The sequence below is a fragment of the Phyllobates terribilis genome, unplaced genomic scaffold (genome assembly GCF_046119375.1).
Source record: "Phyllobates terribilis strain yellow unplaced genomic scaffold, ASM4611937v1 Scaffold_36__1_contigs__length_13169755, whole genome shotgun sequence".
Classification (NCBI taxonomy): domain Eukaryota; kingdom Metazoa; phylum Chordata; class Amphibia; order Anura; family Dendrobatidae; genus Phyllobates; species Phyllobates terribilis.
In genome coordinates, this window is record NW_027362796.1 from 7,964,473 (window position 1) to 8,084,389 (window position 119,917).

A 119,917-nucleotide genomic window follows, 5' to 3' on the forward strand; every position below is an offset into this window, starting at 1 on the left:
ATTACCTACTCAGATCTGTAAACTACAAAGCCAAATGACAGCGAATGTAGAATGTGCTGACAAGTGAGAAAATCACTTGAAGAAATATAAACATTTTAGATTCCCAAGAGCCACCGAGCCCCATACTCCAATTACCCCAGAGAGGTTTCACCACTAGTTACACACTACTTACTGATGGAGACTGTTGAGTTTGATCATTTCAGTAGATGTGTTATTGTCTATACTCACAGTTTTTGACTACAGTAGTTAGTGCCCAAAATACTCTGATTTAACCCCTTCCTGCAGCCAGTTTTCTGATCCTAATCAGGCCTATTTTTCAAATCTGACGTGTGTCACTTTATGTGGTGATATCTTTGGAATTCTTCACAAAGGATAATAGGAAACAAATGGACCTTACAAATTATTTTCCAACTTCTCTTGAATCCGGCAGTACCCTATATATAGTTGTACACTACTGTCTGGGCACATGGCAGGATAAGAAGGGAAGGAGCGCCATTAAGCTGTGTGAATGCAGATCTTGCTGGAATAGTTTGCAAATACAATGTATTGGGGGCACTGTTCATGGTCACCTGGCAGCTCAAAAGATGGCTACCATGAACAGGCTTGGCGCTATCTACTCCGTTTTCCAAATCCCAGGGATTGTCTTGCTCATCACCCTTTAACATCTTCATGACCTTGGATGTATGGATACGTCCAGGCGATTTTGTGTGCCCAGGAGCTATGCACACACGATCGCTGCCGTCTGTCAGCTGAACTGATAGCTGACACCCAACACTCAGGGCACCGCTCCCGGCACTTTAACCCCCGAATTATATATATACTTAATATATGTACCCGTAAATATTGTTATGAAAAAAACAAATTAAACCACATACACTATATATATATATATATATATATATATATATATATATATGTATATATATATATATATAGTACAGACCAAAAGTTTGGACACACCTTCTCATTTAAAGATTTTTCGGTATTTTCATGACTATGAAAATTGTACATTCACACTGAAGGCATCAGAACTATGAATTAACACATGTGGAATTATATACTTAACAAAAAAAAGTGTGAAACAACTGAAAATATGTCTTATATTCTAGGTTCTTCAAAGTAGCCACCTTTTGCTTTGATGACTGCTTTGTACACTCTTGGCATTCTCTTGATGAGCTTCAAGAGGTAGTCACTGGAAATGTTTTTCACTTAACATGTGTGCCCTGTCAGGTTTAATAAGTGGTATTTCTTGCCTTATAAATGGGGTTGGGACCATCAGTTGTGTTGTGCAGAAGTCTGGTGGATACACAGCTGATAGTCCTACTGAATAGACTGTTAGAATTTGTATTACGGCAAGAAAAAAGCTGTGAAGTAAAGAAAAACGAGTGGCCATCGTTACTTTAAGAAATGAAGGTCAGTCAGTCTGAAAAATTGGGCAAACTTTGAAAGTGTCCCCAAGTGCAGTTGCAAAACCACCAAGTGCTAAAATAAACTGGCTGATATGAGGACCGCCCCAGGAAAGGAAGACCAAGAGTCAACTCTGCTTCTGAGGATAAGTTTATCCGAGTCACCAGCCTCAGAAATCGCAGGTTAACAGCAGCTCAGAATAGAGACCAGGTCAATGCCACACAGAGTTCTAGCAGCAGACACATCTCTAAAACCACTGTTAAGGGGAGACTTTGTGCAGCAGGCCTTCATGGTAAAATAGTTGCTAGGAAACCACTGCCAAGAACAGGCTACAAGCAGAAGAGACTGCTTGTTTGGGCTAAAGAACACAAGGAATGGACATTAGACCAGTGGAAATCTGTGCTTTGGTCTGATGAGTCCATATTTGAGATCTTTGGTTCCAACCACCGTGTTTTTGTGCGACGCAGAAAAGGTGAACGGATGGACTCTACATGCCTGGTTCCCACCGTGAAGCATGGAGGAGGAGGTGTGATGGTGTGGGGGCACTTTGCTGTTGAAGGCATACTGAACAAGCATGGCTACCACAGCATCTTGCAGCGGCATGCTATTCCATCCGGTTTGCATTTAGTTGGACCATCATTTATCTTTCAACAGGACAATGACCCCAAACACACCTCCAGGCTGTGTAAGGGCTACTTGACCAAGAAGGAGAGTAATGGGGTGCTACGCCAAATTACCTGGCCTCCACAGTCAGCAGACCTGAACCCAATTGAGATGGTTTGGGGTGAGCTGGACCTCAGAGTGAAGGCAAAAGGGCCAACAAGTGCTAAGCATCTCTGGGAACTCCTTCAAGATTGTTGGAAGACCATTTCCGGTGACTACCTCTTGAAGCTCATCAAAAGAATGCCAAGAGTGTGCAAAGCAGTCATCAAAGCAAAAGGTGGCTACTTTGAAGAACCTAGAATATAACCATATTTTCAGTTGTTTCACACTTTTTTGTTAAGTATATAGTTCCACGTATGTTATTTCATAGTTTTGATGCTGTCGGGGTCGTAGCGACATTCCACTCGTCCTCCAGTCACTCCAAATTATGGCTATGAGCATGGGTCAACCATTCAAAGAATGAGTCAGACAACAAGCTGGTTCAAACTCAGAGCATGCTCAGAGGCTACTGGCAAGCCACGATCTCAGCAATGTTCTGCCTTTATTTCCGCATGCACAAACCTAAATACACTACGTAATGGGGAGGGGAAAGGGAGTGTTCGGGGCGGGGTAAGCCATAAATGGAGTGTTCGGGGCGGGGTAAACCATAAATGTCTAGTATCCGGCCACTCCTGATTGGTCCACGTCTCCTTAACTCAGTCTCTGGGCAGACAACAGTCAGTTGATGTTTTGGTTTCATTTCTCTGAAACAGGTGCTTGGCTGATACCAGCGCCATCTTAGCATAAATTTCGATCTAAGTAACAAGTAGCAAGGAAAGCTTATTGTTATAAGACACAAAATGGTGGTTAGTACATAAGCAAAGCGTATAAAAGTATAAAAGTGGAAAAATATATATTCTTTCTTACCCTGACAATGCCTTCAGTGTGAATGTACAATTTTCATAGTCATAAAAATACAGAAAAATCTTTAAATGAGAAGGTGTGTCCAAACTTTTGGTCTGTACTGTAGGTATATGTGGTTTACGTTGTTTTTTCATAACAATATTTATGGGTACATATATATATATATATATATATATATATATGTACCCATAAATATACACCGTGCATTGTGAAAGTATTTGGCCCCCTTGAACTTTTCTACCTTTTGCCACGTTTCTGGCTTCAAACATAAAGATATAAAATTCTATTTTTTTTCGGAAGAATCATCAACAAGTGGGACACAGTCGTGAAGTGGAACGAAATTTATTGGATATTTTAAGCTTTTTTAACAAATTAAAAACTGAAAAGTGGGGAGTGCAATATTATTCGGCCCCCTTGAGTTAATACTTTGTAACGCCACCTTTTGCTGAGATTACAGCTGCAAGTCGCTTGGGGTATGTCTCTATCAGTTTTGCACATCGAGAGGCTGAACTTCTTGCCCATTCTTCCTTGCAAATCAGCTCGAGCTCAGTGAGGTTGGATGGAGAGCGTTTGCGAACAGCAGTTTTCAGCTCTTTCCACAGATTCTCGATTGGATTCAGGTCTGGACTTTGACTTGGCCATGCTAACACCTGTGTACATTTATTTTTGAACCATTCCATTGTAGATTTTGCTTTATGTTTGGGATTATTGTCTTATTGGAAGATAAATCTCCGTCCCAGTCTCAGGTCTTTTGCAGACTCCAACAGGTTTTCTTCCAGAATGGTCCTGTATTTGGCTCCGTCAATCTTCTCATCAATTTTAACCATCTTTCCTGTCCCTGCTGAAGAAAAACAGGCCCAAACCATGATGCTGCCACCACCATGTTTGACAGTGGGGATGGTGTTTTGAGGGTGATGAGCTGTGTTGCTTTTACGCCAAACATATCGTTTTGCATTGTGACCAAAAAGTTCGATTTTGGTTTCATCTGACCAGAGCACCTTATTCCACATGTTTGGTGTGTCTCCCAGGTGGCTTGTGGCAAACTTAAAACGAGAATTTTTATGGATATCTTTGAGAAATGGCTTTCTTCTTGCCACTCTTCCATAAAGGCCATATTTGTGCAGTGTACGACTGATTGTTATCCTATGGACAGACTCCCCCACCTCAGCTATAGATCTCTGCAGTTCATCCAGAGTGATCATGGGCCTTTTGGCTGCATCTCTGATCAGTCTTCTCCTTGTTCGAGATGAAAGTTTAGAGGGACGGCCGGGTCTTGGTAGATTTGCAGTGGTCTGATACTCCTTCCATTTCAATATGATCGCTTGCACAGTGCTCCTTGAGATGTTTAAAACTTGGGAAATCTTTTTGTATCCAAATCCGGCTTTAAACTTCGCCACAACAGTATCTCGGACCTGCCTGGTGTGTTCCTTGGTCTTCGTGATGCTCTCTGCACTTGAAACAGAACCCTGAGACTATCACAGAGCAGGTGCATTGGAGTGCTCTGTCCCTCCCGAGTCTCACCGTATGGCTAAGCTGTACTGTACAGCCACATATGGGGTATTTCTACATTAAGCAGAAATTGTGGGATTAATATTGGTGCTATTTTTACCCATTTTCCAGTGTGAAAATGTAATATCAGCTAAAACAAAATTTTGGTGGTAAAAATGTAATTGTTTTTCTTCACTGCCCAACGTAGGCACCCCTATATAGGGGTGCAGTGATCATATTAACAACTGCACCCCTAGATGAATTCATTGAGTGGCGTCATTTGTAACATGGGGTCTCTTATGGGGGGGTTCTGTTGTTCTGGCACCGCAGGGGTTCTGCCAATGTGCCCTCAAACCAGTCCAGCAAAATCTGAACTCCAATATGGCGCTTCTTCCCTTCTGAGCCACGGCCCCATTATCAGAATTCGGTCAGTATTCAGTCAGTATTTTTCTCAGGAGCGGGATCCAAAACCAGGTGAGGAACAATCATAGAAAAGGTATAATAGAAACAAGTCACCAATTCTGCATTTATCACCCACTCCTGGTTTGGCTCTCACTCTTGAGAAAAAATACTGGCCGAATACTGACCAAATACTGATAGTGGGGCCATGGCCTTACACTGTGTCTCAAAAGTAGTTTTCGACCACATATGGGGTATAATCGTACTCAGAATAAATTGCACAACAATTTTCTCCTGTTACCCTTTTTGAAAATAAAAATTGGGGTCTAAAATTTAAAATAATGCAACGTTATAAACTTATGTGAAGCACCTGGGGGTTCAAGGTGCTCCCCACATATTTAGATACATTTCTTGAGGGGTCTAGTTTCCAAAATGGGGTCACTTGTGGGGGTTTCCACTGTTTAGGCACATCAGGTGCTCTCCAAACGCGACATAGCGTCCACTAATCCAGCAAATTTTGCATTCAAAAAGTCAAATGGCACTCCTTCCCTTCCAAGCCCTGCCGTGCGCCCAAACGGGAGTTTTCGTCCACATATTGGGCATCGGTTTACTCAGAAGAAATTGTACAACAAATTGCATGCCTAAAAAAAACATTTTTGTGGGAAAAATTGGATTTTTTTTTATTTTTACGGCTCAAGATTATAAACTTCTCTGTGAAGCACCTGTGGGTTGAAGGTGCTCACCACACATCTGATAAATTCCTTGAGGGGGTCTAGTTTCCAACATGGGGTCACTTGTGGTGGTTTTCCTCCATTTAGGCACATCAGGGGCTCTCCAAACGCAATATTACACCCGAGGATCATTCCCATCAAAGTCTGCGTTCCAAAAGTCACTCTTCCTTTCTAAGCCCTGCCGTGTGCCCAAACGGTAGTTTTCATTCACACATGGGGTGTCTGCATACTCAGAAGAAATTGCACAACAAATTGTATGGTTAAATTTGTACTGTTACCCTTGTGAAAATGCAAAATTTGGGGCTAAAAAACATTTTTGTGGGGAAAAATTTGATTTTTCTGTGAAGTCCTTGGGGATCCAAGGTTCTTACCATACTTCTAGATAAATTCCCCTGAGGGTCTAGGTTCCAGAATGGTGTCACTTGAGGGGGTTTCCACTGTTTAGGCACTTTAGGGGCTCTCTAAACACAACATGGCATCCGCTAATTATTCCAACAAATTTTACATTCAAAAAGTCAAATAGCGCTCCTTCCCTTCCAAGCCCAAACAGTGATTCTCCCCCACAAATGGGGTATGGGCAGTGTGAGGACACAGCTTCTAATCTTAATTAGCAAGACGACTAGATTTGTTAGGCCAGAAGAACTACACTATTGTATGTGTGTTGACTTTTGAAGAAATTTGTTTTTCTTTCTTCGGGTGCCACAAGAAACATAGACTTTTGTCATAAGTCTGAATGTTGACTTCTCTTGATCTGTGAACAATGAATATTTGCTAAATATGTTGATTAACCTTTGTGTGGACCCTGTGGCTTGTTGACTTACAGAGCAGAAAAGTATAAGATATGGAAATTGATTAAATGCTCAAACAATGAGACATGAGCCCTGCACCTTCCCCCCTGACCTGTGAATGATGACCTGAGCCACAGATGTATAAATAAAAAGGGATTTCTATGGTACTGCAGGAAGTATCAGAGAGACACTTCAGGGCAGCAGCTTGGTAGCATGGCTCCATCCAGAGGGACACAGATTTATATTCTTCAGGAATCCAGCCTAAGGGAACACTGCCCTGGCTGTAAGGATACAGATCTGCTCCATTGACCATCACTGACCCTATGGAGATGTTTGAGGTAACCAGGTTTGTGACCATCCGGTCACCTGGTCCCGTGGATATGTTCTGAGACGCCAGGTTGGGACCATCCGATCACCTGGTCCCATGGAGACATTTGGGGAAGGCCAGGATTGTGACCCTCCGGTCACCTGGTCCAATGGATATGTTTGGGCTAGCCAGGTTGGGACCATCTGGTCACCTGGAACCCATGGATACACCCGGATAAACCCAGATTGGGACCATCCGATCACCTGGATCCATGTATATGTTTAGAGAAAGCCAGGGTGGGATCTTCAGGTCTCCTTGCAACGTACCTCAATGGACTGTCAGCTTCCTAAACTTGCTGCTACCTCCTCTCTGTGGGTGCCCGCCAAAATCGGGGGCCACTGGTTGAGGTAGTTGTCTCTGGAAGTCCCAAAGTGGCAGTTGCTCTATTCCCAGTGAGCCAGCGAAAGGGTGAGACTGCGTAATTTTGCACCATCTTGTGTGTTTGCTGGGACTGTTCAATAAAGTATTGCCACACAGTTTAACCTTCACCCTGTGTGGTTTGAGTAGTATTATGCCCACGGAAGACCCAGTGTCTCCACAGGCGTGCTCAGGAGGAAATGCACAACAAATTTTGGGGTCCATTTTCTCCTGATATCTTTGTGAAAATAAAAATAATGGGTCTAAATTTTAATTTTTGTGGAAAAAAAGGTAAATGTTCATTTTTTCCTTCCACATTCCTTTAATTCCTGTGAAGCACCTGAAGGTTTACTAAACTTCTTGAATGTGGTTTTGAGCACCTTGAGGGGTGCAGTTTTTAGAATGGTGTCACTATTAGGTATTTTCTGTCATATAGACCCCTAAAGTCACTTCAAATGTGATGTGGTCACTAAAAAAAATGTTTTTGTAAACTTTGTTGGAAAAATGAGAAATCGCTGGTCAACTTTTAATCCTTATAACTTCCTAACAAAAAAAAATTCAAAAATTGTGCTGATGTAATGTAGACATACGGAAAATTTTGTTTACAACTGTGATTTAAGGGCATAAAAATTAAGTTTGAAAATTGCTAAATTTTCAAAATTTACACCAAATTTTCATTTTTTTTTAACAAATAAACGCAAGTCATATTGAAGAAATTTTACCACTATCATGAAGTATAATATGTTACGGAAAAAAATCTCAGAATCAGTGGGATCCATTGAAGCGTTCCAGAGATATTTACCAATGGAAAAAAGGGGTAAACAAGAGAGACACCCGCGCTAAATAGTGTGTCATTGTATCAAGTATGTCAGCAGCTAGTGACAACCAACATCCCTGGATTGATGAATACTTGAATTGCCAAACCAAAACTGGAAAATGCCAAAAAATACCCACTTCAGTGTACCATAAATGATGACCAATTAGAAACAAACCTAAAGTGTCCACAGCTAATATTTTACTAACAAAAAGTGATCCAGATACAGTATATGTTGTGGAGGATCCTGCAGTCTGATCCGTATTGGTCAATCTAGACTGTATAAATTACATCAATGCAGTTTAATAGCCATATAATAGCAATCTGTATATCAAAAAACAATACCTCACAGGTTGTGTTATATAATATATAATCAATCCAGTGACCGCACAAATGAACTAAAATTTATATACACATATACACCATACACACCATGTGTTTAGAACTTGTATGCAAGTTAGAAGTTAATTACCGTCCATTAACATTCCTGAATGACAGTCCACGAGAGACGAGCAGCAGGACCTATGTAAGAAGGTCCGCAATAACTCACTGTGTCAGCTTTTTATTGCCCGATGCTTGTATGCAAGTTAGAGGTTAATTACTGTCCATTAACATTTCTGACTGACAGTCAACGAGAGACGAGCAGCGGAACCTATGTAAGAAGGTCCGCAATAACTCACTGTGTCGGCGTTTTATTGCCCGATGCTTGTATGAAAGTTAGAAGTTAATTACTGTCCATTAACATTTCTGACTGACAGTCCATGAGAGACGAGCAGCGGGACCTATATGAGAAGGTCCGCAATAACTCACTGTGTCTGCGTTTTATTGTACGATGCTTGTATGCAAGTTAGAAGTTAATTACCATCCATTAACATTCCTGACTGACAGTCCACGAGAGACGAGCAGCGGGACCTATGTAAGAAGGTCCGCAATAACTCACTGTGTCAGCGTTTTATTGCCCGATGCTTGTATGCAAGTTAGAAGTTAATTACTGTTCATTAACATTTCTGACTGACAGTCAACGAGAGACGAGCAGCGGAACCTATGTAAGAAGGTCCGCAATAACTCACTGTGTCGGCGTTTTATTGCCCGATGCTTGTATGCAAGTTAGAAGTTAATTACTGTCCATTAACATTTCTGACTGACAGTCAACGAGAGACGAGCAGCGGAACCTATGTAAGAAGGTCCGCAATAACTCACTGTGTCGGCGTTTTATGGCCCGATGCTTGTATGCAAGTTAGAGGTTAATTACCGTCCATTAACATTTCTGACTGACAGTCAACGAGAGACGAGCAGCGGAACCTATGTAAGAAGGTCCGCAATAACTCACTGTGTCGGCGTTTTATTGCCCGATGCTTGTATGCAAGTTAGAAGTTAATTACTGTCCATTAACATTTCTGACTGACAGTCAACGAGAGACGAGCAGCAGAACCTATGTAAGAAGGTCCGCAATAACTCACTGTGTCGGCGTTTTATTGCCCGATGCTTGTATGCAAGTTAGAAGTTAATTACTGTCCATTAACATTTCTGACTGACAGTCAACGAGAGACGAGCAGCTGAACCTATGTAAGAAGGTCCGCAATAACTCAATAACTCACTGTGTCGGCGTTTTATGGCCCGATGCTTGTATGCAAGTTAGAGGTTAATTACCGTCCATTAACATTCCTGACTGACAGTCCATGAGAGATGAGCAGTGGGACCTATATGAGAAGGTCCGCAGTAACTCACTGTGTCAGCGTTTTATTGTCCGATGCTTGTATGCAAGTTAGAGGTTAATTACCGTCCATTAACATTTCTGACTGACAGTCCACGAGAGACGAGCTGCGGGACCTATGTAAGAAGGTCCGCAGTAACTCACTGTGTCGGCGTTTTATTGTCCGATGCTTGTATGCAAGTTAGAGGTTAATTACTGTCCATTAACATTCCTGACTGACAGTCCACAAGAGACGAGCAGCGGAACCTATGTAAGAAGGTCCGCAATAACTCACTGTGTCGGCGTTTTATTGTCCGATGCTTGTATGCAAGTTAGAGGTTAATTACTGTCCATTAACATTCCTGACTGACAGTCCACGAGAGACTGTTTTGATGTCCGATGCTGTCAGTGCTGATTACTTGGATGTGGAGGTGGCGGCATGAACACGCAAGGACCGGTGGCTTGCCTGCGGCTGAACTTGCCGTGTGTGAAGGAGCAGTGGCATTTTCCAGTTTTTATTTGCCAGTTCCACAGTTATTACCTCATAAAGTGATACTTGTCAGAATTGTAAAATTTGGACTAGTCATGAAGGTGAAAACAGGCTTTGGGGGGGTAAAGGGATTAACACATACACATGTATCTGGACTTACTCAGAGACCTCTAGGCTTGGGCCATGGTGTAAGGCCACGGCCCCACTATCAGTATTTGGTCAGTATTTTCTCAGGGGTGGGAGCCAAAACCAGGAGTGGGTGATAAATGCAGAATTGGTGACTTGTTTCTATTATACCTTTTCTCTGATTGTTCCTCACCTGGTTTTGGCTCCCACTCCTGAGAAAAAATACTGACCGAATACTTAACAAATACTTAACAAATACTGATAGTGGGGCTGTGGCCTTACCTGCAGTTCTGTAGAGTGAGACGGCAAGAAGAATAGTCAGGTAGCCGGGTCAGAACCAGCAGGGCCGAGAAAATACAAAATCAGAAGACACCAGTAGTCCGTAAACGGTCCGGGGTCACAACAGGAAACAAATACACCAGCCGGGAGCTGAGCACAGAGGACTGAACCAGAGGAGAACAAGGCTGTATCTGGCAGCTTCCGGCAATATGCTTCCAGCTTTAGTAGGGTGCGGTGCTTTCCAAATGGCTGAAGCAGGGAGCAGATGACTCCAGCTGGACAGCACACACACCCATACTGGCAGATGGTACTACTGGTCCCAGGCACCCTAATCTTAGTGGCTGGACAGGGCCTGGGCCACCCAGAAATTCTGGTTCCGACGTCTCCTCCATCACCAGCGCCGCCTGAAGAATGAATAAGGCGGCTTCTGGTGAGAGAAGCAGACGTCGCAGGAGCAGATCCCAGAGGAGATGGGACCCACCATTTGCAGAAGCCCTAATATAACAAAATGGCAGAAAACCAGAGCAGTAAAAATACCCATAAAGTGACTCAATTTTGAAAATTATAACCCCTAATGAATTAATCTATAGGAGTAGGGACTATTTTGACTTCACAGCCACTTTCCAGAAATTAGCACGCAGTGGATGTTAGAGAGTGAAAATTGTACATTTGCCATTTCATTTCCTAACACATAGTGCCCAGATTGTGCTCCGGGAGACACACACCATAAATTAAGTGGGTTCTTCTCACTATAGTAATGCCAAATACATGGATGCTAAATGTGGTTTGGGCACACTGCAAGGCTCAGAAGCGAGGGGGAGATCTGACTTTGGTAGAGCGGATATTGCTGGATTGGTTTATGAAAGCCATGTTGCTTTTCAAGAGCCTTTAAGCCACTAATAATGTGGAAACCTTTGTTTTTCCATAGACAGATGATGGATCTGAGTGGGGACTTGTTTTTTTGCGGGATGAATAGAAGTTTTTATTGGTATTATTTTTGCCTGCACAACATTGTTTGGTGGCTTTTTATTCCATATTTGGGAGGCAGAATGAACAATCAGTTGAACACCACGGTCTACTGCTTCATGCTATGAGGTTTTGTATTAGACTGTGAACTCTCAGCGTCTTGGTGAATAATTCAATTTTTTTTACATAACTTACCATTTTTATGGACAGTTTAAGTAGAAATGTTCAAAAATATAAAATTCAAGGATACTTTATTAAAAAATAATAATTTGCTTTCTTCTTGGCAGATGACTGTACCAGGAGATCAGAGGGACAGCTAACATCTTCAATTTTCAAATCAGATGATTTTGAGATCACACAGGATACAGTTGAAGTGAATGCCATTAAGCCAGATATACCATCATCCCTTCACAGCAAAGATCTGTCATCTGATCCTTTGAAACTGGTCCTGTCTTCTGATTCATTACCGACTACTAAGGAAAATCAAAGTCACAAAATATGCATTAAAAAACTAATTGCTTCTAAAGCAAAAAAGCCATTTTCACATTCAGAATATGGAAATCGTTTTCCCGTCGAAAAGTCTTTTCTTAAACATCAAAAAATTCACACAGCAAAGAATAGATTTTCTTGTTCCAAGTGTGGGAGATGTTTTAACCAGAAATCAGATCTTGTTAGTCACCAGAGAATTCACACAGGGGATAAGCCATTTTCATGTTCAGAATGTGGGAAATGTTTTGTGAAGAATATATCTCTTCTCAATCACCAGAGAGTCCACACAGGGGAGAAGCCTTTTTCATGTTTAGAATGTGGGAAATGTTTTAACCGGAAAGCACATCTTGATAGCCACCAGAGAACCCACACAGGGGAGAAGCCTTTTTCATGTTCAGAATGTGGGAAATGTTTTAAATGGAAAACAAATCTTGATAGCCACCAGAGAATCCACATAAGCGAGAAGCCATTTTCATGTTCAGAATGTGAGAAATCTTTTACAGAGAAAACTCATCTCCTCACACATCAGAGAACTCACACCGGGGAGAAGCCATTTTCATGTTCAGAATGTGGGAAATGTTTTGCAAAGAAATCAACTCTTAATACACATCACAGAACTCACACAGGGGAGAAGCCATTTTCATGTTCAGAATGTGGAAAATGTTTTACAGAGAAATCAAAGCTTATCAGACATCAGATAACTCACACAGGGAAGATGCCTTTTCCATGTTCAGAATGTAGAAAATGTTTTCTAGATAAATCAACTCTTTTTACACATCAAAGAACTCACACAGGGGAGAAGCCTTTTTCATGTTCAGAATGTGGGAAATGTTTTAACCAGAAATCAGATTTTGTTAAGCACCAGAGAATCCACACAGGGGAGAAGCCTTTTTCATGTTCAGAATGTGGGAAATGTTTTAGCCAGAAATCAGATTTTGTGAAGCACCAGAGAACCCACACAGGGGAGAAGCCTTTTTCATGTTCAGATTGTGGGAAAAGTTTTGTACAGAAATCACATCTTAATATACATCAGAGAACTCACACAGGGAAGAAGCCTTTTTCATGTTCAGAATGTGGGATATATTTTACACAGAAATCAACTCTTAAAACTCATCAGGAAAGTCACACAGGGGTGAAGCGTTTTTCATGTTCAGAATGTGAGAAATATTTTACACGGAAATCATCTCTTAAGAAACATCAGAGAAGTCACACAGGGGAGAAGCCTTTTTCATGTTCAAAATGTGGGAAATGTTTTGCAGATAAATCAACTCTTGTTATACATCAGAGACGTCACACAGGGGAAAAGCCTTTTTCATGTTCAGAATGTGGGAAATATTTTACACGGAAATCATCTCTTAAGAAACATCAGATAAGTCACACAGGGGAGAAGCCTTTTTCATGTTCAGAATGTGGGAAATGTTTTGTAGATAAATCATCTCTTATTAGTCACCAGAGAAGTCACACAGGGTAAAAGCCTTTTTTATTTCCTTAAATTATATTCTTATTGTTCAGAATGTAGGAAATATTTCATGCAAAAATCAAATTTTGTTCAGCACCAGACTGAGCAGTCACACAGGTGAGAAGCTTTTTTCCTGTTCTTAATGTGGTAAATGTTTTACTTGGAAATCAAGTCTTAATAAACTTCAAAGAAATCACACAGAGGAGAAGCCTTTTTCATGTTCAGAATGTTGAAAACGTTTTAACCGAAAACTGGATCTTCTTAAAGGGGTTGTTCACTACTAGGACAACCCTTTATTCATGTTTGGCCTTGATAAAATAAAAAAACTCATACTCAGGTCCCGTGCTGGTGCTGTTCCAGCAGTGTTGTGACTCACGTCATTTTACACGGAAATCAACTCTTAATACACATCAGAAAAGTCACACAGTGGTGAAACTTTTTCATGTTCAGAGTGTGGGAAATATATTACATTTAAATCATCTCTTAAGAAACATCAGCGAAGTCACACAGGGGAGAAGCCTTTTTCATGTTCAAAATGTGGGAAATGTTTTAACTAGAAAGTGCATCTTGATAGCCACGGGAGAACCCACACAGAGGAGAATGCAGCGACTACACCCTACTGGTCTCTGTACAGACTAGAAAGGCCATAGCTGCACAACTAAAAACACAAAACTAGGACCTAACCATTAAATAGGCATTTGAGGAGTTTCTCGTACCAGAGAGGAGGCTGCAACACACTGTCAATAAAGGGAAAGAAAAGTGTGAAGTAAGATATGAAAAACCCTTAGTGAGAAACACATTCATATAGGGTAAAGAAGGCAAGCTAATGAGAACCAAAAATAAAAGGAATAAGTAGAACTTCCCAGAAACCTAACAGTGGTAGAAAGAAAAGGTACTGGGAGGGAAAGCAAACAGACAAGGAGGATTGTTTCACCTTTCAAAATTCATCCTCACCCACAATTATTTGAATTTGATAGCAACATATATCTACAGGAGACTGGTACTGCAATGAGAAGTAAAATGGCTCCACAGTATGCAAATCTTTTCATGGCCAAGCTTGAAAGTGACTTCTTGTCCTCATGTCCCATCAGGCCTCTTGCCTACTACCATTACATTGACGATATTTTAATCATCTGGATGGAATCTGAGCAACAGCTTAAGATATTCCATGAATACTGTAAGGTTGCAGCCGAACAGGTCTTGGACGGGAGGTATGTGTCCCAGAGGTGCCAAGCCTTGGTGATGTAGGACTTGGAAAAGCGGGCTCCAGCACACATAGTGCTGAAAGGTATTTAATGTACTCAGATTAGAGGGCTGGGTTTTACGAGCAGCTGAAAGAGCTAGGTGGAAACAGCTGCTCACTTACCTTCAGTTTAGGTCTTGGAAGGCCTGATTTAAGACAGCTGCGCCTGTCTCAATCTGTCTGTGTGTGTTGTGCAAGGTGAGCAGGCTTGCATGTGCTGCTCAGATCTTGCTGAAGGCAGAGAAAGGCATCTGCATTTAAACGATTGAGGGCGTGCTGTATGGACTGGTTATTTTATGTTTTGTTCTGTTTGGAACCTGAAATAGGCTGAGATATTTTTGTTTCCTACCTGGTTTATAGACATTTAATAAACCACCAGTTTGTTTGAACCTGCGGACTGCATCCCTGTGTGAACCAGCACCTACCACAGAGTTGACCCCTCACAAATTGGTGCTAGAAGTGTGGGCATGAATCCCAAGGGTGCCAGTGTGACTGCTATAGGAAACTGTATACAGTACAGACCAAAAGTTTGGACACACCTTCTCATTTAAAGATTTTTCTGTATTTTCATGACTATGAAAATTATACATTCACATTGAAGGCATCAAAACTATGAATTAACACATGTGGAATTATATACTTAACAAAAAAAGTGTGAAACAACTGAAAATATGTCTTATATTCTAGGTTCTTCAAAGTAGCCACCTTTTGCTTTGATGACTGCTTTGCACACTCTTGGCATTCTCTTGATGAGCTTCAAGAGGTAGTCACTGGAAATGGTCTTCCAACAATCTTGAAGGAGTTCCCAGAGATGCTTAGCACTTGTTGGTCCTTTTGCCTTCACTCTGCGGTCCAGCTCACCCCAAACCATCTCGATTGGGTTCAGGTCATGTGACTGTGGAGGCCAGGTCATCTGGCGTAGCACCCCATCACTCTCCTTCTTGGTAAAATAGCCCTTCCACAGCCTGGAGGTGTGTTTGGGGTCATTGTCCTGTTGACAAATAAATGATGGTCCAACTAAACGCAAACCGGATGGAATAGCATGCCGCTGCAAGATGCTATGGTAGCCATGCTGGTTCAATATGCCTTCAATTTTGAATAAATCCCCAACAGTGTCACCAGCAAAGCACCCCCACACCATCACACCTCCTCCTCCATGCTTCATGGTGGGAACCAGGCATGCAGAGTCCATCCGTTCACCTTTTCTGCGTCGCACAAAGACACAGTGGTTGGAACCAAAGATCTCAAATTTGGACTCATCAGACCAAAGCACAGATTTCCACTGGTCTAATGTCCATTTCTTGTGTTCTTCAGCCCAAACAAGTCTCTTCTGCTTGTTGCCTGTCCTTAGCAGTGGTTTCCTAGCAGCTATTTTACCATGAAGGCCTGCTGCACAAAGTCTCCTCTTAACAGTTGTTGAAGAGATGTGTCTGCTGCTAGAACTCTGTGTGGCATTGACCTGGTCTCTAATCTGAGCTGCTGTTAACCTGCGATTTCTGAGGCTGGTGACTCGGATAAACTTATCCTCAGAAGCAGAGGTGACTCTTGGTCTTCCTTTCCTGGGGCGGTCCTCATGTGAGCCAGTTTCTTTGTAGCGCTTGATGGTTTTTGCAACTGCACTTGGGGACACTTTCAAAGTTTTCCCTATTTTTCGGACTGACTGACCTTCATTTCTTAAAGTAATGATGGCCACTCGTTTTTCTTTACTTAGCTGCTTTTTTCTTGCCATAATACAAATTCTAACAGTCTATTCAGTAGGACTATCAGCTGTGTATCCACCAGACTTCTGCACAACACAACTGATGGTCCCAACCCCATTTATAAGGCAAGAAATCCCACTTATTAAACCTGACAGGGCACACCTGTGAAGTGAAAACCATTTCCGGTGACTACCTCTTGAAGCTCATCAAGAGAATGCCAAGAGTGTGCAAAGCAGTCATCAAAGCAAAAGGTGGCTACTTTGAAGAACCTAGAATATAAGACATATTTTCAGTTGTTTTACACTTTTTTGTTAAGTATATAATTCCACATGTGTTAATTCATAGTTTTGATGCCTTCAGTGTAAATGTACAATTCTCATAGTCATAAAAATACAGAAAAATCTTTAAATGAGAAGGTGTGACCAAACTTTTGGTCTGTACTGTATGTCCTGGGTGAAGGCTGCCAGCCAGCAAGCATGGAAGAGCTGATTAAGCAACTGGTGCAGGCAAATATGCATCAGCGGCAAGCTCAGCAGGAGACCAACAAATTGTTGATACAGCAATTTCAGGTTCAACAGCAACAGATTCAGCAGCGACAGCAGCAGGAACTGATGACGCTCCTGGCGGAGGCCGTCCGTATCAGAGAAGCCGCACCAGCTCGAGGCCAAAGCGACAAGACCCAGGTAAGGAAAACCGTGAGACGGGTGTTGCAAAAGATGACTCAAGGGGATGACGTTGAGGCGTTCCTGGCCGTATATGAGAGGGTGGCGGACCGTGAGCGACTACTACCGGAGCAGTGGGCGGAGGTTCTAGCTCCATATCTGACCGATGAAACCACAGAAGGAGTATAGCAAGCTTAAGGCTGAGAGCCTGGCGCGACTGGGAGTTGCCCTCGCAGTCAGGGCACAACAAGTTCACCTCTGGAACTTCCACAGGGACTAACCTCCTCGGTCACAAATGTTTGATCTTTTGCACCTGGTACAGAAGTGGCTGCATCCAGAGACTTGTTCCCCAGCCCAGATGGTCGAGAGAGTGGTCATGGATCGGTTTATCCACTCACTGCCTAAGCTGATTTAGTCCTGGGCTGCCCAGAGAGATCTCCAAAATGCAGACTACCCGGTGGGCCTAGTAGAGAGGTACCAGGCGGTAAAGGGTTCCCTGGGTGGTTAAGCAGTGGTTATGTCACGTTTCTAGGGCTCCCAGAAGAAGAGGACTGAATCGCAGCTGGGTAATCAGTCCCATTCTATCCTTTGCTGGAGGTGTCATGCCCCTGGCCATATAGCCACTCGGTGTCCCATGTACTCTGAGCAAATGGACTGCAACGTGGGCCGGCTTTGCTCTTATTTTGCCTACCCCGCCTGTAGCGCGGTTCCTCAACATGGCGAGGGCGCTCAGGCATGCTCATTGTCCATAAACGGGGTGCAAGTGTCTGGACTGTTGGACTCAGGAAGTTTGGTAACCCTGATAAACGCCAAACTCCTTCATCAGCTGGTTTCTGGGAAGGTGGTGGGTGTCCGGTGTATCCATGGGGACGCTAAAAACTATCCTGTGGCCTGGGTGGATGTAAACATGGACTGTGGCACCTCATCTCAGGAAGTGGGGGTCGTTAAAGACTTGATGCACCCGATAATAGTCGGACGGGACTTTGCTTTATTCTGGGATATGTGGGGGAAAGCGGGGACACCTGGTTGCTCGGACGTCAGCCAGATCATCCCTGAAGACACCTCGCCGCAGGCTGTAATGGACGAGTTTCCCATGTGTGTGTTTGTGGGGCGATGAGGATGAGGTAGCATCCCCTGAGGCCAATATCCCTGAGCAGGGGGTGTCCGAGGGAAAATTTGGAATTGCCCAACTCATGGATTTAACTTTGAAATTGGCGTTCGAAAATGTTACCGTGTTAAATGGAGTGCCTCAGGAGCCGGGGGGCCGACAGTGGGTTCCCTCATTTTTCTGTGAATGGGGAATTGCTGTACATAGTAACCAAGTCAAGGGGTGAGGTAATAGAGCAGTTGCTAGTGCCAGGGCCCTTTAGACGCAGGGTACTTGACATGGCTCATTCCCATGTGTTGGGTGGTCACCTGGCGCAGATAAGGCTTAGGGACGGATCCTCCAGAGGTTCTGCTGGCCTGGGTGCTACAGAGAAATAATGAGATACTTGCAATGACTATAGGAAGCTGAACAAGGTCTCGAAGTTCGACACCTACCCAATGCCTAGGGTACATGAGCTTATCGAAAGGCTAGGACCCACTCGGTACATCACCACCCTGGACCTCACCAAAGGATACTGGCAAATTCCCCGGTCCAAAGAGGCCAAGGAGATTACAGCCTTCTCGACGCCAGACGGATGTTATCAATATGTCAGGATGCCGTTTGGGTTTCAGGGAGATCCAGCCACTTTCCAGAGAGCCATGGACCGGATCTTAGCACCCCATAATAAGTACGCAGTGGCCTTCCTAGTTGACATCGTCATATTCAGCCAGGACTAGGAAAGTCATCTTGGCAAAGTTCAAGCAATACTTGACGCCCTAAGGAAGGTGGGCTTTACCATCAACCTGAAGAAATGTGCTATGGGGATGGAGGAAGCCAAGTATCTGGACTACGTGGTTGATAGAGGGGAAATAAAACCACAAATAAATAAGGTTGAGGCGATTCTGAACTGGCCACAACCCCTCACGAAGAAGCAGGTCAGGGCATTGTGGCGACTATCGAAGGTTTGTCTATATCTTTACCCTGATAGCAGCCCCGCTGATGGATCTTCTGAAAGGGACAAAGCCGGCTATGGCTAACTGGCCTGGAAGCTGAAGCAGCCTTCCAGGATTTAAAACTGGCCCTCTGTAAACAGCCTGTCTTGGTGGCGCAAAACTTCTCCAAAGAGTCTGTGGTCCAGACGGACGCATTGGATGTCAGACTGGGAGCAGTCTTGTCCCAGGATATTAAAGGAGAGGAACACCCAATAATGTACCTCAGTCGGAAACTGTCCATGTGTGAGAAGAACTACTCCATAGTAGAAAAAGAATGGTAGAAGGTTCAGGTTAGTGTCCGACCATCCCCACTAAGGTGGATGCGAGAAAAGAAGGGAAACAATGCCCGAGTAACTAGGTGGTTTCTAGCCCTACAAGATTTTAGTTTCCAGGTAGCCAGAAAGGATAGGAGTAGTACCAATTAAATCCGCACTCCTCCACACATGGATAAGGAATCAAAGGTTCAATTAAAGTCCATCTTTTATTTAAGGCTTTATTTATTTTGGACTTTAATTGAACCTTTGATTCCTTATCCATGTGTGGAGGAGCGCAGATTTATTTGGCACCATTACTATTCTTTCTGGCTTTCTGCTGTTTATCCCTCTGTGGATTCAGTGCTGCCTGCAGCCCTCCATTATACATACCACATGTGTTATGCATTTAACAACCCAAAAAGGTGAGATTTTTCTGTTTTCTCACGACTTAATCTGGTAACAGCGCTATTTGCGCTCCCCTTTTTATTTATTTTTAGTTTCCAGGTGGAGCATAGGCCTGGGAAAAAACATGGGAATGATGATGCCTTATCAAGGGTCTTTGTATGGTGGCAGAAGGTGCCAAGCCCACCGGCTTTGGGCAGAGGGGAGGTATGTAAGGTTGCAGCTGGACATGTCGTGGACATGAGGTATGAGTACTCAAGGTGCCAAGCTTTGGTGATGTACGGAAGAATAATTTTCCTCTTTACTCTCCAAATCACACACCACCACCTGTGAACTTGACCTAATCCAGTCCCATCTCATCCCCAACCTTAACACAGTCTTCATCCCAACCCTTACCCACCTTTTCAACCTGTCACTAACAACTGGTGTCTTCCCCTCATGCTTCAAACATGCCTCGATCACACCCATCCTCAAAAAGCCCTCCCTTGACCCATCCTTTCTGACTAGTTATTGCCCCCTATCACTTCTCCCTTACGTCTCAAAACTACTGGAACAACACATCCATTCTGAACTGTCTTCCCAGCTTTCCTCCTGCTCTCTCTTTGACCGCCTCCAATCTGGCTTCCGACTGCACCATTCTACTGAGACTGCTCTGACTAAAGTCATCAACGACCAACTAACCACCAAATCCAAGCGACACTACTCTGTCCTCCTCCTCCTAGACCTGTCATCTGCCTTCGACACAGTGGACCATTCCCTCTTACTACAGATTCTCTCATCTCTTGGCATCAAAGACTTGGCCGTATCTTGGATCTCCTCATACTTAACAGTCAGAACATTCAGTGTCTCCCACTCACACATCACCTCCTCATCTCACCCCCTATCTGTCGATGTCCCCAAAGGTGCAGTCCTAAGACCCCTGCTCTTCTCCATCTACACCTTTGGCCTGGGACAATTCATAGAGTCTCATGGCTTTCAGTACCACCTGTAGCATCGGCGTCTATGCCTTCTTCCAGGCAGAGACGCCATCCCTCTCACCTCCTCTCTCCCCGCGCTCCCCCCTCCCCTTCCCAGCCTGCTGTCAGCGCGCGCAGTCCTTTAGCATCGGCGTCTCTGCCTCCTGCCAGGCAGAGACGCCGTCCCTCTCACCTCCTCTCTCTCCGTGCTCCCCGCTCCCCTTCTCAGCCTGCTGTCGGCGCGCGCAGTCCCCCGGGCTCTGTGCTTAGGGCGCACACGCGCGGGCTCCCCCCCTCTTAAAGGGGCCGTGCGTGCCGTCCTAAGGAGTCCCCGGCCAATAGCCGAGGGTCCTCCCATATATAGGGCACCTCCAAAATGGAGGTGCCCGAGCAAAGTTGTTGCACAGTTTCTTATCTCTGCTTCAGCCCTCAGGGCCCGTTGCTAGCCTGACTCCTCGTCCTGCCTGCCAGCCTGTTATCTGCCCGTTATCTGCCGAGCCTGCCAGCCTGCTCACCTGGAGCGCTCACCTGTTACCTGCCTGTTACCTGCCCTGTCTGTCAACCCACTCACCTAGGAGTACCCGTCTGTTACCTGCTATGTCTGTCAGCCCGCTCACCTGGGAGCACCCGCCTGTTACCTGCTGTGTCCGTCAGCCCGCTCACCTCGGAGCACCCGCCTGTTACCTGCTGTGTCCGTCAGCCCGCTCACCTGGGAGCACCCGCCTGTTACCTGCTGTGTCCGTCAGCCCGCTCACCTAGGAGCACTCGCCTGTTACCTGCTGTGTCCGTCAGCCCGCTCACCTGGGAGCGCCCACCTGTTACCTGCCTTGTCTGCCTGCCCGCTCACCTGGGAGCACCCGCCTGTTTCCTGCTAGCCTACCTGGAGGCCCTGCCGTCACTTGCTGTGACCACCTGCCTGGTAAATCTAGAGACTACTACTTGCTCTGCTTGCTGTGTCCATCCGTCATACCGGTCAGTTCCAGCCATCTGACCCGTGGGAGCCACCTGCTCTCTTACAAGGTCGTCCCCAGAGTAGCACCTGGTCCCTCTGCCCGGATCCTCCCTGGTCACGGAGTCGTTAGCCGCCGTCCGACCAGGGTCGGTTCGGGTTGATACTTAGTTACGCTCCTCTGGGTCCCTCCTTGCACCGCGGCACAGAGGTTCCACCACCCGGACCCGTAACTCCACCTCTATACTGACGACACACAGATCCACCTCTCTGGACCCGATATCTCCTCCCTACTAACCAAAATCCCACAATGTCTGTCCAGTATCTCATCCTTCTTCTCTGACAGATTTCTAAAACTTAACATGGATAAAACAGAATTCATTGTCTTTCCGCCATCTCATTCATCCCCCCACGTGACCTATCTATCAACGTCAATGGCTGCCCACTCTCCCCAGTCCCTGCTCGCTGCCTGACTAATTCACCTGTCCCCACGCTATTCCCCAGCCTCTCCCCTCTGTCAATCCCTTCACTGGTTCCCCATTGCCCATAGAATCCAGTTCAAAACCCTAACCCTGGCATACAAAGCCATCCACAACCTGTCTCCTTATATCTTTGACCTAGTCTCCTGGTACATACCTGCACGCAACCTCCGATCCTCACAAGATCTCCTTCTCTACTCCCCTCTTATCTCCTCTTCCCACAATCGCATACAAGATTTCTCCAGTGCATCCCCCCTACTCTGGAATTCTCTACCCCAACATATCAGACTCTCACCTACCATGGAAACCTTCAAAAGGAACCTGAAGACTCACCTCTTCCGACAAGCCTACAACCTGCAGTAACCATTGCTCCGCCATACTGGTGCACGACCAGCTCTACCCTCACTTACTGTATGCTCAACTATCCCTTGTAGATTGTGAGCCCTCGCGGGCTGGGTCCTCGTTCCTCCTGTACCAGTTGTTGTCACGTTTTGTTAAAGATCTTTGTAATAGTTCATGTATGTATACCCCTTTTTCACATGTAAAGTGGCATGGAATAAATGGTGCTATAATAATAATAATGTAAGACTCGGAAAAGTAGGCTGCAGCACACATAGTGCTGAGAGGTACGGTATTTAAAGGGCTCAGATTAAAGGGCCTGGTTTTACGAGCAGCTGACAGAGCTGGCGTGATCAGCTGCTCACTTACCTCCAGTCCAGGTCTTGGAAGGCCTGATTTAAGACAGCTGTGCTTGTCTCAGTGTGCTGTGTGTTGTGCAAGGTGAGCAGACCTTGCATGTGCTGCTCAGAGTCTGCTGAAGGCAGAGAAAGGCATCTGCATTTAAACGACTGAGGCCGCGCTGTATGGACTGGTGATTTTGTGTTTTGTTCTGTTATACCTTTTTGGAACCTGAAAGAGTCTGTTATGTTTTGTTTCCTGCCTGGTTTATGGACATTTAATAAACCACCAGTTTGTTTGAACCTGCGCACTGCATCCCTGTGTGAACCAGCGCCTACCACAGAGCAGACCCCTCACAACACTTTAATAAATTTCATCCCACCATCAACTCATCACGCAACTATTCACTCCTGTACTGAAATTAACTTTTTAGACACCTTCAAGCTATTGAACAATGAAATAGAGATGTCCCTGACCCTCTACATGGGTCAGTTTCCATCCAAAACACATAATAAAACTCTATTGTCTACAACCAACCCATTAGATATGTGATGGTGTGATATGATATGTGGGTATCTTTTTGTGTATAGTTATATTTTACTGATTTTCATAGTGTTCTCTTGTTGCTCTGTGTCCCTCTAATGTTGACTTCTCTTGTAGGATGAGTTGATATTTGTTAATTGATGAATAGCTGGTATTTATCATCTGATATGAGCTCCCACAGTTTATTGTACTGTTATCTTTGCCCAGGGTCAGTGAATAATGCTGTTTGCTAATATGCTAATGACATATTGAAGCAGGCTAGCTTGTTGATTTTGCAATGCAATGGAAGGACCAACAATGGGACCCCCCCCCCTGACCTGTGAATGAGGAGAATGGACTTTTAAATATCACAGCCAGGAGAGACACTGGTGAGATTCTGTATGGGACGAGGATGTGAGGACAGCATGCCAGAGAGAATGGGAGAAGCCTGGATGACTTTGGAAATATTTCTTGAAGGAATATATATGGATAAATATATGGTCTATTTTATCCTCTGTCTGCTGGATTGTTGGACTCTCATCTCCCAGGGCGTTAGTACCATTACCGGACTGCATTCATGTTTTTGGACTATTTTTCTCCTCTGTGTGGTGGATTATATATGGACCTTTCAGTATTGCCTATCATAAAGGTCTTGGAATTGTTCAATCTTCTCTTGCTCTGTTGATTGTGTGATGTTGGAGAAGGACCCCGTGACAAGATACAATCGGATATGTTCCAACCCTATGGACAGAGACAACACCTTGGTGGCCTCAGAAGGACTTTTTTGAACGAGGGATACCATACAAGAAGAATTGAAAACCAGATTGCAAGAGCCACCAGAATATCAAGGAATCATCTCCTACATTACAAAACTAAACAAGAAAGCAATCTGGTGCCTCTAATAGTCCCCTAAAATCCAATTAGGGGGGTGCTAAGTAGAGCTACATGGAAATTACAACCATTATTACAAAAAGATGCCCGCTTACAATCTATATTTCCAGATCCCCCACTTCTGTGTTTTAGGCAGCCCCCAAAACTAAAAAGCATCATTTCAGAAGCTCCATGTCCTCACCAACAGCTACAGGAACTTTTCCCTGCAACCAGAAACAAATGTAAAATCTGTCTATTTATAATGAACACAGATAAGATAAAGATTCCCAACTCAAATCAGGAGATAACCACAAGATCCCAAGTACTTTCAGCTGCATCACATCTAATGTAGCGTGCTTAATTATATGTTCCAAATGTCCAGATAGGGGTCTGTATGTAGGGGAGACAGGGCAAAAACTTAGAACAAGGATGAATTCTTATCGCCACACAATAAAAGAAAAAAGATTAGATCTACCTGTGGCCTAACATTTTTTTATCCCTGATCACAGCATCATGGACATGAAATTACTTGTATTAAAAGGTAACTTCAAATCTCAGACGGAAAAATGTGGAATTACAAACTTATGACAATCTTTGACACACTCAGGGAGCAGGAATTAATGTGTCACATGGATATATGTCTTTCTACATCAACTAAGGAATGTGCTCCTCAGACTGTTTGGGGGCATCACAATCATGGACCAGATCTCAATCACAGGACAATAAAACTTTTATACTGCTTCTCAATGAACCGTTCCAATATTCACAGCCACAACTGCTTCTCCCTCTCCCATACTGATAGTTCTGTTTCACGTCACTTGTCTTATCTATTGCATTATTCCTGTGCCCTGTTGTGTATAAATATGTGACTCTTCAGATTTTGTGTTATACTATGTCTACTGAAGAGATCTGAGTAGTCTCGAAAGCTTGTAATTTGTTACCATCTTTTCAGTTAAACAAAGGTATCAACCACTGAAGACTCTCAAATTTTAATATTTTTTTCCAAACAGCAATTTTAAGATCTATACACAGGTCTTCCATGGGATTTAGATCCGGACTCATTGCTGTTCACTTCACAACTCTACAGCACTTTGTTTCCATCCATTTCTGGGTGCTTCTTGATGTATGCTTGGGGTCATTGTCATTCTGGAAGACTCATTACCTAGAACATAAACCCAGCTTTTTGACACTAGGCACTACATTGCCACACAAAATCCTTTCTTAATCTTCAGATTTCAGGATGCCTTGCACACAGTCAAGGCACCCAGTGCCAGAGGCAGCAAAAGAACTCAAAAACATATTTGAACCTCCACCATATTTGACTGTAGTTACTGTGTTCTGTTCTTTTCTTTGTAGGCTTCATTTTGTTTAAACAGTAGAATGATGTGCTTTACCAAAAACTCTATATTGGTCTCATCTGTCCACAAGACGCTTCCCCAGAAGGATTTTGGCTTATTCATGTACATTTTGGCCAACTGCAGTGTAGCTTCTTTATGCCTCTGTGTCAGCAGTGAGGTCCTCCTGGGTCTCCTGCCATAGCGTTTCATTTAATTCAAATGTTGACTGATAGTTCACACTGGCACTGATGCACCCTGAGCATGCAAGATGGCTTGAATTTATTTGGAACTTTAGTGGGGCTGCTTATCCACCATCTGGACTATCCTGCGTTGCAACCTTTCGTCAGTTTCTCTCTTCTGTCCACATCCAGAGAGATTAGCTACAGTTCCATGGGTTGTAAATGTGTTGATTATGTTGCGCACCATGGACAAAGGAACATCCAGATCTCTGGAGATGGACTTGAAAAATATCAACAATTTCAAGGTTACAACAATTTTGGTTCTCAAGTCCTCAAACAGTTCTCTTCTTCTCTTTCGTTCTCCATACTTAGTGTGGCACACACATGCACACAATGCAAAGATTGAATGAACTTCTCCCTTTTTTATCTGATTTCAGGTGTGATTTTCATGTTGCCACAATTGAGTTTGAACGAGCTTCACGTGCTTGAAATAAAGTTGTTTACCCACACCCCACAATTTTGACAAGGTGACAACAATTTTGTCCGGCGCATTTGTGGTGGTTTTATGTGAAATTATGTTCAATTTGCCTTTTTTTCTCTTTTTTATTGTGTTGTTCCAATACACACAAAGGAAATATACGGGTATAACAAAACATGTGTAATTGTAATAATTTTCTGGAACAATTTCAAGGGAGCCAACACTATGGCCATGACTTGTTTTTGTTGCCTTTTAAATGTGTTGCAGCATATCATCCTTTTCATGTTCAGCTATATTAGGAGGCTTGTAGCAATCGCAAATTAGCAGCTTTCCATTATTGCCATTTCCATGTAGATTTACCCATACTGGCTCTACATTGTCGTCATTGAGCACAGGTTATAAATTGGATTTAACGAAAATACCCATCCCTCTATCTTTTGTTTCTTTCCTAACTTTTTAAGTGTAGTGTAACCCTCTGTTTGTCACCCAGTCATGGCTTTCTAGCCAGGTTTCCCTAATGCCCACCACATTGTAATCTGTGACTGACACAAGAGCCTCTAATTCATTCATTTTGTTTGTAAGACCTCTTGCATTTGCCAGCAGACATTTATTACTCCTACTCGCCTACTTAATTTACTTGAATGTCCTAGCCCCCAAAAATCCTCATTGACCCCTACTGTCTCTCTGTCTACTGTATCCCCTTATTTGCACAAGCACCCTCCCTCCCCCCAGATCCTAGTTTAAAAGCTCCTTCATCCATCTGACCATTTTTTCCCGCAGCACAGCTGCACCCTCCCCGTTAAGGTGCAGCCTGTCCCTATCGTAGCGCCTGTAGCTGACAGAGAAGCTGGCCCAGTTCTCCATGAATCCAAACCCTTTCTTCCTGACACTTATTTAACTCTTTAAGATCCAGTTAACTTTCTAGTGATGATAGTGGAATCTGAAGTATTTCTGAAGACACTTCCTTGGAGACCCTGTACTACAGCTTCTCTCCTAATTCCCTGTAATCATTTTCAAAGACCCTCCACCTCCCTCTAACTTTGTCATTGGTACCCATGCGTACCATGACTGCTGGATTTTCCCCAGCCCCACCCAATAATCTGTCTATCTGATCACATGAAGATCCCCAAATTAACTTAAGAGCTATCTTAAGGACCATAATCTTTCCACTTAACGAGACAATGTGGACGGCACCTGACCCACCTGGAACAAAGCACTCGCCCTACCTCATACTACTTACACCCTTCCAAATCCACCTCAATTATGTCTTGAGGCCCCATCAATTTTTTTTTTAAAAGAGAAGAATAGAAAGAATTATGATTTTCCAGGCAATAGGAAGTTGCAACTTAACTTGCAGGATTTAAAATTTTTATAATTTTATAAGGACCTACAAATTTAGGCACAAACTTTCTAGATGTGATCTTTAAGTGCAGATATTTTGAAGACAACCACACAAAATCTCCCTCCCTAAAGATAGAAGCCTTCCTACCTCTGTGGTTAGCACCACTTTTGGCCTGGTCACTAGCTACCAAAAGATCCCTTTTGACCTCCCTCCAGACCTTAATTAATTGGGGACAAAATCTCTCCTCCTCTGACATGGAGTATTGTAATTCTGAAAAATTCCCAAACACTACAAACTACAGCAGCTAAAAAAAAGCAAGGTCCCGGTAGTCTTAGAGGAATGGTTATTTAGAGCACACTTGGTATGGGACAGAAATTCCACCCGGTCTTCCTGATTAGAGGAGACAAAACATCCCTAATACTGCTCTATTTCCTGGTTCATCCTTTTCTGTTTGACTGTTAGTCTCGGGATGATACACTAAGAGAAAAAACAGATTGATACCCAATCTGGAGCAAAAACTAAGCCAAAAACTAGCCAGAAATTTAACTCCTCAAACGAAAATTATGTTTTTGGGAACACCATGAAATTTAACGATTTGAGAAATTAACAAAGTTGCTAAGATCCTAGCAGTTGACATGTTTTGAAGTGGGACCAAAAGAACAATTTTGCTAAAACGGTCTACCACCACCCACATGACAGTAATACCACCAGTTAAGCAAATCAGTGACAAAGTCCATAGACAAGTGGGTCCAGGTTTGTAATGGAACATCGTTAGGGAAGAGATAACTAGAGGCTTTAGCCCTGGCACAGACTTTCAGACTTTGCATTTTCAGACATACTCTTCAATATCCTTAAGAGCATTCTGCCACTAAAAAGACCCAGAAAGTGATCTTGAAGAGGCAGAAGAACCCACATGGCCAGCGAAAAAGGAATCATGTACTTCATTAAGAAGATCTATGACTAAAGAGGGCAGTACATAAAGCTTATTTATAGGTAAACCTTCCTGCGCACTGTCCTGAGCATCCTGAATGTGCTGCCTGAGATCTTCCCCACCCCTTCACTAAGAATCTTGACTTGAATTTCGTGTTGACATTCGTAGAGCCGGGAAGATAAGTAATGGCAAAATCAAACCGGGCAAAAAATACAAGGCCCACCAAGCCCGTCTGGTGTTTAAGCCCTTAACAACATTTGACATACTAATACGCGTCTGTGCCCTGGGACTTAAGAGCCAGACCCGTATTAGTACGTCATGGCGATCGCACGCGCACACAGGCTGTGCGGGCGCGATCGCCGCCGGGTGTCAGCTGATTGTCACAGCTGACACCCGGTACTATGTGCAGGGAGCGGTCACGCACCGCTCCCAGCACATTAACCCCCGCGATGCTGTGATCGAAGTCGATCGCAGCATTGCGGAGGCCAGGGGAGGTGATCGCAGATACTCACCTCCTCTTCTGGCTTCCAGCGCTGTCTGCCGTGGCTTCCAGGATGTTGCCATGACGACCCGATGTCGTCATGACAACATCCGGGTCACCAGACAGCAGGAAGATTTTTTGGACATGCACAGTGAACCTCCAAACAATCTTCTCCCTGTCCAGCGCTGACAGCCTGCATGGCACAGGGATGGTGCTGCATTCCTGTGCCATGCAGGCGATCAGAGAAAAAAAAGTCCCAGAGTGGGACAAAGTAATAAAGTATAAAAACTATCAGAAAGTGAGAAAAAAATATAAAAAAAAATTGCAAAAATATAAAAAAAATAATCCACCAAAAATAAAAATATAATGTACCCATCAATATATATTATTATTATTAAAAAAAAAAAAAAACAATAAAAGTACACATATTTGGTGTTGCCGCATCCGGAACAACCTGACCTATAAAACTGTCCCTCTAGTTAACCCCTTCAGTGAACACGGTAAAAATAAAAATAAAAAATGAAGCAAAAAGCAATGCTTTATCACCATACTGCCAAACACAAAATGGAATAACACGCGATCAAAAAGACAAATATAAATAAAAATGGTACCGCTGAAAACGTCATCTCGTCCCACAAAAAACAAGCCACCATACAGCTCCATCAGCCGAAAAATAAAAAAGTTATAGCTCTCAGAATAAAGCTATGCTAAAAAATAATTTTTTCTATAAAATTGCTTTTATTATGTAAAAGTGCAAAACATAGAAAAACTATATAAATGTGATACCGCTGTAAACGTACTGACCCGAAGAATAAACCTGCCTTATCAATTTTACCATACGCGGAACAGAATAAAAAAAAACAAAAAAAACAATTCCTGAATTGTTGTTTTTTGTTTATTCTGCCTTCCAGAAATCAGAATAGAAAGCGATCAAAAAATGTCACGTGCCTGAAAATGGCACCAATAACAACGTCAACTCATCCCGCAAAAAACAAGCCGTCACATGACTGTCTGTCAAAATCTGGAGAAATTATAGCTCTCAAAATATGGCTATGCAAAAACTAGATTTTACAAAAAATGCGTCTTTTAGTGTGTGACAGCTGTCAGTCATAAAAACCCCATATGATTCTGGTATTGCTGTAATCACACCGACCAGAAGAATAAAGTCGTCTAATCACTTATACCGCACGAGGAACGGCGTAAAAAATAAACTCTCAGGTTAGGGTTGTGCTAGGGTTGGCCTAGAGTTAGGGCTGGGTTTGGGGTTAGGGTTGTGATGGGGTTGGGATTTTTTTCAAAAGTAAGAAAAAAAGATGACGATATGGCGACTAGTGTTGAGCGCAAGTGCTCGCTACTTGAGTTTGAATCGGGTGCTCTGGTATGCATTGAGTATCGTGGGTATTTGAGTGACATGCACGAGTCTCCGCCCCATATGCTTCGCGGCCAAAAAAACTTTGCGGGGATTGCCTGCCATGCACGAGCGATCCCCGCATGTTTTTTTTTGGGTGTCTAATAACCATGAAACATGAGGAGCAGGGACTCGAGCATGTCAATCGAGCACACGCTGTACATGGTGCATACCTGAGTACCCAATGGAAACTCAAGTAGCGAGCACTTGCGCTCAAGGCTAATGACAACTTATTCAATATGATGACCAAATGTTAGAAAATTCTGTGTCGTACCTCTGGGTTCAAAATGTTCACTATACACCTTAATAAAATCCTTGAGGGGTATAGTTTCCAAAATGGGGTCACTTGTGGGGGAGTTCCACTGTTTAGGCACATCAGGGGCTCTCCAAACGTGACATGGTGTCCGCTAACAATTTGAGCTGACAATTTGTTAGCGGATACCATGTTGCATTTGGAGAGTCCCTGTGTGCCCAAACATTGGAGCTCCCCCACAAGTGACCCCATTTTGGAAACTATACCCCCCAAGGCACCTATCTAGATGCATAGTGAGCACTTGGAACCCCCAGGTGCTTCACAAATTGATTAGTAAAAATGAAAAAGTGAAAAAAAAAACATTTTTCATTTTTATGAATCAATTTGTGAAGCACCTGAGGGTTCCAAGTGCTCACTATGCATCTAGATAGGTGCCTTGGGGGGTCTAGTTTCCAAAATGGGGTCACTTGTGGTGGAGCTCCAATGTTTGGGCACACAGGGGCTCTCCAAACGCAACATGGTGTCCGCTAACAATTTGAGCCGACAGTTTGTTAGCGGATACCATGTTGCATTTGAAGAGTCCCTGTGTGCCCAAACATTGGAGCTCCCCCACAAGTGACCCCATTTTGGAAACTAGACCCCCCAAGTCACCTATTTAGATGCATAGTGAGCACGTGGAACCCCCAGGTGCTTCACAAATTGATTTATAAAAATGAAAAAGTGTTTTTTTTTTTTTTCACTTTTTCATTTTTACAAATCAATTTGTGAAGCACCTGGGGGTTCCAAGTGCGCACTATGCATCTAGATAGGTGCATTGGGGGGTCTAGTTTCCAAAATGGGGTCACTTGTGGGGGAGCTCCAATGTTTGGGCACACAGGGTCTCTCCAAACGCAACATGGCGTCCGCTAATTATTCAAGCAAATTTTACAATCAAAAAGTCAAATGGCGCTCCTTCCCTTCCAAGCCCTGCCGTGCGCCCAAACAGTGTTTTTTCCCCACATATGGGGTATCTGCGTGCCCAGGGGAAATTGCACAACAAATTTTGGGGTCTATTTTTTCTTGTTATCCCAGTGAAAATAAAAAAAATTGGGTCTAAAGTAACATTTTTGTGAAAAAAGTTAAATGTTCATTTTTTTCTTCCACATTCCAAAAATTCCTGTGAAGCACCTGAAGGGTTAATAAAGTTCTTGAATGTGGTTTTGAACACCTTGAGGGGTGCAGTTTTTAGAATGGTGTCACTTTTTGGTATTTTCTGTCATAAAGACCTCTCAAAGTGACTTCAAATATGATGTGGTCCCTAAAAAAATGTTTTTGTAAATTTTGTTGGAAAAATGAGAAATCGCTGGTCAACTTTTAACCCTTATAGCTCCCTAACAAAAGAAAATTTTGGTTCCAAAATTGTGCTGATGTAAAATAGACATGTGGGAAATGTTATTTATTAACTCTTTTGTGTGACATATCTCTCTGATTTAAGGGCATAAAAATTCCAATTTTGAAAATTGCAAAATCTTCAAAATTTTTGCCAAATTTCCATTTTTTTCACAAATAAACGCAAATGATATCGAAGAAATTTTACCACAATCATGAAGTACAATATGTCACGAAAAAAACATTCTCAGAATCAGGGGGATCCGTTGAAGCGTTCCAGAGTAATTACCTCATAAAGTGACAGTGGTCAGAATTGTAAAAATTGGCCTGGTCATTAACGTGTAAACCACCCTCGGGGGTTAAGGGGTTAAGCACTTAGCATCGTCAACATACAACAGGTTCTTATGATCGGTCAAGACAGTCACCTTATCTGCTGGACCTCAAATTGACATTTCTCCAGTTTAGCAAATAAATGGTTGCCACGTAGAGCCTGAAGAAACTCTCTGACATGCTCGTGATGCTACTCCAGAGTATGTGAATAAATCAATATGTCATACAGGTAAATCACCACAAGTCTACCCACTAGTGAGCAAAAAATATTATGATATTTTAAAAGACTGAAGGTGCATTGGTTAACCCAAATGGCATCACCAAATTTTCAAAATGGCACTGAGGCGTAATGAATGCGGTCTTCCATTCGTCACCCTGATGTATGTGTATAAGGTTATATGCCCCTTTCAAGTCAAGTTTGGAAAACCATTTAGCTCCAGATAATTGCTTAAACAGGTCCGGTATAAGGGGTAAATGATAGGAATTGTGAGCCGTGATTTTATTAATCTCTCTAAAATCCAAGTACGGATGCAACTCTCCATCCTTTTTTTTAACAAGACAAACCCTCACTGCGAGGTGGATGGACGTATATGACACTTAGGGCAGAGACACACAAGGCCATATAACTTGTGCGAGGATCGCATCGCACTGAATGGACTGGCCCGCACCTCTCCTGACCTGAACATGACAGCGTGATGTATTTCTATGTAGCTGTCAAGCTCAGGTCAGGAGAGGTGTCGGCCAGTACGAGATTTATGATGTGATCCTCGCAGGAGAAGTACGGCCGTCTGTCTCTGCCCTCAGCCGGACTCTTCTGAATATAGTCTTTCAAGGCCTCCCTCCCTGGAAGGGGTTAAACATACAATATTTCGGCCTTTTAGCTCCTGGTATGAAGTGGATAACACAATCATATGCCGCCATATAGTAGACGTCGGGTAACTGGTGATAATCACCTCATGTGTCGTCTATTTGTCTCCAAGCAGGAAAATCCCACGTTACATTCCGCACATAAAACTGTAGAAAAGGTGGCGCGGGGTAATTGTGCCCGTAGTGAGGGGCAAATAATGCCGGAAATGTCACTGACTGCGGAGACGTCTCCATGTAGCGTCTTCACTCCGGATATCACTGTACAGGAGCTGCACAGTTCACACTGAGCATCCACTGAGGCCCCTGATCATGTGACCCCTGACTCCTCCCTCCTGTGACCTCATCACAGGTCCTGTGCGCACAGAGCAGCCATATATGTTGTGGCGGCTCTGCAGGTGGAGGTATGTGGAGATCCCCCATTACCAGGCGCAGGGGGCATTAACCCCTTCAGCACGGAGACTCTTTTGGGGTCTCTGTGTGGTGTGAACAGTGAGGTAACAGCTGTGGACAGAATGCGGCTTCGCTGGTTCCCGTCCACATTAGATCCATTCAGACGACTGCAGGATGAAGGACCGAAGCCCAGAGAAGTCCTCACACAACGCCATTATCCATCTCCTAGTTCCAGCACAGTAATGTAGATACTGGTGATGACATTCGGGGGATTTGCAGCAATATGTGGCAGATACTTGCTGGATCTTCTGCTTTCTGGACCGGTTCCACTTGTAAGTCTTATTAACCCTTTCACCCCAGAGACTGTTTCACCTTCCTTACAGGTCACTTTTTTCAATTCTGACCAGTGTGTGAAGAATTAAAGCAATGGCAAAGGGAAAAAATTAAAATGTTACTTTTTCCCACAAAAATGTTACTTTACCCCAAAATTTAGCATTTTCAAAAGGGTAACAGGAGAAAGTGCATAATACAATATGTTGTGCAATTTTTCCTGAGTAAGCCAATATCCCATTTGTGGTAGAGAAACTACTGTTTGGATGTACGGCAGGGCTCAGAAGGGAAGGAGTCCACTTGACTTTTTGTATGTAAAAATGGCTGGAATCGAGAACGTACCCCATGTGCCTATACAGTGGCAACCCCCCACAAGGGACACCATTTTTGAAGATAGACCCCTCAAGGAATTTATCTAGTTTTGTGGTGAGCACCTGGAACACACAGGTGCTTCACATAATGTTATAATAAGCCGAAGACGAACAACTCCCATACAACAAACTATAATAATTATGTTATTGAACATATATTAAAAATACAACAATTAAAAACAAAACCAGAATTAAAAAAGGGAAATCTGCTGCAAATGAACAAGTAACAGGTAAAAAAGTTTTACTTATAGTTTATGCCAGATGTGAAAATACATATATAGATCCATATGGAGAAATATCTAATAAACACTAACTATATGATTACTTCATACATATAAATATAAAGTGCATAGTGCATGTATGAGCACCACATATCTGTTAGTAGGGTCAGTTCATTTTTTAATGTCTCCCCCGAGTGGGACCATATGGAATCTTATGAAGACTCCAGAAATAAAGATATTTGGTCTCATTCAAAATCCACTACGGCTAGTTGCTAAGGTTATGCTACACAAATACAAAATTATTATTATTATTATTTATATAGCTCCATTGATTCCATGGTGCTGTACATAAGGAGGGGTTACATACAAAATACAGATATCACTTACAGTAAACAAACTAACAATGATAGACTGGTACAGGGGGAAGAGGACCCTGCCCTTGTGGGCTTACATTTTACTGGATGGTGGGGAAGGAGACAGTAGGTTGGGGGGATTGCAGTAGCTCCGGTGTTGTTGAGGTGGCAGCAAGCAAGGTCATGGCAGACTGTAAGCTTGTTTAAAGAGATGTATTTTCAGGTTCCATCTGAAGGATAAAAGTGTGGTGGATAATCGGACGTGTTGAGGCACAGAATTTCATAGGATGAGGGATATTCGGACGAAATCTTGGAGGCGATTAACCTCCACCTCTAGAGCCGCCACCACATATATGGTTGGTAGAGACTAAATCCAAGTCGACAAAATACAACTAGTGCTGTGATAGGGTAACAAGAGGTACACAATGTATTCAGGTATATTAATAACTCCTACAGAGCCATCTATAATTGTTTAGCACAGGCTTTTGCAGAGTCTTTGTACTACCAGTAACGTGGAAGCCCCATATATTTCCATTGACAGAAGACGCACCTGAGCGGGGACTTGCATTTTTTGTAGATTGAATTGAAGCATTTTTTGAAAACATTTTACATAACATTTTCGATCACATTTATCCTGCGCTCTACGCTGAGCACTTACATTGGGGTTTCCATCTACAGTGGGGGAAATAATTATTTGATCCCTTGCTGTTTTTGCAAGTTTGCCCACTGACAAAGACATGAACAGTCTATAATTTTAAGGGTAGGTTAATTTTAACATTAAGAAATGGAATATACAAAAAAATCAAGAAAATCACATTGTATAAATTAGATATTTTTTTGCATTTGGCAGTGAGAAATAAGTATTTGATCCCTCTGGCAAACAACACTTAATACTTGGTGAAAAACCCTTGTTGGCAAGCACAGCAGTCAGACGTTGTTTGTAGTTGATGATGAGGTTTGCGCACATGTCAGGAGGAATTTTGGTCCACTCCTCTTTGCAGGTCATCTCTAAATCATTAAGATTTTGAGGCTGTTGCTTGGCAACTCAGAGCTTCAACTCCCTCCATAAGTTTTCTATGGGACATGAACCCATCTATCTTCCTTTCAGTAAGGTGAAGTCATCTTGTCCCCTTTGCAGAAAAGCACCCTCAAACTATAATGTTTCCCCCACCATGCTTCACGGTTGGGACGATGTTCTTAGGGTTTTACTCATTCTTCTTCTTCCTCCAAACATGGCGAGTTGAGTTAATGCCAAAGAGCTCAATTTTTGTCTCATCTGACCATAGCACCTTATCCCAATAACTCACAGAATCATCCAGGTGTTCATTGACAAAATTCAGACAAGCCTGCACATGTGCCTTGCTGAGCAGGGGGACCTTGAGGGCACTGCAGGATTTTAAACCTTTAAGGTGTAATCTGTTACAAATGGTTTTCTTGGTGACTGTAGTCCCAGGTGCCTTGAGATCATTAACAAGTTCCAGCTCGTGTAGTGTATAGCCTGATCTCTCACCTTCCTCATGATCAAGGATACCCCACGAGGTGAGATTTTGCATGGTGCCCCAGATCGATGTCGATTGACAGTCATTTTGTATTTCTTACATTGTCTTACTATTGCACCAACAGTTGTCTCGTTCTCACCCAGCGTCTTACTTATGGTTTTGTAGCCCATTCCAGCTTTGTGCAGGTCTATAATCTTGTCCCTGACATCCTCAGAAAGCTCTTTGGTCTTGCCCATTTTGTAGAGGTTAGAGTCTGACTGATTAATTAAGTCTGTGGATAGTAGTCTTCTTCAGGTGACTATATAAGACAGCTGTCTTTAATGCAGGTAATGAGTTGATTAGGAGCGTCTAACTGGTCTGTAGGAATCAGAACTCATAATGGTTTGTAGGAGATCAAATACTTATTTCTCACTGCAAAATGCAAATAAATTTATCTAATTTATACAATGTGATTTTCTTGGATTTTTTATGGATATTCTATCTCTCAATGTTAAAATTAACCTACCCTTAAAATTATAGACTGTTCATGTCTTTGTCAGTGGGCAAGCTTACAAAAACAGCAAGGGATCAAATAATTATTTCCCCCCACTGTAAATCTCTGAGTGACATGATTCAGATAAAACCCATTCACTATAATGAGGCAGCAGAGTTACTGTGGACTCCATCTCGTCTGTGTTTAGCGTTGTCTTTTTTTCAGAAGTACACAAAACTTTGGTCTATTGCGCTTTTATGCACGCTTAAAAATATGGACACTGCCAAATCATAGGACAGACTTGAGTCCACAGTGTCTTAATCTGCCCTATTATAGGGAATCTTCCACCGGGGGTTCCATCTGAATCACATATTTCAGAGATCTACACGGAAACCCTGATGTAAGCGCTCAGCGTAGAGCGCAGGATAAATGTGCGCCAAGCCTTATTGCGATCTTTGGGAGGAAGAATGAACAAATCAACAGCAGGTGAAGAATAGTTTTTATTTATTTTTTATGCCATTCCTCATGTGGTATAAATGATTAGACGACTTTATTCTATGGGTCGGTGCGATTACAGCGATACCAGATTTATATTGTTTTTTATGTTTGGCTGCTGTCACACACTAAAAGATCCTTTTTTTTTTTAGAGCTATAATTTTTCATTATCTCTGCCTACAGAGTCATTTAAGGGCTTGCTTTTTGCGGGACGAGTTGATGTTTTTATTGGTACAATTTTCGGGCACATAACATTTTGTGATCGCTTTCTATTCCGATTTTTGGGAGGCAGAATGAACAAAAACAAGCAATTGTTTGGATTTTTTTATCTTGTTCCGCGTGTGCTAAAAGGCAGCTTTATTCTTCTGTTCAGTATGATTACAGCGATACTACAATTATATCATTTTTATGTTTTGGCGCTTTGTACACAGCATTCTTTATCCTGCATGGAGAGGGGGGGGGGTTTGATGAGGGAGACGATCCCTATGACAGGATTCCTTCCAGTCCTTATCTTCCTGGTCGACAATACTCCACACTGTTAGCTCAGGGAGTCTATCTGACCTGTGTTTAGCTTCCCTCCTGACCTGAATTCTGTTTTCTTGCCTTCTGTGAGATACAGATCATAAGCCACCTTTCTCTTTGGCTCTGGACAGACAGTAAACAACTTCCCCACAATCCCCCTGGGGCTCTGCTAAAACACTCCCCTTCTCCTGTGACTGTGTTAACCCCTCTAGTTGCTGGATGCTTCTGGAGCACAACACTTCCTGTCTCCTGTGATTCTGTTACTTCTAATAGTTGCTGAATGCTTTTAAAGCAACAGCACTACTTCTGCACGTCACACCTGTCCGGCGGCCATCTTACAGTACTGAAACATTGAACAGTTGGACATGTGTATCAAAACATTAAGAGATGGTCACATTAAAGAGGTTATCCACTGCAATGTGTAGTTGTCAGATGGATTTAAACCTAGGAAATAAGGCTTTCTTCAAATACCTTGTGTTTCCAAATGTGCCTGTGAGCGGCGCTATCGTTGTCCTCTTAGCACCATCATGTGACCCCCGGCTGCAGTTGCCTCTGATGTCTGGTGACTTCACGTCAAGTTCCGGAATTGATTGACTGGGCTGTGGGCGGCGTTTCACCACATGTCACAGCCCAGCATCGTGTGCGCTCTCTCTTCACTGCTTTCATTAACAGAGTGCCGCAAGCCCACGAGATGCTGGGCTATGAAGTGATGAAACTTCGCCCACAGCCCAGTCAATCATTGAGACTGGGACATCGGTGATGTCGGGTCAACTTCCAGTTCTGGGAGTTTCCATTTTTGCCCAATCTCTTTCTTATGGTGGAGTCATGAACATTGACCTTAACTGAGGCAAGTGAGGTCTGTAGTTTTTTGGATGTTGTTGTGGGGTCTTTTGTGAGCTCTTGGATGAGTCGTCGCTGCACTCTTGGGGTAATTTTGATCGGCAGGCCACTACTGGGAACATTCACCACTGTTCCATGTTTTTTGCTATTTGTGAATAATGGCTCTCACTGTGGTTCGCTGGCGTGTCAAAGCTTTAGAAATGGCTTTATAACCTTTTCCAGACTGACAGATCCCAATTACTTTGTTTCTCATTTGTTCCTGAATTTCTTTGGATCGCAGCATGATGGCTAGCTTTTGAGGATCTTTTAGTCTACTTTACTTTTTTAGGCAGGTTCTATTTAAGTGATTCCTTGATTGAGAACAAGTGTGGCAGTAATCAGGCCTCTATATGGCTAGCGAAATTGAACTCCGCTTCCCAAAGATGTGATAAACCACAGTTAATTTATGTTTTAATGGGGAGTTGGGGGGGCAATCACTTTTTCACACAGGGCTCTGTAGGTTTGGATTTCTTTTTCCCTTAATAATAAAGACCTTCATTTAAAAACTGAATTTTGTGTTTACTTGTGTTATCTTTGTCTAATATTTAAATTTCTTTTGTGATCTGAAACATTTAAGTGTGAAAGAATAAGAAATCAGGAAAGGAGCGAACACTTTTTCACACCACTGTTGGTTTTATTAGTAGATGTAAAGGAATCTAAATACTGTACAATAATCTCTTCATGTGTTCCCCTTATTATTCCCAGTAACTGTATTACACAGGATTTTTATGATGTTACATCGGCTCATCATCTTCTCATTCTGGTCTCTACAATATCGGATCCTCTTAGTGAATATCTTCTATATAAGAGAATTTTCCTGAATTACGCATCAAAGATGGATATGGACAGAGACAAGATGGCTGAGAAAATATTACACCTCACCCTAGAGATCCTCTTCCGGCTTACTGGAGAGGTGAGATATTCTGATGACGTCACATTACATCATTCTTATCTATGGGAATAACAGATGGACAGAACTGGAGAGGTGAGGACTCTGGAAATGTCTGTAGTGAGATTTATTAATGTGTCTCTCTATAACCAGAATTACACAGTAGTGAAGAAGACCTCCAGAGAGCGCTGTCAGGACCCTGTGTCTGAGGGATGGGGAAGATCCCTGAGCCCAATCACAGAGCCTCCACCTCACCCCCTGATACATGAGGACATCAATGACCAGAAGATCCTAGAACTCACCTACAAGATGATTGAGCTGCTGACTGGAGAGGTGACACTGCTGGGAATGCTGGGACATTATACAGTAACGCTATGAAGGGATCGGGGGGATGACGGTATCATTGTATGTGTCAGGTTCCTATAAGGTGTCAGGATGTCGCTGTTTATTTCTCCATGGAGGAGTGGGATTATTTAGAAGGACACAAAGATCTGTACAAGGACGTCATGATGGAGGTTCCCCAGCCCCTCACATCACCAGGTAATAGACAGGACTGAATACACACGGCCTATAATTATCTGTATGTAAAGAATGAATTCAGTCCCTGTATGTGTTTCCTCCAGATCTATCCAGTAAGAGGACAACACCAGAGAGATGTCCCCATCCTCTTCTTCCACAGGACTGTAAACAAGAAGATCCCAATTTTCCTCAGGATCATCAGGTAGATGGAGAGAAGGTGTCATGTGATCTCCCCTATGATGTGTAGACGGTTGTGAAGGTCTTGTGCTCAGTCTTGTTTTATCCACCAGTATTATATGTTTTATACTTGTGTAATGAGAACGGTGGAGATGGCAGGATTAGAGCTGATCATAGATGGGACTTCTCCATCTGTCTGTGACTTTTATAATATTTGTTTCAGGGTGAAGATCTGACCCATATTGATACTACAGAGACATATGTGAGGGGTGATGAGTGGTGTAAAGAGGAGATTCCTACATATGACTACCCAGGTGAGTAGTGACCACTAAATGCTGTTGGCTTCCTAGATCCCTGATATCTTATTGGATGAATCTACCTTCTCTCCCTTCTGTGCTGCTGAATGTGCTCATATGGTCCCTACAAGACCAGGTCCAGTCTCCCTGACCTAACTTAACTTTTATGATTGAAAATATTAAATGTGCAGTGAGGGCCAAGTGTGAATTTCTGTACAATAACAGCTGATTTACCCTTAATCCTGACTTTTCAATTTCTTTTAAAACCGACTAACTTCAAACCAGATTGTGATAAACTATACAGAAAACATTACACCTGTGCCATGATATATCTCTAAGCTGTGCGTGGCTGATGGCTGTAATATACATTTATTCACGTCTGCAGGAGATGTGTGGCCATGGCTCGAGCCCTGGTTTCATGGATTTGTTGAGGGAGGGCAATAACCCTTCACGGTTGACCAAGTGAGTGTCAAATTATTATGTTGATTGCAATCCACAGAAAACCATACGAAAACAATGTTCTGTATTGGGAGGATTCAAAGAATCTCTGATCCCGTTTATTTTGCTTAGCATTTTATATTGTTTTGAGCATATCAATAGCCAATCACCTACAGTCATACTACAGTACTACAGGCTGACCAATGTTAGTACAATTATTACGGAAACACATATATGGTCATATTAGTTCGAAGCACGATGGAATTTTACAAGGTCAATCCTGGCCTAAACTAGTTAGATAACAGGAGCGGAATGTCTGACAAAATACAAAATGTTATTGTGAGAAAAGTTAGTGTGGGAAAGATGAGGCGAGAGAAAAGAAGGAAAGAATGTATGTTATGCAAGGAGTGATAATAAATGATTTTAAAACAAGCAGACAAAATGGAGTTGCTATAGCATGAATATCAATATGTCCTTTACATTTTCCCCCCTAAAAATTATGTTATTATCAACATTAGAGGTGCTTTCCCAGGGTCATGCTTTGAGCCTGAGGGACATTGGTCTTCACTCAATTAGTGCCCTTGTTACCAATCGAGGCTATCGCGGCATGTCCATCCCCCCTTGTTGGTTGATATAATCATAAAGCTCTGATCTTCAGACGTGAGGTTGGTCGGGGCGTGCGGGTGAAGGTCATCATTCCCTTGCCGTCCAGGTCCTCAATGCTGGTCACATCTGGGAGGTCCGTGTACAGTAGCACTGGATGTCTGTTAACAGCGTTCTCCTTGCTCTCTGATGACTGGCAGGTTTTCCTCATGCAAAATGGGATACAATAAAAGACTAGTTTTAGTAAGACATATATTAACAAGATGCAAGCAGCAATATGCAACACTCCTTGTAATATTCCAACAATCCATCCACCAATCCCTTTAAACCAATTAGCAGGATTTAAAAAGGAGAACATATCAGACCACCAACTGTCTTTGGTCAATTCGTTATGTTTGTTATATTCTTCCCTGAGTTTCCTAATGTCTTCCATTTTAGTCTTTAACCGTATGGTAGAGCCGGGGTCAATATAGTGACAACAGGCTGGGCCTATAACCTGACACATCCCTCCTTGAGCTGCTGTCAAATAGTCCAGCACTAAAGTATGTTGATTAGCCTCTATAATAAGTTGATTCTGCACCTCAACAGTAGTATTAATTACTTCCAGCACACTCCAAATCTGGTCATCTAAGTAGTCAGTGACTTCCACTAATTTGTCCCACATTTGTGTTACTATAGGGTAGAGGAAGACAGTACTGGCTATCTTATTGGGCATACTCATTTGTACTAAATGAGGTCTTACTGATGGGCGTGGAGTGTTGTCCTTGGCACATTTATAGATGGTATGAAGAGGGATGGTTCTCATATCTACTTTACTATGGGGAATAAGATAAATGGCTGGAGTTAGCCGGGCCAACGTACAAGTCCCCCCTACTCTGACTAGGAGCCATTTATACGCATTATTCCCACAGACCCAATTTGTGGCTGATGGCAGATCCCATAAAGCAGAGTGCTGTAATACTAATTTATGTACCAAATCGATAAAAACTGTGTTATTTGATAACATACACCATGAAGGCATTTGTCCCAGGGGGCTACAGTATCCAATATCCGGATTGCCACATGTTGGATCACTAGGCTTATATTCAGAAGATTCATTGCAAGGGATGTTACCAGATATTTTATAACATGTATCATTGGTACCTTTTATAAACAGATTTGCATGTACCCATGAGTGATTATGAATGTATCTTTCCAACAATGACGGTTTAAAAGCATCTGCCGTACTAGGAGTAGCATTAAAACTGATTTGTAGACCTTCAGTTGGTATGAAGCCTAAATTAGCCAAGGAAGACTTGTTTCTGGGCACCCATTTGTTTCCTTTAAGGGCAAGACATTGTAGGTGTCTACTGGTGGCAGTAAGATTTCCTTGCCACCAGGGGAGATACAGTTGTGTTCCATAATCTACTAAACTTAGTAGCGTTATTAGCAAGGGCGTCGCTACAATTGGGCCAGTTTAGTATTTCTTCCAGAGTGACTGGGACCGCAAGAAAAGGCATACTAGTGGCTGAAACTGGTGAGTGAGTACATATCCAACAGTCACTGATCGGGTTGTTCTCTAATTGACTCAATTCTTGTACCAAAATCTGGTGGTGAGTAATGAACTTGTTATTAAAAGGGTCAGTACTCTGTTGTAGGCTATTCCAGGTATTGATTAATCTAACCATACATATTATCATAAAACATCTCAGGATGGTTGACGTTTGCAATGTGAAGCATGGATCCATGTTGACCTCCCTTCAAGTTTTACTGCTGTTGGGGTTGTAAGGAGCACTTGGTATGGTCCGTCATACAATGGTTCTAGTCTGTGTTTCCATACATGCCTCTTCACATACACATAATCTCCGGACTTGAGGGTTATGATAACCTTCTGCATCAGCTGGATCTGGAATAGAAGATGATACTAACGCATGGGTGTTAGTTAAGGCTTTGGCAAGCTGAATCACATATTGCACAACATGATCTCTTTCTTCTGATAATTGTTGTGGGGTAAATCGAGCTATAGCTGGTTGTGACCCAAATAGTATCTCATAGGGTGACAGTTTGTTTCCCTATGGGGGTGGTGCGTATGTGGTATAGTGCAATGGGAAGGAGTTCAGGCCACTGGGCCGTATCCTCCTGCATCATTTTGGTCAATTGCCTTTTCAGTGTGCTATTCAATCTCTCCACCTTGCCGCTTGACTGAGGATGGTAAAGAGTATGCAGCGCCACTGTTGATCCGATCATGGTAAGTATTTCTTGATATGCGCATGAGGAAAAGGCTGGTCCCTGATCACTTTCGATAACTTCTGCGACTCCATACCGGCAAACATCTTCAGAGACCAGCTTCTTGGCAGTCATGTTTGGAACGGCGAATGCTTCTGGCCAGCTGGAAAACATATCCACTACCACTAAGCAGTATTCATATCGTCCTGCTTTAGGGAGAGTGATATGATCAACTTGCAATCGTTGGAACGGATACTCTGGTTTAGCAATGTGTTTTGTCGGTACATTCTGTAATCTGCCTGGGTTGCAGCTTTGGCATATTGAGCAACCTTTCTTTTGTGCGCTCAACACGGTGGAAATTCCTGGGGCCCAATAGAGTTTCTGTACCAGTAGCAAAGCTTGATTCTTCCCTCGATGCACCGGTCCATGGGCCCAGGCTGCAACGGCCTGATATAGGAGTCGAGGCAAACAATACAGTTGTCCCTTTTTCCATAGCCCATCTATCAATTTAGCACCCGCCTCCTTCCATGACTGGTGTTCTTCTTTAGAGACTTTTTGCTATGTGCAGCGTAGCTTTGTGATTGGAGGGACCGGTTGATGATTTTCTGCAGGTTGATCCTGGGTTGGCACGGAATTTAGCTGTTTGGTCTGCTGCCGCGTAACAGCCATGGACATGGATGTTGGAAGAAGAGCTGCTTGCATAGCATGGAGATCAGCAAGTGCATTACCTCTTGCTTCAGGGGCATCTGGTCGGGTATGAGCTTTTACCTTTACAACAGCCAACTGTCTTGGTAGTTGTACCGCTTCCATCAATTGTCTGACGCTTTCAGCATTTTTCACAGGAGAACCTGCAGTCGTGACAAAGCCTCTCCTTGCCCAGATCTCCCCAAAGTCATGTGCAATCCCGAAGGCGTATCTCGAGTAAGTAAATATATTCACACGTTTTCCTTCGGCCTGTTGACAAGCAGCAATCAGAGCTTTGAGCTCTGCTTCCTGTGCTGACATACTGGGAGGTAAGGCTGCAGGCTCTACCAATGTATCTTCAGTTGTGACAGCATATCCAGTATGAAACCTGCCAGAGGTGTCAGCATATCTGGATCCATCCGTATATAACGTAAGTCCTGGGTCATCAAAGGGTACTTCCCCCACTAAAACAAGTGGAGTTGACTCCGCAGTAATTTGTTCCAGACAATCATGTGGTGGAGCATCTTTCCCCTCTCCTTCAGGTGCTGGTAGCAGGGTGGCCGGGTTGATGGTGGTGCACCAATGTAATTTCACATTTTCTGTCAAAATCAACGTACACTGCAGCCGTAGGTGTCTCAGTGTGCACCGATGTTTAGGTTGCTGTAAACCCAAAACAGCCGCAATATTGTGTGGAGCATAAATGTGAGTCTCATGTCCACGGATGATGTCCGCCATTTTTTCAAGTAACTGCTGTGTGGCGTGAACCGCTCGTAGACAGCTGGGGGAGGCCCTGGCTACCGGGTCCAGAAGCGCTGAGTAATAACCGACCGGGCGCTGCTTTGTACAGTGTCTCTGCGTGAGTACTCCGGCTGCATGCCCTCCTGTCTCGGAGACATACAAATGGAAAGGTTGAACATAATCCGGGTTTCCAAGGGCAGTGGCTGTCATTATCCTTGATTTTAGTTGCTCAAAGGCTTGTTGCAGCAGTTCTTGGTGGTCCTTGTTGTTTACACCAGCCAGAGTGTTTTCTTTTAATGCATCATATAGGGGTTCCATCAGACGTGAAGCGCCTGGGATCCATTGTCTGCAATATGTACATAGTCCGAGGAACCATTGCAGCTCTATGGGATCTTTTGGGAATGGTAGTAGGTAGATGGTCTTTCTTTCTTCTGTGAGATGTCTGGCACCCTGAGTAAGGCAGTGGCCTAAGAAAACCACTTGACCGAGGCAAAACTGAAGTTTCGAGGCTGAGACTCGACAATTCAGTTTTGCTAGATGCTTGAGGAGGCTAACACTGGCCCTGATGGACACTTGCTCCGTGGGGGCACACAAAAGAAGATCATCAACGTATTGTAATAGTACTACCTCAGAGTTGTCCAGCTGCCACGGCAGCAGACAGCTAGACATGTTCTTTGCAAACTGATTAGGGCTATTCTGCGCTCCCTGCGGCATCACCGTCCAAGTCAATTGCCTGCCCTGATATGTAAATGCAAACAGAAACTGACAGTCTTTATGTAGTGGAATGCTGAAAAAGGTGTTTGCTAAATCAATTACTGTAAACCAGGCTGCGGTAGATGGTATTTGTGAGAGAAGTGTATGTGGGTTAGGCACCACAGGAGTTTCCAAGACTGTCGCTGCATTTACTGCCCTCAAATCCTGCACCAATCGATAAGCGGGCGGCTGCCCCGGTTGGGATTTATTCCTTACGGGGAACAACGGCGTATTACACGGGGAGACGCAGGGGATTAGTGCCCCTTTCTCTAACAAGGTGTGAATTTGCTGGTGTAGACCTTGTTCTTGTGCATGTGTGAGCGGGTACTGACGAACCTTGGGAAAGGGCGCTCCGGGCTTGAGGTACACCTGTATTGGTTCTACCGGCAATCACCCAATGTCGTCTGGGCCTTGTGACCACAGATGAGAAGGGATTTCCTCTGTGTATGGAGCTAACCTGGGATCTTTTGGGAGATTTCCAATCGTATCTGATATGTTAATCATAACCGTGGGTAGCGCCCGTAAGATGCAGACCTCCTCTGTGTGCATCAGAGTTTGGATCCTTTAAAGTAAGGATCATCTGACCATTGTCCTGGTATTGAATTCGGGATCGGAATTTAGACAAGAGGTCTGCTCCTAAAAGATTTACCGGGCAGATCAGGGATATGACAAATTGTGCCATTACTTCTGGAAATGGGCCAATCGGAATAGGTTTAGTGAGAGTGTGTTTGTTAGGTCTGCCATCTACACCGATCAATATTAGATTGTCGTTAGAAAATTGGACTGGGAGACCCTGGGGCAGTTCAGTGGATTTTAAAATGGAGTTGGCCGCCTCAGTGTCTACCATGAACTTCACCGGATTCCCTCCTATTGGGATAACTACAGATGAACAGAGCCCAGGGGTGGTTACGGGCATCACGATGGCAGACTCTGGTTGGCCTCAATTTCAGAATGGATGGTCTTGGAGGACATTTTCTCGTGAGTCTCGTGGGCCGGGCATCCTATTTCTAGATAGGGGGCTTGGGCGGTGCACTGGCTAGCAGGGGTGTGACAGTCCCTTTGGAAATGTCCCGTCCGGCCACACATCCAACACTGAAGACAGGAATTCACTAGTGGCCTTTTCCCGGGATACATTACTCGCTGATCAGGTACCGCCATGGGGTAATAGTGGGGCTGTAAGGGAGGATACTGTGTTGCGGGTACTGCAGGTGCCGCAACTGCCACTGCAGCGGGTTTAGATTTGGGCTTAACCGCAGAAGCGGTCCGGGCGACACTTTTCTGGAAGCTTTTTGCTACCTTTAGGACATCTCCTGGGGTGGCTGACTCAACATCTGGTCATACAGCCAATATCGCATCCTTGATTTCAGTCCGTAACCCCTGGATAAAGGCGGATACTAACAGCTGGCAATGAGTTTTAGTATGTAAGGAGAACCCAAGGTCCTTATAGACCTGCATAAGGCGCCCATAAAACTTCTCAGCCGACTCTCCCTTCTCTTGAGTGACATCTGTGAGGGTAGTGGATTGATCAGCCAACTTATCCTGAGCCCATATTTTAAGGGCTTGACAGAAGTCAACCCCACTCTCATACGTATTGGTGTCTAATGCTCTATTATATGGGACAGCTGCCTCTACCATGGGATAATATCCTTCACCAGCTTTTACACGGAGCAGGTGTAAAAGATCTTGCCTTGTTGTTGAATATATCTCTCTATTTGCGGCCATGCCCCTGTAAAAAGCCACTGGGGAATGTTCGGGATCCGGGAGACGGTTACACAGAGTATCTGTCTGTACTGGGGTAAACGGGGTATATTTGGGTGGGCTGGTATTGTGGTCCGCTTCCTCCATTTCCTCCATCTTTGTGAGAGGGGGTGGAGCTGGAGGGAAATCAGCATGAGTACTGATTGTTGGGAGATCTTGGAGGTAGGGGAACACTGGGGGAGACCAGATATCGGGTTTGATTAGTTGAGCGGCATAATAAACGAGATCCCTGTCGATGGCCAAGAGTCTTATCTCTCTCAATTTAGTTGGATGCGTGGCGATGTATTACTTTATACCCCCGACTATTATTTTGGCTGCGTCTTGTTTTGGATATCCAAAAATACCGGTGGAAATAAATGGCAGGGCTAGGGTTGGGACCGCATGAAGCTGTGATGCATATGCTATGGTGTTTTGAATTGTTTCTGTAAGCAGGTGTTGTGACCTGGGTACATCCAGGGGATCATATTTTGTAATCGTTGGATGTAGTTTGTATTGTAGGCCCCCCAATACGACATATTTCTGCAGCTAGCCCTCCCCCCCCCCCATGCTGTAATTTTGCATTTGCTGCGTTTACAATGATCCCAACTTGCTGTTGCGGTGTACTCCCCATGCCTATTCTCAGTATAGTGGAAAATTCCGAAGGACCATTCAGCAAAACAGACGCCACCTCCTGGTACTCGTGTCCATGTTCTATTTCCCCAGTTCGGGAGAGGGTGAATAGGGTAGAGTTCAGAGGTCCCTGGGTCTCCCCGAATGGAGTGTGGACCATGGCGGGAGCAGGTGGGGGCAATGGTTCATAATACCCACCGTCAGCGTTAAGTAATGGGAAGGTTGGTGCTACAACACTGGGTCTGCGTGTTCCACAATTATAACACGTCTCGCGCCATCCCGGATTGGTGACCCAACACACTTTACAAAGCCAGCCATCTGGGTTATATGGTGGTGGCTGGCCACCAGTGGGAAGTGCAGGGTATTTAATCTCCTTAGGTATAAATTGCTCAGTTTCCGGATTCAGGGGCTGGGGTACGGCTACATTTGTGGGGGTAGGGGATGCTTCTTTAGGGGCTTCAGATTCAGTTTGTGGACACATAAGTTGGGAAGGGGAATCTACTTCCTCCTCTACCTTTTCCCCATCAGCTTCATTTTGTAGCACAAAACAGCCAGTCTTTGTCACAGTGCTAGATAATTTTACTTTCTTGACATAAAGATAATTGAAATAACCAGGCTCCTCCTCTATTTCAACATATCCATCACCACAAATCTCATGTGCAACTTTCTTAAACTTTTCAGCATCTTCCAACAATCCACAGTCAACTAATCTTCCCCTTTTCTGCCGGATTCCTTCGTCCCACAATGAAGGCTGAAGTCTCCCCTCCACGGGAAAGTTTAACAACTTAAACACTTTTGGTTCATTCTTAAATGATCTTTTCCCCTCTCAACCGACCATGATAGTCATCACATCCTCTCCCTCCTGAGGGGGAGACACTTTCTTTCTGCTCCACAGAAACATTGATTAATCACTGCACTGCTGCCTTTCGACTGACAAAGATCCTTGATTTGTGCACAGTATGAGTCCGGCCGGCCTCAACTGTTCCACTGACTCGCCCCTCCCTTCGGGGAAGTCACGTACGGTACTAGGTGAAAGGAGGAGAGCTCGCGTCTGCAGCCCTCCGGACACTCAATATACTTATATCTGTGTGCGTGTCCTACCCAATCTTCGATCACCTGCCGCGACTGATAATAATAGTGTTCAGTCTCCTAAGAATCTTTGTCAGAAGTTAAGGAAGATTCATACAATATTCACTTGTCAATCCGAGGTGGTACTGCTTTAAAAGTTATCAATATCAGACCCCTAATGGGACTACACCCCTATAGTCTCACCTTTGACTATATCCAACCAAGACATCCAGACATACTGCAAACAACCACGCACCACGTGGAAACCACGCCAAATGGTCAGTATCACTAGTAAAGAACTCGGGCACTTACTGTGGCTTTTGTGGGGGATGATCAGTCCCAATTCCAGTGGGGGAGGCCGAAAGCAAGTCTCTCTTTGTGGACGTCCAGAGGTGGTGGGGCGTCCCTGGTTAGGGATCCGAGTCACGGCACCAAGCTGTTGAGGGAGGGCAGCAATGACCCTTCACGGTTGACCAAGTGAGTGTCAAATTATTATGTTACAAGGTTGATGTAAAGGACATATCGATATTCATGCTATAGTTACTTCATTTTGTGCTAGCTTCTAAAATGATGTTATTATTACACCTTGCATAGCATACATTCTTTCATTCTTTTCTCCTGCTTCACATGCAATTTTCTCACAAGAACCTTTTCTCTCAAGAACATTCTATGAAACACCCTGCTCCTGTTATCTATCTAGTCTAGGCCGGGATGTATAACCTTGTAACTTTCCATCATGTGCCGAACTAACGATAATATGACCATATGTGTGTTTCTGTAATAATCGTACTAACATTGGTTTAAGCCTGTAGTACGGCTGTAGGTGATTGGCTATTGATATACTCAAAACAATATATAATGCTAAGTAAAATAAACGGGATTAGAGATTCTCCGAACAGGAAACAAATACACAAGCCGGGAGCTGAGCACAGAGGACTGAACCAGAGGAGAACAAGGCTGTATCTGGCAGCTTCCGGCAATATGCTTCCAGCTTTAGTAGGGTGTGGTGCTTTCCAGTTGGCTGAAGCAGGGAGCAGATTACTCCAACTGGACAACACACACACCCGTACTGCCAGACTGGATAGTACTAATGGTCCCAGGCACCCTAATCTTAGTGGCTTGACAGAGCCTGCGCCGCCCAGGGCTTCTGGTTCTGACGTCTCCTCCATCACCAGCGCCGCCTGCAGGATGAATAAGGCGGCTTCTGGAGAGAGAAGCAGACATCGCAGGAGCAGATCCCAGAGGAGATGGGACACACCATTTGCAGAAGCCCTAATGTGACCAAATTGCAGAAAACAAGAACAGTAGAAATCCTCATAAAGGGACACCATTTTGGAAATTATAGAGTAGTGACTATTTTGACTCCACAGGCACTTTCCGGAAATTAGCACGCAGTGGATGTTGGAGAGTGAAAATTACAAATATATAATTTCATTACCCAACACATAGTGCCCAGATTGTGCTCCAGGAGACACACAGCATCAATTAAGTGGGTTCTTCTCACTATAGTAATGTCAAATACATGGATGCTAAATGTGGCTTGGGGGCACTGCAAGGCTTTGAAGTGAGGGTGAGATTTGACTTTGGGAGAGTGGATATTGCTGGATTGGTTTATGGAAGCCATGTTGCTTTTCAAAAGCCTTTGAGCCACTAATAATGTGGAAACCTCTGGTTTTCCATTGACAGATGATGGATCTGAGTGGGGACTTGTTTTTTGTGAGATGAGTAGAAGTTTTTATTGGTATTATTTCACCTACATAACATTGTTTGGTGGCTTTTTATTGCATATTTGGGAGGCAGAATTAACAAACAGTTGGACACTACGATCCACTGGTTCATCCTATGAGGTTTTCTATTAGTCTGTGAACTGTTATTGTCTTGGTGAATAATGACGGCTAACATAGGGCAAAATTAAAAAAAATCACAGAAAAAGATACAGCCTTACCAACACCAAATCATATACAGTCATATGAAAAAGTTTGGGCACCCCTATTAATCTTAAGCTTAATGTTTTATAAAAATTGGTGTTTTTGCAACAGCTATTTCAGTTTGATATATGTAATAACTGTTGGACACAGTAATGTTTCTGCCTTGAAATGAGGTTTATTGTACTAACAGAAAATGTGCAATCTGCATTCAAACAAAATTTGAAAGGTGCATAAGTATGGGCACCCTTATCATTTTCTTGTTTTAAATACTCCTACCTACTTTTTACTGACTTACTAAAGCACTTTTTTTGGTTTTGTAACCTCATGGAGCTTTGAACTTTATAGCCAGGTGTATGCAATCATGAGAAAAGCTACTTAAAGTGGCCACTTGCAAGTTGTTCTCATGTTTGAATCTCCTCTGAAGAGTGGCATCATGTGCTCCTCAAAACAACTGTCAAATGATCTGAAAACAAAGATTATTCAACATAGTTGTTCAGGGGAAGCATACAAAAAGCTGTCTCAGAGATTTAACCTGTCAGTTTCCACTGTGAGGAACATAGTAAGGAAATGGAAGAACACAGGGACAGTTCTTGTTAAGGCCAGAAGTGGCAGGCCAAGAAAAACATCAGAAAGGCAGAGAAGAAGAATGGTGAGATCAGTCAAGGACAATCCTCAGACCACCTCCAGAGAGCTGCAGCATCAACTTGCTGCAGATGGTGTCACTGTGCATCGGTCAACTATACAAGGCACTTTGCACAAGGAGAAGCTGTATGGGAGAGTGATGCGAAAGAAGCCGTTTCTGCAAGCACGCCACAAACAGAGTTGGCTGAGGTATGCAAAAGCACATTTGGAGAAGCCAATTTCTTTTTGGAAGAAGGTCCTGTGGACTGATGAAATCAAGATTGAGTTATTTGGTCATACAAAAAGGCGTTATGCATGGTGGCAAAAAAACACAGCATTCCAAGAAAAACACTTGCTACCCACAGTAAAATTTGGTGGAGGTTCCATCATGCTTTGGGGCTGTGTGGTCAATGCTGGCACTGGGAATCTTGTTAAAGTTGAGGGACGCATGGATTCCACTCAGTATCAGCAGATTCTTGACAATAGTGTTCAAGAATCAGTGATAAATATGAAGTTACAAAGTGGATGGATCTTTCAGCAAGACAATGATCCAAAACACCGCTCCAAATCTACTCAGGCATTCATGCAGAGGAACAACTACAATGTTCTGGAATGGCCATCCCAGTCCCCAGACCTGAATATCATTGAACATCTGTGGGATCATTTGAAGAGGGCTGTCCATGCTCGGCGACCATCAAACTTAACTGAACTGGAATTGTTTTGTAAAGAGGAATGGTCAAAAATACCTTCATCCAGGATCCAGGAACTCATTAAAAGCTACAGGAAGCGACTAGAGGCTGTTATTTTTGCAAAAGGAGGATCTACTAACTATTAATGTCACTTTTCTGGTGAGGTGCCCATACTTATGCACCTGTCAAATTTTGTTTGAATGCAGATTGCACATTTTCTGTTAGTACAATGAACCTCATTTCAAGGCAGAAACATTACTGTATCCAACAGTTATTACATATATCAAACTGAAATAGCTGTTGCAAAAACACCAATTTTTATAGAACATTAAGCTTAAGATTAATAGGGGTGCCCAAACTTTTTCATATGACTGTAACAAATGCACTAGCAGGATGCAGAAGACCCTAATGATAAAGGTGTGTGGGGGGGGGGGGGGGCAGCGCAGGTGCTAAATACTGATGAAGCAACCACTCACAAACCTACCAATTCATGGAGGGGGTGGTTGCCTAGTATTAAAGATGCACACAGATGAAGCTTGCATAGGACGCCAGTCACACAGGTAGGTGTGATGCAGTGTCTGGCTTAGGATAGTGATGATGCCCATACTATTACATCAGGAAGGCTGCCCAGCACTATATAAGTGCACCCCACATGGACAGACACCCCAGTACACCCAACCAACACTAAAATGCTAATGCATTTGTTATCTGATTTGGTGTTGGTAAGGCTGATTTTTTTCTGTGATATGTTTTCTTGGTAAATAATGATACTTTTACATAAAGTACATTTTTATGGAGAGTTTAATTAGAAATATTCAACAATATAAATTTTAAGTATATGTTATTTATAAATAATAATTGGTTTTATCCTTGGCAGATGACTGTACCAGGAGATCAGAGGAACAGCTGACATCTTCAATTTTTAAATCAGATGATCTTGAGATCCCGCAGGATACAATTGAAGTGAATGCCATTAACCCAGATATACCATCATCCATTCACTGCAAAGATCTGTCATCTGGTCATTTGAAACAGGTTCTGTCTTCTAATTCATTACCGACTACTAAGGAAAATCAAAGTCACAAAATAAGCATTAAAAAACAAATTGCTCCTAAAACAAAGAAGCCATTTTCATGTTAAGAATATGGAAAAAGTTTTTCCCTCGAAAAGTCTTTTCTTGGGCTGTGTGCCCACTATGCGTTTTCCAAGCGTTTATGCTGCGAAATTTCCGCAGCATAAACGCTTGGGAAACGCTTGGTAATCCGCCCCCCAGGGTCCCCAATGACAAGCCGCAATGTCAATGCCCATGCTGCGGATTTTTCCGCAGCGTTGATGCTGCGCTCAAAAATCCGCAGCATGTCCATTCATTTTGCGGACACGCAGCGTAATCGCCGCCATTGACTTGCATTGAAACGCATAATATCCGTGTCAGTACATTTGTACACACGGATATTATGCTTTTCTATGTGCGGAGGGTACCCAAGTCTGGAGAAGAGGAGACTCTCATCCAGACCTGGGTACCATAGAAACTGTAAAAGAAAGAATTTAAAATAAAAAATGAAGTTTATACTCGCCTTCCGATGTCCTCCCGGTGTTTTGTCTGCTCCGTCCCGTCTCTTGCAATGCTCGCGCTGTTGTGAAGGACCTGCCATGACGTCAGAGTCATGTGACCCATCACATGGCTCAATGACATCACCGCAGGTCCTTCACAACAGAGCGAGCTGCCCAACACACCGGACGCAGCGGAGATAACACCGGGAGGACATCGGAAGGTGAGTATAAACTTATTTTTTTTATTTTTTAACATTCTTATTCTTTTTTTTTTAACTAACTTGGTCACACTACTATAAATCCATGCTGGTTGCATGGATTTATATAGTGTGAACAAGTTGTCAAGCACTTTTCCAAGTGATGCTAAAATCGCTCGGAAAAGCGCTTGATAACCCGCATGCAGAAATGCATGCAAAGACGCTTGACAAACGCATCTACCTGGCGGGAAAAATGCATGTAAAAAATGCATGCGTTTTTCCTGCCAGGGAGAAGCGTAAAAAATATGCAGCATTTCTGCATCGTGGGCACATAGCCTTAAACATGAAAACATTCACACAGCAGAAAATAGATTTTTTTGTTCCAAGTGTGGGAAGTTTTTTAACCAGTAATCAAATCTTGTTAATCACCAGAGCAGTCACACAGAGGAGAAGCCATTTACTTGTTCAGAATGGGGAAAATGTTTTACAGAGAAATCAAGTTTAATCAAACATCAGAGAATTCACACAGGGGAGAAGCCTTTTTTCTGTTCAAACATGAGATCTAATGTGATAGAAGATTACAGTCCGGGGAAGACGGGAAACATTCATATAGACGGCTGGTGGAGATGTAGTCAGTGAAGAACTCTGGCTAAATATGTTTCAAGAGCCGTAGTAGAAGATGAAGATGTCCTCCTCATGAAGTAGTTATTTCTCATGTCACGTGTAATGAATATTTCCTGCAGTATTGCTAATGCCGATTGCAGTGTCTGTAAATGAGAGGAGAATAAGCTTTATGGCAGATGAGTCTTTGAGAAATGTGTTCAGCTACAGACTCCAAGGAAGAAACTGCGTGTTGTCTGTGTCCTAAAATATATAGGTTTTAATAGTATATGTAAAGAAGAAAACTAAATACTGTAAAATAATAAATCTCATATGTTTCCCTTATTATCTCCAGTAATTGTATTATTACACAGGATTTTTATGATGTTACATCTGCTCATCATCTTCTCATTCAGGTCCCTACAATATCAGATCCTCTCAGTGAATTTCTTCTATTTAAGAGAATTTTCCTAATGGACCCATCAAAGATGGATTTGGACAGAGACAAGATGGCGGAGGGAATATTACACCTCACCCTAAAAATCCTCTTCCGTCTTACTGGAGAGGTGAGAGATTCTGATGACGTCCCATTACATCATTCTTATCTATGGGAATAACAGATGAACAGAACTGGAGAGGTGAGGACTCTGGAAATGTCTGTAGTGAGATTTATTTATATGTCTTTCCATAACCAGGATTACATATTAGTGAAGACCTCTAGTGAGCGCTGTCAGGTCCATGTGTCTGAGGGATGGGAAAGACCCCTGAGCCCAATCACAGGGCCTCCATCTCACCCCTTCATACATGATGACATCAATGACCGGAAGATCGTAGAACTCCCCTACAAGATGATTGAGCTGCTGACTGGAGAGGTGACCGTGCTGGGAATGCTGGGACATTATACAGTAACGCTATGAAAGGATCGGGGGGATGACGGTATCATTGTATGTGTCAGGTTCCTATAAGATGTGAGGATGTTACTGTCTATTTCTCCATGGAGGAGTGGGAGTATTTAGAAGGACACAAAGATTTGTACAAAGACGTCATGATGGAGGTTCCCCAGCCCCTCACATCACCAGGTAATGGACAGGACTAAATACACACGGCCTATAATTATCTGTATGTAAAGAATGAATTCAGTCCCTGTATGTGTTTCTTCCAGATCTATCCAGTAAGAGGACAACACCAGAGAGATGTCCCCATCCTCTTCTTCCACAGGACTATAAACAAGAAGATCCCAGTGTTCCTCAGGATCATCAGGTAGATGGAGAGAAGGTGTCATGAGATCTCCCCTATGATGTGTAGATGGCTGTGAAGGTCTTGTGCTCAGTCTTGTTTTATCCACCAGTATTATGTGTTTTCCTTTTGTGTAATGAGAACGGTGAAGATGGCAGGATTAGAGCTGATCATAGATGGGACTTCTGCATCTGTTTGTGACTTTTACAATATTTGTTTCAGGGTGAAGATCTGACCCATATTAATACTACAGAGACATATGTGAGGGGTGATGAGTGGTGTAAAGAGGAGATTCCTACATATGACTACCCAGGTGAGTAGTAACCACTAATTGCTGAGAAGTTACAGATTCTTCTCAGTCACCGGCTGTGGCTGCTTTATCGGTTGTGTAGTCCGGCCGTATCACAATCGTGTGATCACCATTTTGCCTCTAGACCACAACATTCTCTTCCACCCAAAACTGTTCAAATGATTTTGGGCATTGAAACCCTTTTCCATAGAACTTACAACCTGGAGGATCCACCTACTCCCTGTGATTAGGAGACGTTACCTGCCCAGATCTGTAAACCACAAAGCCAGAAAATCACTTGAAGAATAATATTATGATGGGCCTGTAAGAGAAAGCGGAGGGTAATGATGCTGTTGGCTTCCTACAACCCTGATATCTTATTGGATGAATCTACCTTCTCTCCATTCTGTGCTGCTGAATGTCCTCATATGGTTCCTACAAGACCAGGTCCAGTCTTTCTGGCCAAACTTCACATTTATGATCTACAACATTAAATGTGCAGTGAGGGCCAAGTGTGAATTTCTGTACAATAACAAGAGTTTCCCTTTATCCTGACTTTTCAGTTTCTTTTAAAACCGACTAACTTCAAACCAGATTGTGATAAACTAAACAAAAAAAAACAAAACATTACACCTGTGCCATGATATATCTCTAAGCTAAATTTAAGACACCTCAGCTCTGCACTATTATAAAAAGTTCTCTTTGAACGTCTAATATTTCTTCTTGAAACTCCTCTGACAGAAAATATTGGCCCTTACGATAGTTTAGATTGCCAAGAGCCACCGAGCCCCATACTCTAATTACCCCAGAGAGGTTTCACCACTACTTACTCATTTTTCTCTGATGAAGACTGTTGAGTTTGATCATTTCAGTAGATGTGTTATTGTCTATACTCACAGTTTTTACTTTAGTAGTTAGTGCCCAAAATACTCTGATTTAACCCCTTCCTGCAGCCAATTTTGTGTTCCTATCTGGGCCCATTTTTCAAATCTATGGAAAAATACTCTGGCTTCTCTTCAGAATGTAAAAATCTTTCGCCTTTTGCTAAAGATTTCCATGGAGAGAAGCAAAACTGAGTTTTGTGAAGATATTTTTTCAATTTTTTTTTTTTTTAAACACAAATTGAAAGATTGCCGGGAATTTTACTTTGATTTTACACAATGTCTGCAAAACTGCTGAATGGTTTGTGGTATCGGGGTATTTATATTCTGGGCGTTGACTAAATGCTTTTGCTTTTTTTTTTACCCTTAACTGAAGGATGCTCCAAAAATGGAAAGAAAAAAACAACCACAAAGAGCTGAAAAATGGAGAGCTTCATCTGCTCCCCCAAACCCGCTATGTTATTAAACCACTAAACCCGTTAAAGAGGTTATGTACGGTTTGTCCTGAGGAAGGAGTCGGTGGTCTCTGAAATGCGTAGACAATTAACCTACATTTTTATCCATAATAATGCTTTGTCGTGACTCCAGAGAGCGCAGAAACAACTTCCTTTCCCAGCACCTATCTCTGACATTTTTCAAATCTGACGTGTGTAACTTTGGTATTCTTCACAAAGGATAATAGGAAACAAATGGACCTTACAAATAATTTTCCAACTTCTCTTGAATCTGACAATACCTTGTATGCAATTGTACACTACTGTCTGGGCACATGGCAGGTTAAGAAGGGAAGGAGCGCCATTTAGCTATTTGAATGCAGATTTTGCTGGGATGGTGTGCAGACACAATGTATTGGGGACACTGTTCGTTGTCACCTGACAGCTCAAAAGATGGCTACCACAAACAGGCTTAGCGCTATCTACTCCATTTTCCAGATCCCAGGGTTTGCCTTGCTCATCATCCTTTTACCCCCTCTACATGGATTTGGACTTAGACAGAGACCCCCCTAAGCTTGGGCCACAGTGTTACCTAATGTTCTGTGGTGTGAGATGGCAAGAAGAATAGTCAGATAGCCGGGTCAGAACATGGAGGTCAGAGAAAATACAAAATCACACAAGAGTAGTCAGTAAACGGGCCGAGGTCACAACAGGAATCAAATACACAAGCCGGGAGCTGAGCACAGAGGACTGAACCCGAGGAGAACAAGGCTGTCTGTATCTGGCAGCTTCCAGCAATATGCTTCCAGCTTTAGTAGGGTGTAGTGCTTTCTAAATGGCTGAAGTAAGGAGCAGATTACTCCAGCTGGACAGCACACACACCCATACTGCCAGACTGGATGGTGCTACAGGTCCCAGGCACCCTAATCTTAGAGGCTGGACAGAGCCTGCGCCGACCAGAGCTTCTGGTTCTGATGTCTCCTCCATCACCAGCGCCACCTGCAGGATGAATAAGGCGGCTCCTGGTGACAGAAGCAGACGTCACAGGAGCAGATCCCAGAGGAGATGGGACACACCATTTACAGAAGCCCTAATATGACAAAATGGCAGAAAACCAGAGCAGTAGAAATCCCCATAGTGACTCCATTTTGGAAATTATAACCCTCAGTGAATTAATCTATAGGAGTAGTGACTATTTTGACTCCACAGGCGCTTTCCGGAAATTAGCACGCAGTGGATGTTGGAGAGTGAAAATTACAAATATATAATTTCATTACCCAACACATAGTGCCCATATTGTGCTAAAGGAGACACACAACATCAATTAAGTGGGTTCTTCTCACTATAGTAATGCCGAATACATGGATGATAAATGTGGTTTGGGCACACTGCAAGGCTCAGAAGTGAGGGGGAGATCTGACTTTGGGGGAGTGGATATTGCTGGATTGGTTTATGGAAGCCATGTTGCTTTTCAAAAGCCTTTGAGCCACTAATAATGTGGAAACCTCTGGTTTTCCATTGACAGGTGATGGACCTGAGTGGGGACTTGTTTTTTGTGAGATGAGTAGAAGTTTTTATTGATATTAGTTTTGCCTACATAACATTGTTTTGTGGCTTTTTATTCCATATTTGGGAGGCAGAATGAACACCATGCTCTACTGGTTCATGCGATGAGGTTTTCTATTAGACTGTGAACTGTTATTGTCTTAGTGAATAATGACGGCTAACATAGGGCAAAATTAAAAAAAATCACAGAAAAAGATACAGCCTTACTAACACCAATAATCGTACCAATTCATGGAGCGGGTGGTTGCCTAGTATTAAAGATGCACACAGATGAAGCTTGCATAGGACGCCAGTCACACAGGTAGGTTTGATGCACAGTGTCTGGCTTAGGATACTGATGATGTCCATACTGGGTAGGAAGGCTGCCCAGCACTATATAAGTGCACCCCACATGGACAGACACCCCAGTACACACAACCAACACTAAAATGCTAATGCATTTGTTATCTGATTTGGTGTTGGTAAGGCTGATTTTTCTGTGATATGTTTTCTTGGTAAATAATGATACTTTTACATAAAGTACATTTTTACGTAGAGTTTAAGTAGAAATATTCAACAATATAAATTTTAAGGATATGTTATTCATAAATAATAATTGGTTTTATTCTTGGCAGATGACTGTACCAGGAGATCAGAGGGACAGCTGACATCTTCAATTTTTAAATCAGATGATCTTGAGATCACACAAGATACAATTGAAGTGAATGACATTTCTCCAGATTTACAATCATCCCTTCACAGCAAAGATCTGTCATCTGATCATTTGAAACAGGTCCTGTCTTCTGATTCATTATCGACTACTAAGGAAAATCAAAGTCACAAAATAAGCAATAAAAAAGAAATTGATCCTAAAACAAAGAAGCCATTTTCATGTTCAGAAAGTGGAAAATGTTTTACAGAGAAATCAAGTTTAATCAGACATCAGAGAACTCACACAGCGGAGAAGCCTTTTTCCTGTTCAGAATGTGGAAAGTGTTTTAGCCGGAAATCGTGTTTGGTTAAGCACAAGAGAACTCACACAGGGGAGAAGCCTTTTTCCTGTTCAGAATGTGAGAAATGTTTTAACCAGAAATCAGATTTGGTTAATCACCAGAGAACTCACACAGGGGAGAAGCCTTTTTGCTGTTCAGAATGTGGGAAATGTTTTAAAGATAAATCAGATTTGTTTAAGCACCAGAGAACTCACACAGGGGAGAAACCTTTTTCCTGTTCAGAATGTGGAAAATGTTGTAGCTGGAAATCAGATTTGGTTAAGCACCAGAGAACTCACACAGGGGAGAAGCCTTTTTCCTGTTCAGAATGTGGAAAATGTTTTAGCCGGAAAACAGAATTGGTTGAGCACCAGAGAACTCACACAGGGGAGAAGCCTTTTTTCTGTTCAGAATGTGGAAAATATTTTAGCTGGAAATCAGGTTTTGTTACGCACAAAAGAATTCACACAGGGGAGAAGCCTTATTCCTGTTCAGAATGTGGAAAATGTTTTACCCGGAAAACGGAATTGGTTGAGCACCAGAGAACTCACACAGGGGAGAAGCCTTTTTCCTGTTCAGAATGTGGGAAATGTTTTAGCCGGAAATCAAGTTTGGTTAATCACCAGAGAAGTCACACAGGGGAGAAGCCTTTTTGCTGTTCAGAATGTAGGAAATGTTTTAGCCGGAAATCAGATTTGGTTAATCACCAGAGAAGTCACACAGGGGAGAAGCCTTTTTGCTGTTCAGAATGTGGGAAATGTTTTGTGAAGAAATCATCACTTCTTAGTCACCAGAGAACTCACACAGACGAGAAGCCATTTTCATGTTCTTAATATGAGAAAAGTTTTACACAGAAATCAACTCTTAACAAGCTTCAGAGAAGTCATACAGGGGAGAAGCCTTTTTCATTTTTAACCGAATATTGTATCTTCATAAAGGGGTTGTCCGCTACTAGGACAACTCCTTCTCATTCCTCATGTTTGGCCTTGTTAAAATAAAAACACTCATACGCACTTCCTGTTCTGGCGCCGTTCCATTGGTGTCACAACTTGCGTTTCTGTAAGGCTGTTACATCACACAATCCTGCTGCCAATCAACGCCACCTTCAGACGTATTGTACATCAACAGGGAGGACATGGCCTGGACATATCACCAAGAGAATGCACACACTGAGAGTACTCTCTTCAGACCGTGTTCTTGGCGGAATTATAAGCAATTTACAGCCTCAAACATGACTTTCGATATGGGAAAGAAAGAAGAGATCAGAGGTTAATCTGAGGTCCTCCACCTCTGTCAGCATGTCTGGTATGCAGAGTTTCTTATGGAAGGTCTTATCTTCCTGCTCCGGAGCTATTACTGCCTCACCTCAGCATGGAAAAAGAAGCAGTCTTAACCCTCATGATGCCAGACAGCTCCAGCCTGTAAGTGACCAAATTAAGACAAGTCGTCATTACTTAAACAAACTAAAATATTTTGCGGAGGACCTTATCACTGGAGGTGACTTTAATTTTGTCTTGGATCCTTCTTTAGACACGTCCCTGAGCTGGAGTCACCAATCTAAAACACAAACAAAAGCTTTGCTAATTGTGCTTTGGTCTCAACCGGTCGATGTATGGAAGATACTACATCCAGACGTAAAGGATTATACCTATTATTCTCCTTTACATATTATGCATAGCCATATAGTCCTTTTCTTAATTAGCTGTCACTTGCCTACATGGCAACCTACATCTCAGGTAGGAACTGCTGTTTGGTCAGATCATGCTCCTGTATATTGTAACTAGCTATTGAACCCATTCTACGCCCGGGTGGCGAGCATTTTTATTGGTATATGGTCTCCCATGCTGGTATGTGCTGCCCCCCTCCTGGTATTTCTGCTGCCCCCATCCTGTCCCCACCATCCTATCCTGGTATGCATGGCACCCCTCATCCCCAATCCTGGTATGCATGGCACCCCTCATCCCCAATCCTGGTATGCATGGCACCCCTCATCCCCAATCCTGGTATGTATGGCACCCCTCATCCCCAATCCTGGTATGCATGGCACCCCTCATTCCAAATCTGGCATGTATGGCCTCCTCATCCCAGAAACCTGGTATGCATGGCACCCAATCCCTCATTCTGGTATGCAATGCACGCCTCATCCCCAATCCTGGTATATATGGCTCCCTCATCCCTATCCTGGTATGCATGGCACCCCATCCCCTATCCTGGTACGTATGGCACCACTCATCCCTATTCTGGTATGCATGGTACCCCTCATTCCTATTCTGCTATGCATGGTACCCCTCATCCTGGTATGAATGGTACCCCGCATTCCTATCCTCGTATGTATGGTACCCCTCATCCCTATCCTGGTATGCATGGTACCCCTCATCCCTATCCTGGTATGCATGACACCTCATCCCTCATCCTGGTATACATGGCACCTCTCATCCCAATTCTGGTATGTATGGCCTCCTCATCCCAGAAACTTGGTATGCATGGCACCCAATCCCTCATCCTGATATGCATGGCACGCCTCATCCCCAATCATGGTATATATGGCGCCCTCATCCCTATCCTGGTATGCATGGCACCCCATCCCCTATCCTGGTATGCATGGCACCCCTCATCCCTATACTGGTATGCATGGCACCCCTCATCCCTATACTGGTATGCATGGTACCCCTCATCCTTATTCTAGTATGCATGGTACCCTTCATCCTGGTATGCATGGTACCCCGCATTCCTATCCTGGTATGTATGGTACCCCTCATCCCTATCCTGGTATTCATGGTACCCCGCATTCCTATCCTGGTCTACATGGTACCCCGCATTCCTATCCTGGTATGTAGGGTACCCTTGGTCCCTATCCGGTATGTATGGTACCCCTCATCCCTATTCTGATATGCATGGCACCCCACACCCCCCAATACTGGTATGCATGGTCCCCTCACCCACTAATCCTTGTATGCATGGCACTCCTCATCCCTATACTGGTATGTATGGCACCCCTCACCCCCCCAATCCTGGTATGTGTGGTACCCCTCATCCTGGTATGCATGGCACCCCATTCCTCATCCTGGTATTCATGGTACCCCTCATCCCCCAATCCTGGTATGCATGGTACCCCTCATCCCCCAATCCTGGTATGCTTGGTTCCCCTCATCCCCCAATCCTGATATGTGTGGCCACCTCACCCCCCTGGAAGGGGGTGATCGCTCTTGTACTATCTGTATTTGGGATACAACTTCAGTTGGAACCTAAAATCTGTATTCTAGGACTCCTGGGAGAGGACGTAGATCCAGACTCCCATATGGCAATAGCTAGCTCAGGAATATTATTCCAAGCCAGAAAGTTGTTGGCACTACATTGGATAGACAATTCTCCCCAAACGATAACAGAACTAAAATCCAGGAAAAATAACACTCTATGCTTGGAAAGTGGAGCTTATATTAAAGGAACGCTCTCAAGAAATCCATACAAATATGGGAACAATGGTTAAATACACCAGGTATTGCTTCAAAGAACCTTCACAGAAATACTATACTGGATCGTTTGTCCATTTCCTTATAGTAAACCAGGAATTTATATCCTTATACCCAAGGTGTCAGCAAATAATAATTGTCTCAGTCCACACAATTGTCCCTTCTTAGATATATTCTTTTTCTTTTGCTGTCTCAATAGGGAAAAAAATAAGCAGTCATGAAGTATTCAGATATTTATGTGCAAATTACTGTTCCAAACCATTGTACTATAGAGCGATATTGGGATTTATATCATTGTAAACCGGTTGTCGTATTGTTTACTGGTTTTTCTCTTTATTTTTTTTTGTCACAAAGTTTATTTAAAAAAAACAAATGTTGGTAATTCTTTGTTTTGTTAAATAAAAATGATCTGATTGAAAAAAAAGAAAGGAGCGAAGGTCTTTACTAGATCAAACGTATACAAAATGCCAAGATCACATGTGAAGATACTCGTACGAATTCACAAATAAATGTGGTCGCTCATTGGCAAGGAGGTTACATCCACACGTGTAAAGGACATACGTATCCAAAATAAAAGGGGCCCCCGGACAACAAATTCATAACCCCACTGACCTAGCTAAAGCATTTAGTTGCTTTTATAGTTCGCTATATAATATTCATGGACAATACCACGACATACCACCTAATATTCTTGAAACTAAAAATGACAAATATATTATGGACACTGCCGTTCCTTCCTTACAGACCCCTGAGGAGGAGATACTAGACCAAGCTTTCACTGAACAAGAGATAGGAGAAGCCATTAAATCATTCCCTATCGGGAAGAGCCCTGGGCCAGATGGATTCAATAATAGATTTTATAAGATGTTTGCACCTCTGTTATTACCATTTTTAGCCAAAGTGTTCGATAATATCTCAGAAGACTCCCCCTTTTGCCCTCCAATCACTTAAGGCTCAAATAACGGTTTTATCAAAGCCTGGAAAAGGACCAAATACCTGCCCTAATATTCATCCAATATCATTAAATAATGTAGACGTCAAAATATTCTCTAAAGTAATTACAACACGGCTCTCCCACAATCTACCCTCAATTGTCAGCAACGATCAGGTTGGCTTCATTAAGGACAGAGAAGCTCGTGATAATAAAAATAAAACATTAATTTCACATGCAAAAAAACAGGGGATCCCAATGTGCCTTGTTTCTGCCTACGCTAAAAAAGCGTTTGACACAGTGAATTGGACTTTCTTGAAGAGCACCCTACCACAAATTAGGTTGGACTCTTTCTTGTTATCTAAAATTCTATCCTTCTACACTGATCCTAAAGCGATAGGGTAAACGGCCTTCTATATGACACATTTTCTATTAAAAAGGGGACGAGACAAGGGTGTCCCTTATCACCTCTCCTATACACATTGGTGATGGAACATTTAGTGGTAGCATTACACACAAATCCAGATATTAGTGGAGTTACTATAGACTCACATCACTATAAACTAGCTCTACATGCAGACGACCTGTTGCTCTATGTTTCAAACCCAATGATCTCATTTCCCTCTATAATAAAGGAATTTGAATAACTCGGCCATGTAAGGAATTTTAAAGTCAACTACTCTAAAACAGAAGCCATAACATAACTTTTAACGCTGAACTGACACAATAACTCATTTCTAACTTTCCCTTTAAGTGGCAAAAAGACACAATTAAGTACCTGGGTATACAAATTCTGGGGAACTTGGATGATCTGTATTGTTTAAATTATATCCCCCGTCCTTGAACAAATGGTTAAAAATTTAATGAATTATAACTTGAAACCCTTGTCCTGGTTTGGTTGTATTAGTGTGATCAAAATGGACATTTTACCAGATCTTCTTTATATATTTCAGACCGTTCCGGTTTGCGTTCCTCAGATTTCTCCCGTCTCAACAATTCTAAGAGCAAGTTTGTATGGGGAACATCGAGGCCTAGGATACGTGTTAAAATATTGTAAAGAAACAGGAGGGAGGGTTAGGGAGCTGCAACGCTGAATCCAAACAGGGTGAAGATAGTCCACTGAAGGGTGCCGGTCCGGCTGGTGAGCACAGCCATATGAAGAAAACGAAAAGGAGAAAATCGGCACTCCAACAGGTAAAATATGAGAAAAATATATTGGATCATTTAAAAAAAAACAAAAAATTTAAAATTCTTACACGTTTCTGGCGCTAGGGTTGCGCCCTTAGTCATAGCAGATGAGAAAAGGACAATGAAGTCATATATATATATATATACAAGCACAATGGAGTCACATAATACAAAATGAGAAATCAATTAGACTTGCAAAAGGTGTGAAGAAAATCCCGGCCACAGTTCACATTGAAGGCAACGAGATCAAATACAGACAAGGTGATTATTACAAGCGTCACACAACAAGCCAGAAATGCAAAACACCATGATGGTGAAAAATAAGATAGAATTAGACCTCATCCTCTTATTCATGCATATCCGTATCCCCCTCTGTATATAAACTGTTTATTGCAGGACATTTGTGTGAAGACCTCCGGTGTTAGCTGCCAGGGATTATCCCATATAGGAACACAACACCGGGATTAAGTGTACAGGTGTGAGATCACCGGGTCAGAACATCTCAAATGCCATCAACTATAGCAACGGAAGGTGGGAGGATATACTGATTATAGAGGGACAGGAACATGTATACATGAGATGGATGCTAGATTCAGTATAGAGCATCGCAATAACAATGTCCAATAAACAGAGAAAAAGCATATCAATGTCTAAATTGTGAATAGAAATATTGTTCTTATCGATCTGACACACGTAAAAATATAATATAAAATAATATGCACAATAACCAATATGGAGAAACTATAAACCTATAACAATGAACATATAGAGGGGAAAAAATTATGCAAATCAAAATTGATTACATAGTAGAAGATTTACAAGGAAATCCACCCACATCTGATCTGGTGCAAAGTATAATATCCTGGCAAAGGATCATAGAGCCGCAGATATACCGAGCATTATCTGTCATATCAACGGGAGGCAAATAGATGCATCATTGTAAAACAGACGAGAACAAGTACAGAACACTGGTGAGATTACTGTGGAGCATTGTAATGGCGAATCAGATTACTGTGGAGCATTGTAATGGCGAATCAGAATACTGTGGAGCATTGTAATGGCGAATTAGATTACTGTGGAGCATTGTAATGGCGAATCAGATTACTGTGGAGCATTGTAATGGCGAATCAGATTAGATGGAGCGTACAAATCCATGATATCCAAGAGCTGAATGTATAACAGATCAATGGCAATGGGAGACGTCTGCATAGAGTCTGATGGAAAACCTGATCATGAGGCTATAGATGGAGGAAGCATTTCTATCTGTATCAACGAAAAACAGGTAATTACATTATAATAAAACTGACAAAAACAAATATCTGATGCAGAACTGAATCGTGAAGCTGTGGATGTAGCGGGAATTTCTATCTGTATCAACGAAAAACAAATAATTGAATTATATTGCGAGAAAACTGACAAAAATAAATATATGAGAAATGGAAAATAAATAAGCTGCAGAACATTGCAATGGAAATACTCCGTCATTGCTGAAAAATCTTTAAGATATTTGCATCATTTATGTGCGTTCTGCGAAGATGAATCAGCGATGATAGCGCAATATACAGAAAGGCAAATAAGTACACCGGCAAATAATAACCGGAAAAACACAAAATAAATTCAGAAAACCTGGAATGTCACCATATAGATGTCTGCTGGGAATAAACCAGTATGAATTTCATCAATAGATGTAAAACAGGTCATTGCGGAAATTCATTACCCGAAGGGTATTTAGTATGTACACATCAAATCCAGAAGGCTTCACGCATATTAAGGTGTTTCTGTCTGTTTCCACCCATTACCGGATAATTAACTTTTTCAAGACCAAAGAAAGAAAAATGTGTGAGATCATTATTATGTATGGACACGACATGTTCTGATGCCCCAGAGTATGTGCTATTAGAACTGTTGATATATGAAATCTGCTCTGGTGGTCTCTATGAATCCTACCAATTTGTATAAAACAATGTTGTCCAGTATTCTGGAGGAAGGCATTTATTTGTCGGTGTTTAATAACAAACTTCAGCGCTGGCTGTTACCTGATTATCCCATTTTACCCAATTTTCATGGGCTCCCCAAAACACACAAGGGTATCTCTCCCCCCCCCCCCCCCTTCGCCCTATTATCTTGGGTATGGGTTCATTGAATGAGAATTTAAGCCAATGGCTGGTGAACATTTGTATCCTCTGGTTATTCAAACACCAGGCTATGTGAAAGATACTACGTCTGTCGTGAGGGTTTTTGACAGGTTCGTGTGGCAGGAAGAATATAGGTTTGTCACCAGCAATGTTGTCAACCTGTATTCCTCCATCCCTCACGCATTGGCCATCATTGCTGTTCAACACCATTTAAATAAATATAGTAACATCTCATAAAGTGGACACCACACTCTATAGAAAACCTTTCTCAGGTAACACATTACAGTTGTCTTCCAATTCTCAACTTACTCTATACAGTTCGCAGGGGCGACTCCGTATAGTTGGAGGTAAGCACTCCGATGCTGTTCAGCGAATGTGACCCGTGCTACACAAAATATGTAACTTCCAACATAAGTGCTGATCCATCCTCCGTGGATTCTTTTATGCCTAAGGGGAGACCTGCCCACATACCCCCTGTGATGACATCACGGGGGCTGGTCTCCAGCCTTCATATTTTTATTAGATATCTGTTTTTTGCGATAACTTATCATGGGTTGATCATAGAGGCCCGAAAGTGATACCATATTTTCCGTTATGATTTTACCTTTCTCCAGAGACCACAGACGGTATACCTGCCGTCTGCTATTTTGTTGCTTTTGCGCCACAGAGGGGCTTACAGAGACGGGAAAATATCCATATTGTTCCTTAGCTGACCCTGCCACCCAAAATATAGGCCCCATTATTATCGGACATATGGAACTTTAGTTATTCCATATCGGCTTTGGGCGCTTTGCAGGCCTTTGTTACATTCCCTTTGAAGCACTGAGAATACAACCTTCTCAGTTAGCTGTAAATCTATCACAAGGCTGTGTCAATTGGGTTTGGTAGCACCTTTTGGGCCAGCATTTGCTTACAAGGCCCTTCTCATGTGTGTGTTGATTTGCATAGAGGCAACTGGCCAAAGTGTCAGCTCTTCTCCCGTGGACAATTACTATAGGGGATGAGGGAAGAGGAGTTTTGTACATCGAGAGGCTGAAATTCTTGCCCATTCTTCCTTGCAAATCAGCTCGAGCTCATTGCGGTTGGATGGAGGGCGTTTATGAACAGCAGTTTTCAGCTCTTTCCACAGATTCTCGATTGGATTCAGGTCTGGACTTTGACTTGGCCATTCTAACACCTAGATACGTTTATTTTTGAACCATTCCATTGTAGATTTTCCTTTATGTTTGGGATCATTGTATTGTTGGAAGATAAATCTCCCTCCCAGTCTCAGGTCTTTTGCAGACTCCAACAGGTTTTCTTCCAGAATGGTCCTGTATTTGGCTCCGTCCATCTTCCCATCAATTTTAACCATCTTCCCTATCCCTGCTGAAGAAAAGCAGGCCCAAACCATGATCCTGCCACCACCATGTTTGACAGTGAGGATGGTGTTTTGAAGGTGATGAGCTGTGTTGCTTTTACGCCAAACATATCGTTTTGCATTGTGGCCAAAAAGTTTGATTTTGGTTTCATCTGACCAGAGCACCTTATTCCACATGTTTGGTGTGTCTCCCAGGTGGCTTGTGGCAAACTTCAAACAAGACTTTTATGGATATCTTTTAGAAATGGCTTTCTTCTTGCCACTCTTCCATAAAGGCCAGATTTGTGCAGTGTACGACTAATTGTTGTCCTATGGACAGACTCTCCCACCTCAGCTGTAGATCTCTGCATTTCATCCAGAGTAATCATGGGCCTTTTGGCTGCATCTCTGATCAGTCTTCTCCTTGTTCGAGATGAAAGTTTAGAGGGACGGCCGGGTCTTGGTAGATTTGCAGTGGTCTGGTACTCTTTCCATTTCAATATGATCGCTTGCACAGTGCTCCTTGAGATGTTTAAAACTTGGGAAATCTTTTTGTATCCAAATTCGGCTTTAAACTTCGCCACAACAGTATCTCGGACCTGCCTGGTGTGTTCCTTGGTCTTCATGATGCTCTCTGCACTTGAAACAGTACCCTGAGACTATCACAGAGCAGGTGCATTTATACGGAGACTTGATTACACAAGGTGGATTCTATTTATCATTACCAGTCATTTAGGACAACATTGGATCATTCAGAGATACTCACTGAACTTCTGGAGTGAGTTTGCTGCACTGAAAGTATAGGGGCCGAATAACATTACACGCCCCACTTTTTAAATTTTTTTAAAAAGTTTAAAATATCCAATAAATTTCGTCCCATTTGATGTTGATTGTTCCGAAAAAAATTTGAATTTTATATCTTTATGTTTGAAGCCAGAAATGTGGCAAAAGGTAGAAAAGTTCAAGGGGGCCAAATACTTTCATAAGGTACTGTATGTGATCTGGTGTTCTATGGGAACTGTTAGGGTATGTGCACATGGTCAGGAGCTGTTGTGGGTTTGACACTGCAGCTTATGCAGCAACAAACCTGCAGCGGCCAGGTGTTACAGCATAGTGTATAGGATTTCTAGAAATCCCATGTCCACTATGCGACTCTGTGCACCAATGGATCACCCACGAAAACTGGCATGCGTCGCGTCTTTCAGACCCGCATCATGTCAATTTCTCTTGCGGGTCCACATGTGGACTTTCTCCACAGTCTAACTTCTATGAGGAAACTCCACATGTCCTAAAAAAAAATTGCACCACTCAATTGCATAAAATGAGGGCAGAAGCCGCACGGCTATCCCGCAGCTTCGGGGCCGCAGACGCCTCCTGAGCGTGGGCACATACCCGTAATGTGTGATTGATAAGGATGTGGTGTAGAAGTGGAGTTTTTCCAAGAGTGGGCGGTGTGACTGTGGAAGGATCGATGAGTGGAGGTGGAGCTGGGGCGGAGTCTCCAGGGTGCCTAAAAAGTTTTTGCCAGTATGGGGCCTGAAATTCCTGGTGGCAGCCCTGCACACATATACATACACTCATATACTAATCTTTTATGATATTGGGGTCTTCTGGAGAGGGCTGCAGAACGCACTGTGGAGGAGGGAACACAGCAGACAGGACTGATTTCAGCTTCCTGCCCCTACGTGCTGTCCGATGCTGTGGACTCTCCTCGCCCAACCCCCTACTCTTAGAGGAAATTCTACTGGGAAAGGAACAGCAGGAGACAGAAGACCCACTGTAAGTCCACGCAGGAGGACAGACACAGCAGCCAATGAGCGCTCTTATCAGTCTGATGGGGAAGCGTTCATTGGCCACCAGCCTCTCTCCTGCATGACATGCCCCATTTTTCAATGGCCGCACTTTGCCCAGGGTGTCAAAAATCATTACGGGTGGGAGTGGACAGGGTTAAGCAGCATCAGCCCTCAGTCAAGGGGCTCCATAGCAGCTGCGTGGTCTACTGCCTGAGCAGTACGCCCCTTCCTGCATGGGCCCCCCTCCACCTCTGGGCCCGGGTGCGGCTGCATCGGCGGTATGTCCGCCCCTCGCTGCGGCTCTGAGCAAATGTAATATTATTTACACCCAACCGAGTGGTAAAGAAATCAGTGAGAAACTTGTGGGATAAGACAGTAAGAACGCCCATTACACCCTCAGATGACTTCCCTCGTGGGCACAGTGTCCGAAATGGGGTTATTTTAGGGGGTCGTATGTTCATCACACCTCAAGGGCTTTGCTATTGGCCGCTCCGTACACACATGGCTCCGCTCCGTATACACAGCTCCGATCTGTACACCTCGTACACACGCGGCTCCGCTCCGTACACCTCGTACACACATGGCTCCGCTCCGTACACACAGCTCCGATCTGTACACCTCGTACACACGCGGCTCCGCTCCGTACACCTCGTACACGCGCGCCTCCGCTCCGCACACCTCGTACACGCGCGGCTCCGCTCCGTACACCTCGTACACGCGCGGCTCCGCTCCGTACACCTCGTACACGCGCGGCTCCGCTCCGTACACCTCGTACACGCGCGGCTCCGCTCCGTACACCTCGTACACGCGCGGCTCCGCTCCGTACACCTCGTACACGCGCGGCTCCGCTCCGTACACCTCGTACACGCGCGGCTCCGCTCCGTACACCTCGTACACGCACGGCTCTGCTCCGTACACCTTGTACACACGCGGCTCTGCTCCGTACACCTCGTACACACGCGGCTCTGCTCCGTACACCTCGTACACACGCGGCTCTGCTCCGTACGCCTCGTACACACACGGCTCTGCTCCGTACACCTCGTACACGCGCGCGGCTCTGCTCCGTACACCTCGTACACACATGGCTCTGCTCCGTACACCTCGTACACACGCGGCTCTGCTACATCCACACTGTAAACCCCTCCTGACCCCACACATAACCTTCAGCTCATCCAGCACCATGACAACCAGCACAGCAGAGTCCTGCATCCACTGAGGCCCCTGATCATGTGACCCCTGACTCCTCCCCTCCTGTGACCTCATCACAGCTCCTGTGCTCACAGAGCAGCCATATATGTGGTGGCGGCTCTGCAGGTGGAGGTATGTGGAGACCCCATTACTGGGCGCAGGGGGCATTAACCCCTTCAGCACGGAGACTCTTTTGGGGTCTTGTGTTGCCCCTTTATAAGAATCATAAGGTTTTTGTTCTGTTTCCTGTAATAGATACATACGACCCAACTATGGAGACAGGAAGGGAGGAAACGTATTGTTCTCATAGTACAGGACCCCTTTACTGGCCCCACAGTGTAATGCCCCCATTATGCCCCTTACACAGTATGTATGATGCCCCCACACAGTGTAATGCCCCCATTATGCCCCTTATGTATTATGTATGATGCCCCCACACAGTGTAATGCCCCCATTATGCCCCTTATGCAGGATGTATGATGCCCCCCACAGTGTAATGCCCCTTATGCAGGATGTATGATGCCCCCACACAGTGTAATGTCCCCGTTATGTCCCTTATGCAGTATGTATGATGCCCCCACAGTGTAATGCCCCCATTATGCCCCTTATGCAGTATGTATGATGCCCCCACACAGTGTAATGCCCCCATTATGCCCCTTATGCAGTATGTATGATGCCCCCACACAGTGTAATGCCCCCATTATGCCCCTTATGCAGTATGTATGATGCCCCCACACAGTGTAATGCCCCCATTATGCCCCTTATGCAGTATGTATGATGCCCCCATTATGCCCCTTATGCAGGATGTATGATGCCCCCACACAGTGTAATGCCCCCATTATGCCCCTTATGCAGGATGCATGATGCCCCCCACAGTGTAATGCCCCCATTATGCCCCTTATGCAGTATGTATGATGCCCCCATTATGCCCCTTATGCAGTATGTATGATGCCCCCACACAGTGTAATGCCCCCATTATGCCCCTTATGCAGGATGCATGATGCCCCCACAGTGTAATGCCCCCATTATGCCCCTTATGCAGTATGTATGATGCCCCCACACAGTGTAATGCCCCCCATTATGCCCCTTATGCAGTATGTATGATGCCCCCACACAGTGTAATGCCCCCATTATGCCCCTTATGCAGGATGCATGATGCCCCCCACAGTGTAATGCCCTCCATTATGCCCCTTATGCAGTATGTATGATGCCCCCACACAGTGTAATGCCCCCATTATGCTCTTTATGCAGGGTGTATGATGCCCCCACACAGTGTAATGCCCCTTATGCAGGATGTATGATGCCCCCACACAGTGTAATGCCCCCATTATGCCCCTTATGCAGGATGTATGATACCCCCACACAGTGTAATGCCCCCATTATGCTCTTTATGCAGGGTGTATGATGCCCCCACACAGTGTAATGCCCCTTATGCAGGATGTATGATGCCCCCACACAGTGTAATGCCCCCATTATGCTCCTTATGCAGGGTGTATGATGCCCCCACACAGTGTAATGCCCCCATTATGCCCCTTATGCAGGATGTATGATGCTCCCACACAGTGTAATGCCCCCATTATGCCCCTTATGCAGTGTGTATGATGCCCCCAAACAGTGTAATGCCCCCATTATGCCCCTTATGCTGGATGTATGATGCCCCCACACAGTGTAATGCCCCCATTATGCCCCTTATGCCGGATAAATGATACCCCCACACAGTGTAATGCCCCTTATGCCGGATGTATGATGCCCCCACACAGTGTAATGTCCCCATTATGCCCCTTATGCAGTATGTATGATGCCCCCACACAGTGTAATGCCCCCATTATGCTCCTTATGCAGGGTGTATGATGCCCCCACACAGTGTAATGCCCCCATTATGCTCCTTATGCAGGGTGTATGATGCCCCCACACAGTGTAATGTCCCCATTATGCCCTTTATGCAGGGTGTATGATGCCCCCACACAGTGTAATGTCCCCATTATGCCCCTTATGCAGTATGTATGATGCCCCCACACAGTGTAATGCCCCCATTATGCCCCTTATGCAGTATGTATGATGCTGCCACACAGTGTAATGCCCCTTATGCAGTATGTATGATGCTGCCACACAGTGTAATGCCCCCATTATGCCCCTTATGCAGTATGTATGATGCCCCCACACAGTGTAATGCCCCCATTATGCCCCTTATGCAGTATGTATGATGCCCCCCACACAGTATAATGTTCCCACAGTACTGCCTGAGGTTGGAATAAACTTTCTGGAAAATGGTCTTCCCTTTCCCTGCTCCCCTACATGTATACCCTCGAGCATGTATACATGCATGTAGGGGAGCAGGCTTTACTAGATATTGAGGCTTTGTACAGTAATATACAGCATGAGGATGGCATCAGAGGTGTAAGACGTTTCTTGAAATTGAGATCAATAAAGTGTAGCAGACATAATGACTTCATAGAGGATCTTCTAAAATTCACTTACTCATAACTTCTTCCTTTTTGACAGGAAGTACTTCCCCCGAGCTCAGCGGTACTGTGATGGGGAGCCCCTGTGCCCCCTCGTATGCTAACCTATTCCTGGACTAGTGGGAGGAAATCACAATATTCATAATGATCATAAGTGGTGGCATCCATATACTGGGACATAGTATAGATATATTGACGACATTCTTATTATCTACTCAGGGACGAGTGAAAAGTTTCTTGAATTTGTCAGGGAACTCAACATCAATAGAGTCGGCCTTAGATTTACATCAGAGGTTAATTATTACCAGTTGCCTTTCCTGGATGTTCTAAATAAGATATAGCGGGATGGGACCCTAGCGACACTTATCTACAAAATACTTACAAGCACTAGTAAACTATTGAAGTGGGATAGCCGCCACCCCATCCCCCTAAAAAAAAACAACAAAAAAAAACAAACAATATCCAAGGGCCAATTTTTATGGTTGAGAAGAAGCTGCTCTAATATCACAGATTTTAATATACGGCCAATAGACATGAACACCAGATTCATGGAACAAGGGTACAGACACTCCTTCATACCTAACCAAGAAAAAGATGGGATAACACGAGAAATAGGAACTTTGGACAATCAGAGTGACCATATCTTTAATATCCTCAGAAAACACTAGGGTGTACTTGTAGTCAACTCGGACCTGGGAGTGCCGTGTGATCTACTACCACAATAACTTTCAGAAAGTGTCGGTCAATTAGGGACCGTTTAGTTTACAATTCTGAACAGCCAATCACAGCATTTCTCACTGTTTCTGGCAATCAGATTGCCGGAAACAGTGATGTGCAGCCTGGGATCGGTGCTCATAAGAGCATCGATCCTAGGCTGTTGCTAAGAAACCCCAGCCCTCTCCCCAACCCGCTTTGATTGGTGTGATCGCCAATCACATCGATCGCACCGATCATAGCGCCACCGCGCGGTGACTGGGCGGTCACGGGGCGGTGACCGGCTTGAGACCTACCTGTCACCGCCCCATAACCCCTTGTGATGTCAGCAGAGGCCCCAGACAGCTCTCATTGGAGCGATCGATGATGACATCGATCGCTCCAATCAGAGTACCTGAACACAGGTGACAAGGCGGTCACAGGGCGGTGACCGACTTGTCACCTCCCTGTGACCCCCTGTGATGCTGCCCAGGCCCCAGCCATCTCTGGTGCGATCGATGCCATCATCGATCGCACCAATCAGCGTTCCTGATCGGGAGGTGACTGGCCTGTGACCTGGCTGTCACTACCCTATCATTCCCCCTTTGACCGCCCTGCAGTTCCTCACACTTGGTGAGGATTTCTACGGAGCGGTCACGTATGATCACCTCTGTGCTGGGCATTGTGTTGCCACAGAAGCACCTGTGACACCACAAGACCTTCTCACCTGCTCCAGTCGCTGCTGCGCTGGCGTCCTGCTGCTGCGTCCTGGGTCTCCTGCTCCGTGTCTTGCTGCTGCAGATCTTACTCCTGGACCTGCTGCTGAAAGAAGAACAGAGAAGACTTTGGTAAGTCCATCTCTGTTCTCCCCTCATCCACCCCAAACCCCTCCTTTTTACCCACCCTGCCCCCAGTTTGTTTGTTTTTTTGTGCGTCCTGCAGCGGCCGAGCGCTGACCAGTGACTACTTCACTGATCAACGTCCAAGCTCGCTGCATTTCACGACTTTATTTCATCCCTGTCAATTCTTTCTCCTCCCCCCTCACTTTGCACCACCTCCGTGCGTACATCCAGCAGCCACCGAGAGTTTATCGGTGACGCAAATCACCGATCAGCACTCGTGCTCGCTACTTTACCTTTTTTTTTCAACTAACCATTTTTTTTCCTAGAGGGCGGTCACGCTGTCCGATTGTGCTCCGTGCTGGGCCACAGAAGCCTGTGACACCACAATCGATGCTCCTGCTCCAGAAGACATCTTACAGAAGACATCTGATAGACGACATCTGAAAGACAACAACTGTAAGTAGGATTTTTTGATCCCTCCTCATCCACCCCAATCCCCCTCTCCCCCTTCCCATACCCCTTTCTGCCTCCAAGTGCTGATCATCACTTCATCGCTCGACTGTTGTCCGTTTTCCTTTTTCTTTGCGCTTCGTGCAGCGGCCGAGCGCTGATCAGTGACCACAGATCTTATTCCAATCGCATACCTTTTTGCAGTCCAGTGAGCGTCAGTCACAAATAGCCAGGGATCGCTAATCAGCAGGTGCTCTGCGCAAAGAAAGATTTTTCCTTTGATATCCTGTTAGCAGATAGAAGGTGGCACTCCAGCAAGCGATTGAATATGAAGATCCTTTATTCTTTACAATTTTAAAACATGGAGCCGGGAAAGTGGGAGTCCTTCAGGTGCTGCTGAACCGCCACTCAGACGCCCCAGGAGAAGAGATGAACCAGCGCCCTCCCCCTACTACTGACCCCATGTGGACCTTGCCCCCCAAAATTATGAGCCACTGATTCCTGATTTTGTGGCGGAATCAGGAATCAGGTTTGACACCACCGGCCTCACAGAACTAGACTTTTTCAAAGTCTTTTTCTCTGAGGATCTTGTAAACCTCATGGTGGGCCAAACTAATTTATACGCTCATCAATTTTTGGAACAAAACCCCTCTTCATCATTTTCTAACTGGTCTCCTATACACGCAGTAGAAATAATGAAGTTTTGGGGCCTGGTCCTTCATATGGGATCCTGAAGAAGCCAGAACTTTGACAATATTGGAGTGTTGACGTTTTGTATAACACTCCAGTGTTACAAATGGTCATGACCCGGAAATGTTTTCAGGCCATCCACAAGTTCTTGCATTACAACGATAATGCAAGGTGTCCTGCACGCGATGACCCGAACTTTGATCATCTTTTCAAAGTTCGGCCGATCATCGACCACTTCAACAACAAGTTTGCTAAAGTGTACGTGCTCCAAAGGGACATCTGCGTGGATGAGTCCTTAATGGCTTTTATGGAGCGGCTTGGATTCCGTCAGTACCTGCCCAATAATAAGGCCAGGTACGGAATCAAGCTGTATAAACTTTGTGAGAGTACCTCAGGGTACACTCACAAATTTAGAGTTTATGACTGGAAGGACTCCCGGATTAAATCCCCTGAATGCCCCCCTGTTTTGGGAGTGAGTGGGAAAATTGTGTGGGACTTGTTGCACACACTGCTGGATAAAGGTTATCACTTATACTTTAACTTTTATACTGGTGCCCCTCTTTTCTAGTCCCTCTCTGCGCTACGTACCGCAGCCTGCGATACTGTCCGCAAAAATAAAGAGGCCTCCCAAAGACGCTAATTGGGCAGCTGCTCAGAATGGGTGAGAGCAGAGCCCAATGTAGCGACCACTTTCTGGTGGTCAAGTACAAGGACAAGAGGGATGTCCTTTTCTTGACCACCATACATGGTGATGGCAGCACCCTCAGCACTGTACAAGGTTCCACTACACAGGTCATCAAACCAGACTGTGTAGTGGGGTACAACAAGTACACGGGGGGAGTTGATCTCTCTGATCAAGTCCTCCAGCTGTACAGTGCTTTGAGAAAGGCCAAGGTGTGGTACAAGAAGTTGGCCGTGCACATTGTACAGATGGCAATGCACAACGCTTTCCTTCTATCACAATGTGCAGGCCAGACTTCTACGTTGTACCTTCAGTTCCAGGAGGTAGTTATCAAGGCCCTGATATTTTGCAGTGGTGACTGAGCGGGCCGCAGTACTTCCGGAATTGAAGGTCCTCGAATTGTACCAGACCAGCATTTCCCAGGGCAGATGCCTCACAGCGGAAAAAAAGGTCACAAAAGAAGTGCCGAGTGTGTTTATAAAAGGTGAATACGCAAGGACACCATTCATCAATGTGACACCTGCCCCGACAAACCTGGCCTGTGCATGAAAGAATGCTTCAAAAAGTACCATACTTCCATGGACTACTAAATTAATTTCTGACGTATGACAACCTGACGAACACTACACAACTGACGTATGACACTACATTATAAGATTCACAAATCGGGTATCCGTTCCAAAAAGGGGGCACTTGTTGGCCATTTCCACTGTTTAGGCACATTAGGGGCTCTGAGAACGTGACATGATGCCCGCAGACTATTCCATCAAAGTTTGCATTCCAAAGCGTCACTCCTTCGCTTCCTAGCCCTGATGTGCACCAAAACAGTAGTTTTCTCCAACACATGGGGTATCAGCGTACTCAGGAGGAATTGGACAACAGATTTTGAGGTCCACTTTCTCCTGGTACCCTTGGGAAAATAAAAAAATTTAGGATAAAAGATCGTTTTTGTGGAAAAAAAAATGATTTTTTTTTCATAACTCTACGTCATAAACTTTTGCATAGCGCTTAGGGGTCCAAAGTGCTCACCACACTTCTAAATAAGTTCCTTAAGGGGTCTAGTTTCCAAAATGGGGTCACTTGTGGGGGTTTCCACTGTTTAGGCACATGGGGTCCGCTGTCAATTCCAGCGAATTTTGCATTGAAAACATCAATTGGCGCTCCTTCCCTTCCAAGCCCTGCCGTGCGCCCAAACAATGGCTTTCCCCCACATATGGGGTATCAGCATACTCAGGAGAAATTGCACAATAACTTTTGGTTTCCAATTTCTCCTGGTACGCTTGTAAAAATAAAAAAAATTGGGGGTTAAAGTAAAATTTTAGTGAAAAAAAGTTAATTTTAGTGAAAAAAAGTTAAATGTTCATTTTTTCCTTTCACGTTCAATTAATTGCTGTGAAGCATGTGAAGGGTTAATAAACTTCTTGAATGTGGTTTTGAGCACCTTGAGGGGTGCAGTTGTTAGAATGGTGTCACTTTTGGATATTTTCTGTCATAAAGACCCCTCAAAGTGACTTCAAATGTGACGGGGACCCCCAAAAAATGGTTTGTAAACTTTGTTGTAAAAATGAGAAATTGCTGGTCAACTTTTAACCCTTATAGCTCCCTAAAAAAAAAAAAAAAAAAAAAAAATTGTTTCCAAAATTGTGCTGATGTAAAGTAGACATATGGTAAATGTTATTTATTAACTATTTTGTGTGACATATCTCTCTGATGTAAGTGCATGAAAGTTCAAAGTTTGAAAATTGTGAAACTTTCAAAACTTTCCCCAAATTTCCATTTTTTTCACAAATAAACGCAAGTGATATCGAAGAAATTTTACCACTGTCATGAAGTACAATATGTCACGAAAAAACATTCTCGGAATCAGGGGAATCCATTAAAGCATTCCAGAGTTCTTACCTCATAAAGTGACAGTGGTCAGAATTGTAAAAATTGTCCTGGTCATTAACGTGCAAACCACCCTGGGGGGGTAAAGGGGTTAAACTGAATGATTTGGGTCAAGCATTTGGGATATCCTTCCACAAGCTTCTCACAATAGTTTGGTTGGAATTTGGGCCCATTCCTCCTGACAAAACTGGTGTAACTGATCCAGGTTTGTAGGTCGCCTCGTTCGCAGCCTTTTCAGCTTTGCCCGTAAATTTTCAATAGGACTGAGATCAGGGCTTTGTGGTGGCCACTCCAAAACATTGACTTTGTTATCCTTAATCCACTTTGTTACCATTTTGGCAGTATGCTTTGGGTCATTGTCCATTTGGAAGACCCTTTTTGCCCATGCTTTAACTTCATGGCTAATGTCTTGAGATGTTGCTTCAGTATTGCCAAATATTATTCTTTTCTCATTATGCCATCTATTTTGTGAAGTGCATCAGTCCCTCCTGCAGCAAGACAACTCCACAACATGATGCTGTCACCCCCGTGTTTCACAGTTGGGATGGTGTTCTTAGGCTTCCAAGCTTCTCCCTTTTTCCTCCAAATGTAACAATGGTAATTATGCCCAAAATTTTAGTTTAATCAAACCACAGGACATGCCTCCAAAAATTAAGGTATTTGTTCCTATGTGCATTTGCCAACATTAATCTGGCTTTTTTAGGTTTCTTTTGGAGTAATGGCTTCTTCTTGGCAGAGTGGCCTTTCAGCCCATGTTGATACAGCACTCGTTTCACTGTGGATATTGACACAGTCTTTCCAGCTTCCGCCATCATCTTCACAAGGTCTCTTGCTTTTGTCCTTGGGTTGATATGCACATGTTGGACCAAAAGCACGTTCATCTCTGGGACACAGAACCCGCCTACTTCCTGAGCGGTATGATAGCTGGACATTCCCATCTTGTTTGTATTTGCGTATAATTGTTTGTACAGATGAATGAGGCACCTTCAGGTATCTTGAAATTGTACCCAAGGATGAGCTGGACTTGTGCAAGTCCACAATTCTCTTCCTGGTATCTTGGCTGATTTCTTTAGACTTTCCCATGATGCTACACAAAGAAGCAGTGTGTGTCAGGTGTGTATTAAAATACATCCATACGTGTGTCTCTAAATAACTAAGATGTTGCCAAAAAACCGGAAGCTTCCAAACACGTGATATGTGTAGTGTCGGCGTCTCTGCCTCCTGCGCGGCAGAAACGTCGATCCACTCATCACCGCGGCTATGGTTCGGCTTTCCCCGCTATTTCCTCTGGTCTCACCGCAGCGTCTTCCCAGGGCACTGTACTCTTAAAGGGGCCGCGCGCGCCGTCCTAAAAAGTGCCTGGCCAATGGCCGGAGGACTGCCCCTATTTAAAGCACCTCCTCAAAAATGGAGGTGCCTGTGCAAAGTTGTGGTTTGTATTCTAAGCACTCTTTCCAGCCCTCAGGTCCCAGTGCTGCCTGCCTGTCTATCAGCCTTGTCCGCCTGTCAGTCTGCCTGCCCGTTTACCTGCATTGTCTATCAGCCATGCTCATCTGTCATGCCTCTTGGCTTTGGCCATCAGTCCCGTGGGAGTTGCCTGCTCTCACTGGAGGTCGGTCCCAGTGTGGCACCTGTTCCACCTTCTCCGTCCCTTCTTGGTTCACGGAGTCGATTAAGCCGCCGTGTAGCCAGGGTCCAGTTACGCCCCACTGGTCCCTCCTCATATCTCAGCACAGAGGTTCTACCACCCGGACCTTTAACAGTATGATCATATGGGCAGTCCAAAATTGTTTAAAGGCATAGTAATCTTAGTATATGTAAACTTTTGACTTTGCAGTAAGTAATAAATATGCCTTAAAACATTCTCTGCCTTAAAACATTCTCTCTCTCTCATTATTCTGGCACTTGACAAATATTAAAAATTATGGTAATCCTAATTGACCTAAAATGGGAAAGGTTTATTCTGATTTAATTTCAGATATTGAGAAAAACGTGCATACAGTGAAGGAAATAATTATTTGATCCCTTGCTGTTTTTGTAAGTTTGCCCACTGACAAAGACATGAACAGTCTGTAATTTTAAGGGTAGGTTAATTTTAACATTGAGAGATAAAATATCCAAAAAAAAAAAAAAAATACATTGTATAAATTAGATAAATTTATTTTCATTTTGTAGTGACAAATAAGTATTTGATTCCTCTTGCAAACAACACTTAGTACTTGGTGGCAAAACCCTTGTTGGCAAGCACAGCAGTCAGACTTTTTTTGTAGTTGATGATGAGGTTTGGAGGAAAATAGGAGATGCGTCTTATAGTCCGAATGTTGGGGGATGAGGGGGTATATATATGATGTGTGGGGGGAGCGGTAGCGGTGGGGGAGTGGGGCACAGGAGGGAGCAGCCGCCTGCTGCAGCCTACACTGTCCCCGCTGCTAAAGAAAATTAATATTCAGTGCTCCCCACGCCCATGGGAGCGTGAATGAATATTTAACCTCTCTCTATGCTCATGGTCGTGGAGAGGGGGTGAATATTCATGCCCTTTAATAGCTTGCACACGCGATCTCCCAGCAGGAGCTGTTCTGCAGCTGTGTGCCGGCTATTAAGGAGCATGAAGTCACTGTGACCTCCGGGAGCTGATCTCTCCTTGTGAGCCGCGCATGGTAGTGATGCCAGGCGTGGCTCACATGGCAAGATCAGTGGGGCAGACAGGACGCAGTGCTGGAGGAGAGAAGAAAGGTGAGTAGGAGTGTTTATTTTTATTTTTTTATGTGCAGCATGATGGGGATGAGGGGGACCATACATACCAGGATAAGGATGAGGGGGCCATACATACCAGGATAAGGATGAGGGGGCCATACATATAAGGATGAGGGGGCCATACATACCAGGATAAGGATGAGGGGCTATACATTCCAGGATAAGGATGAGGGGTGCCATGCATATCAGGACAGGGATGAGGGGTGCCATGCATTTCAGAACAGGGATGAGGGGTGCCATGCATATCAGGACAGGGATGAGGGGTGCCATGCATATCAGGACAGGGATGAGGGGTGCCATGCATATCAGGACAGGGATGAGGGGTGCCATGCATATCAGGACAGGGATGAGGGGTGCCATGCATACCAGGACAGGGATGAGGGGTGCCATGCATATCAGGACAGGGATGAGGGGTGCCATGCATATCAGGACAGGGATGAGGGGTGCCATGCATATCAGGACAGGGATGAGGGGTGCCATGCATATCAGGACAGGGATGAGGGGTGCCATGCATATCAGGACAGGGATGAGGGGTGCCATGCATATCAGGACAGGGATGAGGGGTGCCATGCATATCAGGACAGGGATGAGGGGTGCCATGCATATCAGGACAGGGATAAGGGGTGCCATGCATATCAGGACAGGGATGAGGGGTGCCATGCATATCAGGACAGGGATGAGGGGTGCCATGCATATCAGGACAGGGATGAGGGGTGCCATGCATATCAGGACAGGGATGAGGGGTGCCATGCATATCAGGACAGGGATGAGGGGTGCCATGCATATCAGGACAGGGATGAGGGGGGTGCCATGCATACCAGGACAGGGATGAGGGGGGTGCCATGCATGCCAGGATAGGGATGGGGGGTGCCATGCATACCAGGACAGGGATGAGGGGGGTGCCATGCATACCAGGACAGGGATGAGGGGGGTGCCATGCATACCAGGACAGGGATGAGGGGGGTGCCATGCATACCAGGACAGGGATGAGGGGGGTGCCATGCATACCAGGACATGGATGAGGGGGGGTGCCATGCATACCAGGACATGGATGAGGGGGGTGCCATGCATACCAGGACATGGATGAGGGGGGTGCCATGCATACCAGGACAGGGATGAGGGGGGTGCCATGCATACCAGGACAGGGATGAGGGGGGTGCCATGCATACCAGGACAGGGATGAGGGGGGTGCCATGCATACCAGGACAGGGATGAGGGTGGTGCCATGCATGCCAGGACAGGGATGAGGGTGGTGCCATGCATGCCAGGACAGGGATGGGGAGTGCCATGCATGCCAGGACAGGGATGTGGGGTGCTATGCATGCCAGGACAGGGATGGGGGGTGCCATGCATGCCAGGACAGGGATGGGGGGTGCCATGCATGCCAGGACAGGGATGAGGGGTGCCATGCATGCCAGGACAGGGATGAGGGGTGACATGCATGCCAGGACAGGGATGAGGGGTGCCATGCATACCAGGATAGGGATGGGGGGTGCCATACATGCCAAGATAGGGATGGGGGGGTGCCATGCATGCCAGGATAGGGATGGGGGGCGCCATGCATGCCGCCAGGATAGGGATGAGGGGTGCCATGCATGCCAGGATGGAGGGGTGCCATGCATACCAGGATGGAGGGATGCCAGGCATGCCAGGATGGGGATGGGGGCCACGTATAAAAGGAAGGGGGACATATAAACCAAGATGGGGGATATTGTTAGAATTGGAGGACATTACCCCTATACCAGTGTCAGCAATGTCAACACATTTTTTGCTTAAATTTTTTTTTTATATTTTCTTCCTCTAAAACCTAGGTGCATCTTATAGTCCGAAAAATACGGTACTGTAAAATAATATATCTCCTCATATGTTTCTGTGGCATCGCGGTACCCGTTCTACTGCTGCTAAATGAGCCAGTTGTAGTGTGATAGTAGACTTGTTCCACTGTGGGCACTGTGAGTTAGGGGATATAATACATTGCATTGTAAATTGGACTTTCCTGCCATCTACTGGCCAATGTGTGTATATGAAAGGTAAGTGATTATTCTCCTCACAATAAGCTGCCATAGAAACGGCTGTGAGGAGTCTCCCAGCTCAGGGCTCGCACACTGACTGAGCACTGGTACAAATCAGTAGTGGGGGGTTCAAGCTGCCTAATGAAGATATAGGAGACAGACACTATTTCTCACAGAAGAGTTTCCATGCCAGTCCACGCTGGGGGGACATTTTTCTCCACATAATCTCCTTCCCAAAAAGACAAGCGTCTTCCAGTCAGGAGAGATAACGCTGTTCATGTGCTCTCCTGCACGTTGGTTATCCTGTTTGCTTCTAGCCGGACCAGATCCACGTGGCTGCCACACCACCGACTTTTTGTTTAAACCTACCCCCTGCGAAAGGGAACGGTGGGCTAAAAACTGAGCACACCCAGACTTTAGTGTGTTTCCACGGAGAGCCAATCTGTGAAGGTCCCTCCATCAGTGTAATATTTCTTAGACTGTGCATAGCATTTCCTCTACTAGCAAGTGAAGAGGACTCTGCTCCAGCCGCCCTGAGAGACCATAACCTCGCTTGTCTCATGAGGAGAGAACCATTACTTTCCTATGCACAAAATACTGTAAACTTTGCCTTCAAGAGAGACTGTACCCCGTTACCTCCTTCAGTAAAATTGTTATGTTTACAAGTTCACCTCCGTGTCTGGCTGCTTGAGTTTGCACAAACATCACGGACACTCCAAACTTGCACCCAGACACCACAACTACAGGAGTGCCCCCCGCCCGGGAGGTCCTATACCATCCACAAGTGCCACCTTCCGACAATTGTTGTGGACACTAGGGAAGTGTTTAGGGGTCCACTTCAACTACTGTGACATCATTATCTGCTGCCTTTGAGACTACATACCCCAGCTGGCCCTTCTGCAACATCTGGGACCTCCTCAGTGGCCCACCACATTTCCCCTTATTATCTCCAGTAATTGTATTCTTACACAGGATTTTTATGATGTTATATAGGCTCATCATCTTCTCATTCAGGTCCCTACAATATCGAATCCCCTCAGTGAAGATCTTTTATATAAGAGAATTTTCCTGATTTACCCATCAAGGATGGATATGGACAGAGACAAGATGGCGGAGCGGATATTACACCTCACCCTAGAGATCCTCTTCCGGCTTACTGGAGAGGTGAGAGATTCTGATGACGTCCCATTACATCATTCTTATCTATGGGAATAACAGATGGACAGAACTGGAGAGGTGAGGACTCTGGAAATGTCTGGAGGGAGATTTATTAATGTGTCTCTCCATAACCAGGATTACACAGTAGTGAAGAAGACCTCTAGTGAGCGCTGTCAGGACCCTGTGTCTGAGGGATGGAAAAGACCCCTGAGCCCAATCACAGGACCTCCATCTCACCCCCTGATACATGAGGACATCAATGACCAGAAGATCCTAGAACTCGCCTACAAGATGATTGAGCTGCTGACTGGAGAGGTGACACTGCTGGGAATGCTGGGACATTATACAGTAACAATATGAAGGGATCGGGGGATGACATTATCATTGTATGTGTCAGGTTCCTTTAAGATGTCAGGATGTCGCTGTCTATTTTTCCATGGAGGAGTGGGAGTATTTAGAAGGACACAAAGATCTGTACAAGGACGTCATGATGGAGGTTCCCCAGCCCCTCACATCACCAGGTAATAGACAGGACTAAATACACATGGCCTATAATTATCTGTATGTAAAGAATGAATTCAGTCCCTGTATGTGTTTCCTACAGATTTATCCAGTAAGAGAACAACACCAGAGAGATGTCCCCGTCCTCTTCTTCCACAGGACTGTAAACAAGAAGACCCCAATGTTCCTCAGGATCATCAGGTAGATGGAGAGAAGGTGTCATGAGATCTCCCCTATGATGTGTAGACTGCTGTGAAGGTCTTGTGCTCAGTCTTGTTTTATCCACCAGTATTATATGTTTTATACTAGCTATTGAACCCATTCTACGCCCAGGTGGTGAGCATTTTTATTGGTATATGGTCTCCCATGCTGGTATGTGCTGCCCCCCTCTTGGTATTTGTGCTGCCCCCATCCTGTCCCCACCATCCTATCCTGGTATGCATGGCACCCCTCACCCACAAATCCTTGTATGCATGGCACCCCTCACCCCCACATCCTGGTATGCGTGGTACCCCTCACCCCCCAATCCTGGTATGCATGGTCCCCTCACCCTGCAATCCTGGTATGTGTGGTACCCCTCATCCTGGTATGCAAGGTCCCCTCACCCCCCAATCCTGATATGTGTGGCCCCCTCACCCCCCAATCCTGATATGTGTGGCCCCCTCATTCCTTTCACACTGTACACACATACAAAAAAATAAACAGTTATACTCACCTTTCTTCTCTGTGCTCCAGCTCTTCTGCGCCCTGTTCTGCCGGAGGCCGGGGGAGGAGTGTGTCACCGGAGCACTGCGTTGTCTGGCGCCATTTTGCTGAACGCACACTGTAAATGTGTCTTCAGTAAAATGGCGCCGGATAGCACTACGCTCATGCGCCAATCCGACGCCTCACTCCAGCCCCATCTCCGAAGAAGAGAGGCGCTGCAGCAACGCTCCTCCCGATCAGGTAAGTATGGCGCCGGAGATTGTGGTATGTGTTCAGTGCCTACGCATATCGCGATCTCCGGAGCCATATACTCCTCTTACCTGTAACGGCTGGATGCCTGATTCTGTCTGGAGCCAGACTGCGCGTCGCGCATGCGCAGTCTATCGAGGCTTAAGACAGAGATACGCATCCCCGGTTATATTATAGACTATTGTAATGAGAACGGTGGAGATGGCAGGATTAGAGCTAATCATAGATGGGACTTCTCCATCTGTCTGTGACTTTTCCAATATTTGTTTCAGGGTGAAGATCTGACCCATATTAATACTACAGAGACATATGTGAGGGGTGATGAGCGCTGTAAAGAGGAGATTCCTACATATGACTACCCAGGTGAGTAGTAACCACTAAATGCAGAGAAGTCACAGATTCTTCTCAGTCACCGGCTGTGGCTGCTTTATCGGTGGTGTAGTCCGGCCGTATCACAATCGTGTGATCATCATTTTGCCTCTAGGCCACAACATTCTCCTCCACCCTAAACTGTTCAAATCATTTTGGACATTGAAAGCCCTTTTCTATAGAACTTACAACCTCGACAATCCACCTACCCCCTGGGATTAGGAGACGCTGACCGTGACCTGCGCAGATCTGTAAACTACAAAAAATAAATAAATAAAAAGATTATTATTATTAACTACAAAGCCAAATGACAGCGTATGAAGAATGGGCTGACAAGTTAGAAAATCACTTGAAGAAAAATATTATGATGGGCCTGTAAGAGAAACAGAGGGTAATGATGGTGTTGGCTTCCTAGATCCCTGATATCTTATTGGATGAATCTACCTTCTCTCCCTTCTGTCCTGCTGAATGTCCTCATATGGTTCCTACAAGACCAGGTCCAGTCTTTCTGGCCAAACGTCACTTTTATGATCTACAACATTAAATGTGCAGTGAGGCCAAGTGTGAATTTCTGTACAATAACAGTAGAGTCTCCCTTTATATTGAGTTTTCAATTTCTTCTAAAACGGACTAACTTCAAACAGGATTGTGATAAACTATACAGAAAACATTACACCTGTGCATGATATATCTCTAAGCTGTGCGTGGCTGATGGCTGTAATATACATTTATTCCCGCCTGCAGGAGATGTGTTGGCTCGAGTCCTGGTTTCATGGATTCACTCCACGTCATAAATTACATTATATTTTCAATCCTAAGGAATTCACATTACTGCACAATCTCTCCTGAAATTGGGGCGCTAATACTTTCTCTACTCTTCTGGTCAGGACTCATAGTAGCGCCAATGGTCCACCACAAATGAGTGCAACTCCAGTTTAGTTTGTAGTTCTCCTCTCATACATACATTGTTGTTGAGGATGTAACATAGAATAAAAAAATAAGTTATTTTTTTCCAGGTTCATTCTGTATGATAGTTTGATTGTGGTGGGATCGTCCGGCCTCACTTACTTCAGTCTGTAACTCCTTGGTAGCCTTTAAAAAAAAGGTCTCCATTGACTCTCCCAGATGCCCGAGATCTAAAATTAAGACATTTTCAGCTCTGCACTATTATAAATAGTTCTCTTTAATAAAAGTATATTTTTTTCTTGAATCTCATGTGATAGAAAATATTTATTAGACCTTACAATAATTTAGATGGCCAAGAGCCACCAAGCCGCATACTATAATTACCCCAGAGAGGTTTCACCACTAGTTACTCATTTTTTACTGATGAAGACTCTTGAGTTTGATCATTTCAGGAGATGTGTTATTGTCTATACTCACAGTTTTGCTCATCACCCTTTAACCCCCTCTACATGGATCTGGCGTTACACAGAGACCCCTAGGCTTGGGCCACGGTGTTACCTGCTGTTCTGTGGAGTGAGATGGGAAGAAGAATAGTCAGGTAGCCGGGTCAGAACCAGGAGAGCAGAGAAAATACAAAATCAGAAGACACAAGAGTAGTCAGTAAACGGGCCGAGGTCACAACAGGAAACAAATACACAAGCCGGGAGCTGAGCACAGAGGACTGACCCAGAGGAGAACAAGGCTGTATCTGGCAGCTTCCAGCAATATGCTTCCAGCTTTAGTAGGGTGTGGTGCTTTCCAGTTGGCTGAAGCAGGGAGCAGATTACTCCAGCTGGACAGCACACACCCATACTGCCAGACTGGATGGTACTACAGGTCCCAGGCACCCTAATCTTAGTGGCTGGACAGAGCCTTCGCCATACAGAGCTTCTGGTTCTGACGTCTCCTCCATCACCAGCGCCGCCTGCAGGATGAATAAGGCGGCTTCTGGTGAGAGAAGCAGACGTCGGGGAGCAGATCCCAGAGGAGATGGGACACACCATTTGCAGAAGCCCTAATATGACGTAATAACAGAAAACCAGAGCAGTAATAATCTTTATTTTCTTTATATATATATATATATATATATATATATATATATATATATATATATATATATAGCGCCAACATATTCCTCAGCGATTTACATACATTATCATCGCTGTCCCCATTGGGGCTCACAATCTAAATTCCCTATCAGTAGTATGTCTTTGAAGTGTGGGAGGAAACCAGAGAAACACGGGGAGAACATACAAACTCCTTGCAGATGTTGTCCTTGGTGGCATTTGAGCCCAGGACCCCAGCGCTGCAGTACGAAGCACTGAGCTATCGTGCTGCCCTAAGCAGGGCGCACAGTGAAATCCACATAAAGTGACTCCATTGCTCCATTGTGTAATTTTTAACCCTCAGGGAATTAATCTAAAGGGGTAGTGACTATTTTGATTCTACTGGCACTTTCCGGATATTAGAATGCAGTGGATGTTGGAGAGTGAAAATTGCAATTATGCCATTTTATTGCCCAACACATAGTGCCCAGATTGTGCTCCAGGAGACACACACCGTAAATTAAGTGGGTTCTTCTCACTATAGTAATGTCAAATACATAGATGCTAAATGTGGTTTGGGCGCACTGCAAGGCTCAGAAGCAAGGGGGAGATTTGACTTTGGGAGATCGGATATTGCTGGATTGGGTTATGGAAGCCATGTTGCTTTTCAAGAGCCTTTATGGAAACCTCTGTTTTTTTTTCCTTTTTCACCACCTGAGAGAGGGTATCCGCCCACCAAGGGTACACGCGGGAGTGCAGTGGTATTATGCACCCTGTGGCTAAGCGCGCTGGCAAGTGGGACTTCCGGGGTTGTGCACATGCAGGGCACGTGTCAAGAGGTTCCGGGGCGCCCTGCTAACGTAGCGTGCCGGGACCAGGACTACACACACGCAGAGCGCATGTTAGTTTCCGGCGCACCCTGCTGACGTTGCGCGCCGGAATGCTGGTCCATGGGGCTGCGCACACGCAGGGCGTGTGTCAGGAAGTGAAGCGCCCTGCGGCAAGAGCCGCAGTCACCAGAGCAGAAGCAGCAGAAGCCACCAAAGCAGCCTCAGCAGCAACAGCAGCTCCATCAAGGCCACAGCAGTGTCAGTCAGACAAGCGGCAGCAAGACCAGCCAGAGGAGCAGGGCAGGTCGCGAGTCCACCACCTCCAGCCGGGAGCGATCATATGAATTGATCCAGCCTCAATCTCCGGTACCCTGAACGGCAGAGTAGTGAGTGATCTATGTGAAAGTTCACCATAGTAGATGGGTCCCTTTTTTCTATGTATTTTTTCTACTAGGAAAAACCCAAAAAGTGTAGTGCCAAGAGGAATAACATGGAGTGTGCGCTGTGCAGGGTTAATTTTCCCAACACTTATACTAAAAAGCTTAGCCCGAGTTGTATCCAAGAAACCATATCAGAGGAAACACCTAATTTTGCTATGGATTTAAAATCTTTAATCCAGACGGAGGTTAGGGACTCCCTAAAGACGTTGGTTATACGTAAAAAGAGTAGGAAGCTGAGATGTCATACATCAGACTCAGAAATTCTGTAGTATTCCAGGGCAAGGGGAAGTCTGTTTCCTCTCCTACCTACTCGTCATCCTCATCATCATCATCTTCCTCAGATAGCAATACAGGAGGTAGGCCATGTTTTCCAGTGCAAACCACGGATAAGCTGATTAAAGCCATCAGAACAACTATGGGCATAGCCGATACCAAGACCCCTAGTACTGTTCAGGACATCATGATTGGGGGTCTGGATCAGAAGAAGAGGCGCACATTCCCTGTCAATGAGAGGATCGTTTATCGACAGGGAATAGAAAAGACCTGATGGGAGAGGGCAGTTACCATCACCTTCAAAGAGAAGATACCCGTTTGAGGAAGAAGAATCAACCAGGTGAGATAAAACCCCAAAAATTGACGTGACAGTATCAAAATTCTCTAAAAAAAATCCACCCTGCCGTTTGAGGATTTAGGAGCTTTCAAGGATCCTCTTGATAAAAAAAGCGGAAACCTTATTAAAACAAACCTGGGAGGGACCAGCGGGAGCATTGAAACCGGAAGTCACAGCCACTTGCACAGCCAGGTCAATGATGGTCTGGTTTCAGCATCTAGAAGACCAGATTAAAGGGGACATTCCAAGGGAAAAAATCCTGGCCAGTCTTCCGCTAATGCAGGGGGCGGCTGCTTTCCTCGCGGACGCGTCGGCAGATTCAGTAAGGCTGGCCGCCAGATCAGCGAATTTATCCATCGCAGCTCGCAGAGCTCTGTGGCTCAAGAGCTGGTCAGGTGATGTACAGTCTAAGATGAAACTGTTCAATCCCGTGTGAAGGGGAGTTTCTTTTTGGCAAAGCTCTGGATGACATACTGGATAAAGCCACAGATAAGAAACACAGGTTTTCCAGTGTGTTGATGCCTCAGTACAAGACTTCCTTTTGTAAAAGGAGGTATAGCATAGGTAAATTTTTCAGAGACCAGGGCAGATGAAAGGACAAGGAGTGAAGGCTTCATGTTCGGAGGTCCTTCCTCTGAGAACAGAAAAACCCCTAAGTGATGGGCCTCCCCAGGTAGGAGGAAGACTGTCCCACTTCCTGCCTACCTGGGAAAAAATTACATCCAGTGCCTGGATATTAGGGATTATAAAGACAGGACTGAGACTGGAATTCAGATCCATTCCCCTGCAGACCTTCAGGATTTCGTCTCCCAGGAGGCCCAGAGAGCAAACATCCCTGGAGCAAGAGGTATTAAAACCAGTGGAAAAGAAGGTTCTGAGAGAGACTGATAAGCAAGCAGGGGAAAGGATTCTATTCGCCCCTGTTTCTGATAAAGAAGCCGGATGGCTCCTTTAGAACCATAATCAACTTGAAGGGCCTAAACAACTTTCTAATCTACAGACCCTTCAAAATGGAATCTATAATATTAGCCATAAAGGTGTTGTTCCCGGGTTGTTATGAGTGTCCTCGACCTGAAGGACGCCTATTACCACTTCCCAATCCATACAGGATACCAGCAATATCTGAGAGTAGCTGTATATATCATCAATCGTGTGAGGCAATTTCAGTTCACAGCTCTGCCCTTTGGCCTCTCCATGGCGCCGAGAATCTTTACGAAGATCATTCTGGAGGTCATGGCGCATGACCTCCAGAATGTCCCTTATCTGGACGACTTCCTGGTAGTATGCAGATCAAGAGAGCATTGAAAACTCGCATTGACAAGAGTCAGAGCCAGCCTGATCAATCTTGGATGGATACTGAATCTAGAGAAGTCAAGCGTGGAGCGTCGGAAGGTTCCGTCTTTTTTAGGGCTTATCTTGGACTCAGAGGGATAGACTTGTCTGCTACCAGAAGACAAGAAAAACAGAATTATGTCCTTAGACTAAGGAGTAGTCAGGAATCCATCCATGACCCTAAGGAAAGCAATGTCTCTTTTAGGTACAATGACATCATGTATCCCAGCAGTCCAGTGGGCTCAGATACACTCCCGATATCTGCAGCAAGATATCCTAGCAGCGGAGAAACAACTCAGGGGGACACTTGGACAGGAAGATGACACTTTCCAATACAGCCATCAGCTCAATCGCATGGTGGCTGGATCGGGAGAACCTGTCACAGAGAGTTCCCTGGTCGTATCAGGTCAGGGACATAATTACAGCGGACTCAAGCTCAGATGACTGGGAGCACATCTGGGAGATCGTGTAATACAAGGAATCTGGTCGGACAGTGAGAAAGCCTTCTCAAAACATGAAGTAGCTGTCGGCGATAAAGAATGCAGTGATGAAGTTCAGTTCCCAACTACAGGAACAACACATCCTAATTATGTCAGACAACAGTACAACAGTCGCTTATGTAAATCATCAGGGGGGCACGAGATCCCGACCTCTCCTGTTAGTGAAAGAGCAGATTCTGTAGTTTGCAGAACAACATCAATTTATGCTCTCGGCTCTGCATATAAGAGGCAAACAAAACTAAAGATCAGATTTTCTGAGTCAGAATATACTGAATCAGGGCGAATGGGAGCTGAATCCAACAGTATTCCAGCAAATTGTGGATCGCTGGGGTCAATCAGAAATAGATCTTTTCGCAAACAAACGAAACAGAAAAACAAGGATCTTCTGCTCCTTAAATCCAAAAGAAAGACCCTATGCATTAGATGCATTACAAATACCCTGGAGCTTTGGCCTAGCCTATGCTTTCCCCCCACTAATGTTAATGCCAACGATTTTGAGGAAGATCCGAGAGGAGCAGGCAAGGGTCATACTAATCGCCCCATTCTGGCCCAAGAGACCCTGGTTCACCTGGATAAAGAGGATGTCCCAGTCAGATCCATGGGTCCTTCCAGATACTCCAGATCTCCTCAAGCAAGGCCCAGGCTTCCATCATCAGAGGTTGGGCATTTGATGGCCTGGAGTTTGAAAGGTCGTTACTAATCCAGGAAGGGTTTTCCCTAGGTCTAGTAACTACTCTGCTCAAAAGCAGTGTGACGACTAAGATCTATTGTAGGACATGGTCAAAATTCCTATCTATTTCGGCGCAGTGAGCTAAGGTTAAAATTCCTATAAAGCTATTCTGGAATTTCTTCAAAGGGTCTTAGATATGGGGTTGGCTACCAGTACCCTTTAGGTGCAAGTATCAGCGCTTAGAGCTTTATATAACTATAATTTGGCAGCAGATAGATGGGTTATCAGGTTTAAAAAGGCGTGCAATAGATCCAGACCTATTGCTACCCCGAGAATGCCTCCCTGGGATCTAAACCTGGTCCTGGAAGCCCTGACTAAGTCTCCTTTTTGAGCACTTAGGAAGCGTGACAGAAAGAACTCTCACTCTGAACACAGTGATACTGATAGCGCTAACATCAGCCCGTAGAGTTAGTGACTTACAAGCTCTGTCAGTAAATCATCCTTTTACACAGGTCACTGTAGATGGAGTTACATTAATACCAGACCCAGCCTATTTTCCGAAGGTGGCCTCCAAATTCCACAGAACACAGGAGATCATTCTCCCCTCATTGTATCCTAACCCAACAGATTTAGGGGAACAGAGGCTTCATACTCTAGATGTTAGACTGGTTTTGGTTCAGTATTTGGAGGTAACAAGGCCTTGGAGAAGTGATGCCTTATTTGTCTCCTTCCAGGGAGCTTAAAGTTACAAGGGGAACTATAGTTAGCTGGATCAGGGACACTGTTAGCTTAGCATATTTCCCTAGTAATGTGCCAGTTTCAGAGAACCTGAAGGGCCATTCCACAGAGCTGGTGCAGCCTCCTGAGCTGAGAAGGCAGAAGTGTCCATTGATAACATATGTAAGGCAGCAACATGGTAATCTCCTTCTACCTTTTATAACCATTACCGGCTTGATCTTTCTTCATCTGCTGATCTATCCTTTGGGAGAAAGGTGTTGCAAGTGGTGATCCATCCCTAAGGTGTCTGTTCTATATAAATCTCTCAGGTGGTGCTATCATAGGAGAAGGGGAAAAAAATCATAGTTACCTACCGATAACGGGATTTTACAGAGCCCATAACAGCACCCTTTTATGCCCCCCCCTTTTTTTATCACTTATGGTGTTCTCTATATATGGGTGTATAGTGAGAAATGTTTTATTGGTGGTAGTTGTGTACTAACAGACTGTCTGGAGGTTCTCTCATGCTCTAAAACAAAACTGATGCGGAGGAGAGGTACCGCCTTTTTTATGCAGCAGGTTTCCTGTCCTGGGTGGGCGGATACCATCTCTCAGGTGGTGCTATCATGGGCTCTGTAAAATCCTGTTACCGGTAACTATGATTTTTTTTCCATTTACAGACGATGGACCTGAGTGGGGCTTGTTGTTTGTGAGATGAGTAGAAGTTTTAATTGGTATTATTGTTGCCTACATAACTTGGTGGCTTTTTATTCCATATTTGAAAGGCAGAATGAACAAACAGTTGAAAACCACGCTCTACTGGTTCATCCTATGAGGTTTTCTATTAGATTTTGAAATGTCAGTGTCTTGGTGAATAATTAATTCAATGTATTTTTCGGACTATAAGACGCACTTTTTTCCTCCTTTTTTTCTCCTATGCCCGCTGTTAAAGGGCATGAATATTCAACCTCTCTCCATGCCCATGGGCATGGGGAAGGGGTGAATATTCATTCCCTTTAATGAGCGGGCACAGGAGATAGCCAGCAGCCGCAGCGCGGCTCCGCTATGTGCCGGCTATGAAGGAGAGTGAATTCACTGCTCCCCGTGCACACAGTCCCGGCGTGGGAAGCAGTGACTTCCAGCAGCTAATCTCTCCTTGTGAGCCGTGCATGGCAGTGACGTCATGCACGGCTCACATGGAGAGATCAGTGCAGGCAGACAGGACGCAGCGCTGGAGGAGAGAGAAGAGAGGTGAGTAGGAGTGTTTATTTTTTTTTAATGTGCAGCATGATGGGGATTAGGGGTGCCATGCATATTTGGGCAGGGATTAAGGGTGCCATGCATACCTGGACAGGGATTGGGGGTGCCATGCATACCAGGACAGGGATGAGGGGTGCCATGCATACCAGGACAGGGATGAGGGGTGCCATGCATACCAGGACAGGGATGAGGGGTGCCATGCATACCAGGACAGGGATGAGGGGTGCCATGCATACCAGGACAGGGATGAGGGGTGCCATGCATACCAGGATAGGGATTAGGGGTGCCATGCATACCAGGACAGGGATGAGGGGTTCCATGCATACTAGGACAGGGATGAGGGGTGCCATGCATGCCAAGACAGGGATGAGGGGTGCCATGCATACCAGGACAGGGATGAGGGGTGCCATGCATACCAGGACCGAGATGAAGGGTGCCATGCATACCAGGATAGGGATGATGGGTGCCATGCATACCAGGATAGGGATGATGGGTGCCATCCATACCAGGACAGGGATGAAGGGTGCCTTGCATACCAGGACAGGGATGAGGGGTGCCTTGCATACCAGGACAGGGATGAGGGGTACCATGCATACTAGGACAGGGATGAGGGGTGCCATGCATATCAGGATAGGGATGAGGGGTGCCATGCATACCAGGATAAGGATGAGGGGTGCCATGCATACCAGGATGGAGGGATGCCAGGCATACCAGGATGGGGATGGGGACCACGTATAAAAGGAAGGGGCGGCATATATACCAGGATGGGGGATATTGTCAGAATTGGGGGACATTACCCCTGTACCAGTGTCAGCAGAAGACCCCCCTCCCCCTTAAAAGTGCATCATGACCACATTTTATGCTTAAATTTTTATTTTTTTATTTTCCTCCTTAAAACCTAGGTGCGTCTTATGGTCCGTTGCGTCTTATAGTCCGAAAAATACGGTACATAACTTGCCATTATTATAGACAGTTTAAGTAGAAATGTAAAAAAATAAAATCCAAGGATATTTTATTGAAAAATAATAGATTTTTATCTTAGCAGATAACTGTACCTGGAGATCAGAGGTAATGCTGACATCTTCAATTTTTAAATCAGAAGATCTTGAGATCCCACAGGATACAATTGAATTGAATGCCATTACTCCAGATATACCATCATCCCTTCACAGCAAAGATTTGTCATCTGATCCTTTGAAACAGGTCCTGTCTTCTGATTCATTACCAACTACTAAGGAAAATTATAGTCACAAATTAAGCATTAAAAAACAAACTGCTCCTAAAGCAAAGAAGACATTTTTAGAATATGGAAATAGTTTTCCTCTCGAAAAATCTTTTCCTAACCATCAAAAAATTCACACAGCCGAGAATAGATTTTCTTGTTCCAAGTGTGGGAAATATTTTAACAAGAAATCAGATCTTGTTAAACACCAGGGAACCCACACAGGGGAGAAGCCTTTTTCATGTTCAGAATGTGGGAAATGTTTTACACGAAAAGCAGCTCTTAATAAACATCAGAGAAGTCACACAGGGGAGAAGCCTTTTTCATGTTCAGAATGTGGTAAACATTTTAAACAGAAATACGGTCTTGTTATACACCAGATAACTCATACAGAGGAGAAGCCTTTTTCATGTTCAGAATGTGGGAAATATTTTACACGAAAATCAGCTCTTAATAAACATCAGAGAAGTCACACAGGGGAGAAGCCTTTTTCATGTTCAGAATGTGGTAAACATTTTAAACAGAAATACAGTCTTGTTATACACCTGAGAACTCACACAGGGGAGAAGCCTTTTTCATGTTCAGAATGTGGTAAACATTTTAAATTGAAATACAGTCTTGTTATACACCAGAGAACTCACACATGGGAGAAGCCTTTTCCATGTTCAGAATGTGGTAAACATTTTAAACAGAAATGCAATCTTGTTGAACACTACAGAACTCACACAGGGGAGAAGCCTTTTTCATGTTCAGAATGTGGGAAATATTTTACGCGGAAAGTAACTCTTAATAAACATCAGAGAAGTCACACAGGGGAGAAGCCTTTTTCAAAATTCAATTTTTATTGAAAGGTTAAATAATTTTCAATTACAAAAATACAAAAAAAAAAAAAAAAAATGAATAACCAGGACAATATCAGCATCAATATATCATAGAATATAAGTATAACGTCCAATAAAACATCAAGTTATAGCAAGAAAAAGGAAGGAAGAAAACATTTTAGGCCATCAGTATTACAATTATGAAGTTACTAAAATCCAATGGAAACCATACGTAGTGCAGCCAGGCCCGAACCAATGCAGAGCACAATCCGGACAGAGAAGAAACGCACCAGAGAAAAGGGTGGGTCACATCAGTGTGATGTAAGACGGTAGGCATCGGATTCCTGGAATTCAATCCAGTCTCTCCAAGACTCACAATCAGTGGGGGATCGGGCAATCAAATGTTCCATCCTATTTAGAAGAGCTATGTCACAGAACCACTCCTCCAGAGTAGGTGGAGAAGTACTTTTCCATTGACGAGGAATGATATTCTTAGCAGCCTGTATAAGGTAGCTTACTAAAGACCTTTTGTAATTGGTGAGACTAGTTGGGATCATAAAGAGCAAAAGAGATTCAGGAGAGTCGGGCAGAGAAGCCATTTTCATGTTCAAAATTTGGGAAATCTTTTAACCAGAAAGCGCATCTTGATAGCCACCAGAGAACCCACACAGGGAAGAATGCAGCAACTACACCCAATTGGTCTCTGTACAGACAGGCCCTAGCTAACTAAAAATAACACCTCAGACCTAACTCCCTAATAGGCAGTTGAGGAGTTTCTCTTACCTCCTGAGGAATCAGAGGGGGGGGGGGCAGCAATACACTGTCAACAAGGGGAAAGAAAAGTGTGAAGATATGGAAACCCTGAGTGAGAAACTAAGACACATTCATATAGGGCAAAGAAGGCAAGCTAATGAGAACCAAAAATAAAAGGAATAAGTATAACTTCCCAGAAACCTAACCGTGGTAGAAAGAAAAGGTATTGGGAGGGAAAGAAAACAGACAAGGAGGATTGTTTCACCTTTGTGGTGAAACTTACAAAATTCATCCTCACCCACAATTATTTGAATTTGATAACATTTATCTACAGGAGACTGGTTCAGCAATGGGAAGTAAAATGGCTCCACAGTACGCAAATCTTTTTGTGGCCAAGCTTTATAGTGACTTCTTGTCCTCATGTCCCATCAGGCCTCTTGCCTACTACCGTTACATTGACGATATCTTAATCATCTGGACAGAATCTCAGCAACAGCTTAAGATGTTCCATGAACACTTTAATCAATTTCATCCCACCATCAACTTAACACTCAACTACTCCTGTACTGAAATCAACACCTTGGTGGCCTCAGAAAGGCCTTTTTGAACGAGGACTATCATACAAGAACAATTGTAAACCAGATTGCAAGAGCCACCAGAATATTATGGAATCATCTCCTACATTTCAAAACTAAACAAGAAAGCAATCTGGTGTCTCTAGTAGTCACCTACAATCCAAATCTGGAGATGCCAATGGGATCTGCATGGAAATTACAACCATTATTAGAAAAAGATGCTGATTACAATCTATATTTCCAGACCCCCCACTTCTGTGATTTAGGCAGCCCCCAAATCTAAGAAGCATCATTATCAGAAACTCCCTGTCCTTTCCAACAGCTACAGGAACTTTTCCCTGCAGCCAGAAAAAATGTAAAACCTGTCTATTTATAATGACCACTGGCAAGATAAAGATTCCCAACTCAAATCAGGAGACAACCACAAGATCCCAGGTACTTTCAGCTTCATCACATCTAATGTAGTGTACTTAATTATATGTACCAAATGTCCAGCTGGGGGTCTGTACATAGGGGAGACAGGGCAAAAACTTAGAACAAGGATGAATTCTCATCGCCACACAATAAAAGAAAAAAGAATAGATCTACCTGTGGCCAAACATTTTTTATCCCTGATCACAGCATCATGGACATGAAATTACTTGTATTAAAAGGTAACTTCAAATTTCAGAGGGACAGAAAAATGTGGAATTACAAACTTATGACAATCTTTGACACACTCACAGATCAGGAGTTAATGTGTCACATGGATTTATGTCAACTAAGGAACGTGCTCCTCAGACCGTTTTGGGCATCACAATCATGGACCAGACCTCAATCACAGGACAATAAAACTTTCACACTCCTTATCAATGAACTGTTCCAATATTCATGGCCACAACTGCTTCTCCCTCTCCGATGCTAATAGTTCTGCTTCACGCCACTTGTCTTATCTATTGCATTATTCCTGTGCCCTGTTGTGTATAAATATATGACACTTCAGATTTTGTGTTATACTGTGTCTGAAAAGAGACCTGAGTAGTCTTGAAATTTTGCAATTTACCATCTTTTCAGTTAGCCAAAGGTATCAACTACTGAAGATTCTCAAATTTTAATATTTTTCTCCAAACAGCAATTTTAAGATCTCTCCACAGGTGTTCAATGGGATTTAGATCCAAGCTCATTGGCGGTCACTTCACAACTCTCCAGCACTTTGTTTCCATCCATTTCTGGGTGCTTCTTGATGTATGTTTGGGGTCATTGCCATGCTGGCAACCCATGACCTAGAACGCAAACCCAGCTTTCTGAGACTAGGCACTACATTGCCACACCAAATCCTTTGGTAATCTTCAGATTTCATGATGACTTGCACACAGTGAAGGCACCCAGTGCCAGAGGCAGTAAAACCACTCCAAAACATCTTTGAACCTCCACCATATTCCACTGTAGTTACTGTGATCTTTTCTTTGCATGCTTCTTTCTGTTTAAACAGTAGAACGATGTGCTTTTACCGAAAAGCTCTATATTGGTCTCTTCTGTCCACAAGACGCTTCCCCAGAAAGGGTTTTAGCTTACTCATGTACATTTTGGCAAACTGCAGTGTAGCTTTTGTATGCCTCTGTGTCAGCTGTGGGGTCCGCCTTATTCTCCTGCCATAGCGTTTCATTTAATTCAAATGTTGACGGCTGGTTCACGTTGGCACTGAAGCAACCTGAGCATGCAAGACAGCTTGAATTTCTTTGGAACTTTGGTGGGGCTACTTATTCACCATCTGGACTACCCTTTCGTCAGTTTTTCTTCTGTCCACATCCAGGGAGATTAGCTACAGTGACATGGGTTGTAAATGTACTGATTATGTTGTGCACCATGGACAAAGGAACATCCGGATCTCTGGAGATGGACTTGAAAAATATCAAGAATTTCAAGATTAGAACAATTTTGGTTCTCAAGTCCTCAAACAGTTCTCTTCTTCTCTTTCTGTCCTCCATGCTTAGTATGGCACACGCTTGCACACAATGCAAAGATTGAATCAACTTCTCCCTTTTTATCTGGTTTCAGGTGTGATTTTCATGTTGCCCACACCTGTTACTTGCCACAATTGAGTATGAACAAGTTTCACATGCTTGAAACGAAGTTGTTTACCCACACCCCACAATTTTGAGAAAAGGTGCCAACAATTTTGACCGGTCCATTTTTTCTGGTTTTGTGTGAAATTATGTTCACTTTGCCTTTTTTTATCTGTTTTTTTTTGTGTTGTTCACATACACATAAAGGAAATAAACATGTATAACAAAATATGTGTAATTGCAATAATTTTCTGGTAGAATTACGTCATTTTCTGGAACAATTTCAAGGGAGCCAACACTTTGACCATGACTTGTTTTTGTTGCAGCATTTCATCCTCTACATGTTCAGCTATATTAGAAGGCTCGTAGCAAATTCCAATTAACAGCGTTACATTATTGGCATTTCCTTGTACATTTACCCATACTGACTCTACATTGTCGAAGCTCCCCTCCAATGTCGTCATTTAGCGCAGGTCTTAAGTTGGATTTAATGAAAATACCCACCCCTCTACCTTTTTATCTTTCCTAACCTTTTGAATGTAGTGTAATCCTCTGTTTATCACTCAGTCGTGACTTGCCAGCCAGGTTTCCGTAATGCCCACCACATCGTAATCTGTGGCTGACATTAAGAGTCTCTAATTCATTAATTTTGTTTGCAAGACCTCTTGCATTTGCCAGCAGACATTTAATACTATTAACTATTTATTACTCCTTCTTGCCTCCTTACTTTCCTTGAATGTCCCAGCCCCCTAAATCCTCATTGACCCCTACTGTCTCTCTCTCTCTGTCTACTCTATCCCCAAATTTTCACAAAAAACCTCCCTCCCCCCAGATCCCAGTTTAAAAGCTCCTCCATCCATCTGACCATTTTTCACTGCAGCACATCTGCACCCCCCCAGTTGAGGTGCAGCCTGTCCCTATCGTAGAGCCTGTAGCCAACAGAAGTAGGCCCAGTTCTCCATGAACCCAAACCTTTTATCCTGCCACTTATTTATCTCCTTAAGTTCCCGCTAACTTTCTAGTGACGCTAGTGGAATCGGCTGTATTTCTGCAAACACTACCTTAGAGGTCCTGTACTTCAACTTCTCTCCTAATTCCCTGTGACCTTCCACCTTCCTCTAACTTTGTCATTGGTACCAATGTGTACCATGACTGCTGGGTTTTCCCCAGCCCCACCCAATAATCTGTTTATCTGATCGCAGGAAGATCCCCCATATTAACTTGGGAGCTACCTTAAGGACCATAATATTTCCACTTAACGAGATAGTGCAGACAGCGCCTGACCCACCTGGAACTAAGAACTCGCTCTACCTCATACTCCCGACACCCTTCCAAATCCACCTTATTTATGTCTTGAGGTCCCCTCAAATTTTTTTAAAAGAGAAAAATGGAAAGAATTATGATTTTCCAGGTAATAAGTTGCAACTTAACTGTCACATGATTTAAATTTGTAATAATTTTATAAGGACCTACAAATTTAGGTGCAAACTTTCTATATGTGACCTTTAAGCGCAGATATTTTGAGGGCAACCACACAAAATCCCCCACCCTAAAGATAGAAGCTTTCCTACGTCTGCAGTTAGCACCACTTTTGGCCTGGTCACTAGCTACCAAAAAATCCCTTTTGTCCTCCCTCCAGACCTTAATTAATTGGGACAAAATCTCTCCACCACTGGCAGGGATGATTGTAATCCTGAAATATTCCCAAACTCTAGATTAAAACTACAGCAGCTAAAAAAAGGCAAGGTCCCGGTAGCCTTTGAGGAACGGTTATTTAGAGCAGAGGTCCCCAACCGCCGGTCCGCGGACCAGGACCGGGCCGTTGGGGTTTTTCAGCCGGTCCGCGGGGAGAGGGGGCCCCTCCAGCCTCCAGCAGGGCCGCCATCAGGGCATGACTGCCCTGACTCCAGTATGGGGCCCGGCCGGTAGGAGCCCCCTCGGAGCCCCCCTCTTGTGCGTCTCTCTCCTCATGGGGCCCCCGGCCGCATGCTAAGCGCCGGGTCCGGGACATCTTAGCGCTGCGCTGCTGCGGCAGCACCTTCATGATTCCCCTGACTTCCGGTCATGTGACGGCGCCGTCACATGGCCGGAAGTCAGGAGAACCTGGTGTCAGCGATTTGGACGAGCGCCAGGATTCTGCAGGGATCGCATGGGGGTAAGTATAACAAGTTTTATTTTTTTTTAAATACAATTAACTAGGAGTGGGGGGAATGGGAGATGCACATGGGGGGAGGGGAGAGATGAGAGATGCACATGGGGGGGAGGGGAGAGATGAGAGATGCACATGGGGGAGGGGAGAGATGAGAGATGCACATGGGGGAGGGGAGAGATGAGAGATCCACATGGGGGGGAGGGGAGAGATGAGAGATGCACATGGGGGAGGGGAGAGATGAGAGATCCACATGGGGGGAGGGGAGAGATGCACATGGGAGGGAGGGGAGAGATGAGAGATGCACATGGGAGGGAGGGGAGAGATGAGAGATGCATGGGGGGGATGAGAGATGCACGGGGGGGATGAGAGATGCACGGGGGGTGGATGAGAGATGCACGGGGGGATGAGAGATGCACGGGGGGGATGAGAGATGCACGGGGGGGATGAGAGATGCACGGGGGGTGGATGAGAGATGCACGGGGGGTGGATGAGAGATGCACGGGGGGGATGAGAGATGCACGGAGGGGATGTGAGATGCACGGAGGGGATGAGAGATGCACGGGGGGATGAGAGATGCACGGAGGGGATGAGAGATGCACAGGGGGGTGAGAGATGCACAGGGGGGTGAGAGATGCACGGGGGGGATGAGAGATGCACGGAGGGGATGAGAGATGCACGGGGGGGATGAGAGATGCACGGGGGGTGGATGAGAGATGCACGGGGGGTGGATGAGAGATGCACGGAGGGGGATGAGAGATGCACGGAGGGGGATGAGAGATGCACGGAGGGGGATGAGAGATGCACGGAGGGGGATGAGAGATGCACGGAGGGGATGAGAGATGCACGGGGGGGTGAGAGATGCACGGGGGGGATGAGAGATGCACGGAGGGGATGAGAGATGCACGGGGGGGTGAGAGATGCACGGGGGGGATGAGAGATGCACGGGGGGTGGATGAGAGATGCACGGGGGGTGGATGAGAGATGCACGGAGGGGGATGAGAGATGCACGGAGGGGGATGAGAGATGCACGGGGGTGAGCTGCACATGGGGGGGTGAGAGATGCACATGGGGGGGTTATGTTTACATAACTTTGTTGCCTTATGAAGGGCGGGGGGGGCCCCCAAAAATTTCTTGCACAGGGGCCCACTACAGTCTGTGTCCGCCCCTGGGATGAAGTAAATGCAGCTGAACAGCAGCTGTCAGGACAGCTGCCCTGTCCTGCTGCAGGGCGTGATGGGGCCTCAGTGATGCGGCTCCTGGCACAGCACATTATGTGGGGCTCCTGGCATAGCTCCTGGCGGGGACCTGGTCTACACTATATGATAAGTATGCACTAAACTCCAAATCCCTCCATTACCCCGCCCCCATATGACCAAAGCCCCGCCCACCCCACCCCCTCCTTGCTGGGCCATGGAAAAATGACCTTGCTTCAAGCCGGTCCCTGGTGCAAAAAAAGGTTGGGGACCACTGATTTAGAGCACGCTTGATAAGGGGCAGAGATTCCACCCAGTCTTCCTGATTAGAGGAGACAAAACATCACTAATACTGCTCTATTTCCTGGTTCATCCTTCTGGTTGACCATTAGTCTCGATATGATAGACTGAGAGAAAAAAGCAGCTTATTACCCAATCTGGAGCAAAAACTAGCCAGAAATTGAACCGCTGAATCAAAAATTATATTTTTGGGAACACCATGAAATTTAATCTATGAGAAATGAACAAAGTTGCTAAGATCCTAGCAGTTGGCAACTTTTGAAGCAGGACCAAAAGAACCTTTTTGCTCAAATGTTCCACCACCACCCACACGACAGTAATACCACCAGAGTTAAGCAAATCATTGACAAAGTCCATGGACAAGTGGGTCCAGGGCTGCAACGAAACATCGTTAGGGAAGAGATAACCCACTGAGCTTGATGAGAGGCTTTAGCCTTGGAACAGACTTTGCATTTCCAAACATACTCTCCAATATCCTTAAGAGCATTCTGCCACCAAAAGGACCTAGAAAGAGATGTCCAAGTGGCAGACGAACCCGCGTGCCTAGCTAAAAAGGAATCATGTTCTTCATCAAAAAGATCTACACGTAAAGAGGGCAGTACATAAAGCTTGTTCATAGGTAAACCTTCCTGCGCACTGTCCTGAGCATCCTGAATGTGCTGCCTAAGATCTTTACCCACCCCTCTGTGACTGGAGAGGTGGATGGCCGTATATGACCCTTAGGGCTCATACCCATATGTGTGAAAAAAACGTTTCGATATATGGACCGGAAAATCGGATGAGTGTCATGCGATTTTCATGAGGACAATGCGATTTTTCGCACCTAGCATCCATATGACATCCGTATGCAATGCGTTTTGCTTTCTCTGCAACTATTATTCGATAATCATTTACAGTGTTATATGCTACAGAATAGTAATCTATCCGTAAAAATTGGATGCCATATGGATGGTCCATGTGCCATCCGTTTTTTTTCTCGCGCCCATTGACTTGCATTGGCGAGTCTTATCCGATATATGTGGCAAATTGCAACATGCTTTGATTTTTTGCGCAGATGAGCAGGGACTCATAGATTAACATTGGTCAGAGTGCAATCCGATTTTTTATCGGATTGCACTCATCCGTTTTTCACGCAGATGAGTATGAGCCCAATGCAAGAAAAACAGACTAGAGCAATCCGATAATAAATCGGATTGCACTCTGATCAATGTTAATCTATGAGGTACATCTCATCTGTGATTTTTTTTTCTCAGCTGAAATCGGACTGAGAAAAAAATCGCAGCATACTGCGTATATCGGACGAGACTCGCCAATGCAAGTCAATGGGACCAGCCATATGCCATCCAATTTTTATGGATACATTATCATTCTGTAGCACAGAACACTGTAAATGGTCCTGTAAATGATGGCAGAATAATAGTTGCAGAGAAAAAAAACGCATACGGATGTCATACGGATGCTAGGTGCGAAAAATCGCATTTTCCTCTCATGAAAATCGCATGGAACTCTTCCGTTTTTTCGGTCCAGAATACGGAATTTTTTTGTTCACACATGTGGGTATGAGCCCTTAGCTGGACTCTTCTGAATATAGTTTTTCAAGGCCGCCCTCCCTGGAAGGGGTTAAACATACGAGATTTCTGCATTTTAGCTCCTGGTATGAAGTGGATAGCACAATCATATGCCGCCATATAGTAGACGTCCGGTAACTGGTAATAATCTCCTCATGTGTCGTCTATTTGTCTCCAAGCAGGAAAATCCCACATTACATCCACACACAAAACTGTAGAAAAGGCGGCGCGGGGTAATTGTGCCAGTAGTGAGGGGCAAATAATGCTGGAAATGTCACTGACTGCGGAGAAGTTTCTCCACCGGCTCTGCAGATGGAGATATGTGGAGATCCCCCATTACTGGGCGCAGGGGGCATTAACCCCTTCAGCACGGAGGCTCTTTTGGGGTCTCTGTGTGGTGTGAACAGTGAGGTAACAGCTGTGGGCAGAATGCGGCTTAGCTGGTTCCCGTCCACATTAGATCCATTCAGACGACTGCAGGATGAAGGACAGAAGCCCAGAGAAGTCCTCGCACAACGCCATTATTCATCTCCTAGTTCTATCACAGAATACTGTATGTGGCAGGTACTCAATGGATCTTCTGCTTTCTGGACCGGTTCCTCCTGTAAGTCCTATTAACCCTTTCTCCCCAGAGCCTGTTTGTTCACCTTCCTGAGCAGTATCACTTTATGAGGTAATAACTCTGGAGCTTCAGCGGATCCCAGTGATTCTGAGATTGAGTTTTCTTGACAAATTGTTCTTCATGTTAGTGGTAAATTTAGGACGATATTTTTTGCTTTTATTTGTGAAAATATCAGAAATTTGGAGAAAGTTTCACAATTTTCAAACTTTTAATTTTAATGCCATTGAACCTAAGAGTTCTGTGACACAAAATAGTTAATAAATAACATTTCCCACATGTCTACTTTACATCAGCACCATTATTGAAACATAATTTTTTATGTTAGGAAGTGAGAAGGGTTAAAAGTTTATCATCAATTTCTCATTTTTCCAATGTGTGGTGAGCACCTTGAACCCCAATGTGCTTTATGAGCCGTGAAAATAAAAAATATAATTTTCCCCACAAAAATGTTGTTTTAGCCCCAATTTTTTTTTTCACAAAAGTTACAGGAGAAAATAGACTCCAAAATTGTTTGTGCAATTTCTCCTGAGTAAGCTGTTAACCCATATGTGGTGGAGGAAAACTAATGCATTACACGGCTCAAGAAGGGAAGGGACGCCATTTTGGCTGGAATAGGTAGCGGACGCCATGTCTCATTTGAAGAGCCCCTGACATGCCAAAACAGCAGAAACCCCCTCAGGTGACCCCATTTTGGAAACTACACCTCTAGAGGAATTCAACTAAGGGAGTAGTGGGCATTTTAACCCTCAGGCGATTCACAGAATTGTATAACATTGAGCTGAGCAAAATAAATAATACCATTTTTTCCACCAAAATGTTACTTTGGCTCTAAGTTTGTAATTGGAGAAAACAAACAATAAAATTTATTATGCAATTTCTCCTGAATACGTCAATACCCCATACGTGGTGAAAAAATACTTTTGAGGCACAGTGCATAGCTCAGAAGGTAAGGAACGCCATTTTACAGTGCAGATTTTTCTGTTATGGTTTGTGGGTGCCATGTCACATTGGCAGAGCCCCCCCTGAGGTCCCAGAACAGCAGAATCCCCCTTAAGTGAATAGAAGAATGGTAGCACTCACCATAAGTATGCGGGATCTGCAATATCTATTTGGATAAAGACATAAAGGAACAGCGGTGCAGGAGGAGTGCGGGAGAGAACGTTACTGGACTACGGCCGTTTCACGCTTGATTTCACTTCTACGGGTCTACATCCATATAATGTACAGTGGACCTGTAGAAGCGCAATCAAACGTGAAATGGCCGTAGTCGAGTAACGTTCTTCCCCGCACTCCTCCTGCACCAATTCTCCTTTATGTCTTTATCCAAATAAAGATTGCAGATCCCACATACCTATGGTGAGTGCTACCATTCTTCTATTCACTTACTGCATATACATGGACTCTGGGTATTAGCACCGCTGACCCTAGGCTGATCCTGCAGCAAATCTCTCCTGAGGACGTCTGCTCTGGATGAACGAGTCCTGGTGCTAGCTTAACTCTTTCATAGACCCCCCCTTAAGTGATCCCATTTATAAACGACAACTCTCAATAAAGACATCTATGGGTGCAGTGATCGTATTTACACCAGAGGTGTGTCACAGAATAGTATGCACCATCACTGCAATGCATCACACCAGTGTTACACTGACATAAGTCTCTTACACCATGCTACTGGCATCTTACAAAAAAAAATGAAGGTTCTTAGCACATAAATTGGCAAATGTATGTATGCCCATCAACCACTGCAAGGTGACCTCCGCGTGATGGGTAACTATCCTCCTAAACATGCTTCTTTTGGGCTATAAGCCTAAGAACCTTAATTTTTTGTAAGTATATTTTATTTAGCAATAATGCAGTTTAGCTGTTATGTTCTCAGTGTTTGCATATGTCTTGGCCCTTACAGTGTGCTGCTGTGCTTTCTTATTATATGTTATGCAGTCATTGCAGCGTGCACCTGTTCACACTATATGGAGGTGCTGGTCAGGTTTTTTGTTTTCTTGCAGTTTATCATGGAAGTTTTGACTGCCTCCTTTTCTGACTCTGCACTCCACCCATCAGCCCAAGGGTGCTTTTAATTAGTGTTGGTTTCTACCTGCCCACTTAAAATTGTAGGCTTATAGCCCAAGAGAGGCATGTTTAGGAGGATAGTTACCCATGCTACTGGCATGATCCCAGCAGACCACTGTTGCTGGCAGACTGGATGTCATCATGACGACCTCAGGTTGATTTGATAACCATAGGGCCCTCTCGATGACATTCTGGGGGCAATGATTGGACAGAAGAGGGAATCCCTTACCTCTCCTAGCCTGCTAAATATTGCGATTGATATCGATCGCAGCATTTAGTCGGTTAAACAGCTAGGGACAGTGCAGGCACTGCACCTGGCTATGAGAATTGTGGCTTGGCTATCATGTAGCCAAGACCCCGGCAGCGATCACGCTGTCACAGCTTCTGTGCCACGCATGATACCCATGTCGTACCTATACAACATCAGTCGGGAACCCCATCCGACCATGATGTATAGGTACGTCAAATGTCATGACGGGGTTAAGGATTAGGTGATAACTAATCGCAGCCTTCAAACTAGTTCTTTGTTCTCCTTTTAATGCATGGGGTGATACAGCATTCAAATATGCCAAAACAATAAAACTGTTCTCCAGGGGTTCTCCGGCAATGTGATAAAGATGGCCTTTGTCACATATTTCAGAGTGCAGTCTGTCCTAGTCACGTGTCAGGATGGGTTGCAGAATGAAGAAACACAGCTTGAGAAGTGTCTTAACTTTCAGAGAAGCAGCGTCATGAACAAACAAATCTCCGACAGCCAAAGAGCAGGGCTGTGACATGAGAAAAAATAAATCCCCCCGCTGACTGAGCACAACAGGGGTTTTTCTTCTGCTTCATCCTCCTCTATGCTTAACTGTATACCCGTTCTGCTCTGTCTGCCTGACGGCGTTACAACAGGGAATGGCGACGGACTGCGCATGTAGAACTGAGTCTGGAGAGAAAAAAACCCTGTTGTGCTCAGTCAGCAGGGAGGTTATATTTGTTCTCATGTCACAGCCCTGCCCAGTGGCTGAGTGACTTATGGTTGTTCAACAATTACCCCACGCAGCTCCTCTGACAATTGTTGCCTCTCTTGAGCTGTTTCTTAAGTCTGCAACCCATCCTGACACATGAAAAGGATGGGTTGCAGTTTGAAATATTTGATGAGGACCATTTGTAAGCTTCGTTTATACGATACGGTTTCCCTTAATAGTGAGATCTTAGTATTATGTATACCTATCCATGTACTATAGATTTGGGTTACTGCAAATCATGTTGGCTAAACATACTCATCAAAATTGCTAAGAGGAGTATTTTTACCCCTCTGTAAAATATGTAGCATGACCTCTTCCAGAGCCTGTCCTATGGAACAGTGGGGGTACCACCAGTCAGACCCTCAGCCAAAAGAAACTTATGTCACTTTACAATAAAGCTGTAAAAAATGTTTCATCCCATATGATCTCTGCAATTAATCAGGCTGCATGGGGCACATGAAAGGCCGGAATACACCGGGAATCACTGGCAGGACCTAACACCTTGGTTGTATAAGCGAATATCATGGATGTTTTTGTTGTTGTTTTTAACAGGTACTGCTGAAGACAGAACAATTGTCAGCAAGATCTGAACGACTTAGTGCAGGTCTACTGGTGAGGACTTTGCTGCAGATAGTTTCTGCAACAAATCACACTGTGTGAACGCACCCTGATAATGATCCAACTGGCAGTTACTGTTCTTTAACCCCTTTCCGACGAGGTCAGTAATAGTACGTAGCTGCGCCCTGTGACTTATGGACCAGCTACGGACTAATACGCATAATGCGATCGCGCCCGCGCTCAAGCGCTGCGATCGCCGCCGTGTGTCAGCTGATTGTCACAGCGGACACCCGGTGCTATGTGCCAGGAGTGGTCAAACACCACTGCTGGCACGTTAGCCCCCGAAATGCAGCAATCAAAGTCGATCAAAAAACAAAATACTAGAGCTCCAAATCATGTCTCTATTAAAATGAGGCATAAATAAATTGTTTAAATTGTAATTTTATTAGGAATAAATATAAAACATACATAAAATAAGCAAAGGTATCAGAACATGTAGCAATCAAATAGCAAAGCATATGACGGAATAGATTTTAAGTATATAGTGTTTTATAATCATCCCTAGAGGAGTTTAAATGGCAATAAATATAAATGAGCAAGACGTAAAAAAGTATTAGAAAGTGCTAGTGCATAGATATCAGTACTCAATATATATGATAGCAGCAAAATTAAACAAAGTGCAAAGTGCCAATGTGTGTCAGAACATAAATAAGTAATGAATAAATAAGATGCAAGTGCCTAAATTCATTTACATTTAACACATACTATCAGCTAGTCAAGATATTGCACATAGGGAAGTCTGAAAAAAAGAGCAAATTTATCAAGTCAAGCATAATGCCACTTACATATTGTAGTTGAGGAGCCTTGCTATCCGGCCACCACCCCCGAGGGTGGTGGCCGGATAGCAATCAATCAATCAACATTGATTTGATTTCTTCCTCAGGTCATCATGTGATAAATAAATGATCACTGTTTTTCTACACCTTCTCATCTTGGTTGTAATCGTGACAGCACCCACCACAATGCCTTATTTTCTGATTTTTTGCCTCGCAACAGCTTCTATAAAGGGAATTTTGAGGAGAAGTTGCCTAAGAAGATCAAAGGGAGGCTATTGGAGAGCAATAAAAAAAAAGGTCCCAAAGTTCCACCAATTGAATGTAAGGAGGGTGCAATGAGCCACCTCCTGTAGGAAGGTCTTAACCTGTTTGTGAAATGCTAGTATATAATGAAAAAGTATGGAAAGGGCAGAAACCTGTCCCTTCAAGTAGGAAAACTTTAGCGTAATATAAGATCTTCGTATAGTGGAGGATCTGGAAGTGGAGGGCTTTGTGGCCTTAAAATGGGTGTGTAAGGACAGTCTAGGTTTGAATGAGGGCTGCCTGGAGTTAGAGGGTCGAGAGGAGTTTGTCGTCTCTGTAGGAATAGGAGTCACGAGAGGAGAAAAACCTCTGGGAGCACCTATATGGCAGTGAGCATAGAGGGAGCCGGGCTAAACACATGTCAGGCATTTGTCACAGCGCAAACACAGACATTAAGTAACTAGAGCCACAGGAGGCTGCATGTGGGGCTCCTAGGAAGAGGACATGGTGCCTGGAAAATTGAAAATAGGCCCAAAATGGCACCTATTGCTACCAGTAAAGGTGCAGGCATGAAAGCATGCTACTGTGTCCTCAAATGGCAAAGGTGACAGATGGCACCTGGGTCTTCTGTTTGGATGCTTACTTAGGAAAGGAAGAGTGTGAGAACAGGAGAAGAGAGTCAGCAAGAGAGTCTGCAGCAGAAAACCCAGGAAAATAAGGCTCTTCCCAAGTAAACCCAGTGAAAACTGCTTGAAGGGAGAAAAATGCCAGTCTCTTATTCCACCCCCCACCCTCCCTTCGCCTCCGTCATACCACTCTACCACTGCACCCAAGCCAGGTGGGGGAGGTGGGAGTGGTATCATGCCACCCTATAGGCGGAACAAGATTTCTGACCTAGCCGCAAGAAAATAAACAGCACAGCCAAAGCAATGAAAGAAACTTTAAAAATTCCCCGAATAATTCATTTAGAAACAAAGCAAAAATGCAATGGTATTGATCAGCCAAGATCGCAAGGAAAATGCACACATGGGATGCAGCAGACCCCCTTACTAGAAGAGGTAACACAGGTGCAGAATACTGATGAACAACCATTCTCAGCCTCCTCATCCATTGAGGGGGCGATTGCCTTGCATTAGAACTGCACATAGATGAACTTGCAATATTGTGCAAGTCACACACATGTAGTACAGTGCCTAGCCAGCAGCCAGGACCTGGGTGGGCCCCGTACCACCGATAACACTTCCTCGAACTTCACAAAAAAGCACATGAACCCCGGAAAAAAGCCGCCGAGAAGCATCAAGAAAGTACAGAAAGAGAGAAAAGAATGGAATAGAAAGTTGGGAGACCCTCAATGGACAGACCCAAGCAAGCCAATAGAAATAAAGAGAAGGGGAGGGGGAGTTTGAAGGGATTATACTCATCTACTGTATCTGATGTCATTGGATGCTCACAGGGTCACCGCTTCCGTGACCTCACATGGATTGTGGAGACACCAGCACTCCACTGCGGTAGCAGTCATGGTGGACAATGGCCAGTGATGAAATGTAATTCGCAGGGAGATACACTACAGTGAAGTGAAAGGGATGGTGAAAAAAAGATGGAGGAAATCCGCACCACCTGGGAAAAAAATTGTGTAGAAGATTCAATGCAATTTGTGCCTAACTACTATGGACACTGGGCTAAAATTGAGCTGCACAGTGTCTGACTAGGGAATGTAGCCCGTTATGTGGAGCAACATTTTTTTAATGCAGTTTTGAGCCTCCAGGTGACACTGTGTGTACCCACGGTTCTGTGTCCCCCAATACTATTAACAAGAAAAAACATTTTATGTTCAAAACATGACTCACTCCTCACCTCTCAGCCCCTTCAGGCAGATATCCATGTAAATAACATTAATCCCTTACTTCAGATAACCAACATCACCCCCTTTCCTGTGACGTCCCCACCCCGCCACGTAAGTAACCTCACCCCTTCCCTTCACATAAACACCACCTACCTGCAGCCTCATGCAAGTAACATCCCCTTTCCTGCGAAGCCCCCAGCATGCAGCACCATGCAAGAAACAGCCAGCAGCCGCTGCCCTGTACAGTCTCCAACATGCAGCCCTATGCAAGCAACATCACCCCTTCCTGTGCAAGCCACCCAACATGCAGCATTGTGCATGCAGTATCAGCACAATCCCTGTGCAAGACCACCGACATGTAACATCACCCCCTTCCCTGTGCAAGCTCCAAATTTGCAGCTCTTTACAGGCAGAATTGCCCCACTGCCTGTGCAAGCCCTCCCATATGCAACAATAGCCTTTCCCTGTGCAGCCCAGTCAACATGCAGCCCCGTGCTTACATCCTCCTCCTCCCTGTGCAAGCCCCCCAACATGCAGCATCAGAATATCCCTTATAAAAGTCCACTGACTTGAAGCCCCATGCAAGAAATATTAACCACTTTTCTGTGCTCTCAAAATACAGTCTCGGACGACTCACACATAGGACGCAGTCAGACAGCCGTATAAATCATGCATAGTGTAGCGTCGGCGTCCCTGCCTCCTGCTAGGCAGGGACGCTGTTCCCCTCACCTCTCCGCTCCGTGCCCGGCGTCTTCCTCCCGCTCTGCTGGCAGCGCGCGCTCCTCCCCGGTCACTGTGCTTAGGGCGCGCGTGCACTCCCCCTCTCTTAAAGGGGCCGCGCGCGCCGCCCTAAGGAGTCCCCGGCCAATGGCCGGAGGACCTCTCCATATATAAGGCACCTCCTCCAAGATGGAGGTGCCCGAGCAATGTTGTTGCAAAGCCTTCACTCTGCTTCAGCCCTCAGGTCCCGTTACCAGTCACCTGCCAGTTTCCTGCTTGTTACCTGCCAGTCACCTGCCAGATTCCTGCTTGTTACCTGCCAGTCACCTGCCAGATTCCTGCCTGTTACCTGCCAGTCACCTGCCAGATTCCTGCCTGTTACCTGCCAGTCACCTGCCAGATTCCTGCCTGTTACCTGCCAGTCACCTGCCAGATTCCTGCCTGTTACCTGCCAGTCACCTGCCAGATTCCTGCTTGATACCTGCCTGATATCCGCTTACCTGCTTGCAAGCCTGCGGTCCGACGGTCTGCCTTCCGACACCTGTCAGTCTGTCTATGGACCAGCCTGCCCGCTCACCTGGGAGCGTCCACCTGCTACCTGCCTGCTAGCCTACCTGGAGGCTCTGCCGTCACTTGCCGTGACCACCTGCCTGTCCAGAGACTCTTGCCCGCTCACCTGGGAGCGCTCACCTGCTACCTGCCTGCTAGCCTACCTGGAGGCTCTGCCGTCACTTGCCGTGACCACCTGCCAGTCCAGAGACTCTTGCCCGCTCTCCTGGGAGCGTCCACCTGCTACCTGTCTGCTAGTCTACCTGGAGGCTCTGCCGTCACTTGCCTTGACCACCTGCCTGTTCAGAGACTCTCGCCCGCTCACATGGGAGCGCTCACCAGCCACCTGCCTGCTGTCCTTCTACCCAGAGACTGTCCCTGTCACTTGCCGTGACTACCTGTCCTTCTACCCAGAGACTGTCCCTGTCACTTGCCGTGACTACCTGCCCGTCTTCCCTGGGAGCCACCCGCTTCCTTACAAGGACCGCCCCCTTGTATAGTTGCTCAGAGGTTCCGCCTCCCAGACCCGTTACAGTTTGCTCGGGCCATGGAACCCGGTGGCACCCAAGCTCCCTCGCTCTCGGACCTATGTCATGAACTGTCCCGTCAGAGGTCCCAACAGGAGTCCATCCTGAGTCACCTGCGGAATGTCAACTCTCGCCTGGACAATCTGACTGCTCCACCAGCAACCACCGCTAGTGTCTTGACTCGCAACCCGGCAGCGCCGCTGCCCACCAATACCATGGTATCCTGACCCCGGCTTTCTGCACCTCCTCGCTTCGGAGTTGACCCCGCTCAAGCTCGGGGCTTCATAAACCAGTGCACCCTGCACTTTGAACTCTTGTCCCACCAGTTTATCTCCGACCGGTCCAAAGTAGCCTTTATCATGTCCCACCTCACGGGGGAGGCTCTGGCTTGGCTAAATCCTCTATGGGAGAGAGGAGACCCCCTGGTGTCCGACCTGCCAGCCTTTCTCACGGCTTTCCGGAAAGTCTTCGACGAACCCGGACGGAGGACCTCATCCGCATCGTCTCTGCTACGCCTCCATCAAGGAAATCTCACCGTGGGCCAATATGCCATACGGTTCCGTACCCTTGCTTCGGAGCTGGCCTGGGATAACAACACCCTGGTGTCTGTCTTCTGGGAGGGTCTGTCCGGCTGTATTAAAGATGAACTCGCCGGTCGGGACATTCCGACCACTCTCGACGACTTAATAACACTTGCCACTCGGATTGACATCCGGTTCCAGGAGCGCGCCAAAGAGGTCACCCGTGAGAGGAGGTTTCCACGTCTAGCCCCTACCTTCCAGAAACCCGTCACTCCCTCCGTTACTCCCCAGGCACACTCACCTGAGCCTATGCAGGTCGACCAGACCAAGATGGTCAAAACCCGTCAAGACTTACGCCGTGCCGAGGGGAGCTGCTTCTACTGTGGCAGTAAGGAGCTCCGGATCCGTTCCTGCCCAGAGAGGTCGGGAAACGCCTGTGTCTAGGATCGCTCAGAGAGGTCACCCTAGACAAAAGTAAACCCTCTCCATCCCTGATGCTGTCAGTCTCTATCATCTGCGGAGAGAACCGCTATTTTGAACTGGCTCAACTTGACTCAGGAGCTGCTGGAAATCTCATCTCTCAATCCCTGGTAGAAAAATACCACATTCCCACCAAACCTCTGGCCGTACCTTTATCTGTCGCCGCCGTGGATGGGGGTCTCTTACCACATCCCATCCAACTCATCACCGAATCTCTAACTCTACAGGTGGGAATGCTGCATTCTGAGAGCATCTCCTTTCATGTTCTGCCTGGACTCTCTCACGCACTCTTGCTAGGCCTACCTTGGCTCCAGAAACATGCACCCGTGCTTGACTGGCAGACCGGAGAAGTCCTTCGCTGGGGACAGGACTGCCATAAGACTTGTCTAGTTCCCGTTCATCCTGCTCGTCCTTCTCTTACCCCAGTCAATCTACCCGGTCTACCGGTTCCCTATTGGTCTTATGCGGATGTCTTCAATAAAAAAGAAGCAGAGACATTACCCCCTCATAGACCATACGACTGCCCAATCGACCTGATACCCGGCTCTACTCCTCCCCGTGGGCGTATCAACCCTTTGTCCGCTGCAGAGACCCGGTCCATGTCAGAATATATTGAGGAGAATCTGGCCCGGGGATTTATCCGGAAATCTACCTCCCCGGCGGGAGCTGGCTTCTTCTTCGTCAAAAAGAAGGATGGCTCACTCCGTCCATGTATAGATTATAGAGGTCTTAACCAGATTACAGTGAAGAATAAATACCCCCTCCCGCTCATTCCTGAATTATTTGACCGTCTGAGGGGGGCTAGAATCTTCACCAAACTGGATCTCCGTGGGGCGTATAACCTGGTCCGTATCCTTCAGGGGGATGAGTGGAAGACGGCATTCAACACCCGGGACGGCCACTATGAGTACCTTGTAATGCCCTTCAGTCTCTGTAACGCTCCTGCCGTCTTTCAAGAGTTGGTCAATGACATCTTCCGTGACCTTCTCTACTCCTGCGTGGTGGTGTACCTGGACGACATCTTGGTCTTCTCTCCGGACCTTCCTACTCACCGGAGGGATGTTCGTCAGGTCCTGCTCAGGCTCAGGCAGAACCACCTCTATGCTAAATATGAGAAGTGCATCTTTGAGCAGACCTCTCTTCCATTTCTGGGCTACATAATCTCTCAGACCGGCCTACAAATGGATCCTGAGAAACTGTCTGCCATCCAGAAGTGGCCCCGACCAGAGGGGTTGAAGGCTATTCAGCGCTTCCTGGGCTTCGCCAACTATTACCGCCTCTTCATACCGCACTTCTCTTCCCGGACTGCCCCTATTTCTGCGCTCACCCGTAAGGGTACTAATCCCAGAGAATGGCCGCCCGAAGCTGAGGAGGCCTTTCTTTCCTTAAAACAGGCTTTCTCCTCCGCCCCGGTGCTGCATCGTCCGGACGGCAACAAACAATTCTTCCTAGAAGTTGACGCTTCCTCCTCCGGAGCCGGGGCGGTACTTACCCAAAAGTCATCTTCCGGAAGAATGGTAACCTGCGTTTTTTTCTCCAAACTCTTCTCCTCTTCTGAGCGCAATTATTCTATTGGAGACCGAGAATTATTGGCCATTAAGCTGGCACTGGAGGAGTGGCGTTACCTGCTCGAGGGGGCTCTTCACCCGGTAAAAATTTACACAGACCACAAGAACTTGGCCTATCTCCAGAACGCCCAGAGACTTAACCCGCGCCAAGCCCGGTGGTCCTTGTTTTTTGCCCGCTTTGATTTCGTTCTTCATTTTCACCCGGCTGACAAAAACATCAAAGCTGACGCCTTGTCCCGATCCTTCCTGGTGTCTGATCTTGAGGAGGAGCCTAAACACATCATCGATCTCGCCAGAGTAATGCAGGTGGCCCCCATGAGTCTAAATCGTCTCCCTCCCGGTAAGACGTTTGTAACGGTACCTGATCGGGAGAAAATCCTACACTGGGGTCACTCGTCTAAGCTAGCTGGGTACGCCGGTCAGAAAAAGACCCTCCAGCTTATTACCCGGCACTACTGGTGGCCTACCCTGCACAAGGACGTTATAGACTTTGTTTCTGCCTGTGTGTCCTGCGCCCGCAACAAGGTTCCGAGACACCTGCCAGCCGGTCGCCTCCTTCCTCTTCCAGTACCTACTGCCCCCTGGCAGCATATAGCTATGGACTTCATAACTGATCTCCCTGTCTCTGCCGGTTGTACGGTCATTTGGGTGGTTGCTGACCGTTTTTCCAAAATGGCTCATTTCATTCCCCTGCCAGGCCTCCCGTCTGCACCCGAGCTGGCTAAAGACTTTATCCGCCACATCTTCCGTCTCCATGGCCTGCCCCTCCACATCGTGTCGGATCGTGGGGTTCAGTTCACCTCACGCTTCTGGAGAGCCACATGTAAGCTGCTAGACGTCACCCTGGACTTCTCCTCCGCTTACCACCCACAGTCCAATGGTCAAGTGGAGCGGATCAATCAGATCCTGACCAGTTACCTCCGGCACTTCGTTAATGCCCACCATTCAGACTGGGTGGATCTCCTACCTTGGGCCGAATTCTCTTACAATAATCACGAGAGCGAATCTTCCTCCAAATTCCCTGTTTTTTGTAGTCTTCGGTCAGCATCCTCGGATCCCATTTCCCGTCTCCACCTCGGTGGACAATCCGGCTGCGGAATCTCTCGTTAGCAAATTTTCCTCCATTTGGGAGAGTACCCGATCCGCACTCCTTCAGTCGTCCGAGCGGATGAAAAAACACGCTGACAAAAGACGCCTGGATCCTCCACAATTCCGTCCTGGAGATAAAGTCTGGCTCTCGTCCAAGTATGTCCGGCTCAAGATTCCTTCCTACAAGTTAGGGCCTCGGTTCATCGGCCCACTGGAGGTTATTAAACAGATCAACCCGGTGGCCTATAAATTGAAACTCCCGGCCAACTTGCGGATCCCTAACTCCTTCCATGTAGCTCTCCTCAAACCCGTGGTACTTAACTCTTTTTCCAAGTCTACAGGTACGCCTCCTGCTCCGGTTTCCGCTGAAAACGAGTTTGAGTTAGAG

The 119,917-nt window shown here is 44.8% G+C and overlaps 3 protein-coding genes and 1 non-coding gene across 7 annotated transcripts in view; all 4 read left to right on the plus strand.

Moving 5' to 3' along the window:
• LOC141182821 (uncharacterized) overlaps positions 1-13,601 on the plus strand; it is a 19,088-nt gene extending 5,487 nt beyond the window's left edge. The window contains exon 7 of the mRNA XM_073660943.1: positions 11,759-13,601. Within this exon, the coding sequence (XP_073517044.1) occupies positions 11,759-13,431 (1,673 nt within the window). The 3' untranslated portion in view covers positions 13,432-13,601. The remainder of the gene's footprint in view (positions 1-11,758) is intronic.
• Positions 13,602-33,536: 19,935 nt separating this feature from the next.
• Positions 33,537-64,267, plus strand: LOC141182818 (uncharacterized). 4 transcript variants are annotated; one of them, XM_073660940.1, is made up of 13 exons: positions 33,537-33,909; positions 39,425-39,632; positions 39,762-39,941; positions 40,025-40,148; positions 40,232-40,329; positions 40,528-40,618; positions 53,572-53,729; positions 55,459-55,608; positions 55,738-55,914; positions 55,998-56,121; positions 56,205-56,302; positions 56,501-56,591; positions 60,063-64,267. In XM_073660940.1, the coding sequence occupies exons 2-13, from the start codon at positions 39,555-39,557 to the stop codon at positions 61,250-61,252; spliced, it is 2,559 nt and encodes an 852-aa protein (XP_073517041.1). In that variant the 5' UTR covers positions 33,537-33,909; positions 39,425-39,554; the 3' UTR covers positions 61,253-64,267. The 4 variants fall into 4 exon arrangements, with proteins under 4 accessions (XP_073517041.1, XP_073517040.1, XP_073517039.1 ...); XM_073660939.1 differs by lacking the exon at positions 33,537-33,909 and adding an exon at positions 35,039-35,287; XM_073660938.1 differs by lacking the exon at positions 33,537-33,909 and adding an exon at positions 35,039-35,270.
• LOC141182911 (U5 spliceosomal RNA) lies at positions 57,568-57,686 on the plus strand. The gene has a single exon (XR_012257979.1). It is a non-coding gene; the product is annotated as a U5 spliceosomal RNA (small nuclear RNA).
• An 8,269-nt stretch (positions 64,268-72,536) lies between the features above and the next one.
• On the plus strand, positions 72,537-101,801 carry LOC141182825 (uncharacterized). Its single transcript, XM_073660947.1, has 7 exons — positions 72,537-72,595; positions 85,950-86,099; positions 86,229-86,408; positions 86,491-86,614; positions 86,698-86,795; positions 87,821-87,911; positions 97,313-101,801. Exons 2-7 carry the CDS (start codon positions 86,022-86,024, stop codon positions 98,335-98,337), a joined length of 1,596 nt encoding a protein of 531 aa, XP_073517048.1. The 5' UTR covers positions 72,537-72,595; positions 85,950-86,021; the 3' UTR covers positions 98,338-101,801.
• The last annotated feature ends 18,116 nt before the right edge of the window (positions 101,802-119,917 follow it).

Excerpts from the sequence above, each read along its gene's own strand:
- LOC141182825 (XM_073660947.1), top strand. The coding sequence starts at position 86,022 with ATGGATATGGACAGAGACAAGATGGCGGAGCGGATATTACACCTCACC. Across the intron at positions 86,615-86,697 it reads CCAGCCCCTCACATCACCAG|ATTTATCCAGTAAGAGAACA; the intron begins GTAATAGACAGG and ends TGTTTCCTACAG. Across the intron at positions 86,796-87,820 it reads ATGTTCCTCAGGATCATCAG|GGTGAAGATCTGACCCATAT; the intron begins GTAGATGGAGAG and ends TATTTGTTTCAG.
- LOC141182818 (XM_073660940.1), top strand. The coding sequence starts at position 39,555 with ATGGATATGGACAGAGACAAGATGGCTGAGAAAATATTACACCTCACC. Across the intron at positions 40,619-53,571 it reads TCCTACATATGACTACCCAG|ATGACTGTACCAGGAGATCA; the intron begins GTGAGTAGTGAC and ends TATCCTTGGCAG. Across the intron at positions 56,303-56,500 it reads GTGTTCCTCAGGATCATCAG|GGTGAAGATCTGACCCATAT; the intron begins GTAGATGGAGAG and ends TATTTGTTTCAG.